Source organism: Papio anubis, chromosome 13 (genome assembly GCF_008728515.1).
Source record: "Papio anubis isolate 15944 chromosome 13, Panubis1.0, whole genome shotgun sequence".
NCBI lineage: Eukaryota > Metazoa > Chordata > Mammalia > Primates > Cercopithecidae > Papio > Papio anubis.
This window is the reverse complement of record NC_044988.1, coordinates 10,851,792-10,995,970: the sequence shown is the minus strand read 5'-3', so window position 1 is coordinate 10,995,970 and position 144,179 is coordinate 10,851,792. Positions and strand designations below refer to the sequence as shown.

Here is a 144,179-nt window from a genome sequence, read left to right as displayed (position 1 = left end):
ATAAAAACCTGCCCAGTTCTTCTAAGGTCAACTGCCTCTGACTCAAGCAGATGCTAAATTGTTTTGAGACTTGAGCTGTACTCCTCAGCCTTCCAAACACTGCAGAAAGAGGAAAAATGGAAAAACAAACGTAAGTCAGAAAAGATGGGAGAAGAGTAAATCAAATCTCATTTCCCTCTGCTCCAGTTTTGTTTAGAGGTGAAGAAGAGGGTTCTGATGTCAGAGAGATTTGACTTGAATCCTGGCATTGCCACACTTAGCCATGTGACCTTGAACATTTATTTATTTTGGCCTCTGAAACTTCTAGTTTTCTCATTGATAAGATGGGGATAAATAGCATTACTTTATTTTATAAGATTAGTGTGAGGATTAAACAAGATAACATGTACAGTACTTAGAACAAGGACTTTTAAAGACTAGGTGCTAAATACTAAGCAACTATAATTTTAATATTATTATTTTTAGGTCTTTCTTAATGTTGATGTTGTTAGGCTAGCCTTGACCTTGAAACTAAAGAACTGTAGAGGGAGCCACAAAATTCACTGTAAATTTCGTTCTCAAAACTATTTAAATGTTTTTCTTGCATCTTTAAAATGAATACTAACATGGATCATATCTCCGAGGGGCTGGTGGGAAGCAGTCAATTTCCTGCTCATAAAAGGAACCTAATACGGTTGAAAAAAAATGAAAACCCACTCAGACCTTCCTAGGATAACTATAGCATGCCACAATCCATAGTGCTATATTGTCTCTTGATTTCAGTACCCTATCCAGATTATAAGTTAAGGCCTCTGACCTCGGTTGGAGAATTACCGCATGCAGTTAATATTGCTTCTTGAGAGTGGCGGTAAATGAAAATCCAGTTCTGTTAAAGATTCAGTTGCAAAGAAGAATGTCAAAGCCGATGAGGTATGATGCTGTCATGGGATTGGGGTTTAGCACCATGAAACTGATCATCCATGAGTCATTTTTTGGCTCCAATATGGGGGCACCTCCAAGGAACAATAATGGGATTTGCAAGTATCCTGGCAGCCATCTGATTGCTGTGTGTTCTGCCCAAACTGTGAGATGAGGACGAATGAACCCAAGAGGGAATTGCATTTCATGGATTAATTCTTTCTGGCATTTTCAAGGTATCAGGGCTTGAGAGAACATTGTGTTGATCAGCATTTGGTGTTAAACAGGGTGGGGACGAGAAGACAGGAAGACGTATGATATTTCCCTTCCAGCTGGCCCAGAGGGCTCACCAGCAGTTGGTGAGAGAGGCTGGGGAACAAGAGTAGTGGGGAAAAAGAGAAATCTCTGAAGAGTTGACAGGGATATGAAACAGACAGTAGAGCCAACAACGAAAGAGACTGAGGTCAGCACCCTGAGCATGTCCATTGCCAGGGCTCCTGTGAAATGTGGTCTGCAGCATCTCACTAAGCCATCGGCAGCAAATGAGGCTCCAGTTTCCCTGTGGACTGCATTGAATCTGAACTGAATGTGGCAGTACATTCTCTTTGCTCAGTTGTCCTCCTTCTTGTATGTGTACACTGTCCCATTGGTCATCTTGGTCTTCTGTCTTCAGCCTTGGTCACAGAGGCTCCAATGTACTTTTGTCAGTGTGACTCTTCCCACAGTGGGCACAACAAAGTCCCCTGGGTTCTGTCCTTTCCTAACACTGTCATAGGTATTATGAATGGGATGAGTTCATTGCTTGAATAGGAGAGCTGTTTCTTCACGGGCATACATGTATCTATTAGCACTCTAGTGGCATGTTCATTGACAGGAAATGACATATGCATTGAAGAAGGATGGCCGATCAGTCAGATAGACATCCTCTAAGTCTGGTGTGAGAGCCCCTGATTTCTACCAGGGCTTTCCATCTCTGGATCTGTTTCTGGAGGCAGTTGGTTAAGCTTTTTCTCAATTGTACCTTTAAGCTCAAATTTTCATTGCTGGTTGTTTGGTATTGTTTGTGCTTGTTTTTGTATATGTGAATGGAAAGATAGATAAATATAAATATAAACATAAATATATGTACTAGTGAGGGCTCTCCAGAAGGATAGACCAAATAGGATATAATTATATATAAAAGGGAGTTTATTAGGGAGAATTGGCTCACATAATTACAAATTGAAGCCCCATAATAGGCTGCCTGCAAGCTGGGGAAAGAGAAAAGCCAGTAGTGGCTCAGTCCAAGCCTGAAAGCCTCAAAACTAGGGAAGCCGACAGTGCAGCCTTCAGTCTGTGGCTGAAGGCCCAAAGGTCCCTGGGCAGCTGTCAATACAAGTTCCAGAGTCCTAAGGCCAAATAACCTGGAGTCTGATGTCCAACAGAAGGAGGAGTGGAAGCAAGCGTCTGGCATGGGAAGAAGAAAGAGAACCAGAAGACTCAGCAGGCACACTTATCCATCTTCTTCCACCCGCCCTGTTCTAGCTGCACTGGCAGCTGACTGGATGGTGCCCATCCACATTACGCACCCTCTCCCTCTCCCAGTCCACTGACTCGAATGTCAATCTCCTTTGGCAACACCCTCACAAACACCCAGAAACAATACTTCACCAGCCCTCTAGGTGTCCCTCAACCCAGTCAAGTTGACACCTCAAATTAACCATCCCAAAGTATATGTAGTTTCTTTAGCTGTAAACAAAATTTCTACTTCTTGGTTGTTTTGAGGCTTAAAGAGATACGGATGTAAAATCTTCCAAGCACAATGTTTGGTGCATAAGAGTCACTCAGTAAATACATGATGACTGAGTTAATATTTCTATGCACAAAGGGACATGTGCTCAAGCCACCCGTGACTTACAAACCCTCAGCTGAGCTCAGTCCTTGCACATGAATATGATGACTGTAGAGGTCCAGCCTCTTCCTTTGGCCTTACCTGTTGCTGCTGCCTACAGTCCTGGCCACCTGGTTTCATGGAACTACTGGAATGTCAAGAACTACTGGAGGGTGGGGCGGCTCACTCCCTTTTACTCAACATGGGAGGGTGAGATCCCCTCTTCCTGCTGGGGCAACATTGGGAATGGATAATTTCCTGGCAATCTGACTTGCTCCTTGAAGTAAATTTTCCCAGGGAACAATGTTTTACACGGTAGTTGATATCTTAGAGCAGCCTGCAAAAGAATCTTGTATGAGTCAGGGAGGAAACACGTGACACACTCAAATTGGGTAATTTAAGAGAGTTTAATAAAGGGATTGTTTATAGAGATGTTGGCAGTATGTAGAGAAATCACAAGGGATGATGCAGTCACATGGAGAATGGCAATGGGAAACCTCAGGTGCCACGCTGGGCCTCAAGAGGCAATGAGAGGAGTAGTTATCAAAACTTGGAGCAGGGAGCTGTGTGGGTACGGCCACCAGCCAGACCATCTTCAGTGGAGAGACACAGCCAGCTTGTGCTAAGTGAGCAGGGAGCCAGGGAGTCAACATCCAAACCTCCATCTTCCCCGACCATTGGGTGAACCCAACCAGAAGCCAGAGAACAAAGTGGCCAGTGAGTGCAGACCATTCAGATCAGCCTTTTGGGTGGAGCAGGATGAAAGAGGGCAGACTGGGGATCTGCAATCATGAAATGGTTTTCTAAAAGGTCTTAGAACCTGTAAACCAAAAATAAAATTCTAAGCCCCTCAACTGACTTAATGGACCCTCCTCTCAGCCAAGGGGACCCATTGAAACCTGAAAAACCAGTTCAGACCCTGATGGGAAGGGGGTGTCAGACATATCTCATTATGGTCTCTTCCCTTTGGAGTTCAGGCATAACTGACCAGCATTAACATTAAAGCAAAGATCCTAAGACCGGCAGAACAGACTCTTTGGAGCAGCAAGGTACCAAATTCCAACCTGACTCTAGGATAGCGTCACATCTGTCGCTGCCTAGATGGCAGGGCCTTGAAATAAATCAAAGTGTTTTAGCTATATATTTCTTTGATGTGTTTTTGTCAAAGAAATATGCAAAGCTGTCTCTTGTGGGCGAAATTTACATTCTATAGAGGATCCCCTTTCCTTTCCAGGTCTTTTTCTGATCCTGAAGAGATTGGCTGAGAGCCCAACACCTTTTAAAGGTCTAAATAGGAAACATTTGCCATCTATTGCCTCTAAGGGCAGCCACCTATAAGACTTCATCTACAAAATAAGAACCTTGGTCTCCACAATCCCTTATCTTAACCCAGACACTCCTTTCTATTGATTCCAAGTCTTTAGATATAACTTAATTATTTCAACCAATTGCCAACCAGAAAAATATTTGAATCCACCTATAAAACCCCCTGTAAGCCCACCTCCACCGACAATTTAAATTATCCCACCTTTCCAGAGGGAACCAATGTATATCTCACATTTATTGACTGATGCCTTAGGTTTCACTAAAATGTATAAAACCAAGCTGTAGCCCCACCACCTTGGGCACATGTTCGTAGGCCCTCCGGAGGCTGTGCCATGGGTCATGATTCATAACCTTGGCAAAATAAACTTCTAAATTAATTGAGACATCCTTTGGTTTACAAACCCAACCACCCTGTGTGATATTGTTCCTGAAGGAAAATGCATTCCAAGTTCCACTGCCCATTTGTAATGCACGTAGTCTCTCTCCTGCTCATGTGCATATATGTTCTGTGTGCACACTTACACATATATTTGAGGATACTGATGCATATAGGTTAGTGTAATTAGAATAAGCATTTAATTTTGAGAGTGAAGGGGGTACTATTATTAATTATTCTGGTTAACAGGTAAACTGGCACTTTTCTGGGCAAACTGGGGCATACGACACCCTAACTGAAAAGCAACAAGATGGATTTCATAAGTGACAAATGAATCTTAATCTTGTTACTTTATAATCATCTGTATTTAAGATACATGTCATGTATGCATGACCAGCAGAGAATAGGTGTACCTGCAAGGTGCAATTGGAGAATATGCCAGTTAAAAGAAGAAAGGTCTCGTATGTCAAATAATCACCATGCTTGCCCTGCCCCACACCTCAAATGTCCCTGTTAGCACGTTTTTCCTTTGCATCGATGTATTTTCTCCCATATAAATATAGATCTCCCTAAGAAAGATTTTGTTTTAGGCTGCTTTTGCTATTGATACTGTACTGATCACAGATTTTTCAAGTTCTGACCATCCTGAAGATGGCTTCCTGTAGGAAGAGGACACATAGGAAGACCCTCTGATGAAGAGAAATGGCTGAAAGGCCTTGGTTCCTGGCTAGGAAACAGTCTTCAAGTCAGAGTGTCTAGACTCTAAGCTACCTCGTTTGCCATCTGGCCCCTGGTGCAGACCCAGCCCCACATCTATCTCTATCTGACTTACTGTCACAAACCTTCTTTTAGAGCCAAGCAAAGCTGCATTTATTGGTTGTCAGCCATACCCCATGGGTCATACTCAAGATGGTTTCAAACAGAATTCAGATATGAAATTAAAGTACATGGAATCCCACACTAAAAGAGCTATTCCTGTAACAGACTTTGCTAATTGCCTGGTGAGCCTCAACTTATTGAGGTAAATACCTCCTTATCAGAGGAAGTGACTCTATGCCCAGCTCAGGAGTAAATCTAGGTTGGTCTAAAGCATGATGATAATTTCATTCTCTTGTATTGGCTTACAAAAGGCTATGAGACAAGTTCTAGCCAATGACATATGAGAGTAAGTACCCTGTCTTCTGAAAGGGGTTTTTAATTTCATAAGCCTGCTTCTTCAGTCAAGTGGAGACGACGATTTTGCTCGACCAAAATTATCTCCTGCCTCAGCCTCTGGGAAAATTTTCATGACACAATTTTGTACTTTTTATAATGAGTGATGGTGTGCTGCTGGCCCCTCTTCCCAGACCTTTTAGTTTTCCTTTATCCCTCTTCAGCCATTAAACTTTTCCTCATCACAAGCCTCACAGATTTATGTTACAAACACAAGCAAGTCTTTGCTATCCTAAGACAAAACCTGTGACCCTGCTGCATCACCAAGCCGCTCTGCTTGATCCTTCCCGGTGCCACCCTCCTCCTTGCTGAAGCTGGCTGTGTTCTGCATGTTTTCTCGATTCCCACAGCTCCTTGGATGTGTACATCTGTGTTTATGCTCCACGGAAACTTCTCTCATAAAAATTGACTAACCACCTCTTACGGATGTCAATCACTTTTATTCAAGCCTATCATTACTATCCTCGAAGTTACTGCATTGTCCCTTCTGATTTCCCTCATCTTGCCTACATCTTTGTGAACAATCTCTTTGTTAAATTCTCCGAGGCTACCCAATTTTTTTTTTTTTTTTTGAGACGGAGTCTTGCTCTGCTGCCCAGGCTGGAGTGCAGTGGCATGATCTCGGCTCACTGCAACCTCCACCTCCTGGGTTCAAGCAAGTCTTCTACATTAGCCCCCCGAATAGCTGGGACTACAGGCGTGTGCCACCATGCCCGGATAATTTTTGTATTTTTAGTAGAGACGGGGTTTCACCATATTGGCCAGGTTGGTCTCAAACTCCTGACCTTGTGATCCGCCCACCTCGGCCTCCCAAAGTGCTGGGATTACAGGCGTGAGCCACCACGCCTGGCTTAGGCTGCCCAATTTGAGTGTGCTGTGCGTTTCCTCCCTGATTCATACAATAGGCTTTGGGTACTGGTCCAAAAAACTGACGCTGTCCCGTGGGAAAACTCACTCTTCTTACACTTTCTTTCCTCCCTTCACTTCCACATCATCATTCTCATTCAGGTGTTTTCCTCTGTCTCCTCCCTCCAGTCGCTCACTGGCTCAGGTTCTTCCACGTACACCTCAACCTTGGTATTTCCCAGGTCTCTGCCCTCTGCCGTTTCTCTCCAGCCTGTCTTTGGGGTTCTCATCTACCTGCGGTTTCCACCTTAGGCTCCATGGTCAGATCTGTCAGATGCTCTCTTCTTCACTTCTGCCGGGAGTGCAGAGAAACCTCAAACATAAGGGGTCTTCGGTTAGACATGATCTCTGTGTTCTGTCCTGTTCTCCATCTCAGACAGTGACCCTGCCATTCACCCAGTCACCCATGCTGAAGCCATTGGAGTCACCCAAGAGCCTCTTTCCACAGCTCCCCTGTGGGGTCCTCCCAGTTCCTGTCCCTTCTGCTCCTGGAGTCTCTGCTCCTATCCATCCCTCTCAGTGTCTCTCCTCTTACTCCCTCAGTGGGAGCCCTTCTCTTTCATACAGCCTGCTTTTCAGACTCCTAAGTGGCTCCCGCTCTTGTCCATTCTCCAAATGGCCACCACTGTAGCTTTCAAAAATAAATTGGATGGTGTCTCCTCCTTTAAAATGTCAGATGCCTTCTTATTGCTGATGGAAGTCTCACCACTCAGCATCGCACGCCAGGCTCTCCGCAGTTGACTTGGGCTACTTTTTCGGATTTGTTACCATTACCCTCTTTTATTCATCAAAAATGCTAGCCATAAAGAAGTCCTAGTTGTCCCTTGAGCATACGGTGCATTATTTCATGGGGGAATTTTTAAATGGGCAAATCATTTTGGGAATGTTCTTCCCAAGCGTCTCTTCCTGCTTAATTTTCAAGGGCAGATTTAAAGTGCTCTGGACTCCATAGGTGATGGGATAAAATATACATGTTAGGAACTAGGGATTATTAGTTAAAATTCTGCTGAACTTAATTCCCATTTGGGTAATGGCTTTGCTGCCATGTCCTTGATGGCTGGTCCAGTCCTGGTCCGGAGGAAGGACTCAGTAACTTCTAGCTGAATAAATGCAGTGTTATTTCCCTAGGCATCACTGATCTCCCTATCTGCCTGCATCTGAGCCTCCTGCACCATCATAGATCCCCTCAGTGGGCACTACTCTTATTTGTGATGTTTCCCTCACTGAGCTATGACCTCTGAAGATCAGGGACCCCAGTCATTCATCCTACAAACTGATATTAGCTCTACTCAGTGCTAGGCGTTGTCCTAGGGGATTAGGTTTTAGCAAGGCCCAAAACTGACCAAGGTCTCTGCCCTTAGAGAGCTTACATTTTTAGCACTGGCAGACTCAGGAGCAGATTCAGTGAATAAACTGTGTGACATTAGAAGCCAGTGCTAGTAAAAACAAAGTAGAGCAGAGTTAGGAGTCATGGCTCCTGCCTGTGATCCCAGCTACATGGGAGACAGAGGCAGGAGGATACCTTGGTCCCAGGAGTTGGAGGTTGCGGTAAGCTGTGATCACACCACTGCACTCTAACCTGGGGGACAGAATGAGACTCTGTCTTCTTAAAATAACAAAGTAGAGCAGCAGAGGAAACGGGGGCCGGTGCAAAGGTTGGACCGTCAGGATACGCTTCAGAGGGAAGACACAGAGTAAAATTTGAAGGCAGTTGGGGATCATTTATTAAAATTCTGCTGAAATGTAGTCTCTATTTGGATAATATCAACCAAGGATTTGCCAAGGAGCTCTCTGAGTGGAGAACATTCCAGATAGAGGGGGCAGTTGAAGAAAGACCCCAAGGCAGACCAGTGCCTGGAACTTCCGGGAACACAGAGGAAGCTGAGCCTCTGGTGTAGAACAAGTGAGTAAGGGACGGGAGCTGATGAGGGGAGTCAGAGAGGGGAAGAGCATGGGGCCTCAGGCAGGGTCCCATCTGTAAAATGCAGATGACCTCAGGGATGCTGTTTGAAGGTTAGATGAGATGATATACGAAAAGCACTTGGCACGGTCTGACACCACAGCCTGTCCAATGGAAACATCATGTGAGCCACACAAGCAATCTTAAATTCGTAATAGCCACAATTTAAAAATGCCAAGAAATGGTGAAATTAACTTAAATAATATTTCACTTAACTTTCTGTATATGTTTGCTATATATAAACACAACAGCATATATATATTTAAGAACAAAATATTATCATTCTAATGTGTAATCAATGTAAACAATTATTAATAAGATATTTTACATTCTTTTTAAAAACTAAAAACTTCAGAATCTGGTATGTGCTTTATTCTTACATCGCAATTCAACCAGTCACATTTTAAGCACTGCACAGCCAAGTGTGGCTAACAACTGCCCTACTGGACAGTGCAGGTGTGGGACATCAAAAATGCTTAAGAAACATTAAATATCATGAAAAACGACAGGAATTGGGAAATACGCTTGGTCCTGGTATTGAAGGAGGGAGAAATGGAGACTTCGGAGGCTTGTATCAAATAAAGGTCTGATGGCTTCGCCTGCTGGTTTTCCTCCTTGTCCCTTGGTATGGGATCCCAGAATTGCTCAACTTGAAGTGACCTGGAGATGCAGCCTAACAGGAAAGATCGGGTGCCAGCCTGTGGGTGACTTGGGGAGGCAAGAATGTGAGTCCTCTGTCTCCCAGGGTTCCTTTGCCACTTCTGTGAGTCCTCTGTCTCCCAGGGTTCCTCTGCCACCTCTGTTCCAGCTCCTATTGCAACTCATATCTCACTACACTGTGAATCACTTCATCCAAGTCTCTGCTTGGCCTAAGGTCACACCCAGAATTTCCACCCTGGGAGTTTCTCCACTGAAGGTGTCTGATTTCAAGATCTGGGTTGTGTTTTCAAACAACACTTCAGCACCTTTGAAAGTGAGGTCATGGCAAGAGTGATGGTATTAACTCCAGCACTGGTACCAGGGGATGGATGGCGAGAGCTCAGACTCCCCGCAGGCTGGCTGCTCAGAGAGGGACACCAGGGAAGGCTCCACCTATTAGCTGTGTTTTTCCAGCTAAAGATTTAATTAAGCCACTGCTGTGTCAATATTCTTAGCATGCCACCCACCTCTTCCCTTGGATGAAAACATTGTTGGGTTGCCAAGCACGGATTCAGAGGGGAATTGAATCTCGCTAGAGGGAAAACAGTATAGAGATGCAACCTATAGTCCCTCCATGGAAGGGCCATTTAGTGTGGGCTTCTGGTTGCTTTGTGGTTTCTGCAGGCTGTGCACACAGCTGCACTCCAGACCTGGAACAGGGCCTCAAACCTTTCAAAGGGCTCCCATGAAATTACTTGACTTCCTTTTTCTCTTCTGCCAGCTTCTGTCTTTCTCTCAGGAAAGAGTGTCCAGTGGACAAGCTGGGTTTCCCACCCTGGTTCCCTAAAACCGTAATTGTTAGTCTTTCTGTTCGAACGGCTCTTTATTATAACAGTGCTGCTTTTGCTGTTGTGTTTTGAGCACCTGTCTTATGACTTGAACCTTGTATCTGTCATTTCTTATCTTCTTCAAGCCTGCAAGGGAGGTGGCATTACTATCTTTATTTTAAATGGTTGAGCAAATAGAAGGATTGAGAGGTTAGGTAACTCGCTCAAGGTCACTAAGTCTCAGACTTGGGATTTGACGTGAGTATGCTACTTTCTAAAAAAAAAAATAGTAATAACAATAAAAAACAATAAGTGGCAATACACAATGAGCACCCAGTGAAACGAAGCATCATTATTACACAAATTGGATAAATGTATAATTTATGTTGGCACCTCACTCTTCCTGTTACTGGGCCAGAAGTGCTGTTATTGCACAGACTTGCTTTGCATTTTAATAGATAATAATAGATTCCCAAAGAAGCAGTGTCTTCTTCTGGTGCTACTGATTCTTAAGTGACGGACGGCCAAGTTTTGAGGGAATGAGGCAGGGTAGGAGCTTACATTTGCAAAGAAAGGGTGAAAAGAAAGAGTGGCATGGGATTCCAGATAGGAAGAGTTCAAAGATTGATTTCCTCCCTGTAATTTTGTGTGTGGCCCATTGTGGCAGAGATGATTCCTGCTTCCTGGATATTCCCTATGCCCCTCTCCATTTTCCAGCCTCCCTTGCAATTAGATGGGGTCATGTGACTTGTCCTAGTCAATTGAAGTGGGAGCACTGTGTATATCTTCCTGGCTAAGAGGGCATTCGTTTCCTCCCTCCCTTCCTTTTCCTACCTTAGCAATCTCAAAAAGCATGTGCTCCAAAAGCCTACAGGATGGAGGCAGCGGTCTGAATCCCTTTACACTTTGATGCAATCAATAAATAAGGCTTTATTGTATCATGCTTCTGAGATTCAAGGGCTCATCTGTTCCTGCAGCAGAGCCTGGCCCATTCTGAATGGTGCACCCATGACCCTTGATTGTCAAGCCCCTTCACCGTCAGCATTTTGTTCGTATGAGCCAGCTTCTATTTCTCAGAAGGCAGCAAAATGGTGCTTTGGCCAAGGTTTGCTACTCATAACCTATTCTTAACCCTGAAATGTGACCATCCTGAGATTCTTTTCCCAGAGGTAGTGAGGTGTTGGCACCATTTCCTCTGCCTCTTTTGGCACAAGGCAGAGACAACCATCCCTCTAGGAGGACACAGACACTTGCAGATGAAAACTTCTTAGTCAGTCTCCAAGTTCTCTTGGTTTCTATGTCTTTGTCCTCTCCTGGTTTCCTTTCTACTTCATGGGGGAATCCTCGAGTTTCTGCTGACTTCTCCCTCTCTTCTCCATATCTGAACTTTAGGGTACCCCCCAGAGTTATATCCTGGAACTCCTTCTCTTGGCACCCCAGGTGGTTCCCCCGGTCCACGGCTTTAAACACCATCCCTATGCAGACGATTCCCATCTTCGCATCTCTATTTCTGATCAGGAGCCCAGAGGACCCATGTATTCAGTTGCTTCCCTGATAGCTCTACTCCCATAGACATTAAAAGCTTAGCACGCCCATAAGGAGCCACTGATTTACCCACACCTCCTCCTTCTGTCTTTCTCAGAAGACTCCTATGCCATATCTCTGTTAATGACGCCACTCACAACTCAGTTGAGCAGATCTGAATCTAGGCCTCATCTGTGATTCCCCTCCTTACCTTACCTTCCATATCTAATCCATCACAAAGTCCTCTCAACTCTAGCTCCAAAACATATATCCTGAATTTTCCATGTCTTCCCACCTTTGCAGCTACCAACTCATCCAGACATTACGAAATCTCACAGGGACTAGGCCTCCCGTGTGGTGTGCCTGCTTTCAGCCACTATTTCCTTGCCTTGTTCTTTACATAGCAGCATGAGGTGTTATTCAATAACATAAATCAGGTTACTGGATATCTAGTGGCTTTTCATGACACTTTAAATAATAATCTGCCATAAAGTATAGTTATATACCTTGACCTAGTGTTGGTTGCCTCTCTTTCCTCATCTCTTGCCCGTTTCCCTTTGGTCGCTGGACTCAAGTCCACTGGCTTTCTTTTGGCTTCTCTAACACTATAAGCTTTCTCCTGCCTCAGGGCCTTTGCACTTGTTATTCCCTGTGCCCTCAGGACTTTACATGGCTGGATCCTTCTTGATGTTTAGGTCTTGAGTCAAATGTCACCTTCTCAAAGAGATCTCAAAGAGGCCACACTCAAAGTAAATCAGGCTGTGGATCCCCACTCTCTCTGATGGCCCTGCTTCCATGGCCATGGCCTCACCATGCTCATCATCTTCTGAAGTAGCAGTATTATTTATCTGTGCAATTATCATTATGTGGAGTAAGAATCTGTGTCATGAAAGCAAGAACTTTGTCTTTTCACTGTTGTATGTTGTATCCCTACCTAGCATGTAGTTGATCAAAACAATACTTGTTGGAAGATGAATGAATGAAAGGAAGTACCTACTTGAGGTCAATTCCCTATAGTAGTCTAGACGTTTAACAGCTAGAAGACAGGGCTTCACCTAAGAAGTTCTGCCTTTACTTAGACCTGAACAAAAACAACCTCTATCCTGGACCTGTTGCTTTATAGGGCCTTACTCTGACCTTTCTCTGGGCTTGCTGCTCCCCATAGGATCAAGGAGCAAAAGGGATGTGTCCTCCCAGAGTGCAGTCTAGAAGGTGATATGATCCTTCCAGAAATCCTTTCTAGAGTGCCTCCTTTCTAGACTCCAGAATTCCCTGTGCAAGGACCTCAAGCCCACTTCCACGGCCTACATAGGATCTTTCCCCACGTCTATCTTCTCAAGGGCAGTCCAATGTTCACAACCCTAGGTGCCAGTTTCAACATGGAACTCCAAGAAATCTGCAAATTCCATGTTGGAAGTTGGCCTTCTAGGTCATGATGAAGGCAGGAGGATAGAAGATTATGTATCAGGCAGTTTGTGAGTTTGGTTTCTACATTCTAAGTATTTATGTGTGACCTCCATTGGGACTGTTTTCTAAGCCTACAAATGCTGTGGGCAGGCCTGCTTCAGCGTGCGGGGTGTAGATTCCTCTTGCATTTATGTGAGATCAGGTGGAGGTTGGTGAACTCTCCTCAGTCATCAAAGCAGAGGGGCCTCCCTAAGAAAGAGCCCCCAACTTCATAGGATGCAATAAACCAGGTTCCTTTCCCACTTTTGTATTTGCAACATCCCCTGCTTCCTCTCCCTATGATAATTAAGAGAAGTTATGGTAAAGAATTTGTGAATGAGCTACATTTCCCATAACAGGGGATTAAATAAACAAATTAAGATAATCTGTCCAAGGCAATGCTCTGTATATATTAAAACATTTTAGAAAAATCATTGGCAGCACTGCAGCAATAACAATGATGACAGTGCCCACTTCTTGGGTGCTTGCCCCTGGCCAGGCAGTGTGCACAACCCTTCACATGCACAATCTTATTTAGGTTTCACAACCAAATGGTGCTTTATTAGTTTGAGTTGTCAGTGAGGGAACCAAGCTTTAGAGAATTTCATTATCCAAGGGTATGGGGACTAGAGAGTTATTCTCTGAGTGTTTGGAACTGGACCATAGCTCTTCCTTGGAAGTGGAGTCTTCTAGAATTGCTGGAGCCCTTCCCCTAGGAGAAGCAAATTCTGAACCCTTTGACTCTCATTTTGCTTTTCCCTTCCGTTGGCCTCTGAATATTCAACCTCTTTAAGCCTCAGTTTTTTCACCAGTGAAATGGGAATAGCAATTGTAGTGATGCCTATAATTATGAAGATTAGGTGGAATAAGCATGTGAGCTGGGAAGTGCTCATAAACCATACCCAGTAACGGTTGGTCCTGGCTCTTTCTGTAAGTCCCAATTTTTCTTCTTTGATGCTGGTTGTCAGCTATTGAGCTCCTCCCAGGCATGCAGGGACCAGGAGTTGGGAAAAGTGGTTGTCCTCATCATTCCATCCCTGGGGGTGGGGACATGGCTGAGACCATCTGGAGCTTCCATGCCACCTGAGTGACCTCTTCCTCCTTTCAGCTCTCTGGCTTGGTGAGCTAAATGATTTGATTTCCTTTCCTGTTTTGAGTTGCCCATGAAGGCCCCTTCAGTATGACCAGGCTCCAGGAACAGGGTGAGTGAGGGGAGAGAAGAGAATGAAAAGTGAAGAAAAATGAAACAAAACATATATAAATTAGTATTCATAGAGAAAGGTCTGGAAAAATCTTACCCAAGAGATTAATAGTAATAATATTGGGGTTCTGGAAATATGGCTACTTTTGTTTTTTTTTCTTTAAACTTATATGCATTTTCTACTTTATTTACAGTAGACACCAATTTTGGTCATTAAAAAAAGGTATGCTTTTTTTTTTTTTTTTAAGGTAAATAACCTGTGTGCTTGCTGTCACCAGAATGAGGGAAGGTAGAGACAGGGAGGTGGTCTCCTCTTGGGTAGTTTGTCTTGGGCACAAAAGACCCTACAGTGTAGAATGGAGAAGATGGAAGAGGAAATTGAGCATGAAGGCCGGGTGCGGTGGCTCACGCTTGTAATCCCAGCACTTTAGGGGGCCAAGGTGGGCAGATCATGAGGTCAGGAGGTCGAGACCATCCTGGCTAACACTGTGAAACCCCGTCTCTACTAAAAATACAAAAAGTTAGCTGGGCGTGGTGGCGGGCACCTGTAGTCCCAGCTACTTGTGAGACTGAGGCAGGAGAATGGCGTGAACCTCGGAGGCGGAGCTTGCAGTGAGCCAAGATGGCGCCACTGCACTCCAGCCTGGGTGACAGAGTGAGACTCCATCTCAAAAAAAAGAAAGAAAGAAAGAAAAAGAAAAAGAAAGAAAAGAAACTGAACATGAAGAGGTGCTTGTTGGGAAGTGGGAGAAGGAGTGGAAAGCAGCTGAGCCCTTATGGATCAGGTACCGTGGGTCTTCCAGCAGGTAGGCTGGTAGGGTCCCAACACATACCAATAAATACAGCAGAATATCAACTAAAGAACTGCCTTCAGTGAAAGAACCAAAGTAAATGTGTTTTCTCCTGTAAAACAGTTTTCCCTCATGGTAAGTGAATCACTGCCAGGGACAGCATGGCACAGCTCACTATTGATTTCCCAGTGTAACAATATTATGAAGTGGAGCCTTTAAGAAGTGATTGGGTCATGAGGGCCCTCATGGATGGATTAATCTAGTCACGGATTAATAAATTAGTGGGTTATGGAGGGAATTAGTTAGTTATCATGAGAGTGGATCTGTTACAAAAGCCAATTTGGCTGTCTCTTGTGAGCTCCCTCACCATGTGATGCCTTGCACCACCTCAGGACTCTGCAGGGAGTCCCCACCAGCAAGAAGGTCCTCTCCAGATGCAGCTACTAAGTCTTGGACTTCCCAGCTTCCACAACTGTAAGACATATTTTTTTTTCTTTATAAATGCCCAGTCTTAAGTATTGAGTTATAGTGACAGAAAATGAACAAAGACCCCTACCCTCCACCCATTCTCCACACAGCATTCAGCATAATCTAATGTTGTAAGCCAGGTCCTATCATGATTGCTAGTTACAACCCTTCTAATTGCACATGGAGTAAAATCCACAATCCACAGTGGTGTGGAAAACTCTGACAATCCAGGCCCTGCTCATCTCTAACTGCACTTTACCTCATTCTCACCTTTGATCACTCAAGTTCAGCCATGCTGGCCTTCTTTTAGTTTCTCAAATGTGCACAATGATTCCCTGCCTCTGAGTCTCTGACTGTGCTGCTCTTCTGCTTGGAAACGCTCTGCCCTCTTCCCCTCCTCATACTCCAGACCTCAGCTGAAGTATGACATCCTCAGAGGGGCCTTTTCTGATAACATGCCGGGCTCTAAGTCAGTCCTTTGTTAGTTTCCTTTGTAGTACTTATTGCAATTTGTAATTCTTTTATTAATACGTCCTTTTATTCAAATTCATTTATTGTGACTACTCCAAGAGCAAAGCCAAGTTTGCCTTGCTTACTGTAGTATCTATAGCACCTGTCACAGTGCCTGACATATAAGAAGTGCTCATAATATATTTGTTAAAGAAAAATATAAAATCATAGCGCCTAACATTGGTTTATTATTTTAGAATGAGTTTGCATGCCTTCGCAATGAGTAAGTTTTTCTTCTCTGATTAGATCTTTATAAACAATTTCTTCTTCTTTTTGCCTAGAATTTTGCTTCCTTTTAGTATAAATACAGGAATTTGAGAGCTTGTTTGGCAGTAACTATACTGTTGGCTTATGTACTTTACTTTAGAAAGCATGCAGATGCTAAGTAAACTGCACAGGCCCAGAGATGTATATCCATGTGTCTTTAAAAAATAGAAATATGTTCTTTCTGATCTTCTTCTATGTTCACTGCTACAGAGAATCCCAACTCAAGCAGATGAGTTAGCATCCTTATTCTGAGCCTCGTGGTTTTTAATGAATGGCTCCAACTCTTTGTTCTAATAGACATAATCTGTATAAATTCGTTGGAATGGAACAATGCTGCAAGAGAAAGAAGGTTTTGAAGAATCTACTGGCAAGAGTCCATTTGCTGGTCAGCGATAAGTAACAGGTCACATGGTTTGTCCATATCCTGGAGGATGATGTCACGGAAGCTGAGGGATTTGCAGAAGAGTCTGACCCTGTATTAACCTCATCATTTGCTTGGATAAACTTCAACCTGGCATTGCTTTCTTTACTTTGTATATGTCAAATTAGTTCTTCTAGGGGTGATGTAACCCAGAGAAACACAACTACAGGAGTTGTTCAGATGTACATTATTTCCCAAACACAAACAAATCCCCAAGTTTCCAAAAGTAGGGTTTTCCAGTGCTTCTAAATATAGAAGCACAGCCTCAACATTTCTTGGAGAATTTTCTGAAGTATAAGAAATTGTTAAGCTGTAAGAAAGGAAAGAATTAGAGAGTACAGTGCCTATAAAGGAGATGACTGAGTATATAACTATGAAAGAATTCTTCTAAGGCGAGAGACATCGTCTATCATAAATTTACCATCTAAGACTTTCTTGAACTTTTTCAGATTTGCAAAGCATACACCATATTGGCTTCATTGATGCCAGATAATAAACCTTCATAAATCTGTGCCTGTGAACCCCCTGTTACATAATGTATCTACAGCTATGTCCAATCAGGCACTTATTAAATGCTTTTAATTGACACACCTCTAAAAGTTGGGGTAAAAATACCTTTTAGAAAGCTCAAGTAAGTGTTTTCTTAGCTTAGAAAATAGCCTGAAACTGGCCCTGTCCGCTACCTTGTACAAGAAACTCAACCCATTTTCCATATGTTAATGCAAAATGCAGTCTAAAACACAAGTTGCCACTGGCAGAAGAAAGCAAAGCAATTGCCTGCACAACCCATTTTCACTTTAGCCTTTGCTGAAGTTGGCCCAGGTTCAGCATGTCTACACTTATGCCACACACCTGTGGCCTGGGCTCCCACACCTCCCTAAGTTCCCAGGCATCCCTGGGATGGAGGCACAGAGAACACCCAGTTTCCCATTAAGCCTCCCCGGCCCTACCCGAAGGCCAGGCAGAGTCTTCCCCTGCTTGTCACCTAGTTGGGAACCTTTGGAGACAGCTCATCTTTGCATCTCCCCATCAAGGGCAGCAGTGATTTCGGTACCCAGAGGACTTAGCCTTTGGTTTGCATCTATCTGTCCTTCAGAGGAGGAGGATGCAGAGGCTGGCTTTGAGATTATTTAGAGCTGGTGATCACTGAGGTCTCTTTAAGCTGACTGAGCCAACTGCTGACTTAGTCAGTTAACCTAAATACCACTCTGAGTTTTCCTTTTTCATTTAAGAAAAATAGTGTCAGAGTACAGAATGGACTCCTGCAGCGGGACAGCTGACACCATGTAAACGATTCATTAGCAGATGCTTTAGCTGAACCTCAGCTGTTTTCTCCAGTGACGTCGATGTGATGGAGATATTTGTTCAGGTGATGGGACTTGAGTGGGCCTTGGGCCAGACCTCCACCCCCAGGGGCCACCCTTCTAGCAATGAAAGGCAATAGAGTCTTCACACTGGCTGAATCCTGTGTTTTCTCAATCCCCCAAATCCGACAAACTTCTCTAAATTGTACTTCAAAGTTTTGGCAGCCAGAGCTCCCATTCGTCGCTGCCATCTCCCCACCACCCCTGCAGGTGCTGAAGGCTGAGTACAAGCCATCCGGGTGAAAACCTGTATTTGAAGGTCTGCACCGTGGTTAAATCTCCCTGCCTTTCTCTGTTGTGGTTGATCCCCCTGCTGAGGTGGGTTTGTTCATGAGTGTGCGGCGGTATTGAATGAGAGCAGCTCATCTCCAGGTGGCCAATGCCACATGTGTTTGCAATGGATTTTGCCAACTAACTCACTGATTATCTATCCCTAGTTAGGTATCGCAGAGGTCCAGAGATTTTTGAGGTTTCAAACTTCCCATTTTTAAAGGTTTCCAGTATTTGAAAAAATGAAGAAACGCCTACAAATGGGTCTTTAAAAACCCCTTATGATATGTTTTAAATGTTCAATCTACTTGGTCTATTTCTGGAATTGTATGCTATCCCTAGCTAGAAATGACAACACAGACAAAATCAGAGCTCTCCTGATGTGAAGATTGGACCAACAGCTTCTCTAGCCTCAGCAGCTCCCTGCCGGCTCCTGAGCCTGCCTGTCCTCTGTAGACTCTGGCCTGTGGTCAAACCTGTTAGGGAATGGCCAGGTGTGGTGGCTTATGCCTGTAATCCCAGCACTTTGGGAGGCCAAGGCAGGCAGATCACGAGGTCAGGAGATCAAGACCATCCTAGCTAACATGGAGAAACCCTGTCTCTACCAAAAATACAAAAAAATTAGCTGGGCATGGTGGCACGTGCCTGTAGTCCCAGCTACTCAGGAGGCTGAGGCAGGAGAATCGCTCAAATCCAGGAGGTGGAAGTTGCAGTGAGTCGAGATCATGCCACTGTGCTCCAGCCTGGGCAACACAGCAAGGTTCCGTCTCAAAAAAAGAACAGCAAAAAAGCCTCCCAAACCTGTATCACCCAACTGAGAGGTACATGGAGGCCTAGAAGATCAAAGAGGCCTCTTAGCCAGTAGTTGGGGTTTGACTGGTAGGGGTTGATGACTTTCCTGGTAAGTTTTAAACCCAGTGGTGACAGCATTTTCCTCTTTATTTTGTTTTTGGAATTCCTGTCTGCTAGGGTAGCAGGGATGCCAGTGGCAATTCCATACCAACTATTTGGTTTTTATTCCATAGCCTTTACCCACCACCCCATGCCTCTCAAGACTCCAGGGGAAGGGAAATATCTTTTCTTTGGGGATGACTCTTCATTAGAGCAAAGAATCCACCCCTTTGGTGGTTCTGAAATGTCACGATAGAGAGTGGTTCCAGGAGGGAATGGACAAATGTGCGTGGCAGAGGTGATGGAGCTCAACACACACTCCATCAACTGTCCCGCATGCCCAGCCCCCTGTGGTTAAGCAGATCATGTGACTAGCTCTGACCAATGGGCTGCAAGTGGAAATGGCATATGTCATTTCAGGGCTAAGGCATGGAAGAGTTGGTGTGTGACCCTTAATAGCTGTCTCTTCTCTTCCTGTGAGGTCTGGAGATGCTTGACATCATAGGGCCTGATTTCTATAAAGCAAAACTCCTCTCCCTGCCACACCTCTGAAGATACAGCAGAGTGAGAAACAAACTTGTGTATGTTAAGCCATCCAGATTTCAGAGACCATTTGTTACCACTGCATAGCCTAACCTATCCTGATTGATACAACATGTATTTTAACTATATCTTATTTAAACAATTACATTTGAAAGTATTTTAAACATTCTGATGTATGCATTATATTGCATATGTGTAAAATATAAGATTAGAAAGTTTTGATAGATAAAATTCTTTGGTGCAGCAAACAAAACACAGATTCGCATCTCTTTTTGTTTTTATGGTCTTTTAGGTTTTGCATGTATTAAACACAAGATGCTAAGATTGTTACCCAATGTGGGCAGCGGGTTTAGAAGTGTGTAAATCAAATTTTCTTGGCAGTGAGTGAATGAAGCCTGAGACCATCTATGGTCTCAGGAAGCTCAGAAGAGTTGGGGAAAGGTCTGGAATAGGAATCAGGGGATGTATGGGCCACGGGATATTCAGGATCACTCTCCCCCCTCTTTTTTTTTTTTTTTTTTTTTTTGAGATGCAGTCTCCTCTGCCACCAGGCTGGAGTGCAGTGGCTCAATCTCAGCTCACTGCAACCTCCGACTCCCAGGTTCAAGCAATTCTCCTGCCTCAGCTTCCCGAGTAGCTGTGATTACAGGTTCGTGCCACCATGCCCAGCTAATTTTTGTATTTTTAGTAGAGATGGGGTTTCACCATGTTGGCCAGGATGGTCTCGATCTCTTGACCTCATGAGAGGATCACTCTCTTAAATGAGGCTTCTTTCTCCAGGATCCTTCCTCATTCAGTCCCACACTAGCCTATCCCCTTCTTAACTGCTATAGCAGTGGTTGTCTTTGCTTTGCATTAATTACAGTCTGTCTGATATCTGTCCATTCATTCTAGAAATATTTTCTGAGCCCCTAGGATGGAATTCCATGCTGGATACTGGGAACACAAGAGACCAGAGGCAGCCCCGAGAGACCTCACAATCTAAGAAGAAGGTCACTTACAGTCTACTCAGAGTTTCCAAGTTCTTAGTTTTGCCCCTTATCACTCCCTCTTAGAGGGAAGGAATTTTGTCTTTGGGTTCCCATTTATCATCCTCACGCAAGGTTACTGCTGGCAATGTGGAGGCTGCTTCAGAGATGGCTGATACCGTGTCTGTTGGGCACATTGATCGGCCGGTGTGTCTGTCCTCATCTTTATTAAAATGTATTCCCAAAGTAAAACGGTTCTCCTGGTTTTAGATCCATTCTCCATTCTCAATCATGACAGCCTGCTTTGGGTTGCTTCAAGTTATACGCTTCTGGCAAAGTCATCATCATTTTCCATCCGTACCACTTGGAGACAGCCAGGTTTTGCATTGGAGAGTGAGCAGCTGTGGAAGCGTTGCTCATGGTGGTGAAAGTAAAGGCGATGAGATGGCAAAGCACCCAGCAGAAATCTGACTTGCTCATGAACATGCTCTCTTAAAGTGCTATTAACATGAAGCGGGCATTTTGTGGGAAAGCGACTGCAAGCATCTCCCTTTTGCCCATCACTGACACTTAACTTGAAGTGTGCTCCTTCCATATGCAAGTCAAAGCAAGACTTTTCCAAGTGTTAGCACCACAAGCTCAAGCTAGTTCTTGGCAGTGATCTGGGTTTCCTTTTGCCCCTGGCAGAGTATTAGCAACCAAAGCACAGCTAAGGAGCAGAGCTGCACCAATGGACTGGGAGTGAGAGATCACCTTGGTCCCAGCCTGCCCAACCCTCTGAAACACACCTGCCCCTGGTTTCCAGGGGCTCAGGGCGTGCAGTCAGGAATGACACAATTATAGACTCTTTTTTCTTTCTTTCTTTTTTCCTTCTTCTTCTTTTTTTTTTTTTTTTTGGTAGGGCAAAGGGCCAGCTTGTTCCCTCTACAGTTACATGAACTGAACTGGCGGCAGGCAGACAACCAGCGTTTCTCAGGAAGCTGTACCAACAAGATGCAAAAGGGAGAGGCGGAGCAGAGAAGGGCAGCTCATGAGCTGATTGTGCTAAGCCCTGTCAAATAATCCTTTAGAAACCCGATGGTAATCAATGCCACCCAAGGGCACCACATGTGCCAGTAAAAACCTCTTGCATTTTGGCTAAATGTGGCTTGAGATTAGCATTGGGTGAGAATATCTGTTGTTTGCAGGCACTCCAGACTGCTGAATTCCAAAGTGACTCTTTTGATATTGATAAATAATGTGGCACACGATTCCTCCCCCATCCCAATAGAAATTGTGCAAATCCTTAATTATGAGGGCACTTTCTCAAGGGCACATTAGAATATCATGCTAAATTGAGTTGTTATCTTCGCCTTTGCCAGGGCTTTCGTAAAACCCCACAGCAAGCTGCCCTTAGAAGTTTTCTCTTTTGTTTGCAAATCATCGGTTCAACTTGTCCAGGAATTAAAAAGAAAGAAAAAGTGCAGAAAAAATTACACAGAGTGAACCTTCTAAAGTAGGTTTTGTTTTTCTCTTTTTTTCTTTCGGTGAACGGGTCACAAGATTGCAATTCTAAACAATCTCACAATTAATTATTGAGCTATGCAGTCCAATTAGAACAAACGCTTCCTTTCTGATTTAATTAGAGATGAGGACACGCCTGTGAGCTTATTTGTATAAAATACGTGCTCATTAAACAAGGTTTGGATCGGGTTCAGCTTGTTAGAAATGCCATGAAAAGGGGGCTGTCTCTCACTGTCTCTGGCTTCTTTAACCCCTTTAATGCTGAGAATGAACTTCACAGGTGTGGCGAATATAAAGAGTCTCTTTGCTGAAACCTGGTGAACTTGAAAGAGATGGTGTGTGACCAGCCTGACCAACATGGTGAAACCTCATCTCTACTAAAAATACAAAATTAGCTGGGCGTGGTGATGGGTGCTTGTAATCCCAGCTACTTGGGAGGCTGAGGCAGGAGAATCACTGGAACCTGGGAGTCAGAGGTTGCAGTGAGCCGAGGTCGCGCCATTGCACTCCAGCCTGGGCGACAGGTGAGACATTGTCTCAGAAAAAAAAAAAAAAAGAGGTGGTGTGTTTGTTGATCAGCCCATCTACTCATCTTCTGACGTTTAGCATCTTCTTTTCCCTTCCCCAGGCCACTGTAGGCAGAAAATCAAGTTGGGAGTCTGAGGAAAGCTACTCCAATCATAGAAAAATTCTTGTACTATCTGTGTTTCTACTACTCAAATATCATTACTCAGAGTGGGAGCCGTGGACCGGAAGCAGTAGCAGCAGTGCCTGGGAGCTTGCTAGAAACACAGAATGTCACTCCCCACCCCAGAGTAATGAGAATCTGCATCTTGACAAGATCCCTGGCTGACACCTGTACAGATTTACAGTTTGAAGAGTACTGGTCTAAAGGCAACAGATCATGAAGATTTTATTTCAAAAATCCAAGGGCCCTTGGGACCCCAGAGAATGTCACTTCACTTGAATAAAACCAGACCTGGGTGCCCTCTCTACCATGGGGGAATTGCCACTTCAACCCTCCTGAACTCTCTGCTTAAGACTCAGGTATGTCCCTCTTGTCTCATCCTCCAGTGAGCCCTCAGGACTGGAAGGGCCCATGGTCAAGGACACAGGTCACAGGGCAACCTCTGCCCGCATCTGTGCCTCCCGCCTCTTGCCCATCCCTTCAGCACAAAACTGAGCATTTGCTGTGCATCAGACCCTGGGGTGGCTCTCTGGCTACAGAGGGAGAGGAGGATTCCTGCCCCAGAGGGGCTCCCACTCTATGGGCTGATGCTGAAGGGAGAGAGATGACAGGCAGCTGGTGAGTGGGAGAAGTCTTGAGACTCTCAGGCCCCCCAGATGCCATCACTGACAGACTGCTCATGACAGCCAACATCAGAAAGGCCAAACGTCCTGGGAGCAGGAATCCCTGTCTTCCTGGGGAAGGCTCCATCCATTCAGTATCTGTCACGTGCAAAGAGACAACTTCCAAGACACAGTGTGTGCATGTGGTATTGAACGTTAAAGAGAACGTAGGCTGCCGAGTGTGCTGTGTGCCATCTTGATGTATTATTCTCCTTCACAAGAGTTTGTCTCTTTTTTAAAATTTATTTATTTTTTCAGAAAGCAAAACTTGCATCCAGGAAAACGACAGCATCAGGAGAGTGACTCAGTGTTCTCTCATGTTGCTCAGTCTTCACACTTTCTTCAAGCAGCCGGGTGGGGAGAAAATATTGACAAGTTTCTGTCTCACTACTTGGTGCCTACAGTAGCACTGAGCAGGCCATAGCAGATTAAAAATTTCTGTCCTTCCATCCCAGGCTCAAACTAATGTCACTGCTAACTAGGGGACATTAAAAGAGCCCAGACCAGCAGGTAAATTGTCATCAGTGATCCTTGAGGCTGGCCCTGGTCTGACCTGGTGCCCTGCACACCATGATTGCCCTGGTGATGGGCTCAGCCCTGCCACCTTCACCACTCCATCTTAATGATGGACAGTACCGCAGGCAGCTCCAAACAGCCTCAGCTGCTGCATCCCCAACCCTCAGCTGCAGCCCGCATGTAGAACTGCCCTGGTTTCCCCATTCCTGCTCCCTTGGACCTTTCGCTGGTAAAACAGGAGACTGGAGGAAGACCTGGGGAGGGGAATGGGGAAAAAAGCCTCACTCCAAGTCAGTAAGTATGACTTCCTTAAGATGATGATGATCACATCATAAACCAGCTCATCAACATCTAACAGGCATGGGATGGTGGAAGGAGATTTAGGGGAGGAAGACTCAGCTGAGATAAGAATAAATCTGGGAAGTCAAGAATAGGAAGCTGGGATCAGGTAACTATGTGGTCTGCTAGGAACCTTAAACAAAATTTTGAAAAGTTCAGTTGGAGTTCTAGTCTGAGCCTTTTAAAGTAAGTTTACTATTTTTGAAAATCATTCAAGCAAAAAGTGTTCCTTGTTTTAAAATAAAATAAAAATTTAAACGATTAAACGTTACTCAAGTATCACTCTTAACACTTTTGCATATTATGTCCTATATTTTATGTATATAAAGACAAATAGAAATAGAAAATTATAGACCTGGATACAGCATAAGATGGAATATTGCACATACTAGCTTATATGTGCTATTTAGTTAATTCTATAATCATGAAAATCTTCTATAATATCATTGTTAATTACTGCATAGATTTACATTGATATATACACTATAGTTTTTGCAACTGACTTGCTGTTATTGGATATTTAGACTGTTTCTTTTTCTCTACCTACATCTTTCTATCTGTTTATCTCTCTATTATCTATCCATCCATCTATCTATCTATCTATCTATCTATCTATCTATCTATCTATGTTTTACTAGCCTAAAGATTATTAAATTATGTTCTTATAGTTAAATCTTTGTATACATCCTCAACTATTTCCTCAGAATAAACACATACATTCTCTACTAAAAAAAAAAAAATACAAAAAACCAGCTGGGCGAGGTGGCGGGCACCTGTAGTCCCAGCTACTCGGGAGGCTGAGGCAGGGAGAATGGCATAAAACGGAGGCAGAGCTTGCAGTGAGCTGAGATCGGCCACACTCCAGCCTGGGTGACAGAGCGAGACTCAGCTTCAAAAAAAAAGAATAAACACGTAAATATATAATGGCCTGGTTAGAAAGAACTTGCATTTTAGGAATTTTGAAGTATATTGCCAAGTCGCCTTCTAGAAAGCTTGGACCAATTTGTACTTTTGTGAGAAATACCTTTCTCACTCTAACCAGTGGTTTTTGGGAAAAATTCCCACTGTGTTTTAAGGCAAAAAATTGGATTTAACTTTTATCATAGTTCCGCCAAGAATCCTCGTTGGATTCTCTTTCAATCACGCATATGATAAAATCTGAGTCTCCAAGAGCCTGGGATCCAGAAGAAGGCATCTCAAAGACTGGCTGTCTTTGCCTCCTATGTGCTTGAGGGGGTGAATTAGAAAGTGAGAACCCTGGGACCGCAGCCAGAGAGGCCACTGCACTGGTGCCTGGGTGAGGGACACCGTGACAACCGATTGCTGCCACCATCTCATTGCAGAGCCTGTGTGTGCTGCCACAGAGAGCGTCACAGCTACTGGGAAGCGAGAAAAAGTCCGACATATGTAAAGGAATAAAATAAACAGGGAGAAGGATCCACCTGAGCAACCAGGGCTGTGGCTCCCCAGAGTGGAAGAGACAAAAAGGTACCTTAGTTCAAACAACAACAACAACAGCAGCAACAAACCTCTCAAAGAGATGCATTCACAGAACCCCTAAAAGGAATTTTAAACCTAAAATACATGTTTGCAAGTTAAAACATTTAAAAGGAGAATTGTAAAGACAATAATCATAGCCAATGGTTAAATATCTTGTAACAAAAAATGCAAACGAAGAAAAGGAAGAAAGGAAGGAAGGAAGCAAGGAAGGAAGGAAGGAAGGAAGGAAGCAAGGAAGGAAGGAAGGAAGGAAGGAAAAAAGAAAGCAACGAGGAAAATTATAAGAGAGTTGGAGACTCAAGAAAATCTTTTATGCAATAGTGAGGAATTTCAACAGAAAAAAGAATAAAGAAGTAATAAAAAATTCATAAAAGAAAACATGAACTAAAGAAAACTTCCATTTTAAAATTGAAAGATCTTGGCAAGTGCCATGCATGATTAATAATAACATTAATGATAATAATAATAATATAGGCCAGACCAGAGCTGGCCAGTAGAACTTCCTGCAGTGCTGAAAATGTTCTGTGCAGTTCAGTATGGTAGCCACCAGCCACACGGGCTATTGATCACTTGAAATGACTGGTATGAGGAAGAAACTGACTTTTACATTTTATTTAGTTTTAATTTATTAACATTTGCATTTAAATAGTCATATGTGGCTAGTCACTATCACATTAGACATCAGATCTAGACATTTCCGTGTGAAATTTCTTAAATATAAGCATTAAAGTAAAGGCTTATAAACTCGTGGACTTTCGTATTCAAGGGAGGATACATTCCAACACCCCCAGTGATGCCTGATACTGTGGATAGTATATTATGTTTTCTCTTATACATAAACATGATAAAGTTTATTTTATAAATTAGGCATAGTAAAGCATCAACAAAAATAACAGACAATAAAATAGAACAATTATAACAACATGCCAGCATCACTACTCTTGCGCTTTGAGGGCCTTATTTAGTTAAGATACGGGTTACTTGAGCACAAGCACTACGATACCACAGCAGTTGATCTGATAACTGAGAGGGCTACTAAGCCACTAAGGGGTAGGTAACTATCCAGCAAGGATATGACGAATAATTCACATCCTGGCGGGACGGAGGAGGACAGCGTGAGATTTCATCACCATACTCAGAACCGTGCACAAAACTTACACATTGTTAAGTATAACGGTGTAACAAAACTTACAAATTGTTAATTTCTGGAATTTCCTACTTAATATTTTTAGACCTTAGTTGACTGCAGTTAATGGCAGGTGACTGAAACCTCAGAAAGTGAAACCAAGGATAAAGGAGAACTACTATATAGAAAATCAGATTTGTATTGGACTTCTTACCTGAAACACTGAAGGTTAAAATAAATAGAAGAATTTACAAACTTTAATAGAAAACACTGATTGGAGGCGGGTCACGGTGGCTCACGCCTGTAATCCCAGCAGTTTGGGAGGCTGAGGTGGGCAGATCACTTGAGCCCAGGAGTTCCAGACCAGCCTGGGCAACATAGTGAAACCCCATCTCCACAAAAAATATAAACATTAGCTGTGCGTGGTGGCACTTGCCTGTGGTCCCGGCTACTCTGGAGGTTGAAGTGGAAGGATTGCTTGAGCCTGGAAAGTCGAGGCTGCAGTGAGCTGTGATCATGCCACTGCACTCCAACCTGGGCAAGAGAGTGACACCTTGTCTCAAAAAAAGAAAAGAAAAGAAAGAAAAATCTAGATAAAGAACAATACAGTAGAGCAAAAGGGGTTATAAGGAAAGGACTAATAAAAATAAAACTTGAAATTAATGTAATATAAAAGATAAAACAGAAAAATAAAATAAAAATTTAGTTTTTTAAAAGATAAAATAGGTAAAATACTAGAATGGTAGGTGAAACAGATAGAAAACAAAAAATACAACATTAAGAATGAAAAATGAGGCATAACAATGGATACTAAATAAGAAAAAACTGTGTTTATACTTTCTGCAACTCTACAATAATACTTTTGAAAAATATTAAAGTTGATGATTTTCTAACAAAAGATAAAGCAACAAAATTGGCTCAATGGTGTTAGAAAAAGAAACATAAAAATATTCTCAGTTCTGAGGATTTTCACAGCTAACATCCATCTTATATTCAAAGAATAGCTAATTATTAGGTTTTTAAAAATTTTATTGTCTATAGAAAGTTGTAAGTTCTTCAATTTATTTTGAATCTATTACAGTCTTAATATCAAAATTTGAGAAGGGTAGCACTGAAATAAAGACTATAGAACAATAAACATATGAATAAAGTGACAGATGTTAAATAAGAAATTGGCAAATGTAATCCAGCAAGAGAGTGGAAGAATGACAATTACAGCATGGCCCAGTAGGGTGTATTAGTCTGTTTTCATGCTGCTGATAAAGATATATTCAAGACTGGGTAACTTATAAAGGAAAAGAGGTTTAATGGACTCACAGTTCCACATGGCTGCGGAGGCCTCACAATCATGGTGGAAGGTGAAAGGCACGTCTTACATGGCAGCAGACAAAAGGAAAATGAGAGACAAAGAAAAGAGGTTTCCCCTTACATATAAAATATATATAGCTGTCAGATCTAGAGAGACTTATTCACTACCACGAGAACAGTATGGGGAAACCATACCCATGAATCAATGATCTGTCACTGGGCCCCTCCCACAACATGTGGGAATTATGGGAGCTACAATTCAAGATGAGATTTGAGTAGGGACACAGTCAAACCATATCATAGCATTTATAATTGAAAGAACAGTTCACCATTAGAAAATCCAGAAACATAATTCCTAATTTAACTAAAGAAGAAAAACAAAATAATTGTATCAGTAGATTCTAAAGAAGCACTTGATAGCATTTTGAAAACGTTCTTCATCAAAACTCTGCCTCAGTTCAGACAGAGGTAAACAGTAAAACGGAGACATCCTAAAGACTATGAGAAACACATTAAAATGCTTAAACTGTTTTTATTAAATCAAAGATAAGAGTGGGTGCCCTATTATTTCACATAGTTTGAAGATTCTAGCAAGATACATCATAATTAAAATTCCTCAAAATGATCTTCATTTTCAGATAATTAATGTATTCCTAGGAAATGTGAAAGATTATTTAACAACCATTTAGAAGTGAGATTATGATAAGGTATATGTAGTTGTGTTTGTATACATAAACTCAAGAGTGCTTTCCCCCGATATAGATATAACTGGTTAGAAAAAGGAATAGAAAAAATATCCCATGTATAATAGACACAAACACTATGAAATCATCAGGAATTAATTTAATAACAATGAAAACTGTAAAACTTTATTGAAAGACTTAAAACAAGGTAGAGACAAATGGAGAAATAGATCACGTTCCTGGAGGAGAGACTTAATATCTCAAGTCTCCTTTGTGTGTGGACACACGAAAGTCATTTCCCATCAGAATGCCTCCTCTTTTTCTGTGGGGCTTTAGGAATTGGATTTCTTGATTTGAAGTATTTATGAAAGTACAAATGTGTAAGAATTTCCAATAAAAACTTGAAAAGGAGGAATAAGAAGGGGTGGCAGGGAGGATTTTGCCCAGCCAGATGTGAAAACATACTATAAACTGCTGGATTCAACATAGTGAGGCAATGAAGTTAGGGCGGGTGAAAGCTAAACAAGCTCCCAGACTCAATGGAAGAGGTAGGTTGGAGGAAAGCGAACGACAGGAGGAAGACATGACAAACAGCTTTTCAAATTGGGGTGTATGAATATCTGTAGGGATCTGACAACTCCGTCTGCAAACTTAAAATTTGTTTTATTTTAAATTATAATGGCAAAAAAAAAAAAAAACATTTACTCTGCATCATCTGATCAATACTGATAGCTGAGGACTGCCACAAAATTTCTCTGCCATTTTTGCATTTACAATTAAGATTCATTTGCAAATTGCATTGGTGATAGGTAGCAGTGATTTAATAGCTCTGTGCTAGTAAGAACAGAGGTGGATTTAAGACATAGATGAAGTGTTTAACTTGAGTGCCAAATGCCAACACACACCAAACTGCTAACCCTGGCCACCTTGATGGAGCAGAGTGACAGTGCAGCTGGATTTGAATGGGCCAAAGGAGACATTAGTTTTATATTTATTACTGAGTCTACTGCAACAATCACATAATGAGGTTGTACTTTGAAAGGAGAAGTCAATCAAGTCTATGTAGCTCAAAGGCCTAACTATCAAAGTGGGAGGGCATTTTATGGCTCAGTGTGATAAGTACTATAACTTAGGGATGGATTGTTTTTGGTAGTGTGTGCATTATGGTATATGTGGGGGTGTGGAATGGTGGCCCCCAAAAAGATCGGTCTAGGTCCAAATCTCTGGAGCCTAAGGATACTACTTTATTTGGAAAAAGGGTCTTTGCAGATGTAATCAATTAAGGACGTTGAGATGAGAGCTTCCTGGATTTCCTGGGTAGGTCCTCAATCCCAAGACAAATGTCCTGATAAGAGGTAGGCAGAGAGAGATGTGAGACACGCAGAGGAGTAGGAGATGTGAAGACAGAGGCAGAGATTAGAGTGATACAGCCACAAGCCAAGGAATGCCTGGAGACAGAAGCTGGAGGATGCAAGTAGCAGACTTTCCATCCCTGCAGGGAACATGGCCCTGCCAATGCCTTGATTTCAGAATTCTGGCCTCCAGAACTGAGACAGAATACATTTCTGTTGTTTCAAGCCAGCCAGTTTGAGGAAACTTGTTACGGCAGTCACAGCAAACTAATATAGGAAGGTAGCTTATATTTTTCTGGAATGGTTCAGGCAGGCTTCACCAGAATTGTGGCTCTTTTGAGCTGCACCTAAAGGGGAAGTGGAAAAGGGAAGGAAGGCTACTCTGGGCAGGGAAGACAGCATGAGCAAAGGCACAGAAGCCTGAGGGGTTGGATTCGGTGTGGCTGGATGTATTTAACAGGTGAGGTTGGGGATAAGCCAGAGGGTGAAACATGTCTTCTACTTACTCTTTAGCTGAAGAAACTAATTCACAAACAACTGAAGGATATTTCTGAGAGGACTGAGAAAATTCATGTCAGAGACAGAAATCTGGTAAAATCTACCTTCACTGTCACATTCACAAGGCAAGAAATTGCATCCCTGTAAAGCCCCAAGAAAAAGAGAACTGAGAACGGACTCCTCATATTCAAAATGCAGCAGCTTGTTGGGTCTTGAGGGCTCCCTTCACAGCCAGTTTGCTCACATTCCTAGGCGGACGGCTTGCTCTGGTATCCACGTAATCCCTGCCGGAATGGGAAGCCCCCAAGCTAGGTAGAAAACAAAATATTTTCACCCTTTGACACGATAAAGCGATAAAGCGTGTGGCTCTTGAGTAGAACTGTCGCAACCATGAGAGTGTTCTGTCCCATCCACCCACTCCACGCCCAGTGGGAAACAAGTCTCTGCCAGCCAGCATGTCAGAAGGTGGCCTGGACAGTGACAGAAGCCACCCCCTTTGATTTCTCTACGTGGACATGACTTGCCACTAGCGTGGATTCTGCCTCCTGCTCAGCAGTGTTTGTGGCAGCTGAGAGCACCTTCTCCCTGATACCCTTAGGAATACCCAAGTGGGGTGTTGCACACTGAGGCCAAAAATGGATGTGCGCGCATGCCAGGATCACTTGCAGATGGATGGTTGAAAACATTTGCTTCACAGGACTGACGCTATAAATAGGGTGTGGATCAGCAGGAAGGCAGCAGTTTCCATGGGTGGCCTTGTCTCTATGGCAGAGATATTTCCCAGAAGCTCACACCAGTGGGGCTGGCTCTGGATCCAATGAAGCTGCCGCGTCATCACTGTGACACGGCTCACAACCGCTGGGGTGCCAAGCCCTTTCCCTCACTGCTCAAAGACACATCTGGAATCATCTCCAGAAACTTCCGTGACAGGCTGGGGGCCCTCATCCGCTGGCGGCACACCATGCGTGTGTGTGACTGTGCCAATGTGTATATAGTGTGTATGTGTGTGTATACGTGTGTGTGTGTATGTAGGTGTGTATATGTGTATGAGTGAGTGTGCATCTGTGTATATGCGTGTCTGTGTGAGAGTGTATGACTGTAAATGAGTGTGTTTGTGTTTTTGAGTGCCTGAGTGTGTGTGTGTGACTGTGCAGGTACATCTGTGTATGTGTGTGAGTGTGTGTATGTGTGTGAATGTGTCTGTGTGAGAGAATATGTGTTTATATGGGTGTCTGTGTGAGAGAGTGTGCGACTGTAAATGAGTGTGTTTGTGTGTGTGAGTGCCTGAGTGTATGTCTGCGTGTGTGTGACTGAGTGTGGAGGTACATCTGTGTGTGTGTGAGTGTGTGTCTGTGTGAGAGAGTGTGTGACTGTGCAGAATGCGTGTATATGAGTGTGTGTGTGGGGGGAGACTATGTGAGTGTGAATACCTGAGTGTGTGGATGTGTCTACGTCTGTGTGGGGAGAATATGGGTGTGAGAGTGTGTGTGACTGCATTACTGCATACATATGTGTGTGAGTGCATGTTGCCCAGGCTGGAGTGCAGTGGCACGATCTTGGCTCACTGCAACCTCCACCTCCCAGGATCAAGCGATCCTTGTGCCTCAGCCTCCAGAGTAGCTAGGACTACAGGGGCGCACCACCACGTCCAGCTAATTTTGTTGTATTTTTAGTAGAGACTTGGTTTCACCATGTTGGTTAGACTGGTCTCGAACTCCTGACCTCAAGTGATCTGCCCACCTCTGACTCCCCAGGTGCTTGAGTATGAGCCCCCAAGTGCTTGGCATGAGCCACCCCACCCGGCCCCAAGTGGGAGTTCTGTCCACCTCAGGGTGGGAGGCTGTGGCGCAGCTGCGTCTCGCTTTCCCCCAGACTGAGGAAGAGGCTTCCTGCCTGCTCTTGGGCAGAACTGAAAACCTGGGGCTAGGAGAGTAAGGACGTGAAGGAGATTGAAGAGTGGGGATTCACCTGATGGGTGACAAGGCACACAACGGAAGCCTGTGGTGGGAGGGGATAGCAGCAGCAGCTGCAGGAGGAGGAGGAGGACTCACCTGGCCCGTGCAGGCCTGCAGGAGGAAGCAGGGGAGTGGGAAGGAGAGGGTCAGAGCCGAAGTGACTCTTCAGCTCCAGCAGCCCATGAACTGGCAAGACGAAACAAAAGGAGAGCAACAACGCTTCTGTGGGACGAAAGGCTGGGGAAGCAGAGCGGTTGAAGGCTTAGTCTGGAAGTGGTTATGATAAAACTTTCACATGGTTGGGAAGAAACCCTGGGCCTCACTTGCTGTGTTCCCCAAACATTTGTTTCCCTTCCCAAGTTGGAAATAAATGAAGGCATTTTGTGGGGTTCTCTGACATCCATCATCTCATAGTCAAACCTCACAAATCTTAGGAATATTTTCCGAAAGGGGAGATTGAGGCTCACAGAGATGAAGTAACTTGCTGAGGGCATAGGGTAGGGTCATAAGCCCAGGTCTTGGGGATGTGCCAGGGCAATGGCAGAAAGTCCCTCCTGTGCTTTTCTTGGGTAGTAATACAGATATTCTCAATGGCAAAGGGTATCTCCCTCCTCTTGTGACACAGACACCAAGTGCTTAATTTGTCTGGAAACTGTCATAGACACTAAAATCCACTGTCTCATTTGCTCTTCATGATTTTGCAAGTTAGTTCTCATTACCCCATTATCTGGAGCACACAGAAGGGACTTCTCCAAGGACATACAGCTATGTCATGCTGAAGCCAGGATTCAAACCCAAACCCATTTGATGGCCATGCTCTGATCCACTGCGCTACCCTGCCTTCCTCATGGGAGAAAGGGCTCCTCCCACTGGCTCCCTGCCCCCCTTTTGGCTCTGCCCACGAGAGGAGGTGCATTGCACCCATGCAACAATGCTCATTGCTCATTACTCACGGCCTCCCAGGCCTCCCAGTGATTAAGCCCTTAGAACTTCCCTTTGGCCGCGGGTGACATCATTGCATAATTAAGGTGACTGTGATGCCCAACTGCGTGCACCAAACAAAGGTTCCTTGTTTTAATTTATCATCCCAGCTCTCCTTGTGCAAGACTGAGCTCCAACTGGTAATTAAGGGAGACGGTTTAACCTGGCTGAATGGGAGCAGGGCTTGGGGCAAAGTGGCAGAAGGGTGACCCAATGTCAACTCTTAATTTGATATGGTAATGAGGATACCAATAAAAGATAATAAGGAGTAGGCTTACCCCAGAAAGAGGAGAGCTCGACACTAATCTGAAGCTTTCTTTTTATGTAATTTTCTTGCCAAGTAGCTAAAAAGATTGTTTTGTCTCCTTTTATTTCTCAGCTGACCCTTTGATGGAGCTACTACTGAGCAGTCACATGCCCTGAAGTTGGTCACTTTCTACCCAGAGCATCGTGTTAATGCACATAGATTCTGCAACACAGGCTACAAAGATTCAAAGACAGCTTTGCCATTTGCTAGCTTTGTGACCTCAAGCAAGTTACTGAAATTCCTGTCCCTCAGTTACTGCATCCATAAACGAGCAGTTGCAATATTAGTACCTGCCTCATCAGAGTGTTGTGGGGATGAAAGTGAATTAATATATGTTCAGTCTCAAGGTCAGTGCTTGGTGCATAAGCACTTCGTGTCTGTTATTATCGCCTTCAAAACTCTCTTCACTATCTGTGTAAGATTTTCCAGTGTCTTGCATAGATTAAGTGTTTAATAAATATCTCTTCATGACCTTTTCTGTCTTCCCCTCTTTCCTCTCTTTGTCCTTCTCTCTCCACAAACAGGGACCTCGTTTCTACCTTCACACATAATGTGAAATATGGGACAGACCCATTAGTTTGCAAGTGCAATGAGTTAGGAAGGGACTCACCCCTTGTGGGGTGCGGAGGCCAGGTGAACAGCAACTTGGAGTGTGGGAGCCGGATAGAGAAGGTGGTTGGGGCATGGGCTTGTATTTAAAAAGCAACCCACAGATGAGGTTTTCACTGTCGCTAGGAGCTGACCAAGCCTGGAAGGGACAGTCCCTCCAGGGCCAGCAAGACCTCAGAGGTCAAAACATCAGAATCCAAAAAATGAAAGACATGGTTTATAAAGTCTCTTGCTTTCTCCCCTTCTGAGAATTGCCATTTGCCTTAATATAACTTACATTCAGGGGACTCTCATGGAAGGCTAAATTGTTTGTTTGTTTGTTTGTTTTAATTTAATTTAATTTTATTTTATTTTATTATTTTTTTTTTTTGAGACGGAGTCTTGCTTTGTCGCCCAGGCTGGAGTGCAGTGGCGCCATCGCTGCTCACTGCAAGCTCCGCCTCCCGGGTTCACGCCATTCTCCTGCCTCAGCCTCCGAGTAGCTGGGACTACAGGTGTGCACCACCACACCCGGCTAATTTTTTGCATTTTTAGTAGAGACGGGGTTTCACCGTGTTAGCCAGGATGGTCTCGATCTCCTGACCTCATGATCCGCCCGCCTCAGCCTCCCAAAGTGCTGGGATTACAGGCGTGAGCTACCGTGCCTGGCTGGAAGGCTAAATTGTACAGCAAAGTTTGTTTTCCTTATTGAGTTGAGCTCCCTTGATCCCCCTTAGCTACCTGGCCAGGATGCGGACTCAGACCTTACCAGGGTCTGCCAGCTGGGGCCAGAGCAGTGCCCTCAGATGTCTCCTCAGAGGGGCATTCATCACCTGCATCTACTTGTCTTAGTAACGCCTCTCCTTTGGGGTGAACTGTAACCTGCCTCATCGCGACCTTTCCCTGCTTTCCAACACTTTCCCAGTTACTTCCTTATTTCCTCTCCTGAATTTCCAGACTGTTTTTTTCTATTCTTCTTCTTCTTATTATTTTTATTCCAACAGTTTTTGGAGTGCAGGTGATTTTTGTTACATGGATGAGTTCTTTAGTGGTGAATTCTGATATTTTAGTGCAGCAGTCACCCGAGCAGTGTACATGGCAGGCATATGCCATCTTTTATCCTTCACCCCCCTTTCAACCTCCCACCTGTGAGTCCCCAAAGTCCATTATATTACTCTGTGTTTTTGCATCCCCATACGTTAGCTTCCACTTATATTTGAGAACATATAATTTTCTATTTCTGAGAGACTTCACTTATAACAATGGTCTCCAGCTCCATCCAAGTTTCACAAAAATACATTATTTGTTCCTTTTTTATGGCTGAGTAGTATTCCCTTATGACCACTCTGTCAATGGGCACTTAGGTTGGTTCCATATCCTTGCAATCACAAACTGTGCTTCTATAAACATACGTGCGCATGTCTTTTTCATATAATGACTTCTTTTCCTTTGGGTAGATACCTAGTAGTGAGATTTCTGGATCAAATGATAGTTCTACTTTTAGTTCTTTAAGGAATCTCCACACTGTTTTCCATAATGGTTATACTAGTTTACAGTCCCACCAGCAGTGTAGAAGTGTTGCCTGATCACTGCATCCATGCCAACATCTACTGTTTTTAGACTTTTTGATTATGGTCATTCTTGCGGGAGTAGGGTGGTATTACATTGTGGTTTTGATTTGCATTTCCCTGATGATTAGTGATATTGAGCACTATTTTCATGTTTGTTGGCTGTTTGTATATGTTCTTTTGAGAAATATCTATTCATGTCCTTTGCCTATTTTTGATGGGATTATTTCCTTTTTTCCTTGCAGATTTGTTGGAGTTCCTTGTAGATTCTGGATACCAGTCCTTTGTCAGATGCATAGTTTACAAATATTTTCTCCCACTCTGTGGATTTTCTGTTTACTTTGCTGATTATTTCTTTTGCTGTGCAGAAGCTTTTTAGTTTAATTAGATCCAATGTATTGTTATTATTATTATTTGAATTTGCTTTTGGGGTCTTATTCAGGAATTCTTTGCCTAAGCCAATGTGCAGAAGAGTTTTCCCAATGTTATCTTCTAGAATTTTTATGGTTTCAGGTCTTAGATTTAAATGTTTGAACCACCTTTTTGATTTTTGTACAGGATGAAGGCTGGGATTTAGTTCCAAAAGATAAAGGAAGAGGAATTCCTCCCTAAATCATTCTATGAAGCCAGTATCACCCTAACACAAAACCAGGAAAGGATATAACAACAACAAAAAACTGTAGACCGATATCCTTGATGAAAACAGGTTCAAAAATCCTCAACAAAATACTATCTAACTAGGTCGGGTGCGGTGGCTCACACCTGTAATCCCAGCACTTTGGGAGGCCAAGGCGGGTGGATCACGAGGTCAGGAGATCGAGACCATCCTAGCTAACACAGTGAAACTCCGTCTCTACTAAAAATACAAAAAAATTGACTGGGCGCTGTGGCGGGCGCCTGTAGTCCCAGCTACTCGGGAGGCAGAGGCAGGAGAATGGCGTGAGCCTGGAAAGCGGAGCTTGCAGTGAGCCGAGATTGAGCCACTGCAGTCCAGCCTGGAGGACAAAGCGAGACTCCATCTCAAAAAAAAAGAAAAAAAAGAAAAAAAAAATACTATCTAACTGAATCCAACAGGAAGATAATATATCATGATTAAGTAGGTTTCATCCCAGGGATGCAGGGATAGTTTGACATACAAAAGTTAATAATATGTCACATAAAGAAAATTAAAAACAAAAGCCATATAATCATCTCAATAGAAATGCAGAAAAAGCATTTGATGAAATCCAACATCCCTTTATGATAAAAACCCTCAACAAAATAGGCATAGAAGGGACTTACCTCAAAGTGATAAAAGCTATGTGTGACAAACTCACAGCCAACATCATACTGAATGGGAAAAAGTTGAAAGCATTCCCCCGAGAACTGGAACAAGACAAATATGCCCACTTTTACCACTCCTCTTCAACATAGTACTGAAAGGCCTAGCCAGGGCAATCAGGCAAGCAAAAGAGATACAGGGCATCCAGATTGGAAAAGAAGAAAACTGTTGCTATTCACTCATGATGTGATCGTATACCTAGAAAACCATAAACACTCATCCTAAAGGCTCCTAGATGTGATGAATGAATTCAGTAAAGTTTCAGGTTACAAAATCAATGTATACAAATCAGTAGCATTGCAATACCTCAACAACGAACAGTCTGAGAATCAAACCAAGAAGTGAATCCCTTTAACAACAGCTGCAAAAAAATAAAATACTTAGGAATATACTTACCCAAGGAGGTGAAAGATCTTTACAAGAAAAACTACAAAACACTGCTGAAAGAAACCACAGATAACACAAACAAATGTATACACATCCTATGCTCATGGATGGGAAGAATCAATAATATGAAAACGACCATACTGGCCAAAGTAATCTACAGATTCAAATGCAATTCCCATTAAAATTCCATCATGACTTTTCACAGAACTAGAAAAAACAATCCTAAAAATAATAGGGAACCAAAAAAGAGCCTGTCTAGCCAAAACAATACTAAGCACAAAGAACAAATCTGGAGACATCATATTACCTGACTTCAAATTACACCCACAAGACTACAGTTACCAAAACAATATGGTACTGCTGTAAAAACAGGCACTTAGACCAATGGAACAAGATAGAGAACCCAGAAATACAGTCAAATATTTACAGCCAACTGATCTTTGACAAAGCACACAAAAACAGAAATTGGGGAAAGGACACTCTATTCCATAAATGGTGCTGGGAAAACCGGTAAGCCACATGTACTAGAATGGATCTAGGTCCCCATCTATACTTTTATGGACATTTTCAGTTTCTGTCATTTGATATATGTTGTGTATCTGCCTTTATTGCCTTTTAAAAACATGCGAGTACCCTGAGGACAGGGACCGAGCAACGGCACCTTACTCATTGTAGTGTTACTCCTTCCTTCTCTATATTCCTAGCATTCAGCATGATGCTTGGTGCATGAGCATTTGATGAGCATTTATCAAATAACAGGAACTTAATATTTTATGTTAGGTCTCCCAGAAGCTGACACTCAAGCAAGGATTCAGAGCAAGTTGTTTGTTTAAACAGTGATCCTAGGAAGCACTGGTAGAAGGGTGGAGAAGGAGAAGTGGAAGTTGTGGGGGTACTCTTTAGTGCGTGCTAATGACCTGTTTACCACTGATGGCAACTCGGGCTCGATTTTGCAGGTACTCTGTAGAACACAGCTCAAGTTGTCCCATCTGGGTTATTTGTCCATATGCCACTGGAGGTGGGTTGCCCCTGGGCCAGTGAACTCCATGACACATGAGCAGAACAGTGGCCAGAGCAGACCCTCCACAGGGTCCCAGATGGCTACAGCAAGAAATTGAGCCATTGACCTTGAGTGCCAGTGTGTTATGGGTGGGTACCTAGCCATCTGCTATACCTTAGTTGTAAAATCAAGTTTAAATAGCCACAGGTTCTAAAATCGAGGTACCTGCAACTATCAGCCAAGACACAGAGAAAAAACAGAGAAAACAAGAACAGATTTAAAGTCATTTACCCATTTTACTGTTATTGTCTTGAGTTTCTCGTGACATCGAGAGTAGGTGGTTGACATCCTCATGGGCCCCTGCATTTTCCCACCCTATGCCTGGCTCCCACAGCTGGGAACATCTGGGCTGCATCCCAAGGTAAGCTGTCCAGAAAGCTGTGGGATGGCCAAGATGTGCCTTGGTTGAGGTGGGCTGGGGGGACGTTCCAGCTGCCGTGACTTCAATTCCCCCTGGATAGCCCTCCCCTTACTCCAAGCAGCAATATTTCTCCAGGGATGTTGCTTTCATCTTTTTCCCTTCACTCAAAGAAAGGGCACGTTTCCCCTTTGCGGAATATGTTGATGACCATTTCCTCTTGTAAACATCTGTGCCTCTAGGCTCCAGGCTAGGTCCGCCTTTCTTGTTTTGCCCCCAAGTTCTCCCACTGCACAGAGGTAGGGGCCTCTTGGAGCCTTGGACCACATCATCCTGGTGAAGTGCAAAATAGGACAACTTTGAGTAAACTTAAAGCCAAAGGTAATCAAGATAATCTGGGTCCTTGACCTAGTTCAGGAGACCTACATTAAGAAGGCAGAGCAGGATGCAGTGGGAATGGGGTGGAAAGTGGAAACTGTTGACGCCAAATGCTCCTGAGTCTGGCTTGAGTGCAGATGTTGTCACTTAGCTCAATGCACAAAAGCATCCCAGCAAAGTTCCATACTTTAGATATTCTTGAATTTGGCAATTTTTGTTTTATATTTTTGGACACTCTTCTGGAATAATCTGTCAATTAACATATACCAGATTCACTTTGTTTTTTTTTCCTTTAGCAAAACCCTACAAAAATGTTTCCCAAATCCATCAGTTCCCCAGGGTTTTCTAGTAATCACAAGCAGACCTCCCCATGTGTCGGCCGACTGCGGTGTTCCCTAACATTCCACCGGCACCGCAAGTTTGAGTACTCCTCTGGGACAAAGCCTTCCGTCATGCTCTGGCCAGGATCCTGCACTGACAGAGCTAGGTACATCTGTAGAGTTGACAAGGGTAGTTTTTAGAAACACAGCAAATTGATTCTGGATTATGTTTTAAGTACAGTAATGAGGTTAAAAGAAAGAGGAGCAGACAAAACAGGTACCACAGATTAGAAAAGAGAATGATGTCACAAGAATACAGGCTTACAAGCTCAGAAACCTAGATCTCATCCCAAAATGCTAATAAGTATCAATGCGACCTTCAAAAAATTCCTCAACATTGCTGGCTTCACTTTCCTTCTCATTTACCAAATGGGGCATTGACTATATTCCAACTCGAAAATTGTTAAGAATACATAGACTTTCAAAATACATAATACAGATGTCTTCATACACTTTGGAGAAAAAAACAGTGCCTTATGTGATAAGTAGATACTTAGAGTGGAAATCAAGTAGCACATGGGAAGAAACTGCACAGGGAAGCTATCTCACTGTTAGGTGATCCCATCTCTCAAACTGAATAATTGTATATTTTTATAAATGGTTTATATTAGTAATACCTTGAAATAGAAAACACTGTTTTTTTAAAAAATCATTTAAAGATTTTTCTTCTCATTCTTTCAGGTGTCAGAATAACAACTTCAATTTATTATAACTCTCTTGTTTGTCATGTGTCACGTTACAGTAATCACTAATTCACCCACCAATCCAATGGAGTAGTCTTTCTTATGCCCCTTCTTCTGATGAAGAAATTAAGCTTTGGAGAGGTTAAAGACCTTTCCCAAGTCACACAGCTGGTAAGTGTCAGGGCTGGGATCTGGAACCAGACATCTGACCATAGCGACGATTTCTGTCCATTCATCACCAGTGCCATCCTGGTGATACTGAGAGAAATGCTCTGAAATTCACTTGACTTCTCTCCAATGTACTTAATGCTGTGAAAAGGCCTTTCAGAAAAGGTAAAGACTGAGAAGCTGCCTTTGTCTTCAGAAGAATTCTAGGGGTCCAGGCTGTGTGAATTATGGGTAATCAGCGTAATATCCCCAACAAGAAGGGAGGCTCTAGCTTGTTGGAGTGCTTGTTCTCTCTCCTTATTATCTACTCCTGGTAGAGGTAACACAAATAGCTCCTCTGAACAACAAAAGGGTCATCTTCTCAAGGTCTTTTTCCTTAAGACTTAAGCTTGACCACATCGCATTGATTTAACTCCTCTCTTTTGCATTTGGCTTGCCAAGATTTCAAAAACAAGTATTACTGTGTCACCAGATTAGTACTTACGGAACTCAAGTTTCATGGTTTTGTCTGAAGCTAGAAACAGAATTAAGCAATTCCAAAATGACCATCGGACACCACATTCTATTCCCAGCCCCTCCTGGGGCAGGGAAGAATGATGTGATTTGCCAAGTGTCAAATCCATCCCACACGGCTAGCCTGAAAATGCATCCTGACTCAGGCTTTTTCTTGTTTTAATTTGTTTATTTGTGATGGGGACTTGCTGCTTCTAGGAGGGTCCCATTAAAAAAAAAAATCTCAGAAGACATCAAAAACTTCTGGCAAAACAACATCTTGATGATTTAAGTGTAAATATGTCAGAGACATATGGTTTCTATTATTCACGAAATAACACATGAGTTTAAAAATCAAGGGGAAAAGTGTTTGGTAAAACACATTGAGGACTTGGCTAAATGTTTTTTAAAGGTCAGTTCTGAAGCCTCAAGGGGGAAACCCACTGAGGGGAACAAATCCAGGCTCCCAGCCCCTCCCCCGTTTGTCTCTTTTCTTGATCAGAGATGGCACATGTGTTGTCACCAGAGCACTGATGCATCTGCCACCACAATGACATTTATCCAGCAAATTGTGTTTTGATGGACAAATCTAGGTCCTGATTTAATCCCTGTTGTTTGCTAGCAATGGCAGTTTGAGGCAAGTTAATGGATCTGAAAAATGGAAAAATATAGCTCACAGAATTATTGTGAGCATTTGTGTTAATACATGTCAGTTGCCTGGCACATAGTAGATGCTTAACAAGAGGCAACTTTTAACAATAATCATTGTTCACTTGAAAAGCAGTATTAGGAAAGGTGGGTAAGGGAACCTAGGACCAAAATTGTTTCTGGAGTATGAAGAATCCATAGGATCACATGAGATCCTCTAACCCCCTCTCTACCCAAAGATGCAACCAGTAGGGGAAGAGGGAAAGTGTACCAACAGTTGCTAAACACAAACAAAAAACAAGAAAGAGCACAAATCTGGGAGGTCATAATAAACTCAGTCTCCATTGACCAACTCACCAAGGTACTTGTTCAAGGCCCACTTTTAAACAGTTTTCCTAATTTCAGGATATTTATTCAAATCTGATAATATTTGGATTAAGTTTTTTAAGTCAATGAATTTTGACAGCTTTATTGAGTTATGACTGACTTACCAAAAAATGACACATCTTTGAAGTGTATAATTTGATAAGGTTTGACATACGTGTATACCTGTGAGACCATCACCACAGTTAACATACTAAACATATCCATCACTAAGAATGATGTTAGCTATATATTATTTTTGTCTTTTGTCAGGCTAAGGCTATTCTTTTATATTCCTAGTTTTTGTGAATTTTTATCAGAATTTGATGTTGAGTTTTGTCAAAACCATTGTGATTATTGTATGGTTTTCTTTTTTAGTCTGTTAGTAGAGTGTTTTATGTCGATTGACTTTCTAATGTTAAACTCTTTTAGCATTCTTGCCATGATACAATATCCCTGTTGGGTTCAATTTGCTGAAGTTTGCTAATAATATTTGCATCGGTATTTATGAGGGACATTAATCTATAGTTTTTTTCTTACAAGGTTTTTGTTTGGTTTTGGTGTTAGTGTACTGCTTTCCTCATAGACTGAGTTGTAAAGTATTCCCTCCTCTTCGATTTTCTAGAATAATTTGTGTAGAGTTCATATTATTTATTTCTTAAATGCTTGGTAGAATTTGCTAGTGATTTGGTAGAATTTGCTAGCCATCTGGGCCTGGGATTTTATTTGTTGTAAGGTTTTAAGCTATCAATTTAATTTCCTTAATACATATATTATAGGGCCTTCAGGTTATCTGTTTATCTTAAATGAACTTTGGTAATTTGTGAGATTCAAGAAATGTTCCCATTTTATGTAAGTTCTAGAATTTATCCTCCTAAAGTTATTGATAATATTTCATTACTATCATTTTAATATATGTGTCATTTGTAATGATGCTGCCGCCGTCATTCATAATATTCTTAATTTGTATCTTTTCTCATTTTTATCCTGATCAGGGTGGCTAGAGGTTTGTCAGTTTTAATAATCTTCTTAAAGAACCACAGAACCAACTCTCGATTTTATTTATTTTCTCAAGGTGAAAGGTCAGGTCATTGATTTGATACTTTCTTCTTTTCTAATAAAGGCATTTTGGTGCTATACATGTCGCTCTATGTACTGCTTTAGCTTCATTCTACAAATTTTTCTATATGTTATATTTTCATTTCATTTAGTTTAAAATATTTTCTAAATATTTTTATTTCCCTTTTAATGTTGATAGTGGGACTAAGGAAGAGAGATTGGAAGACAGCGTTTCTTTTAATTAAGCCTCTACAACTATAAACATCCTCTGATAGTTCTCTAATGTCTTTTACCAAAAAGTTGATTGAATCTTTTCAGTCCCTCTATTGTTTGGCATCACCGATCTTAATATTTCTGGTCAGATATAAATGTTATTTCAATATGAGGTACAGTTAATATGGTATATTCAATTAAATCAGATGGAATAAAGATGTGGAGAGGTTTATCAGGGAAAAATAACACTGACGCTCAGGAATCCTTCATGGGGAAACAAAACATAGCTGCAATCAAAAGAACAAAGGAAAGGAGACTATTATTTAATAACATATACCAAAGAGTCTGCCAATGAACCTCAAATTGCTAGGAACTTTCCACACATATTTTCTTTGCCCAACCTAAAGAATTTTTGATCTGATGACGTGTGAGTGCTCTTCATATAGGCATTCTGTGACCTGCTTCATTTGCTGTTTTCTTGTTGTGTTTGCCCTTGTACATTCAGTTTCAATTAAGAAAGGGAGAGAGGAGGCTGTATACTGCCAGCTTAGCCCTGTAAATATTTGCAGTGTTTATGACAGATGTTTTCCTGTTATGAAGGAATCTGACCTTCATTAAAAATCTGGAACTTTTAAAATGTAATGGCAAAACATCACAAACAACAGCAGGGTTTGCTGGAGATTTTCATATATTTCAAGATGCAGAGTCTAACTTGAAGAAACCAGTAATTATCATGACTATTAACTATTTGTTGGGAAAGTGGTCAGAGGGTAGAAAAGAACCACAGTTAACACTTTTGTGGCTCTAATCACCATCCTACTCCAGCATTCTGCAGGACGGGCCATTTAATACTATCATTTCATAAACCAACAACATGGCTTTCATTATATCTAGTGAAGTATTCTTCTTCCTGATGTTTGGAATACAAATTAAAGCACACACAAAATCCTAAGTATCAAGCTTACGTGTTTCTCATAATTTTTACCATTAAAGTGATATAAATGTGTGACATATGAAAAACTGCATAAAAATACCATGAAAAAAACATAATACAAGTTTTAGAGTTTTCCAACTGACCACATCTTTTCCCTCAATGGGTGAAGACAATCTGAGTTTCCCTAGGTCCACTAACTTCTTTTAGGTTGAGGCTTATGGGCTTGGATTTACCCACTTGGCTGACATGTTGCCTTCTTTAGGATTATTGGGATTTGGATTCACCATGACTTCTATTTGAAGGGGAAAAAAACAGTATATATGACATTGTTGTTCCTCAGGATTGCCAGAACTGGAATGTGCAAATTGTAGAAACCATATGCACATGGACACAATGTATGTTACTTGCGTGGTACACCCAAGAAAAGAAAACTAGAGTGCTGTGACCAAGCGCCATCTAGAAAATTAACTCTGAGCAAGAAAAGTAAGTCACAGAAAGGCATGTACCATATGAAACCATTTCCGTGTTTTTAAAATTCCCAGAACAATACTGTAATTAGTTTATGGAAACATACATATGTGATTAAAACAAAAACAGAGACAGAAAAAAGGACTCAACAGTTCTCAAGATTATGGCTTCTTCTGGGAAACTAGAGAAAGGAATAGAATTGGGTGGGCTAAAAAAGGTAATTCAACTTTATCTGAAGTTTCATTTCTTTAAAAAATTTGATGAAATATCAATATAAATTATTTATAGTTATTTATTTTATATATTATTTGTTTATACTTATATAAATCTAGGTTGTGGGAACATAGACTATTTTCCATTCTCTATTTTCTCTGTCTTTTAAATATTTTATAATTAAAAATTTAAAAAGAAATTTATATTCCCTGATGTGGAAAATTCTCCCTTGTTAAGGGAAAAAGTGATTATAGAAAAATATATGTTTTCTGTGACAATTTCTGAAAAAGATGAATACAGAAGTATATATTCATATATATTATAATTACATATATAATTAAATTATATATGTTTATAATTACATATAATATATACAGTTAATATTATTCATACAGTTATATATAATAGATAAGATATATTCAATTTATATATAAAATGTATATTCTAAATATATATAATTACATATATAAGTATATAATTATATATTTATATACTATATAATATGTAATATATTATACAATTAAACATATTATAAATACCTAAAATATGTAATTAAATATATAATGAATATATATAATTATAAATACATAGAAGATGTTGACTATACACAAAATTGTTTTTTGTAGTTACATGCTGGCAAGAAAGCGGAATTGTGTGAGGGGTATGGGTAAAGGGGTACCTTCACTTTTTTTACTTTGTATACTTACCTAATTTTATGAAATGCACATGATTCATCTATTGCTTTATAAGTAAATAAATGAAAAGACAAACCTGTGTTCTTTCTACGAAAACAAAGAATAACAACACTAGCAATGTCTACCTATTTCATAGTCTTCAGAGCTGTGTCTCTCTGCAGAACTGCAGGAATTTCACTCAAACTCAGTTTTCTCTAGATCACAAAGACCTGTATTTCTCACTCCAAGACCCCAAATAAAGGCCAAGGTAACCTTATCTCATTGGCTATTCCTTGGAGGAGGAGATAATTGATAATACTGAGAACCCAACCAGGATAAGCCAGCCAGAGCACGGGGGAAGAGTGGAAAAGACACTGGTTTAGGGTCAGTTAGTGTCCCCAAAGCCACCTGAAGGCACTGGGTCCCCACGACTGAACACGATGTTCTAACAGAATTTCAGAAGTTTGCAAAAGCCTAAGAGGTTGTAGGACTATATTCTTGCTACATGGGATGCCCTTTGACTTCACTTCCATCCCTAATTCCGAATCCTTTAGGTGGATTGTCTCAGCCACCTGCCTGCTAAGGCCCCAACCCTCTCTTTCCTGTGCTCCTGGCCACCAGGGCGGAGGCGGCCAGAGGATATCAGCTTCAAAGCTGTGGGCCAGGTGGTCTCCCTGCAGGTGGATGGGGCCTCAGCACTGCCCCGTCTGCCCCCGTGTGACTCCTGTCATGGTGCTCTCTCCTGTCCTGGATGATGATTTCAAACTTGCCCCTCAGCAGGTGCCCTCAACTACTTCACAGAGAAAAGACAAGACACTGGCCAATCACTCCTCTGTGTCCCAACAGCAAATTAAACACCCATCTGCATTTGGGCTCACAGTGTTCTCTGTCTCTCTTTCTGCTGTGGCCTAACCCTCCACTTGTGCCTCCCAACCCCATCCCCATCCACCAATCTAAGAACGTTTCTCTACCAGGTGTCTCTTCTCTTACCTGTATCTTCAATATCTTTCTCTCTACCCCCATCAGCATTTAAACACACTCGAATCTCTCACAAAAAGATCTACCTTCAGTCTCATTCACCTCCATCAGAACTTTCTCTGAATGTCTACATGCATGTTCCTCCATCTTGCTGCTTGCCCTACTCAGAAACCATGGGCTCTCTACCAAGCATCTCTTTTGCCCCCAGCTCTTCTCACCCCACCCTCTTCCATCCCCTTAGCCTCTTCCAAGGAAGACTATATCCTTGATCATTCTTTGTCATCTTTGCAGGGTGGGTCTCTGACTTTATTATTGTGGTTGATGGTGCCGCCTCGTTTCCATTCATTGGCCAACGTTGAGAGCTGCATGTGCTACTTCAGAAGCAAGCTCACCTGGAAACAAATGACTTAATTTTCTACTGGACACTAATAGTCTCATATCATAAAGGTAAAGACTGAATTCTGCCTTTGAACATGACTTTGACCATCCTCATTGTGAAATAATAATCCTGGCCTTATTCTAGGGCACATTGAGTTGCTCCTGAGCACATGCCAACTGATCCTCAAATATCAACCTTGACAGAAGGCTTCTCTGAGGTGACGGATAGCTCATCTAGCTCCCTGCATTATATCCCTTTTCTTAATCTGTACTGTAGTGTAATTAATTATTTGTGAGTCTAGCTCTTCCATCAGCTAGTGAATAGGACCATTTCTTCATGGCCATTGTCTAGACCTTCGGATGGTGGAGGACTTACTGAAAATTGTCCAGTAATTAGAGCTTGCCATTGGACAAATCTGAATTCAAATTCCACCTCCTTTACTGATTAGTTGTATAATTCTGGGTAAAGCACTAGCTTCCCTGAATCTCAGTTTTCTCATCTGTAAATTGAGAGAGGAATAATTCCCATTTTAGAGGCTGTCGTATGGGTGTTTAATCCATAGTAAATGTCTGAAAAATAATAGCTACTATTAATTATTGTGTCCGTTATGACCAGTAGGCACACAACAGGATTAGGGCTAATGTATAACCTTGTGATGCTGCCTTTAATTTCTCTGTGGCTGAAATAGGTGTTTCTTCAGAGGTTTCAGTTGAGGTACTGTATAATTGTCCCATAGTCTGAGATCCTGTCATACATCAACTTAATCTGTGTTATCTGATCATATATTGAATGAAACTTTAGCATAACCAACCTCTATGTCTTCCTCCTGCAAACCTCTCTTTGGAAGAATTTGTCATGCCCAGCAATTCCATGGCTATGTAACTGAAGACGTCAGTTCAGCTCCTGTGGGAGGCCAGGGGAGGGCTTTGGGGAAGTTGTGGGTTTAAAGCATCCTAGAATGAACAGAAATATCATCTGGAGAACAAATTTTCTCTCCTCCCACTGTTTTCTTGCCTGTCTTTTTCTTTTATTTGGTTTTTGATGTGTGTGAGAGAATAAAAAGAATAAAGGAGAAAGGCAGAAAAAGAAATGTAGAGTTTCTTTGAAGGTCCACAGAAGCAAATCCCCTAATTTCTGGGCTGGAGTGGGATCTCCTTACCCTCATCAGTGGGCAGGAACGTGGTGCTCTCTAGACAAGGATCTCCTCACACGGCCAGGGTGAGCATGCGGTCCAGGGTTAGGGGCTGTCAAAAGAAAATGACCCTGTGTCACAGTGGCCTGTGACCCTACAGGTGGGAGAAATTTGAGGACAGTGGCTCTCACACTGTTGAATTGTGCAGATTAAGATGATTTTTTTTAATGAAAAAAATAATCCTAGCACAATAGATGTCTAGAAAATTTGAGGGTTTTATAAAAGTTTAAAGCAATTACTATCTACTCTTGCTACTATTTTACAAAAGAAAAAACATTTTAACATCAAATATGAACTAAGGATTCATATTGGAATATAGGATTTATAGGAAATACAGGAAAGTCCTTTCCAGAAAACAAAAACTTTAATTTCAAACTTACAGATCTTTCTTCACCTATCTTTCATCTAGCTATCTAGTTATTGTCTATCTATCTAAATGCTTATCTGTATAATTCTATAGCATGTTTTTTCCTCTTTTCTTTGTGGACTTTTCATGATGAATTAGCACCAGTCCTCAGAGCAGGATCCTAGAACCATACTTTGAAGGTTACCTATTATAACAGCTTTAATTTACAGATGATTATTCTGTAACACAGAGATTAAGTGACAAGTCTCTTATAGTTTTACAGCTAATAGCAGCTCAGATCTGCAGCCCATTCTTAAATTCCTATTCTTACAACCAAATGTTACTTCCTTCCTATGTCATTACAATCACCTCAAAAGACACAATCAGCATTCTAGTATCTGTTGCAATAGGGCATGAGGAGTCCACAACCTCCCACTGAGAAATTCAGGATAGCTGTTTTGTAACTCTCTTCTGTTACAGCTTTGATATAGTTTGGCTTTGTGTCTCTCCACCCAAATTTCATCTTGAATTGTAATCCCTGGGTGTTGAGGGAGGAACCTGGTGGGAGGTGATTGGATCGTGGGTGTGGTTTCCCCCATACTGTTCTCATGAGTTCTCATGAGATCTGATGGTTTTATAAGGGGCTCTTTCCCCTTCACTTCTTTCCCATGATATCTTGCCTGCTGCCATGTAAGATGTGCCTGCTTTCCCTTCCACCATGACTGTAAGTTTCCTGAGGCCTCCCTAGCCATGCGGAACTGTGAATCAATTAAACCTCTTTTCTTTATAAATTATCCAGTCTTGGGCAGTTCTTTACAGCAATGTGAGAATGGACTAATACAAGCTTCAATCCTGTCTTGATTAATTTCATTGGTCTTCCTACCCAGAAGTCCCCTCTCAATGCTCTGTTGGTTAATGTTGCCACCACACTGCCAGTGCCCAGTCCTGGGACATGGGAATCCTGGGTTGCTTACTGCTCCTGTTTTCTCATCCTTCTGAGACACCGAGTCTTTTCAGTCCTGTCTCTGAAAGGTCTCTTACATCTTGTGACTCCTCGCTGGCCACACAGGTCTCATGGCATCCTTGATCATTTTCTTTTCAGGATTGTTTTGGCAGTTTACTGATGGGTTCCTAGCCCCAGATGCTTTCTATCTACTTACCCTTTAAAAGAAAACAAAAACAATGATATGAACAAAAAAGTAATAACACCAGCAGCACACTTTAATGGTTTCTTCTTCCAATAGCAAAATCTCTCCCTGCTGTCCTTCTTGAGTGCCACATCTGAGTGTCACCCAAATGTGTCACCAATTACTGGCCATTCCAGGTGATGTGCTTCTAGAAGCGCCTTTGATCATGCCACTCCCTTTGTCTGAAATGCCTTTCTACTCCTTCCCTGCTTTAAAAGCTACCACTACCCCTGAAGGTTCACCTCAAATACCACTTCCAATGCCACTTTATTTCCTTCTTCTCCAGCTGAGTTAGTTTCCCCTACATGTCTGTAACACTTAAATCTACCGCCCCTGTATCTCTATAACTCTTAATTTTTAGCATACCTTGAGTGGATATAATGGGATATCAGGGTGGGTCGTGTATTCCACCCCCTACAATAAATTGGGAGCTTCTTAACAGTGATTTCTGAGGCCTTCTCCGCCGCTGCACCCTTTCCAACATCTAGTTCTGTGCCCAGATCCAAGTGAGACTTCGCTAAAATGTGCTGAATGAGTGGAAGGTCTAACAGCAAAGCCTCGCATTTTATCTCTTCCATCTACCCCTTCCACCCTTTTTAAGAAAGTGCAAAAACAGACTTGGGGTGATCTATAAGTTGGATTCAGTGCCTGGAAATGTAAGAACTGAGTAGGAACAGATTTGCAATAAGAAATTTGGTAGAGCATGTGAGGAATTATTCCCAGGCTAGAGCTTTTCTTCTGGTAGACAGAATAAAAAACCCTCCATTTTACTTGAAATACAAATGAAGAAACTTTTTGTCCAATGAGGCCAAAATACCCAGATTTATTAGAGTTTGAAACACTCTGAGAGAATCCACCTTAATCCTACAGCAGTCTGTGTTTGATAAAATGAAAATTAATAGCAACTGACCAACAAGATCTTGACATCAAAAGACATTTGTTTTTGTTTTTGTTTTCTTCCAACAAATGTGAAAGAATACCAAAGAGTAAGACATTCTGATGCCGTATAACAGAGGTGACCACGTACACTGGTAGAGTGATTCTTCACGGTTTCAGGAGGCAAGACAAAAGAGTGTACCATAATATATGTAACCTACCCAGCTCGTGCCTGCAACATAGTCGGTCTTCAATAAATGTTATACTGATTTCTCTATAGAATTTAAGTTTAATTAAACAGCAACATGAGGCTTTCTATGGGAGAAGTATAGCTTGATATTAGAAGGATTAAAAGGCCCTTGTGGCATAGACTGCTATACACACACCAAAACCCATTTTATATTTCTTGTGGGCACACAACAAGACTGTATTTCTTGACCTCCCTTGCAGTTAGGTGTAGTCAACTTCTGGACCAAATTCTGGCCAAATGCTATGGAGGCAGAGAGGATGTGCTACTCTCTAGGACTAGTCCTAAAATCCTTTCTCGTGAGGTGGGATTCTCTGTTGTACCTCTCTTTCCCATTTGTCAGCCAGGTATTAATGATCCAGCAGAGGAATCTGAGCTATAGAGGATAGCAAACCACAGGATATGAAAAGCCTGGGTCCCTGAGTCTCTCCATAGAAGGCTGCCTGCTGAGCTATTGAGAGAGTGAGAAACAAACTTCTATTTTGTTCAGCCAGAGTCTGGGGGTTATTGGTTACAGCAGTCAGCTTACCTTGACTAATGCAGTCCTGCTTAGTAGCTTTTAAATCACTGCTCTGACACTCTGCATTTATCAGGCCCTTACACAGTATTTCTAATTTTGGTATTTGTTTTCCAAAAAGGCAAGAAGAAGCTGGAGAGGGATGACAGAAAATGTGAACATGTTGGAAAAAAAGGTAAAAATCTTGCAACTACAAAGATTTAAGTTGGGGGGAAAAAAAGGGGGGGATTGAGGGCAACTTTGTTATAGGAATCCCTTCCCATAAGAGAAACTCTGGCATATATGGATTCGCATGTGGGTATATTTTCTGCGTCTATGCCAGTGGTTTTCAATGCCAGACACACATTAGAATCACTTGGAAGCTTAAAACTATGGGATGCCCAGATCCTACCCCCAGACCAATTACATTGCAATCACAGATAGTTCTAAAAGTGCATGTACATTTGAGAATCATTGATTTATGTGGGTCATGAACCATGTCTTTTTGTGACTTGAGTGTTCAGGGTTATAATATCCAATAGACATTTGCTTGGAGAATCAGACACACTAGCAAACTTCTGGGTAGAAGTAGATAGTTGAAAGGGGATGCGTTTGGGAGTCAGATGAACCTGGTTTGAAACATTGCGCTGTTGCTAACTAGCTGACAGCCTTGAGGAAGTTCCTTTATTGCTTTTGACTCTCTGTTTCCTCACCTATAAAATGGGGATTGTATAACCTGCACAGTGTACAGCTGGAAACAGAATAGATACTCAGTGTTTATAAACAAAGAATGCCAAATTTACAAGGTTCGCATTAAAACTGCTAAAGGAATATATCCTGAAGAAATTCTGGACCCTAAGCAGTAGTAAATTGTAATAAACTGAACGGTGTTCATTATTATTATTAGGTTGATGCAAAAGTAATTACAGTTTCTGCCACTAAAAGTAATATAATTTTAGGACATATAAATTATGATTGACATTATCTTTATTGAGTATGCTATCTTTATTGCTTTAGTTTAATAGATATAAAAATATTTATAAGAGTTACTGGTGACATTGGCCTGCAAACTGTGTTTTCCCAAAAGCTCCTGACTTCTTCAACTCTGAATTCTCCCCTCACGTACATTACCTTCTGGGTAAGAAGCAAATACTGCGCTTTCTTTTCATACAGGAGTGGTTTTAAAAATGAGGACTGAGTCAGCTCTTTTTAATAGGTCTTTGAAAAATATGATAGTAGATGCTGCTGAGGATCCCAAACAGGGACGAGATGCTGACCCTGTGCTCAGGCAGCTGACCAGCCAACAGGGACTGGCCTCATTGGCGATGCTGTGTTTGTTCTGTGCTTTGTTTTATGTCTTTACACAATGGCAGCCACTGTTGTAAGTCAGTCTGTGATCTGTGCCAAAGGAGAGGTGCAGAATATAAGGGCGATGGGATGTCAGAGAAAGAAGTGATCATTTTGGTTTTGATGATCAGGGGGAGGTTTCCCATAGAAAGGTTCCCAAAGAAGCTAACCTAAGGTTCAGATAGTTGCAGGTGGGTTCAACTATCTGGAGTCTGAGGGAATGGCTCACACATGTCTGGAGGAGAGCGATTGGATGGATGTATCAGCAGTGGCGGGAGGATTGACATGGGGGCACAGTAGGAGAGAGGGTGGGTAAGGCAGCCGGCACCAGCTGGGAGAGGTCCTGACTTCCAGACTTCTTCCTTGCTACATGCCATACTGTCACAGCCCATGCTAGGCATTTTCCTGCTTTATTTCTTCCCGGGTATCCTCATTTAACACTCCCATTCTGCCATCTCGCTTTCACCATCATAGTCAGTCTAAAGTGTTTAAGATGTATTTTTTTATTTGCATGTGGTTTTTAAAAATACTTTCTTTAAAAATAATTTTTACATTTTCTAGAGACGGAGTCTTGCTATGTTGCCCAGGCTTATCTCAAACTCCTGGGCCGAAGGGATACGCCCAGCTCAGCCTCCCAAATTGCTAGGATGACAGGCGTGAGTCACTGCGCTCAGCCTGTATGTGTTTTGACAAAATATGACTTCTTATTTTGTGGCAGGCATTTTAGTTTGTAAACATGGCATTGGGTTATATATCTTCTGCAGATTCATAGTTTTTTGCTCAGTGCTATCACCTCTGAGATTCATGCATGTCACTATAGGCACGTCAAACACATTGCTTCCCAGTGCTGACTCATACTCTGTGCTGTGCATCCACCATGTTTCACCCACCCACTGTCCAGTGATGGATGCATGGCTCGGCTCTGCTTCCCCATCACAGCCTTCTTATACCAGCCCTTACAGACCTGTGTGACAACAGGTTTGGGATATATATCCAGGAAATTGATGGCTGCTTCATGGCTATGCAGCTACTGCCCCTGTCCAAAAGCTTTTTATATAGTCTAGGATAGACCCTTGCTACTCAGCGTGTGGTCTCTGGTCCAGTAGCGGCAGCGGCACCCAGGAGCATGTCAGAAATGCGGAATCTCAGGCCCTTCCCCACACCTGCTAAAACAGAACCCGCACTTAGATAGGATCCTTAAGTTGAGGTACAGGTTTATTAAAAGTCTCTGTCTGTGCTTTTCAATATGGTAGCCACTAAGCTATTAAATTTATTAATTAAATTAATTAAAGATGCATTTTTCAGTCTTCCTAGCACACACAGCTAGTGGCTACTGTCCTGGATGATGCAGATAGAAAATACTTTCAGCACCGTAGAAAGTTCTATTGGATGGTACTTGTTGTTATGAGTCTCTTGTGAGTTTTTTACATTGCAAACATTTTCTCCAGCTTTTTTCCCCTCTAAGCTGTGTCAAGATGCCTGAGAAATGGGATGTTAGGGGAGAAATTAACGACAGTGAGGTTTGGTCTTGATGTGGTGGGCACATGGAGTGGGACGGAAACACCACTAGGTGTGAGAGGCCCAATGAGTACTGGTTTCCGTATATGGTTAAAAGACAACAAATAATTGAACGAAGGCAGCGATGCTGAGAAATTGTATGTTGGCCTAGACAATACCTAAACAATACCTACATATGTTGACCTAATCCATACCAAAGCGTTTTTATGTACTTTATATAAATTTAATATCACTACGAAAGTACAGGCAGGGTAGACATTGTTTTCCTTATTTTTCACAGACCAACCAAAGAGGCTAAGATGTCAAACAATTTTTTTAGGAATAGAGAAGAAGAGAAAAGTGAGCTGTTCTGCTTGCCTACTCAAACTTAAAGCAGGAAAATTTGAGGGGAACTAGAGGAAAAGCACTCCAGTGAAATCCTGGATGGATGCTTGAATGAAGCTGCAGCATCTCTACTTACAGATATGGCCGACGAGAAGAGAAACAGTAGGGCGAACGGGGAACAACAGACTTTGAACACTTGCTGTGAGCTTGGCCCTGTGCTAGGTACTTTCTTTCCACACATGGCTGTTGTTAGCACAGCTCATAGGGTCATGATCTGTCCCCATCCTACGTATGAGACCTCTGAGGTTGTGACTGGTTCTAAATGCTCTGCCTTTTTCACTGAACAATTAATTCTAGATGTTTTGAAGATCATCTGATGGTCCCATGTCATCACGATAATTTGTTTCTGTGTCTATATCTACGTCTGAACATGCCCCACTCAGAAAAGAGTTTACTTAGAATGAGATAAAATACAGGAATTTAAGCCTTTGAAAGGGTCATCATCTGGCAAGGCCGTTTCTTAGCACTCCTCTCAAAGCTGCCTGGGTGGAAGGCAGAATCCCCTCTCGGGTGGAAAGCAGAATCCCCTCTCGGTTGCAGAAACCAGTGGCTTTGAAGGCAGCTGCGTGTGAATTATACAACTGGATAATTAGAACCATAGGGGAAACTTTGATTCTTTTATTTGTGAAGTTCCTATAGGGCATGATATTATGCAAAACTTGTCCTAAAGATTGAATGCAAATCCACAGGGAGGATCCCTTTCTTTCTGAAAAAAAAAAAAAAATGTGCAGAAATCAAGAACCATGTGAGGGTGAAATGGAAAGCTTTTCAATGAAGAAGGAATCATTGCTGAGTGAGAGCCCTTTGGGTAAGAATTTGCCAGACAGAAGAATGATTCGGGGGGCTAATGAGGTACACTAAAATGTAATTCCTGAAAAGCAATCATTACTTATGCAAACCTTTAGTTTTGAACCCACTTCAGTCACTAGTTCACAGGCAGCAGAGTGAGCCACATGCCTCAACAGAGTTCATGTTTTCTGAGAGTGGAGGGGATCAATAGAGCCTGTTGTTATTGCAATTCCTGCTTCCCATCCCTGTCACCATACACTTGAGCTGTGTAATTTTTATAACACAGTCTCATGAAAGGGATGAAAACACATTCATACTAAAGTATAAATGACTAATAAAATGTCTATCCCTTGGCATAGCTCATATTAGGAACAGAGATCAAAGCCTGAGCTGAATCCAATTCAGTACTGGACTAGAGCATGTACTATGCACAAGATTTGAGCTAGGGTTGATGGGGGAATGCTAAGGTGTACAAACCGAGGTTCCCATTTCCTAGGATTCCACGGGGTGGTAATGGGTGACGGTGGTAGTAATTATAAATTACTGCATCCAGATAGAATATGTAAAGTTGGAACGAAGTGCTGTGAGCGATCTCTGAGGGGCAAATGAGTTCTAACTGGGAGGATGGCTACTGTGCAAGTTTAGACAGGAGAAAGTGCCCAGCTAGTTAGGTGAGGGATTGAACCAACCCGTAGGGGGATCCTGTTCCTGACTGTAGGGTCTCGGGTGAAACAGATAAACAGGTAAACAAGTCTGTCTTACTTTCTGGATCCCTTCTCATTGCCCACAGAGTGTGAATACATTTTCTTAGATATTTCTTTGCCTTCTCTTAAGAGAATGGTTGAAGGACAGGGTTGCAGTGAGTCAGGGGGTATGGGATGGGAAGAAGCTGAACCGTGGTGGCAAGCATGCCCTGGTTATTCTCAGATAGTAACAATTCTCTTGCTTCTTCCCAAGTGGAACTGGGGGTAGATGTACACCAGAGTCCAACTAACAGGTGGCTGAGGAGCGAAGGACAGCCTCCAGCTCAGGCTGCACATCAGAATCACCAGGTGATCTTCTGGATCTGCCAGTGGCCAAATCCTATCCCAGGTCAATGAAATCGAAAAGCTCTCCAGGTGACCCTAATATTCACCAGTGCACAGTGGTCCTCAAAGTGTGGCCCTCCATCGGCAGCATTGGCATCACCTGAAACTTGTTAGCAGTGGCAATGATCAGCCCCCCTCTAGACCTACTGACTCAGAAGACCCAGGCATGGGGGCCATGCACATGGGGACCACTCTTACACAGGGGCTTTCATCAAGATATGGAGACCATCGATCCGTGTTTTAACAAGCCCTCCCACCCTCCAGAGGTTTCCTACTTGCCAAAGTTGGTGAACCTCTGGTATGATGTAAAGACTTCACAGTGGGGATGCAGAAGACCTGAGTTCAAATCCCTGTCTCTGACTCCTTGGCAAGTCAGTTAATATCTGTAAGCTCCCAGTAAAAAGGGCCTTTACTTATTAATCAAGCTTTCCTTGAGTGCCTGTCAGGTCATTGGTCTATGAGGATGAGTTTAACATAATTCCTGCCTTCGAGGATCACATACCTGCTTCTTGGAACCCATCTATATGGTTTTCAACTGTGGTGTTTAAAAAGTACACTTTTTCACTTATGCCGTGATGCAGAATTTTAGCTCTGATTGCTAATCAAAACAAGATTAGGCTGAAATGATCCAAGATACAATCGAGGGTCCCAGGGTCATCTTCTCTAGCCCTGCCTCAGGGTGACCCAGAGGTGAATCATAATTTGTGGTGACTCACATTTACATGGCTCTGCAGAGAAAAGCAGAGCAGGTGAGGTTCATAGTTCCTGATTTACAGTCATTCCATGACTAAGGCAGACATCGAATGACCTGTCTTTTCACTACTCTAGAGCCATCTAGAGTCTCTAGAGTTGTCTAGAATTATTTGTCCTTGGCTTTTCAAGGTTGAATTACATCTTTCTATCAAGGAGGAGCTAAGGGCTGCCCTGTAGGATATGATTGTGGTCTTCATTCTTCTTCAGTTGTTCCTGTCTAGGAGTATGCCATGGGTTGAGTTGGGTCTACTCCAGAAATATATGGTGCAGTCCTAACCCCTAGTTCCAGTGAGTGTGACGTCGTTTAAAAATAGGGTCTTGGCAGATACCGTTGGGTTCAGATGAGGTCATTGGGATGGGTCTTAACCTACAGTGACTGATGTCCTTAGAAGAAGAGAAAACTTGGACACAGAGACACGCAGAGAGGGAAGGCCATATAGAGACACATGGGGTGAAGGTGGCCATGTGACAACAGAGGCAGAGATTGATGCTGCCAGGAGCCAAAGAAAGTCCAGGGCTGGAAGAGGCAAGGAAGGATCCTCTCCTAGAGGCTTTGGAAGGAACATGGTTTTGCTGACACCTTGGTTTCAGACTTCTGGCCTCTAGAACTGTTATATGACAAATTTTCTTGTTTTAAGCCACAGAGTTTGTGCTATCTTGTTATGAGAGCCCTGGGAAACCACCACAAGGTGCCTGTTAGCTATTGTTCAAAAGTCTTACGTTGGAACTGGTTGGGAATATAACACATGGTTGGACAACATATTGAGGCCTTCCATAAACATCATTGACCTCTAGCAACTACTCTAGCTAATACTATTCTTTGAGTATTGGAAAACATTCTCATGATATAATTGTCAGAAGCCCTTGTGCCCCACAAAATTTTCTTTTTCCATAGCCTACATGAGAGATTCATCCCTTTGACTTAAACAAAGTTTATGCCTTAATTCCCTTTTAAAAGATGCCTGAAGGGGAAAGCTCATTTAAGAGTGAACATCTCATTCTTTGATTACTATGGGAAGAAAGTAGAGAAAGTGCCTCTGAAAAAAAAAGGGGGGGTTCCCAGGAGCTTGAGGGGGACCTGGAAGTCAAACTCTACCAGTTCAGGATTTGCTCCTCTTGTCCTGGGCTAGTTTTGAAAATTTTAGTAGGAACTTCAGCAATGTTTTGATAATCTAATTACTATAGAAATCCAAGAAATTGATAATGGATACTTGGCAAAATACAGAAGGAAAGCAGCAGCTGTAGGTTATCATAATACTCTTAACTTTACCTTATTAGTATATTTCTTTTCTTTATGTATGTGTGAAAAACAATTCTGTTCTTCCCCATTCAAAAAGAGATCCAGAAGAAATGCTTCTATATTGCTGATGAGATTGTGTTTAGAGTTTGGAAATAGAACCCCAAAGTTCTTGAAGGTGCGGGAGCACAGACATTTGCTATGGAGTTGGCTTAGAATTGTATTTGTTAAGGTTCTTTCAAGGATCAAGAAAAATTTGTATGAAGATAAAAGCAACCAAGTTGGCAGAGATGAGAAGAAGCTTGCCTCTCAAAGGAATTCTGAGGCGGTTGAACCTAAAGAATTGCTCTTTCATCCCTTCCTGAAGGGAGTTCCTGACAGCAGACACTTGACTCACATCAAGTGTTTCCAAATATTTCATGAGTCCCACTTTTATTTATATGTTTAATCAGGAACTATAACTAGATATCACCCAAATTCAACTTTAGAAATAAATTCCGTGCAGTTGAGTCCAGATCTATTGACTTGCTCCATCAGAGAGAAAGTCAAGAGTCTCATATATATATATTTGGAATTGAGATCCTTTATGCAAAATATCTCATGATTAGGCCATTATTCTCTACAGAGTTACTTTATTCATGTGCTTCAGTCAGTTTTCAGGAAGGTACGTTTCAGTTCAAAAGAAAAATTAAGAAATAGTGCAGTATTAAGGTGGAGAAAAACAAAATCTAAGAAAAAAATTCAGCATGAAATTAAAGGAGAACCTGACTATGATCCCATTTCCCCATCTGAGCCCAGAAGATAAAAACTGTAATAAATTCATTCATCTACACCCACTTTAAATATTGGAGCAGATCAGCAGTTTCACTGATGTACAGCCAGACTTTGAAGTCTATCTGAGCTCTCTGGAATTCGACCAGCCACTTTCCAGACCATGTAATGTATTGCAGATCTTTCCACATTATGCATTCCAGATGGCCACAGTAATTCTTTGTGCATTTTCTCCTTTCTTATTTGGGTTACTGGGGTAATTTGGGAATAAAGAGTGTATGCTACAAAGTGAAAATTGACATACAGTTACTGTGTTGTGCTGCTCAGATGACAATGATGGATATTAAAGAAACTGAAAGAGTTAAATATATATATATAGAGAGAGAGAGAGTGCAAGGGGGTGGGGAGAAAGAATGAGGAGGGAGATTTACCCAGGAGTTCTTTTTGCTTCTTGCTGAAGGAGGCAGCCGTGGCTGTGCTGGAAGCACTACGACTGCCTCATAACTGTTTTGCGGGAGTGCACAGGAATTATCAGCTCTCCTCCCCCACCTCAGCTCCCTAAGCCAACAGGCCATCACCTTGACCTTGAAGCCAGGTGATCATACAATTAATCCACAAAACCAGGGTACTTCTGAGTGTGAACGGGGTGCTATTAAGAATTACACCTGGGCAATGGGCCTAAACCTCATTCACAAACCAGGGCACGTGTTTACCCCACCTCGCAGAGTGGCTCTCCAGGAGGATACTGAGCTGTTTAAATTCTAGTTGTATTGAATTCAGCACTTGCTCAGGGTGAAGAGGCTGCCAAGTGGCTGTTGACCCCCGTGTTTGTGGCGACTGGACTCTCCAGGTCCCCACACAAAGTCAACACGTGCAGTTAATAGGCAAAAAGCGTTTGGTCACCAGACGGGCCATTTCACCTCCGCGGCACTCACCCTCACTTGGGCCAACTTGCCCTGAGCTGATTTATGTGGTATCCTAGGGCCTTGACTGAGTGTGCCTTTGGGCTGCTTCATTGTTTCTATTCAGACTGTGAGAGGGATCTGTGAATGAAGTGAAATAATGGCATGTAACCCTTTCTAGCCGAGGACACAGTCTTCTTAAAAAATCATTTTTAAGGTTGCTTTAAATATCTCCACTGCAAATGCAATGTGTGGTTTCATTGCCATTGTTTCTCTATGCAAAGCCCCCCTTTGTCGTCCTGCTGTAGCAGGCATTCTCAAACTTTGCTATGCATCAGAATCACCTGTAAACCTTGCGAAAGTGGATGCCAGAGCCCCATCCCTGGAGAATCTGATTAAATAGGTCTCACAAACATCTGGAAGAAGGGTCCAGCTGGAAGAATTTGCAGGAGGTAAAAATCCTATGGAAATCAAACTCCCTGCAATTGTATTTCTCATAAAATTCTTCACGTCCGTGAAAACACAATCCCGGAAACCTAGCCAGCCTTCCAGATTCAAGGCAGGGAAGGGCTCCTCTTCCAAAATCATCTGAAGCGATGACTGTCATCTGGTGAAGAAAGATGGATTTTATTTTCTGAGACACCAAACAAACTATTGCAAGCATCTCGCTGTTTTTCCAAGCTGTCCTCATTTGCTGGCCCTGGTGGTGAGGGCTGTGCACACAAGGGCAGTTTTCTTTGCGATGAGGCAGGAAGCTGAGGAGCGTGTTCTCCCAGGGGAGCTGCAGCTTGTGTTTCACGGACGTAAAGGGCTCCCAGATTTGGAGGCAACAACTGGAATTTCAGACTTGGAGCCAAACGCCCAAATATTCTAGGGCTGCACAACAGGAAAGAAAAAAAAAAAAAAAAAACATGTGTATTTGTGTCTGTGTTTTCGTGCTCAAAGACATGGACAGATAAATCTCACAGAAAAATTTTATTTTTCTCGAACACTCAGGAAAATTGACGCTTCGTTTATTTGCACAAAGACTGCTGTGTGATTCAGATACACACCCAGTTCAGGAATACTCATTGCCATGTAAAATGTAGGCTGTTATGAATATTCTTTCTTTTTTTCCCTGACTGTAACAATATTACGGGTTTATTTTTAAACACTTGAAAAAAAAAAAACAGAAAAGGGTAACAAGAAAAGCAAACCACCTAAAACCATGCCTGTCAGAGATAACAAATGGGAATATTTTAGAGTATTACCTGCTGTTTTATATTTTCATGGTACGTGTGTCATTGTATGGAAATTGTAATTAGTATGCTGTTCGATCAAGTTTTCGCTTGGTGTATTTTGAGACTTGTTCCATATTGTTAAATGTTATTGGAGGACAAGATTTTAGCTTTTTATTTTCTGGCTGCATTAGAAAGATAGACTAAAAGAAAACTCTGTCTACTATCTAACCTCTAGTTTGTTTCCTTTTAAAAATATTTATATGTTGGGCCGGGCGCGGTGGCTCAAGCCTGTAATCCCAGCACTTTGGGAGGCCGAGACGGGTGGATCACGAGGTCAGGAGATCGAGACCATCCTGGCCGACATGGTGAAACCCCGTCTCTACTAAAAAAAATACAGAAAACTAGCCGGGCGAGGTGGCGGGCGCCTGTAGTCCCAGCTACTCGGGAGGCTGAGGCAGGAGAATGGCGTGAACCCGGGAGGCGGAGCTTGCAGTGAGCTGAGATCCGGCCACTGCACTCCAGCCTGGGCGGCAGAGCGAGACTCCGTCTCAAAAAAAAAAAAAAAATTTATATGTTGTGGCTGCAATGAATTACCTTTAAATGAAAACTTCTATTTAACATAACTGATGTATCGAAGGTCTCGTTGCATATTGCTGACTTGAAACCTGGGCATTTTAACTCCATCCATGGCCATTGTTGAGGTCGGCCTCTTTGAGGTCAAGCACTTAGAGTAGAAAGTTTGTGTTCTGTACACGGACTCCACAAAACCCCACGAAATTCCCCTGCAAGAGTTGAGAGCTCATTAAATTCTGCCAGCTTCTCTGACCATGGTTACCTTTAGAGATTTGCTGTAATGGCAGGAGTTGTGAATTCCAGCATTCGAAGAATGGGGCTGGGATATTTCTTGGTCTCTTCATAGCTGTTACCATCACTACCCGTGTTCCTTTTGGGGAGCAGCAGAGACTGCAGGAGCCTCATGGGAATCAGAACCTGGATAGAAAAACTTTTTTCCCACTGGTTACACTCTCCTGGCTCTCACTGCAGCGACATGAGCTGCTCCTTCAGCACACTCACCTGCTATTCAGCCCTTCGTACCTCCTGTTTCCCCACCAGACTCTTTTCTCTGCCCTGACCACTGTCTTCTATTAGCTCCATCCCCTCCTATCCTCTGAACTTCTACTTGCTCTTCAGGTCGCAGCTTAAGCAAGGTCAAAGTCAACTAAATGCAGGCAACTCCGGCCTTGATCTGCGAAGACCTCCCGATCCCCAGCAATACTATGGATATCCAGATACTTCAAGATTTTTCAAACTTGATGGTTACAGTTGAAAGCAATATTTCATTAAAAGTTGCAAACACTGTTATTTGGCAGGAGGTGGAGACTTAAATACTTCTTCTTCTTCTTTTTTTTTTTTCTTTTTGAGACGGAGTCTTGCTCTGTCACCCAAGCTGTAGTTCAGTGGTGTGATCTCCGCTCACTGCAACCTCCGCCTCCTGGGTTCAAGTAATTCTCCTCCTTCAGCCTCTCGAGTAGCTGGAACTACAGGCGTGTATCACTATGCCTGGCTAATTTTTGTAATTTTAGCAGAGACAGGGTTTCACCATGTTGGTCAAGCTGTTCTTGAACTCCTGACTTCAGATGATCAGGAGTTCGGCCTCCCAAAGTGCTGGCATTATAGGCGTGAGCCACTGCGCCCAGCCAACTTAAATACTTCTTAACAGCAGACTGTCCTTGTGTCCAGGGGAAACCATCCCCAGGGGACACTTGGTAGATGTGTGTAGAATTGGGTCTTCATAGTCTATGAAAATGGAGTTCTCGGGTGCTAAAATTGCTTTGCAAGTGAGGAGAAAGGTATTCCTATGAAGGAGGCAGGGAAGCATTTCTGTCCACTTTTTTATTTTAGGCTCTTTTGGAAAGGTAACAGGATTGCCAAGATGTCTATGTCCCACCTTGACCTTGGAGCTGGGTCAGGCCTCCATCTTAGTGGAGAGAGACCAGAAACTGAAGAGCTGCTTTCATGGGAGATTTTGTGGGGCTCTGGGCACAATCAGAATTACTTGGAGCCCAAAGGGACAATGCTCAGCATCCCTATGATACCCCAAAGATCGGCAGCATTTAGTTCCATGCTGTATTCTGGCTGGCTGTTTTTTGCAGGTAAATAGGGAAATAATTGACCTTTTGACATTTATTGATATCAAGCAACATTATCAAATTTTCCCATTAGTTCCAGTGATGTTTTAGCTAATTCTCTTGGATATCTAGGTAAATAATCAAAGCACGTGGAATAAATAATTTTCCTTCGTCTTTCTTGTGGTTGTGCTTTTTACTCTTATTTTATGCCTTTTCACAATGAGAGAATCCACATTACTGCCAAACTGGGTGGAGTAATTAAAATGCTGTTGAGCTTCTGAGCAGCTGCGGAAATGATGGATTTGAGAGCAGAGAGGGAGGAGGCTGGAGACAGAGCAAGCAGCTAAGAAACCATTGTAGCATTTCAGGAGAAAAGTAATGATGTCCTAAAGATAATAGATACAGATTTGAAAACAAAAAAATTATTTATAGACACATCCATCCAACCATCCATCCAGCCATCTATTCATGCATACATATATCTATATTTTAGAGGCCATATTGAGTGTTTTTGGTGATGTGTAAGTCAACAAAAGTTACTCTCAGGTCCCCAGCCTGAAGCTTGGTGGCCTAATTAATTACTAGCAAAGAAACATTTTAATAGACAATGAAATCATTCATTTATCTGTAAAGGGGTGATGGGAAGTATTTTAATTAAAATGCCCAATATGCAAACACATTTAATACTGTGGATTTGAGAGAAATTCACTGTTATTCTGATTTTTAGTATTCCTTTGTGGTCTGAAATGTACCCTAGCCATACCCCACACTCTGTTACTTAGCATGTGTACAATGCTCTTCCAGACTCCATAGCCACTTTATAGGGGTATGATCTCATTTGGGTCCCACCACAACCCTGCGATACGTGTAATGATAGGAAATAGCATCAGTAGACACCTTCCAACTGCAAAACACCTTCCCTCGATGGGACCTTTGAAGCTCACATATGCATACGTTGCTGGTTGCTGGTGATTTATGATTCAGCACCAATGCACCACTTGAAGTTCTCTGCACATAACACACATGATGCTCCATGCTCCTATGATTTTGCACCTCCAGTTCCCTGCATTGAAAATGCTTTTCCCTGCCCTGTCCAGTTGCTGGGTCCTTGTGCCATTCAGGAAGGACCTTGACCCTTTTCCCCAGTGGACTGATGGTGGGGAGTGATTGGGGAAGGCAAGCGCAGGCAGCAATAAGCCTTGGGAGGGAAGGGCCACGCTGGTGACCACTGCAGGGCAAGTGTGGTCGGGACACAGTCTGCTGAAGGTGGCACAAGCTTGGTCCTGCTACTGCCTCTGCTGTCCATGGGGAGACCAATGGCACCCCGACAATGCCAGCCCTACATCTGAACTCCGAGACATCCTCCTTCCACAGCTCTGCTCATTGGTTAGCTCACTCCCATCACCAAGGAGAACAATACTGGACACTGATCTCTTGTCCCTGCCCCACTAGAGTGCCATCAATGGGTGTGTGTGTGTGTGTGTGTGTGTGTGTGTATGCATGTGTGAAACCCACTTCTCAAAGGAGAAAGGAAGACAAAGGAAGTTGGTTTGTTTTATAAAGGAAAATAAAGCAATGGAACAGAATTGTTCAGCGGTCCAGTTGTAATTACTTACAACTCTGGTTCCTATGCCATTTCCACCAGGAAGCCTCGCTCTGGCCCCTAGCCTGGGCTCGGTGCACCCACCCACCTGAACGCTTATGCTGCCCCTGCACATACTCATATTTTGGTACAGTAGTAAACAGCACTCTCTTGGTGACAAATGACAGAATACCAATTCAAATTAGTTTAAGGAGAAATAAAAGGAGATGGGCCATTTATGGAATGAAATACTCAAATGCAGAAAGGGTTGGGGTGGAGCTGGCCCTGGGGTGGCCTTGTCCTGGGACTCGGTGCTGTCGGGAGTCATTGTCTCTGCCTCATCGTTATGTGCGGTTGGCCTCACTCTTTCCCACCATAGCTGGCCTCCATGGCCCAGATGTTGAGCTGAGAGGGGAGTTCGCCCCGCCAGCTTCAGTTTGCACAATCCTGAAGAAGGCTGTGGTTTTTCCAGGTGGGATAGTAGGTTTATTCTCACACAGATTGTTGGGGTTAGAGGGATGACGCAGATTGATCCCTAAGGCCAAGGACTTGATCTGTCTTTAGAAGTGTCGTGGGAGGCACAGACATGGTGAATGGAGAAGTCTCATGACCTGGGAAAGTCTTCCCATCCATGCCTTTTGGGAGTTAACGATCCCTCTGTGCTGTCACTATTCTGACTTCTCTGTCCCCTCACTCATCCACAGCCCCTCAAGGATAAGGATGTGTCTGTTTTCCTTGTGTGCCTTTGCTTTAGCACAGCTCATGGAATTCAGTAGGTGTCCACTGAGTATTTGATAAGTGACTATGAATGAATGGATGAGCCCATGTGTAACAGTAGGATCTGAATTAAATCAGGTGCCCGCACAGGCAAGCCTCACCCAGGCATGGCTGCAGCACACGTGTTCTCAGACATGTTTTTACATGAAGTGGAATTTAGACCCCAAGAGCTTTGCCCCTCTAGGTGATTTGTTTTCACTCTTTAGACTTGGGCCACATGGCAGTGGGCCTGGAACTCCTGTCACAGATGTGAGTTGTATAGTAAGTTACCTTCAAAATACTTGTGGACTCTGAAGATTCCAACCCATTCTACTGTTGGATCTTCAAAGTCTCTTCCATGGATCTTGCCTCTCCTCACACTGACTCCACCGACTTCAGGACAGAGGCACTGAGTTTGTCCAGAAATGTCCACCTCTCCTGGCTAATGTCAAAGATCTCCCATTATGGTTGGTTTAACTGAGAGAATTATTTTCCTTTAGAGCCTTCCTAAATTCTTCACGGCAACATCACAGTCAGAAAATGCTTCAACACTTTGTTTTCTAACCACCCTGTTTGCAAATAAAAAATTAGGCCGACATGACTTTCTCCTGGAACGTTGTTTACATTGCACTTTGCCCATGAGGAATGTTTTGAATCCCAGCAAATTAAGCACTTTGCAAACGTGGTGTTTAAAATAATAAAGAGCTCTCCCCGGAACATTTAAGCGGGACTGGAGGCTTTCCTGGCCAACACCTGTGATTTGCCAGCTGTTGCCATGGAATTTGGCCACGGAGCTCAGTGTACTTTTCCTAACATTCGCTTGGCAGATGTCATTACATTAAGTAATACGTTTAAAGTCCTAAAGAGAACCATTTCTTTCCTTTACGACTTGCTGGACAGGGAATGAAGTCATTTTTGCATCCAGCAGAAAGAGGCTTTCGCATTCATCAAAACTGTAACCAGACTCCTTAAAATATGAGGCTGACTCTGTCCTCAGGCTGCTAAGGCTCCCCAGTTCATAGCGGACACTATTTTGGAGTTCTGTGGAGGAGATGCCCTTAAAAAAAGAAAAAAGAACCCTCACCTGAAAGTTTAGTAGGGTGGTGTGACTTTGCTGGGGAGCTGTTGCTCTCAAAAGTAAATGAGACTGTTTCAGATGTTTTGCTGAGGCTTGGAAGGCTGTGAGGAAATGTGTCATGGTGGTAATGGAATTATCACTGGCCTGTGCTTGTTATTTCACAAAGTCCTGGGATATTTTACACTGGGTCTCCATGATAAAGGATCGTTTTAAACATTGGTTGGGGGGAAACCCACATACTAAAATTGCTTCTGTGCTCTTTTCTAAACATACTTTTTTTACCTCTTTTGAGAAGGAGTGTCACTCTGTCTCCCAGACTGGAGTGCAGCTGCATGATCTTGGCTCACTGCAACCTCCGTCTCCCGGGTTCAAGCAATTCTTCTGCCTCAGCCTCTGAGTAGCTGGGATTACAGGCGTGCGCCACTGCGCCCAGCTAATTTTTGTATTTTTAGTAGAAACGGGGTTTCACCATGTTGGTCAGGATGGTCTCGATCTGTTGACCTCATGATCCACCCGCCTCGGTCTCCCAAAGTGCTGGGATTACAGGTGTGAGCCATCGCACCCAGCCAAATGTACTTTTAAAAACAATTACTGTCTTCTAAAAGTGACACATTGATTCATTTACAATTTTAGATTTAATGAACTTAGGAATTTATAATGGTAAATTCTACTAACTGATAAATTCTGCCCAATTTACTTTCTATATTAAATGCATTTTCAAGGAAAATTACATATATTTCTTCCTTTTTAACTTAGCAGATTGATTGTAAAGTTAATCTGGGAGAATATTTACTAAACCAGTTAAGATTTTGGAAAAGAAAATAATAAGGAAGCACTGGAGTTATCAGATGTCAGAAAATAGTGTGAAACTATAGTATTTCGAAAAGCTTGGTACAAAATAGATGACTTACTTGAAGTGTTCAGAAGCCGTCTCTGAAAGCTATAGGCATTTAATATATAACGAGTATGACATTTCAGGTTATTTATAAAAAGGATAGTTTATTAACTTCGTGGTATTGGGACAATTGGTTAAACATTTGAAAGAAAAGCAAAGCTACTTAACATCATAAACAAACATAAATTCTAGGTAGATCAAAGATCTGACTGTGAAAAAGAAAGTGGAAAAAATAAGGAAAGATAGACAAAAGTTTCCATAACATTTGGATGTGGGTTTTATATGTGTGCACAGGCATGCATACGCATGTGTGTATATGTATGTGTGGGTGCATGTGTGCATATGCATGTGTGGGTATGTATCTGTAGGTGTATGTGTACACATGCATGAGTGTGTGGGTGCATGTATGTGTGTGGGTGCATGTGTGGATATGCATGTGTGTGGATGTGTGCACATGTGTGTATGTGTGTGGGTGCATGCGTGCACATATATGCATATGTATTTTGTGGGGGGGTGGGTGCAGGTGTGCCACATGTGTGTATATGCATATGTGCATGTGTGTGTGGGTGTGGGTGTCCATATGCATGTGTATATATGTGTATGGGTGCATGCATACATATTCATGTGTGTGTATGTGTGGTGCATGTGTACATATGCTTGTGGGTGGGTGGGTGCATGTGTGCACATGTGTGCATATGTATTTGTGTAGGGGTGAGTGCATGTGTGCACATATGTACATATGCATATGTGTGTGTGGGTACGTGTGTTCATGCATGTGTGTATGTATATGTGAGTGCATGTGCTCATATGCATACATGTGTGGGTGTGTGTGCACATATGCATGTGTGTATATGTGTGGGTGCATGTGTGCATATGCCTGTGTGTGTATGTGTGGGTGCATGTGCACATATGCATGTGTGTGTGTATGTATGTGTGGGTGCATATGTGCATATACATGTCTGTGGGGGTGCATGCATGCATATGCATGTGTGTGTGGGTGCATGTGCCCATATGCATGTGTGTGTGCATTTATGTGTGGGTGCATATGTGCATATGCATGTGGGGGAGTGCATGTGTGCATATACATGTGGGTGGGAGTGCATGTGTGCATATGTGTGTATGGATGTGTGGGTGCATGTATGTGTGGGTGCATATGTGCATATGCATGTGTGGGGTGCATGTGTGCATATGCATGTGTGTGGGTGCATGTGTGCATATGCACGTGTGTGTGTATGTGAGGGTGCTGTGTGCAAATGCATGTGTGTGTATGTGTGGGTGCATGTGTGCATATGCATGTGTGTGTATGTAGGTGTGGGTATATGAGTGCGTATGTATGTGAGTGTAAGTGTGGGTGCATGTGTGCACATATGTCTTACCCATCTTAGCCTCCATACTACTCTGAGAATGATCTAAGAACCAAGCAGAAGCTTGTCTCTCCCTACTTGAAACCCTACAGTGCACTCACACCAATGGCCTTAATATAACCGCACGTTGAGCACTGCACCATCTCTGCAGCCCCAACTCTTGTCAGTTTCCCACACATCCTCTATGCTTCAGTCATACCTAAATCTCGGTTTTTGAACAAGCAACCAGCTCCTTTGCCTCTGTGCTTTGTACGTGCAATTCCCTTTGTCTGAAATGCTCTTCTCTTCCTCCTTCTATTGAATACTTTCTATTCATCTTTTTAGCCTCAATCAAAACATCCTCTCCCCTGGGAATCCTCTGGTTATCCCAGGCAAGACTGGATTCACCTCCATGATGTTACAGCATCAGGGGTATCTCGGCGGTGCAATTATTCAACCAGATTAGACTTGCTGGCTTTTGAAAGTTTTATTTTGACATATGGTAAAATTTTCTCATAGGAAACAAATTTTCTCATAGGATAGAAGGGTATAAAGTGCTCAATAGAAGTTTCCCTCTTCCCCATCCCAACTTCCCTTCAGTCCCGTTTCCCAGAGTTAACCTCTATGAAGGTTTCTTACATCTCTTTACAGAGATTGTCTGTAGGTATAGAATGAGATCTACCTTATCTCACCATCCTTTCCTCACACAGACAGAATCGGAGGGTATTTACTGTCCACATTTTGCTCTTTTTATAATTATTATTTTTTACTTGTTTGTCTTTCTGAGCTGTCACAGGAATATTGGCATGAAAGGCAACCCTGTCAGAGTTGACCAGTGCACATCCTACATCACTGTACAGTGCAGTCCTGCTGTCTCCCTCACTAAACTGGAAGTTCTCTAAAGACAAAGACTATATCATTCTGTTGTTTCTATATACTTGCTGCTACTATAATTCTTGGTATGTAGAACTTCCTGAATGACTTGTAAATGACAGAAAAATCTATAAATATGACACTTTATAGTCCCTTGGCTACTAACATTCATGGTCATATAAAATCCTCAGTTCTCTAATATTAACACAGCTCTGAATATATGCTAGAAGGGTAAACACTTTTCTGAGCCATAAGTGAAACAGGGGTGAATATTATATTAAACCTAGTCCCCCTCTTAGTGATGTACTTGGATCTCTATTAGGTGGAAAAGGCTTTGGGATCAGTTACTCTAATCATTTACATCTGTGGCTTGATTTTACAGATAAGAACATTAAAGCTCAGAGTGGCAAACTGTCCTGTCTAGGTCATATTAGTGACGGAGCTGAGAATTCATTCTGGGAGTTTGGACCCTGAGACACACATCCTGTCTCAGCCCCATGAAGATGTCACATGGAAGGGCAGACAGAGCAGTAGACTTGTGAACAAAACTTTGGGAAATGCTGGAAACTCCTTCGAGAACATAATGCTCATGACTGCATATTTAGGCTAGGCCAGGAATCCTGCTTTCTCACTTAGGATACTTTGAGCTGCAGTAGAAGAAAGCCTTATTTAAACTGGTTTAACCAAGAGGGGAGTCCACTGACTCTTTTCCCTGGAAATCCAACTGTGGGCTGCACTTTGGGGTTTGTTTCATTAAGAGATCTTGGCTCATTTCTCTGAGATCCCCTTGGCTACATCCTGGTCGGCACATTAGCATCATCCCTGGGCTGGCCTCCTTTTCAATAGCAGAATGGCCACGGTTGGTTCAGGGTTCACATCTACACCCTGCTAATTCAGGGACGAAGAGAATGCTTCTGCCCAGCCTTCCCAGTGAGAGTCTGAAAGTCACCTTAATTGTATCAGCGTAGGTGACATGTCCACCCCTCAACCAATAATTGTGTCCAGGAGACTAGAGCACCACTTCAGTCAATCATGCCCTTCTCCTGAAGCTTCCACCAAAACAGAGATGACATGGGCTGGGTAGAGGAGGGGCAGATGCAGGATGAGACCCTGGTACTGTTAGAAAGGGGAGGGGAGGGTGAAAGTGAAATGAATGCAGGTAGGCAACCAACAAAGCCCATACCCAAGCCTCCCCTGTTATCGTTTCCTGCAAATGCAGGACCCGAGCTAGAGGTCGTCTTCACTCTATGAATTTCCAAGACTCTCCAAAAGAACACTCACATGTGGTCACAAACGTCTAATTGGCCCAACTGAGACACCTTGGGTTTTTTTCCATTTCCTTTTGTTTCTTCCCCCTATTCCATTTCCACTGGATACTGACGTTTTGGCCACACACTGCTAAAATTTTGATGAGGGGTGGCCGGGCCGTGGTCCTCCCCTGGCACCACAGCCTTCTCTCATCAGAGCTCCCTGTGGATGCTCTACCCCAAAGAGAAGGAGAACATGCATTTGTTTTACAATTTGTCAGAGAGTCCTCAGAGAATAGTTTCTTGTGCCCCAGTATCTCAAGGAGTTTTGGGGGAAACAATTCTTTCAAATTTTTTATTTAGAAAAAGCTTTAAGAGACAAATAGGAGATCAGACACTTCGCTAGACTGAACTGACCCTCCTCTCCTCTCCTCTCCAGTGCTCCAATCTTCATCACCAAGCCTGACTGGACTGCCTGGATCCATCTGTCTTAGGATAGGAGCTCATAACAGGGGCATCCATGAACTTGACTTACAAAAAATGTATATATCTCTGCTTTTGACTTCTAGCTGAAATTCAGCATTTCCTTCAATTATATGTGACCAGCCACAGTTGTAAGAGCACTACCTGTGACTTTGTCACCAATAGAAATCTCAGATCTTTTCATATCCTATACAATTGCTATAACAATCTGAAAACATTGGTTTTTGCTCTTCATTACTTTGAAATTATAGTAGAAACTAAACTCAGCACCAGATCTTGTTATTTAAAGAGTCGATGAAGAAGCACACATACTAAAATACATATTGAGTGTTTTAATAATATTTTGATAGAAGCATTTTGATATAATTGATTGCCTAGATTATCCTATGTATTTTGCTAAATTCATATAAAAACACTCTTTTGAGAAGTTACCCATAAGCTTCTAAAGTTACCCATAAGACTGCTAAAGGCATGCGTGGGTTAGAGAGGGTATGTCCCCAACCTTGGCATGACTTACTCCCTTAGTAGAGACATCACAGAACTGGCTTTTTACTTTCCGTGTTAATTTATTTCCATCAAGCATGTCTTCAGTGTGATAAATTTAGAACCTGATTACACTCCCTCCCTGCCCCTATATTTCACATGTCTGCTCCCCCATGGGAAAAGAGCAGACAAGCCCCCTCGCTGTGCAAGGCTTACACTGTCCAGGGTCTCAGTTGCATCGCAGGGCAGATGGGAGCATGGACACCTCGGACATGGGCCTTCGTGGTGCTCTTCACACTTTGTGGTCCCAAATGAGCTTCTTTCTCCTTTTCAACTGAAGATTAGGCAAAAATATTCAGAAGCCCCAAATGCCCTAGTTTCCATATAGCTGCAAATTGTTTTGAAAAATGCAATATAGACACCGCCCTCCCCCACTACAATTTTCTTCTTTAAACCAAGAGTAGGGGGAAAAATGTCATCTAAATGTGAATCTAAAATGTTGATGATCTAATTACTGAAACCCCCAATATTTCCAAGGCTCCAAACATTTTACTTCTTTTTCCCTCTTGCTTGCTGTCTGTTACAGATTCTCAGGCCTGTTTCTGAAACCTCCCTGGCCTCACTCTGTCTCTCAGCCTTTCCACCGTCTGTTAGAGAGAATTTCAGAATTCAAATGAGAAAAAAATCACCACATCGACACGTCCGAATGCTTATCGCTGTCGTTGGCAGCATTTTTGTATAACAATTCAAGCTACGTCCTCCGTTTCGACCTCGAATCATTTATAAAGGCAGGTCTCTCCCTGACGACGCGGGGAGAGAATAGGCTGCCAGCGTGGGTGGTCTGGGGCTCAGGAGCCCAAACTCGGAGGGAACAGATGACATCATGGATTCACATGGCAGGTTTATGAAGCTGCAGTTCAGCTTTCCGGAGCAGTAGGCCCAAGTTGCTGCATTATCTCTGCTAGAGGATTCAACGCTGGACAGACACAGGACAGGGAGACTAGAAAATGATATTTTTTAACTTGACATGCAGGAATATTTGAAGATTTACAAGCATTAGCAGAATACTTCTGAAGCTCTATACACTGGGGGAAGGGAGGCTGGGCTCCTTGCACCCGAATGATTTTGCAAACCGGCACACCCACCCGTCCCTTTGCCTGCCTGAATTGCTAATTCTGTTTTTTTTTTCTTCCCCCTCCCAAAAAGACTGTTATTGGTCTTTTCTCAGACTTCTGTTAGGCTTTCTGGGCTGGCACAGAGGATCACTGAACACCACTTTCTTCATGGGCCTGCAGGAATTTCAATCTGGGGTGAGGTTTATGCAAACACAAACTAAATCAGACATCCATAGAGTTTTCACCAGATTTCAAGGTTATCGGAAAACACCTGCCCCTCATAAGAGAATGTTCCTGAATCCTAGCCCAGGGACCCACTGAGCTTTCTGCTCATGGTAAGGAATCCGAGGTTACAGGCACGAGACAGCACTGCATGGGTCTTCACGATGCATGTCGGCTGTGAAATGTAGGCATCAGTTCTGTGTATCTGATCTATTAAAGCAGTTACTCTCCCCTTCCTAGTTATGTGGTACTATTGCAATAACTAATATGTTAGATATGTTCTTCAGTAATAACTATGGCTCTCCCCAGTAACTAAGTAATTATAGTTTTTTAGCTATAATCTTCTCAGAATATCCTAGCTTTTTTTTTTATTTTTTATTTAGTCTAGCTTTGTCGCCCCAGCTGGAGTGCAGTGGTGTGATCTTGGCTCACCGCAACCTCCGCTTCCCAGGTTCATGCAACTCTCCTGCCTCAGCCTCCCGAGTAGCTGGGATTACAGGCACCTGCCACCACACCCAGCTAATTTTTGCATTTTTAGTAGAGATGGGGTTTCACCATGTTGGTCAGGCTGATCTCAAACTCCCGACCTCAAGTGATCTGCCTGCCTCGGCCTCCCAAAGTGATTACAGGCACGAATCACTGCACCCGGCCTATCCTAGCATTTAAATGTTTAATGGATCCAGCCTACAAGAGCTGAATCTTAGATTTGTCTCTTAGCAGTTTTGTGACCCTTGGACGGGTTCTCTTCACCTTTTGTTGTCTCAGTTTCTTTGTCTGAAAAGCGGAACCGTAAGAATTAGTATCTGATTCATAGTATTGTTTGGAGAACAGATAAGTTAATACATATAAAATGTTTAGAATAGTGGTTAGCACATAGTAAGTGCTGAATGAACGTTGGTTATTTTTTATGACTTTTATTATTATCTTTATCATTTTCCTTTTTTTTTTTTCTTTTGAGACAGAATCTCACTGTCTTTCCCAGGCTAGAGTGCAGTGGTATGATGATAGCTCACTGCAGCCTCAAACTCCTGGCCTCAAGCAATCCTCCTACCTCTGCCTTCCATATTGCTGGCATCACAGGCATGAGCCACCAAACATGGCCATCACTTACCTTTTTGATTGATGTTTTCTGACATCTTGCCCAAGGCACTTTTGTAGACATCACCTTTCCTTCCATCAGTGCACCCTGTCTTGTTAAAGAACACAAGATATCTCAGTGCAAATGTCTGAAACTCACATGGCTTTCATCCACAACTGCCCCAAAATTCAAAATAGGAGAGAGCCTTAGGAATGTCTGAAGATTTATGACAGTTTTTTAAAAGAGTGGCAAATTTGTCACCAGCAAAGGGTAGCCTTGCGTGTCTTTTTCTGACCCTGCCATAACCTTGGGGGCAGCTGCACGGGGACTTGGTTGTCATAAAGAGCCAGTGCAAGGATGCTACAGACAGCTGAGCCACAGATGCACCCGAGCCGCTGGCCTTCACGGGGTCCTGTGATAGACACTCCGTTGTCCAATGAAAGGAGTCTGACTCCCACAGGGAAGTTGCCGAGAAAAACTGATCAACCGATGGATTGTGCTTTTTCTAAATTCTGGCACTTAGACATTTCCCTTTAACAGTGTTTGAGATGCCTTTGCTAGGGCGGCGGCTGGAATGGGAATCAGATGGTGGCAGGATGGAGCAGGGTCAAGAGCCTGCAGAGCCCGTGGAGACAATAGACTTAGCTTCCAGTTCCAGCCACCCGCAGGCTGTCGCCGGCACCTTCTCTCAGTCTCAGTTTCCTCACCTGGAAACGAACAGAGAAGAATGGTATCTGCCTCCTGAGTTGATTTGAAAGGTTAGATGAGGTAATGTACATGTAGAAGGATGTCAGTGTTTAACCGGGGTTACCATGGAAACAACAATGTCCCCATGGTGGGGAGCTGCTTCTTTCCTTTCTCTGCTGTTTTGGAATGAGTGGGTCACTGCCTCTCTCCTTTCTTTTTTTGGTGGCTAATGACTTGGGATTTGGTGTTAACAGATTATAAGACCTAGTGACAATAGGGAATACAGCCTTCGGATTGAGGGTGAAGACAGTGTGTAAGGGGATCTCTGGGGATGGAGGGTGGGGTGAAATAGTGTGGAGAAGAACAATTCTGGGGTCAGGATGCCCAGGGTGGAATTCTGGGGGCCAGCCCATGGCAGTGGGGCAGTGCCAGCTGAAGTCATGGAGAGGAGGATCAGAGGGAGGGCTGTGATTTCATCTTACACTGTTACCTACTCTACACCATCAGAATAAACTGACTTTCCAAAGGGCAGAGATGCCCAGCAGGCCTGCAGAACTGGTTCTGTTCCATCCTTGGGTGCCTGGTCCATGGTTAGCTTGAAGGGACCCATGGATGCTAAATGAAGTGGTAGGATGAGCTTCCACCCTGGGCAAGGCCAAGGCTGGGCTGAGCCAAGGAAGGAGTGAACGTGACAGCTGAGTGGGGACAGTGGTCTGTGAGCACCACTGCTATAGGCTGAATGTTTTTCTTCCCCCAAAATTCATATGTTGAACTCCTAACCCCCAAGTGATGGCATTAGAAGGTGGAGCCTTTGAGACATGATCAGTCATGAGGATGCAGCTCTCATGAATGGGATTAGTGCCCTTATAAAAGAGGCCCAGAGAGCTGCCTTCCTCCTTTTCCACGTGAGGATACAGTAAGAAGGCTCCATTTGTGAACTGGGAAGTGAGCCCTCACCTGACATTGAATTTGATGGCACCTTGATCTAGGACTTCTCAGCCTCCAGAACTGTAAGGAATAAAAGACTGTTGTTTATAAGCCACCCAGTCTATGGCAATTTGTTATAGCAACCCGTATGGACTGAGGCAGCCACCTCACACATGGATGCCCTTCACATGTGCGGGACACTGAAGGGGGTTCCTACTACCATTTTCCCTGGTTGTTGAGAAAAACTTTTGATACAGCAGTTACAAACATGGCTTGGTGTTTTCGTTTTTGTTTTTATTTAAATATTTTTCAACTGGCTACTAGAAAGTAGCTGTTTGAAGTAAAGCATCACCTAGATTCTCATAGAAATTTCTTCACAACGCCATCATGCTCAAGAGTTTTCATCTTGAATATAGGAATATGTTTGTTATTGCTTGCTTGAATATCTATAGATGCCACTCAGATTTAACATTTCATTACTTTGTCCTTTTCTAAAATTCTAGATGAAAGACCCAGTATCTTTATTTTTCCCCAGACAGATTCCCTCTGGGAACAGGAGCCATTTGTAAACTTCCTCTGAAAGGTAGTCCTCCTGCGTCACCTCCTTCAGGACTCACAGGGAATGTCCCGAGAGGACGGCAAGATGTGACGGCCAGATCACACGCCTTCCGTCTTGTCTTTCCAATCACTTTTCTCGGCATTCTATAAATCTTCCCTCCTGCAAAGCCAACACCCTAGTTTCTAGATTAGATGAGAAAATGATTATGCAAAGTAGTGTCTTATTTTTCTACGGCTGCATAAAAAATTACCCCAAACTTAGCAGCTCAAGACAACAAACATGTGTTATGTTGCAGTTTTGTTTTGTTTTGAGATGGAGTCTTGCTCTGTCCCCCAGGCTGGAGTGCAGTGCACTTTAAACTCACGTTCTCGGCTCACTGCAACCTCCGCCTCCCGGGTTTAAGCAATTCTCAGCCTCCTGAGTAGCTGGGATTATAGGCGCATGCCACCATGCCCGGCTAACTTTTGTATTTTTAGTAGAGACAGGCTTTCACCATCTTGGCCAGGCTGGTCTTGAACTTCTGACCTTGTGATCCACCCACTTCGGCCTCCCAAAGTGCTGGGATTACAGGTGTGAGGCACTGCGCCCAGCCTAAGTTGCAGTTTCTAAGGGTCAGGAATCTGGAGGCAGCTGAGCTCGATGATTCTGGTTCAGGTGTCTCCTGAGGGTGGAGATTGCTTAGCAAGGAGTCCCACTGCTTTGAAGACTCATGATGGGATGTTGGCAGGTCTCAGCTCCTCACTGACTGCTGACATCAGCTCCTCACCACATGGGCCTTTCCATAGGCTGCCCAAATGTCCTCAGATGTGGCATCTTCCTCCACAGAGAGTGGTCCCAGAGAGAGCCCAACGTGGAAACCACAGACTGTTAGAACCAAATCTCTGAAGGTAACATGCCGTCACTTTTCTGCATTCTATTAATCATGATCATGCAGACCAACCCTATGTGCTGTGGAAGGGGCTGCCCAGGACATGAATACCAGGAGGTCACTGGAGGCCAGGGACCACTGGTATAAAGTCTTTCACATTTTTAATATTGGTTCTCCTCAACACACACACACCCCCTTCTTTCTTGCTTGCCACTAAAACTTAATTTCTCAGGCTTTAAAAGGGTCATGATATTCAGATATATTGGCCACTTTTTTTTTCCCTACTGGAAACTTTAAACTCATGCTCTGTAATTATATATTTATTTAGCAAACAATGGTGATGTGGTGGACACAAAATTACAAACCAGGGTAGCAACCAAGGCCCAAGCAGGACAGCCTATTTGGGTGTTGACAGGCATGTGTTTCCCATTCCATGAGCATATGATTTTCCATAGCTTCCGTGGGAAATTGCACAATGGCCATTGCTCCTAACACCCTCTCCCTTCCCTGGAGCCCCTTGTCTGGTGGAGGACACTTGCTGAGGGCTATGGTAAAGGGAGCCAGGGAGGAATGCAAGGGGGCAACACTGTCAACCGGGTAAACCAGGGACTTCCAACAGTGGGGAACAGCTTGAGCAGTTCCCTCGTATGTCTCCCCACAGAACAATGCCTGAAAAGTGTGATGATTTTTCTCAAAGTGCCTCTTCATTTCAGAGAGACTTTTAGACTAAATAATCTTTCTTATGGTTTAGGGTCAAATTCACTTTGCAACTCTCTTTCCACTTATGGTCCCCCTCACCCATGTCTCATAAAAGCAGGCTCGGCCGGGTGCAGTGGCTCACACCTGTAATTCCAGCACTTTGGGAGGCCGAGGCAGGCGGATCACAAGGTCAGGAGTTCGAGACCAGCCTGGCCAACATGGTGAAACCTCGTCTCTACTAAAAATACAAAAAAATTAGCCAGCCGTGGTAGCGCATACTTGTAATCCCAGCTACTCAGGAGGCTGAAGCAGGAGAATCACTTGAACCCAGGAGGCAGAGGTTGCCATGAGCCGAGATCATGCCACTGCATTCCACCCTGGGCAATAAGAGCGAAACTCCATCTCAGAAAAAAAAAAAAGCATACTCAACGCTATACCCCAGGAAATGATTTAGTCCCACATACTTGCTTTACTTCACTCTCAACATCCTGAACTCGTTTTCTTTAAAACTTTCCTTCCCGCCACTTATCCCCATGCTCATGCCCTGGTATGGTGACAGATCCTCCAAGTCAATCTGGGTTTGCATCTGGCAAAGAAAGCATAGCGAGGATACCCATCACTCCAGAGCGAGTTTTAACCCGTAACAAAGGAAATTCAGCTAAGTTACCTATATTGTCTTTTTCACTCATCTTTTTCTTGATATTTCTCTCCCGTCTCCTTCTTCTGCTCTTGTAGCAGAATCATAGAGACAGAAAGTGGGATGAAGGTTGCCACAGGCTGGGGGAGAGAGGGAAATGGGGAGTTACTGCTTAAATAGTGCGCTAGTCCATTAGCGCTGCTCTAACAGAATACTACACACTGGGTTGTTTAAAAACAGCAGACATCTATTTCTCGCAATTCTGGAATCTTGGAAGTTCAGATCAAAGTGCCAGCAGGTTTGATGTTGGATGAGGGCCCGATTTCTGGTCCTTCCTTCTCGTTGTGTCCCCACAAAGTGGAAGGAATAAGGCAGCTCTCCTCTTTTATGAAGGCACTGATCCCATTCACGAGGGCTCAGCCCCTACGACCCAATCCCTTCCCAAAGGTTTCACTGCCTAACACCATCACACTGGTGATTAGGTTTCAACAGAGGAAGTTTTGTGGGACACAAACGTTCAGATCATAGCAAATAAGTATGAAGTTTCCACTTGAGGAGATGAAAATATTTGGGAGATGGATGGTGGTGATGGTTACACAACAGCGTGAATGTATTTAATGTCACCTAAAAATGGTGAAAATGGTAAGTTTTATAAACATGTATATTTTACTACAAAAAGCAAAAACCCAAACCAGAAAACTCACTTATTTCCATTGTAAAAGGAGGCGTCAGAGCTCAACAATGGGATTTGAAGTCACTGGTCACTGTTCAAGTTCTGTAGCATTAGCCCGATAGCTGTTTCCGCGCTCTTCTGGTAACTCCATTAAACAATTAAACAGGAATGGAAATAATTAAAATGCCAAATTCCCCAGCCTACCTCTTAAGCCATCCAGAAATTAGGCCTTAGTGTAGGAGACAGGAGGAGGGCCCAGCTCTATTCCAACGTAAGTCAGCATGGCCCAAAGTCTAAATCGGGGTTTTTATGTAACTCCCATTGCAACCAGAAGTAGCCGGGAGTTTGTAGAACCCTCCAATGCCTGAAGCCTTCATCCCTCAGGAGTCTTATTTAATTGGTCGGGGTGAGGGGAGCGGGCTGGGAGTGGGTGGCAGGGAGAGCCCAAACATCAGTGTTTTCAAAGACTCTCTTGGGGGTTCTAACTCACCATCAGAGTTGAGAACTTCAGTTTAGAGAGGACACATCCTAAAGTGTAACACCACTGATCAACGCTTCTTCTGGATTTCAGGAAAAGGTAAGTTCTGTCTTCCGTAGCAGATAAAGCAAATGACTAGTCCAAGCTTTTATACTGTAGATGTCATAACTGGGACAGGCTAGATCTGAAATATGAGACAAATACACAGTACACATTTTGCCTATGTTGGGAGCTCAAGGGGATGCTTAGAAGAAATGGAAACAGCCAAGAGGGCGCCACGCTGGGGCTGGGGAAGTACCTTCGCTCCGGTACAAGGCCCAAGGGCAGCCGGCCCACCAAAGCAAGTGAGGACAGCTTGCTGCCATCCCACGAGGGCTTAATCACAAAAGAATTCCAGGACAAGTCATTTCCCAAGTCAGCAGGGAGAAAATAATCATGTTCTAGGCAGTCCTATTTGTGTTCATTTCCTCTCATCAATAGAAAGGTGCCCTGTATTTTTTATTTTTTATTTTTATTTTTATTTTTTTGAGACAAGGTCTTACTCTGTCACCCAGGCTGGAGTGAAGTGGAGAAATCATGGTTCACTGCAGCTTTCACCTCCCAGGTTCAAGTGATCCTCCTGACTCAGCTTCCCAAAGTGTTGGTATTACAGATGTGAGTCACTGTGCCCGGACCTCCCTATTTTATATACCACTAAGGAAGAAAAAACATAGGCTCCGTACTCAAATATAACACAGCATTTCAAACCACTTACGTTGATTTACTACTTATTGAAAGGGCTCTTTTAGGCTTATTTAAATAGAGATTATCATCTTTATATCATTTTTGTGCTTATACAAGAAAGAAAATAGAAACATTAGTTATGGACTTTCTTAAACCTTCTTTATATACAGAGCGTGATCAGCTGAATAATTTTCTTGACGTGAAGCTGTCGATGTCCAGGATCATCTTCTATGCTGCCAGGAGGAGAGGGCTGGGGCTGCAGCACTTCAGAAAGACAGCTGCACTGTGGTCGCTGGGGCTTCCTTTGAAGTCTGAAATCTACTCAGCAAGATCGGAGCTGACGCTTCCCTCACCTCCCGTGCAGGTGACAATGGAAGGCGTATGGACTACAACTGGGACTCTCTTCCTTGCTGAAACAGTCCTCAAATGTCTGGTTGACTAAAACATCAAGCTCATGGTCTTGACTCTAGACATACCATCAAGCTTTCAGGAACAACAGGCATGACAGGAGATGACAGCCACATCACACCTGTCTCTGGCCTGTGGTGACTGCGAGAGTCACTGGCTGCAGCATGCCTCCTGATTTCAGAGATGTGAAATTATGAAAGGATGTGCACATTTTAAATGGATGAAATAGAGTGTTTATATCCATCATGAATTGAATGCCCGCCATGGGTCAGGCATTGTGTTAAAATGGCAGGGGTGGTGTAATTCACACTCTCTAATAATCTCCAAGGTGCATATTATCTTACCATTTTATAGAAGGGCAAACCGAAGCTCAGAGAGGCTAAGATATCATCCAAACCACACTGCTTAAAAGAGGCCGATCAGAATTTGCACTGAGGGCTGTGTTTCTTGAAAGCCTATGTCTATGCAGCTGACCAGGATGCCTAATGCTTGTCAGTGGAAGGGGATATGGGAAGCAGAGCCCAACCTTCAGGAAGTGGGAACTGACAAGGAGCCAGGTCCATGCCTAAGCAAGGGGGGTGTTCAGGACAGGACTTTGGCCCCAGTAGGGTACTGGTAGGGAGTAGGGGGCAAGTGAAATGATTTGAAGAAAGCAGGGGCCAGGAAAGAGGGTACAGTCCAGCCTCATAACATCCAACCCCAGCTCAACTCTCTGTCCCATCAAGCCCTGGCCAGGAGACATTCAAGGGCTGAGCGTGGCTGGAGGGTCCTTCGGGGAGGTAAGGGCTGGCTCAGAAGGACAGAGAAGATAAGTATGTATCTCTATAAAAACTAATCAAACTTAGAATAAATAAAATTGATTTTGAAGATAGCTGAAAAGGCTATAGATTGCCAGGGAAGAAGCTGGAATATAAGTAACTGCAGATGTATAATACTTACTTTCCTAAAGCCCATAAAATCCCCAACTCAGCCAGACTCTGACAGACTACAGGATGACCTGCCTGTGGAAAGGAGCTACAAAACTTGGGTCCTGCTGAATGGCAGGATTGAAAGAGCTGTAACACAAACAGGGCTGAAACACACCTCCCCACTCACCATGTTGTGGACAAGAAGGAGAGAAGAGCTGCACAGCCCCTTGGGGAGCCCAGACCTAGGGGCTCCCTGAGCCAGGGCTGTGACACCCTCTTTGGGGCTTTGTGGTTTCTGGTATCTCCAAGCTTCCAGGCACCACCTGCGGTCCCCTCATCCACAAGTGGATGCCTACAGCAGAAGTCTCTCACGGTACATCTGATCCACCCGCAGGTTTGCACAGAGCCGGTGACTGTGCCGGCACCTGAAGCTGTCCACCTCACTGCAGCAGCCAGTGTGCCTGTCAGCGTGCATGGCTGTGCACAGTGGCTGAACCCCATGCTCACTCACACATGCACCCCTCACCCCTCCGTGCCTGGCTCACCCTTGGCAGGTGTAGGATCCAGGCCAGTAGCACAAGCCATGTGCAACCTACCAGACCGAGTGGGCAGAATGAGCCCAGCAGGCCTGAGCAAAACTCGGGCAGAGGCACCACTGGTCACAGAGGTTTCCAGCTGGAAAAGTGACACTCCAAGGACCTGTGACAATATTATACATATGCAGTTACTTACATTCCAGCTTCTCCCTTTTCTGGAAACTTACATGTGTATAGCATTTTCAGCTCTCTTTAAAATTAATTTTTTAAAATTTTTAGTTTGATGAGTTTTTAGAGAGATACATACCCGTGTAACCACCACCATTACCAAGATATACACCAGTTTCATCACTCCAGAAAGTTCCCTTATACTACTTTACAGTCAGTACTAAGTCCACTCTGACCCCAGGCAACCACTGGTCTGCTTTCTGTCACTATCGATGAGTTTAGTAGTTTCCAGAATCTACATACATATAATCATACTGAATATATTCATTTGTATCTGGTTTCTTTTGCTCAGCATTATGTTTATGAGGCTTATCCTTGTTGTTGTGTGTAAGTGGTTGGTGCCTTTTTATTGCTGAGTAGTATTCCAGTGTGTGGGTATAGCATTGTTTGTTTACACTATCAGCTGTTGATAAATATTTAGGATATTTTCAGTTTCTGGTTATTCTGAATAAAGCTGCGGTAAACTTTTGGTACAAGTTTTTTGTGGGAACATATGTCCTTATTTTTCTAGAGTAGATACACAGAAGTAGAATTGCTGGATCATTTGGCAATGACACACATCTTATACATATAAGAAACTGCCAGACTTTTTTTCCAAAGTGGTTGTTCACCTTAGGGCCCCACCAGCAGTGCATGAAAGTGTCCGTATCCTTGCCAACACTTGGTAAATTGTAGCCATTCTTACTGGTATGTAGTGATAACTCCGTGGTTTTAATTTGCTTTTTCCTAGTAACTAAGGATGCTGAGCACATTTTCATGTATTTATTGACCATTTGTACATTTCCTTTTGTGGCATATCTGTTCTTTTGTGACACATTCATTTGAACCCTCCCCTCTTTTAACAAAAATGGGCAGTAGTCCTATTTTCGAGTGATAGGAGATGTTTATGTATTCTAGACTCAAGTTCTTTCTCAGATATATGCATTATGAATATTTTTCTCCCTCCCACATTGTGTGTGTCCTTTTTATCCTTTAATGGTGACTTTTAAGCAGAGATTTCAAATTTTGATGAAGTTTAACTTATCATATTTCTTCATTTATGTCTGTATGTTCCTTCCTTACTCCAAGGTTGCAAAGATATTTCCCCATGTTTATCTCTGGAAACTTTATAGTGGTAGGTTTGACACTTAGGTCCATATCCATTGTGAGTTAATTTTAATTTGATGGAAGGTACGGTGGAAGTTCATTATTTTGCACATGGGGGTCCAATTGTCCCATGGCTATTTGTTAAAAACACAAAACAGAATCTTCTCAGCACCAAATGACCTGGCACTTTGTGTGGGCCTGTCTTTGAGCCCTCTTGTTGGTTCCATTGATCTATTTGTCTGTCTGGATGACTATAGTGCTATCATAAATCACAACATTTTATTCTTTACAAATGCCTTTTTCAGGTAACAGTGGCATCCCAGTCCTTCCGTTTTCTCATAAAATCGTGATGACAAATGATTCATCCCAGGCCACACAACTGAAAAAATGGCATAGTCAGAAACTGATACTGAGGGCTCTCACCCCCAGCAGATTTGTCTCTCGGGGCCCGAGGGGAATTGTACAGCAAAACCCCCAGCTCTCAACTGCTGCAGTTGAAAGCCTGGGATTCTGTTGAACAATACTGAACATCTTCAATCAGCACCAAAGTGGAAATCACGCACTAACTGGAGTTCAATGATGCAGATGATATGGATTGGAGGACGCTGGTTGACAGAAAACTCCCCAGCAGCTGAGGCGCTTTCTCTGCATTTCAGCATTAGCAGCAGAACCCCGAACAAAAAGGTAAGAGACGGACGCTGTTGGGAAAATGGTGTTCCCCGTATCTGTGCATTTCATGTCTACCTGCAATCCAGACCCCTGAAGAACAAACTGTGGGCAGACTTCAGCATCACTAACACTCAGAATCCTCTGTGAGTGAGAGGGGCTGTGGACCAGCAGCCACTACTGAGCAGTGTCAAGGGTGTATCCTTAGCTTTGGAGAGAAAGTCATCACATTCCTCGCCATTGCTCTAAAAGTTAAATTTGGCTAAATGCTTTAAAATGTTCATGTTACTTAATAAGTAACCAGACAAACGAGGCAAACCTGATTTTGTCCTTCAATGTTCAGTCATTCCTTTAAAAGGAATGACTAAAACATAAAGATACTCTTAAGGTGATCTCATTCTCTAAAAACATTCCTTTATATCATGTTTCTACATAAGCATCTCAACCATGTAGTTGTTAACTTCAAAATTAACTCAGTCATGCAATTTAATTCTATTTTCAAGTAACTAAGTCCTTTGTAACTCCATGGAAGGAAAATAAATACGAATCAACTTCGTTATTTTTTTTCAGGAGAATTTGATATTTTCACTGTTTATGATTCACAGCAGTACTGAAATCCAAGAGTAAACTGTATAACTAATTATGTCATTTAAATAATGATTCCAAATGATTCAATTCATGGAAAGTTGTTATGAGAAAATGAAAGAAAAGCAAAACAGGAGAAATTTCAAATTCAAAGTAAAATGTACAGGGTTCTTATTTTCAGTTTTAAAACATGCCGGGTTTTCACTGCCTCATTGGCCATACCATGAGTTTAAGGGAGTAACATCTCGATGATGAGGATGCCCCAGGGGACACCAATGAAGAAGGTTTGTGCAAACACTGTGAGACCAGCAGACCTGGAAGGAAATAAATAGCTCACCCTAACCTCCCACTTTACAGATGATGAAACTGAGGTCCAGACTCGGAAAGTGAGGACAACGTGGGTGGTCCAGTATTGAATAGGCAGAGGGAAAAGTTGGGTCAGGAGGGTGAGACATTCAGTAAGGAGAAGGAGGAAAAGCTCTCAGATTTGGTGAATAGAAAAAAAGGAGTTAAGTTAGCAAATTTAGAAACGAGAGTACCTCCATGTATCCTTGTGGAGAGACGGAAAATAAATAAGTAAATAAATAAATAAACTGTAGAAAGTTTTTTATTTTTGCATTAAGAAAGTGAGGTGAACCAAGAACACAGTGGGCTTTTAGCCAAGCAGGGTTAAGTTTCCAGCATACTAGGCATGCTGCACTTATCATCGTGTCCTGTAACAATGAGTTACATTATAATGAGGGAGAAAAAGCACATTAAAGCAAAGGTCACTGGAATGGAGCAACATTTGGCTTACTGAGCTCGCTGCACCTTGGGAGATAATCTGGGAAGGAGTTTGGGAGAGCTTTGTGCCAGGCACAGAATGAGATCACAAAAAGAAAAATATGATTTATGTATGAAAGGGTGGACTTAAGACTACGATACAAGAATGCTGTGGGTATCGTGGGTCCATAAGGACCTCCTTGTTCTGACTTAGTCATGGTAGTAGGCATTACTAGTGCTCAGCAATGTCCAGTTCTCTGGCCTTTGCTGGGCACCCACAACCCCTGTCCACTTGCAGATAGCTGGGGCCATGTGATCTGTTCTGGCCTATGGATTGTGAATGCAAGAGTCTGTGCATGGGGAGGCTATGAACAGTGCATGCAACTCCTGAGCTATCTCTTCCCCTTCTGAGGAGATCACAGCGCCAGGACACATGGAATTAAAGAAGCATGGATTGCTGTGTCTCCACATCAAGGTAAGCTATCCTTGAGAATCACCACACCTACAGTGGACATTGAAAGAGTGAAGACTAAACAAACAGTATATATTTAGTCACTGAGATTTGGGGTTTGTTTCTTACTGCAGCAAGCATGTACCCTAGGTTGACTAATACAATCATCTCCTATGGTGGCATAGCCTGTACACTGTCTTGCTCATTCTATGTGGTGGTATCATTGCCTGAAAGAAACCTTGGTCTGGGAAATTGCAGTTCATTCTCCTGCTGATCCATGCGAGGTGACTTGGGATTGTAGGAGGAAGGCTTGGACGCAGCAAGAGTGTGGTTGTGAGTGTACAGTCATCCTACGTTTTCTTTGTGAGGTCAGAGGAAAAGGTCATGATTTGCTGAAAACTGGAAAGCTCACGATGACTTGGGTGAAAGAAAAGACGTTTCGAGAACATTTAGAAACCTTTGAAATTTGCCACAATGGCAAGGGAAAGAGCAGGAGTCCAATGTTTATGCCGTATATGCACTGAAGGGAAGCCGACCTGGAAGACTGGGGGAGGAGAAACCAGGAGGACCCACATGAAAGCAAGAGTGATGGGTTCCTCAGACCTCCTTCCAACATGTCCAGTAGAGGGCGGGAGGAGAAACTTTGCAGTGAAAAAGCCTGATGAACATTACCTCAGTGGGGGGACCAAGGCCAACAACAAGGCTGAAAAGTCATGTTTATCGAGACTATGAGAATGAGGTCTTCCTCCCAATAACTCATAATCCCAGTGTTATCATGTGAAAATCCCTCAGACAAATTCAAGTAATAGGGCATGCTACAAAATACCTGGCCAGTATTCCTCTAAGCAGTCAAGGTCATTAAAGCAAGGAAAGCCTCAGAGACTGTCAAAGCCAAGAGATACCTAAGGAGACACAGCAACAGAAGGTAATGAGGCTTCCTGAATGGAGTCCTGGAACAGAATAGAAACATTAGGGAAAAACTGGGGAAATCAGAAGAAATTCTGGCTTTTACTTAATAGTGTATTGATATCAGCTCAGTAATTGTAACGAGGTAATCATACTAATGAAAAATGTTAATCGGAGGGGAAACTGGCTGTGGGGAGGCTGAGAACTCCCCATACTGTCTTCTCAGTTTTTCTGTAAATCTAAAACTGTTCTCAAAACAAGGAAGTCTGTTAAAAATGAACAAATCAATAAAGGGCAAAAAATGAAAAGGCAATTTTACCTGAGATGGTATCTGATGAGTATGCCCCAATAATGACCCATCCTCAGCTTCTTTACCCTAGGCCCATTTTTCCTTTATGAAACCGATGCCGGAACTAAAGACATTTTGTGCTATGTTGTACGCTTAGATGATTTCACTTAAAAAAATGGGTTTATCTTTTCTGAAAAAGGTAACAAACTCATGTTACTTAATGAAAGTCAAGTGGATATTTTTCTAAAAAGAGAAGGGGAAGGGAAAACAATTTTTGACTTAAAGAGGTAGATATTTGCATCTTCATTTTTTTTCACAAAGGAAACTGAGGCTTATAGAAGTTGAATAAAGCATCTGAAAGTTCTAGGTGTTGTAAACGGCAGAGCCAGGGGTCTTAGCCTAGGTCTTAGCCAGGGGTCTTGAAGCTCCTCCCTTTTCCATTCTCTGTGCTGCACACTAAATGCCCTCACACAGACAACAGGTGGTTACATGTCATGTTTCCAGGCAAGGAGGGTGGTGGGTCTGGCCTGGGAAGTAACTGTGGGAGAGCCTGCTGTCCATGAGGAAGTGGGGTAGGCAACGAATAAATACATGACTTTCAGGGCTCAAAAGACAGAGCCATTCTCTCCATCCTTCAGCTGCCTGAGTAACCTGTGACCTGCCTTCACTCTTCTTGGTGTACTTTTCAGTCTCTAGGGTGGTTTTCCAAGTTTTATTTGTTAAAATGTGTTCAAGTGAACTCACATGTCCAACAAGCAAAACTAGAGGATCCCTAGTTGAAACGAGGCTGGGTATAGAACCTTATATCAGTCAGGGTCCTCCAGAGAAGCAGAGCCAGTAGGATATAGACAGATATATAGAAGAGGAGATTTGTGATGAGAATTAGATCATGTGATTGTGGAGGTTACGAAGTCCCATGACGTGCCATCTGCAAGCGGGAGAACCAGGAAAGTTGGTGGTGTGATTCAGCTCAGTTCAAAGGCCTGAGAACTGGCAGGGGAGGGCCCTCGTGTAAGTCCAGAGTCTGAAGGCCTGAGAACCAGGAACATCAATGTCCACGGATGGGAGAGGATGGATGTCCCAGACCAAGAAGAGAGAGAGTGAGAGTTCACTCTTCCTCTGCCTTTTGGTTCTATCTGAGTCCTCAATAGATTGGATGGTGCCTTCCCACACTGGTGAGGGCAGAGCTTCCTTACTCAGTACATTTATTTAAATTTTAATTTCATCTAAAAACATCCTCAATGACACACCCAAAGTAATGATTTCCAGCTATCTGGGCATCCTTCAGTACAGTCAGATTGACACATAAAATTAACTATCACAACCCCAAACCCTTAACTCATCCTCTAGCCCTAACCCCACCATCCCTAGGTCTCCTAATACAATATTCTGTTAAGAACTACTGGTCTGTTACATTCCTGAAAATGTGGGAGCCATGTGGGGCTGCTAAAAAGAAGGGTGTGGAAGCTCACACTGAAATCCTTCAAGGTCCTGTACAAGGGGTCACCCTCATGACAGCCACAGGTGCAAAGGGTTTCATAAATCTTTCAGGAAGGCAACATGTGGGTGACCAACAACCCAGGCTTTTTCCAGGATTCGAGTAGACTGAGTCTTTTATTGAGTACTGTCGAAAGAAAATGATTTAAGTGACTCAAGCAGAGGTTGGGTCTAAATAGAGTCTCTATTTAGAGACTAAATAAGTTCTAAAGACTCTATTCCACAGGGGCATATCAGGGAGAACCTGAAACTTCTCTGTTTAAGCAGAATCAAGGTTTTCAAAGGGTGGGGGTGGATTGAGTACATGTCCTTGCAGCTTTTGAATCAGGTGGCAATTGTCATCTTTAAGAAAACTTATGGTTGGTGATAGTTTGTTCCTGTTTTTGTGTCTCTTGTTTGGGGTGTTTGGTGCAATCCCCATAACCTGTGAGAACTGTTTTGGCAAACGTTGAGGTTTATTGGTTAGTCAAAGTTTATGGTGAAAAGGAGGTAGAAAAAAAAACAGAAAAGAAGAGAAAGAGGGCAAGGGTAGAAGGCAAGGGGAAAACAGGAATGCCATATCTGTTTGAGCGCTTTTATAGCACTAAGTAGTTGACTTGCATTGGTGGAATGGAAAATGTGCATCTGTAAACACCAGATGGAAGATGCCCACAGTTTGCAAAGAAGTAAATCTACCTGGGGTGCAGAAGACACACCTCCCACTCCTGTCTCACCCCAGAGCTGTCTCAATGAGTGAAATCATGGGGTGCAAGGTGATTCTGCTCTCTTCATGTTATTTTCTGGTTTTCCTCCTTCATCCTGTCCTTTTCCTCTCCTTTTCTCCTCCCTATACCTTTTCTTTCCTCCTTCTCCTTCTCCACTCCCTCTCCTGTTCTCCCTTCCTCTCTCTTCTTCTGCCCTTCCTTCCCTAACCCCTCCACCCTTTCTCTTGGACCTATTGTTAAATATGGGTTGTTAAATGAGCAATACAACTGCAGGTAATTCCTTTAGATCAGATCTCCCTAGCCATCTTGATATCAACTTCTGCATTTTTCATGTATATAGAAAAATAAAATGAAGTGTACTCACATCTCTTTGGCCTTCCCTTCCTTCCTCTGGCTGCCTCATTCCTCTCTTCCTTGCAGTACCTGTTGCCTGTTCCTTTTCTCAATCTGTCCGAGTTGTAACTGTCATCCTGCTGGGAACATGCCTTTGGAAATGAGAATCCTATGCTTGATCCAGTGGCCTCTCCTCATGTAACACTTGTAAAGCCTCCCCTCTTTGGAGCAGGCCACAGCAGCCCTGTATGAGTGCTACTCTCTACACCCCCCGGAAGAAAGCTTAAGGGAATGTAAGACTTAGAGGGTTCAGCGCGAGACCTCATCTTCTTATTTCATCCTACTCCAGACTCCAAAATACCTGTCAAACTGAGACTTGGAGATTATTCGTATCTGGAAAGTGCTGCATTTGCTTCTGTTTTAATTGTTGGGATACCTGTCTTGCATGTTGTACAGAAAAGGGGGATAACTGCAAAAGAGAAGCTTCCACTACTGGTGCAATTAATTAAACGGTAGTAAATAATAATATGAGAAGTTGAATATGTGGCTGATTTTACAACTTTTAAAATAATGTGAGTGGTGGCAAAAAAGAAAAACAAAAATCTTCAACATCCCAAACCACAAATCACATTTTAGTTGAGGTTATTTTTCCCTACAAAATAAAAAAGATTTGGAAAAGAGTATTTAAACTACTTTCTTCCCCACAAAGGTTGAAATTCTCCCTCTTTAAATGATCCCTGGACAATTCACATGCCTAAGTTGGAGTTAACATTTCTACATGAAGACTTGCTTTAATAATATAAATATTAATTTATATTTAAAAAAACACTATAGTTATCAGAGCAATTTCATAGACATGATCTCATTCTATCCCATTGCTGGCTGATATTCCCTTTAATGTACATTTCCAGAAGGTAAAAGGCTTGTCCAAAGTACCTCATCCAGAACGTTCCGGGCTATACCTTGATGTCCTAGCTCAGGGCTCAGCAAATGGCAGCCATGGATTGAATCCAACCCACCATATACTTTTTGTCTGGAACAACATGTAAGAATGGGTTTTACTTTTTTGAATGATTGGAGAAAGAAACTTTACAATACAGGAAAAATATTTACAATCCAAATTTCTGTGTCTGTAAGTGAAGTTTCCTTGGACAACCACGTTTGCATATCATCCATGGCTGCTTTGTTGCTACTAGGCAGTGTTGAGTAGTTGCGATGAGATGATATGGCCTGAAAAGCCCGAAATGTTTACTCCATGGTCCTTGAGAGTTTGCTAACCCCTGTCCCAGATCAAGGGCTTATTCCATTGCTCAGGAGCTGCCTTACTAGAGGCCTAGCAGACCCATGGACAAAGGCAAAGCCCACAAGAGTCTTGTTTGTGAACCACGTAGAGGAGGCTTTGAAATTGGCCTGCAATAAAAGGTTAGTACTTTCTTGCTCAAGAGCACCCCTGTCCTTCTGAGTGGTAAACTGCAGAGTGGGATTGAGTATCCAGACTGGCAGGCAGCTCCCTTCTCCAGAGGGGCATGTGACAGTCCTAACAAGACCTTCACTAAATGAAAGGACAGAAGGGCAGTATTCTGTCTCCCCTCCTCCCTTTCTCCTTACCAGGAAAAAGGAGTTCATTAGCTAATGAGCCATCCTTAGACACAAGAAGGGCAAAATGCCCCAACTTAGAGGGCAAGGAGACAAACGTGGAAGGAAGCAAGCAAGCACTCTGCTCTGTGTTTGTTTTTAATGCAGGTTATTTGATATACTATTCTGCTATCCCTGTACCCCTTTCGACCTGTGGAAGGTCTTGTCTGCTGTGGTTGAGCATACAAGGGTCAATTGGATGAAGAAATCAAACATACAGAAGCCTTACTCTTCTCTCAGCAGACCATCTGATTCATTTTGACTCCCTATTTTTTTACTGCCACCCACAAAACATATGATCTTCCCTTTTCTGAGTGCCTATTATATTTCACTCTATTTAGATTTAAACAGATGATCTTATGTAACTGTCTCCACGATCCCATGGGGTTTACTCAGAAAGGAACTAAAACCTGGATTGTCTAACAATTTTTCCCAGGCACCAAGCTGGTACCTGATCTCTATGATGCCAATATCTGGGCTTTTCCCGCCAAATCTCAAGAGCTCTACAAAGTCAAGTGCATCTCCAATGAAGGGCGTGTTTGCTCCATGACCCAATGGGGTTTACTCAGAAGGGAGCTGGGTCCTCATGACATCTTCACTGTGGAGAAGCATTCTCTCAGTTGTATTTCTTCAGAGCATCAACTCCTGGGACCTTACGAGAAATTCTTTAAAAAGCAAAAAATTTGAAAACTCTGTTTGGGGAAAAATAACGTAAAAAAGGGTAATCAAGTTTGTTCGGCCAAGGACTTTTCAGAGCCTTTTACAGGCAGCATTTGCAGCCATCTTCCAAGTGAATTCTAGCAACCAGGAGGGAATCCGAATAACTGAAACACAAAGCTCTTCCCAAACTTGTGTTCTTAAGAATACTGGTTCTGAAACATGTGAAGTGTTCTGCAAAACAAACAAATGAATAAATAAAAAACTGAGCAAGATGGCATGCTGAGAGGCTCATTTACCTTGTCCAACATCTAGACCAGGGCAAACAGAACTAGAAAAATGAAATCTTTCCAAGGATTAAATAAGGAAATAATGCATGTCTCCTAAAATATAGCACAGCACAGAACACATTTTTCATTTACTTTGTTTTCATGAAAAAATGATGCTTCCAAATATGTAAAATTGCATATTAACAGGCTATCTCTAGGAGAGGAAGCCACACATTAAGCAGTATCTAACGGTAAAAATGCAGTCAATGTATGAGCAGGGTGGAAGGGTCCCAGGCAGAGGGCCTCTCCAACCATTTACAATGCTTGGGGCTTACCGAGTGGGCCAAAAGTACAGCTTTCTCAAAAGGCTGACTTTTATTCAGTTAGGGAATGTCTACAAGTAGTCATACCCACCTGAAGACTCTTCGAGAGGCAGGAGAATATCAGGGTCAAGAGCATGACCCCTGGGGTCGTACTACCTGGATTCCAGTCATTGCTCCACACTTAGCTTGAGCAAGTTAGCCAAAATACCTATGACTCAGTTTTCTCAGCTGTAAAATGCTAACCTCTAACCCACAGCCAAGGATTCAATGAATTATATGTTTAGTGTGCTTAGAACAGTGCTTGATATGCAGAAAATGCTATGTAAGTGTTACTGTTAGCATTCATTTTCTATTGTTTTTATTTGTTGATGTTATTGTCATTTAGGGGCTTATTGAATCTCCTACCCTCACAAGAACCAAGAGGTCATTATGCAACTTCTCTCTCCGTATTTTTTTGTCTTTTTTTCTTTCTGCTCATTTGCTCTTTTCTCCCTGTGGGCCTGTTTCATTTTATCGTGTATATGACTCATCACGGTTGTCTTAAAATGGAAGCCCAGGCCCTAGCACACATCCTCTGCTAGGTCAACACCCCTCAGACAGCAAATCAGAGGCCTACCACCCTGCACCCTCAGGATCCTTGTAACAGATGGCATCTTCTGGTCCATAAAGTGACCCTTTCCACATCCCCAGGCAGCCCCAGGTCTCCAAAAAGAAACATACTTAGTGGGGTGAAAATAACAGCTATGTCTGCTGCCGTGTCCCCAGTCTAAGTTCACCCTGGACACCAGGTTGAGACAGCAGACATTAGCTAGACCCTGAGTCAACAATGGAGAGGAAATTCCCATTCCATCCAACTGTCTGGGCTTCCATTGACTCAGGACCTGGGGAAGACTCAGCACACGTAGCAGAATTTTACAGCAGACCGATGGGTATGCCTGGGGTGGTTGCAATGGGCAATATGTACAAAAATAACTAGCACACGGAAAAATTTGCTTATTTCCATCCGTTTGCTCACTTGTTGAACAAATGTTTATTGAGTGACTTCTCAGTGTCATGCTAGGGAATATGCATTCTAAACATTTCATAAGTGGAACAAATGAACATTTTTAAAGAGATAAAAGATATTTTTATAATCTCATTAGTGATACTCTCAACCTAATCCTTTATGTGAGTAGTTCACTCATTTTGGAGATTCCTGAGTATAACAACAATACATGTTGTTTATCTTATTCATATACTTTAAAATTATTATTATTTAATCAGTATGCTACAATCCTCATACAAACCAATCACTAGAAATTGTCAATGACATTTACTATAGAATATTTAATTCATGTAGTAATAAAATAATATATAAAACATATTGATATGTATTTAATAATAATATTGAATACGCAATACATATGAAAACCCACACATTCCCTATTAAGCCTAAGAAACTGAATAATACCAATTCCTCTGAAGCTCCCTGTATGTCCTCCCAGGTTGGATCGCCATCACTCTCCCAAGAGTAGACCATTCTCCTGAACTGGTGCGGGTCATCCTCTTGTGTTTATTCACAGGTTTTATTTTATGTGACTATATCTCTAAACAAGATATCATTTAGTTTTGTCTGTTCTGGAATTTCACATCAATGGAATCATATTGTATGTGTTTTTCCTAAATGGATGGATATTTTATATCTATAGATTTTTATAGATATATACAGATCTAATGCACATACCTGCATACATTATATATAATATATACATATGTATATACATATACATATATGTATAACAGATGTATATATACAGACAAATCTATATTGTATATATTATTCGGATATATATTTATCTGAACAGATATATATGTGAATATTGTCAACATTATATTTCTTTGTTTTGAGACAGAGTCTCGCTCTGTCCCAGGCTGGAGTGCAGTGGCATAGTCTCGGCTCACTGCAACCTCTGCCTCCCGGGTTCAAGCAATTCTCCTCCCTCGTCCTCCCAAGTAGCTGGGACTACAGGCATGTGCCACCATGCCCGGCTAATTGTTTGTATTTTTAGTACAGACGGGGTTTCACCATCTTGGCCAGGCAGGTCTTGAACTCCTGACCTTGTGATCTGCCCGCCTCAGCCTCCTAAAGTCCTAGGATTACAGGCATGAGCCACCACACCCAGCCAACATTATACTTTTAAAATTTATTCAGATAAATACATATAGCAGGAATTCAGTTATTTTACTGCATAATATTCCATGTATGACTACACCATGATTGATGGATTCATTTATTTCCCTAAGACTCTTTTTAGAATTTTGCTATTAAAAATAATAAATCTACGAGAATCTTAGCCATGTCTCCTGGGCAGGTATGTGGATGGTTCTCCTGCACCTGGAAATGGAGTTCTGAGTCATGAGGAAGATGCATCTTTATATTGACCAGACAACCTGTGATTTTTTCTTTTCTTTTTTTTTTTTTTTTTGGAGACAGTCTCACTCAGGCTGTAGAGCAATGGCACAATCTTGGCTCACTGCAACCTCTGCCTCTTGGGTTCAAGCGATTCTCCTGTCTTAGTCTCCCCAGTAGCTGGGATTACAGGCATGCACCACCATGCCTGGCTAATTTTGTGTATTTAATAGAGATGGGGATTTCATCATGTTGGCCAGGCTGGTCTCAAACTCCTGACCTCAAGTGATCTGCCCGCCTTGGCCTCCCAAAGTGCTGGGATTACAGGTGTGAGTCACCATGCCCGGCCAACATGTGATTTTCTATAGTGATTGTACCACCCTACTCTGTCACCACCTCATGGTGATGTCCTTTTCCATTTTGGTGAGTAAAAAATGGTATAGCGTGATCTCATTTGGCATTTCCCTGATTGAATATCCTTTCATATGTTTATTGATCATTTGGATTTACTCTTTTGTGAATTGCCTATCCCTGTCTTTTGCTTATTTTTCTATATTGTTTTCTATTTTCTGTGTTTGTTTTGTATATATACATATATATAGTTTTGTTTGTTTTGTGTATGTACATAGTGACACATGCACACATACATATATGTATTAATATGTCACATATATAATACAATTATCTCTCAGTTTATGGGTTTTCATGTTTTTATTTTTTATTGTGTTCTTTGATAAATTTATATTTTAATGCAATCTAGTTTTTCTACTTTTTCCTTTATGGCTTGACCTCATTTGTCCTAAGAAAGCCTTTACCACAGTGAAATTAAAACAACCACCACCACAAACACAGAAGTTATCCTATATTGTCTTCTAAAAGTTTTAAATTTCTTCTTTTCACATTTAATCCTTAAATCCATCTGACACTGGTTTTATGCATTGTGTGTGGGAGGGATCTGATTTCATTTTATTTCTCACAAGGATAACCAGTTAATTCTGCACCATGTGGTCCTTCGTTCATCCTTTCTTCCTAGATGTTCAATGCTACCAGCCACATACAAAATTTCCATTTATGCATGGGTCTATTTCCAGGCTCTCTCTTCTTATTTCTTTGGCATATTAGCCTCTATTTGCACCGGTGCCATATTGATTTATTTATTATACCTTTTCACGAAGCCTGGACACTGGTGGGGCAATCTCTTCCTCACCCTTTATTCTCTTCTGAGTGTCTTGGAAATTCTTGCCTTTTGCTTTCCTATGTACATATTAGAATTAACTTGTTAAGTCCCTAGAAGAATTTGTTCTGAATTGATAGATTAATTTGAGAAGTGGTGTATTTATGAAATTGAGTCTTCTCATCCAGGTATATGGTATATCTTATTTATTTATTTTCAGTGGGTATTTGGGTTTTTTTGCTGCTAAAATATATTGAATTTATTTAGGCTTCCTTAGATGTCTTTCAGCATAGTTTTACAACTTATACTTTTCTGCTGCTGTTATATGTGGTAACTTTTTTAAAAAGTATGAAACATAGCTATTGTTTGAGATCTTCATTGTAAACTATATTCTCACTGTGTTTTGTTGACCTTCAGAGACAGTGAGATGGATGGGATAATTTTTCCCTTACCAAATAACTCCAGACTTCCAGACTGCTCTACTCTTCAAATCCTTGGATTTGCTTTTTATACTTTCTTGTCCTTTTCATTGCTGTTATGGTGTGAGGGAAGGACTCCTTTCCAATCCTGAGCTTAATGTGCTCCTGACTAACCATATGAAGCTTATTAAAATCATAGGAAAATCACCATAAATACATTCTGTGACATTTATTTAAACTGCCCACAACCCTATTATTTAAGTTCCTTCAAGATTCTCAAATAGTGGAGCTTGCAAAGAAAATCATGTCTGCACAAGTAAGCTATTATTTCGCTACTTAATAGGTATTTGTATCTAGTTTAAATAATTATATTACTATAGAAAAAAGAATGACAGGTAGAAAGAAGAGGTATGTTCTTAGAAGTGATAACTCAGGACGCACTGTCCCATGGTTGTATCTCAATAAAGTTTTAGGTAAAATCCTTACAAGAAAATGAATAATCTCACAAGCATTGCCTCAGAAACCTAAGTCAACAGAATTATAGCCACTGTCATGTGTGTAATGGCAGTAAGGTTGCATAAGTGGACATGGCAACAGAAATTTGGGGCCATTTGGCTAATTTCTTTCTTTTTATTATTATTATTATTTTTGAGATGGAGTTTCACTCTTGTCACCCAGGCTGGAGAGCAGTGGCACAATCTCGGCTCACTGCAACCTCCTCCTCCCAGGTTCAAGTGATTCTCCTGCCTCAGCCTCCCAAATGGCTGGGACTACAGGCGCCTGCCACCACGCCTGGCTACTTTTTATATTTTTAGTAGAGATGGAGTTTCACCATGTTGACCAGGCTGGTTTTGAACTCCTAACCTCAGGCAATCTGCCCTCCTTGGCCACCCAAAGTGCTGGGATTACAGGCGTGAGCCTGGTGCCTGGCCACCATTTGACTGATTTCTATAGGTATGTAAAATTCTAAGTTTCTAACTAAGCTATGCCAAAAATCCAGCATAAATGAGCAAAATTTGAGTTTACTTGAGATGTATTACTGACTATCGGTTGCCACCTAAGGAAAGAGCCATCCATTGTCAGGATAATGAACATATGATGTCTAATAGGGTGTGAGGGGTGGTTGCAGAGGCTGAGGAGTTGGGTGCATTAGCCAATGTCTGAATGAAGAACGGCCAATGTCTCTGAATTATGAGACTGTTTAGGTAGGACAGTGCATTTGTGTGCTTTTTCACTTTCACAATGACTCAGTGGCATTGTGGTAGGATTACCATAATTCTTCTCTCCTTTTGGAACTTTAAGTTTTTTACTCCATTGAAGTTAGTCATGACCATGTGATTTGCTCCAGCCAATAAAATGTGAGCAGAAGTGGCATTATCACCTCCAGGGGAAAACACGTAACGCCTTGCCTCTGTTTAGCTGCCTTTGAGGGCATGAAGAAACAACACTAGCCAGTTGCACAGAAAACTAAACAGTTGCTAGGACTGTCAACGAGACCAGACCTGCAGAGGACCTGGTGAGCCAGAAGCAGACTTGTGTTGCTAAAGGTTTGAAGTTTGCTTGTCCTGCAGCAAAGCCTGAGATCCCCTGCCTGACACAGATACCAACCATCACGGTACATTTTGTGTGGATTATGAATTTAAGAACTAGCAGCAAGGACTGTGGATTTCAGTTTCAGAGATCCAGAACCTCACTTTCCTCATGTGAACCCTGCCAAAGTTGAGGAATGTGGAACTTGCTATCCATGGGGTGGGGGAAAAAAAGAAAGAAAGAAAATTAAAAAACTGATTCTCTCAGTTTTGAGATAAGAATGAGAGAGTAAAGTTATGTCACCAAAAGGACTCCATTCCCCACAAACCATAATTTGATTATCTTTCAAGGATTAAGAAAAAAGTACATGTATGCACCTGTGTAATACATTTAACTACGTGTGATGTAAGCAGAGGGGCAAGCTTGCTGTCTTCTACCCTAACTGCTCTAATATCCTTAGGTCTAGAAAACAGTTGCTTCTTGAAACTGGGCTCTGTTCTTAGCCCACCCTTGTATCTGATAGGCATCAGTGGCACAGAATTTATCAACAAATATGCAAAATGTGATATTAATTTGGTGTCTTTCCTTTGAAGCCAGGAAGTCCTTTTCCTCCTTTTCATGTTTCTAGCCTTGTGAGAGCTGCCACTTCATTTGGGGTCATTAAAGATAAAGGAGATTTGTACTCTTGGCATTTCTCACCCCTGATACTACCCACTTCAAAGGCCCTGTCCTTGTCTCTCTAGAATCCATAGTCCATACACTCATAACTGCCTTCTCCCAGCTCTCATTCAGCTGGCCTTCTCTGCTCCCCTAATGCTCCCCCCACCAGCACCAAAATGAACAAACAAAACCTTCCGAGCTCATAAGATCACAAGTCAATCTCTCTGGCAAGGAGGGGGAATTCTATTTTCTATTCGTGCTCACCCAATCTTTTTTCTTCATCCATACCCCTTCCCATTCCATTCCTTCACCTCCTGTTCCTGCAGAGAAATCTCTATCCTCTCTCTATGGCACATTCCTGCTGTCTAGATATATTACGCGCGCTCACAGACATGCCGACTGTAAGAGCTGACATTCAAGTCGTCCTGCTCTACAGGATGACAAGAAGGCGCAGGGCTCATTCATGAGATCCCTACTGCCCTACTCACAGTGCAGGGGAGTCCCCTTGGTCCCCAGAGGCCACTTCAGGACTCTGAGACCACAAGGAAGCAAGGCAACAGGGGGCAAGGAGGATTTGCTGTGTATTTTTCCCTCAAAGAGCTTTTATGAGTAATAGAAGCGAGAAAGTCACTTGTACTCATATACAGTTTTGACGTTTCCTTTAGAGGAGATGAGTCTCAAAAGGTAGGGTCCCATGATAATATAAATTTATTATTTAAATTTCTATGAAATATAAATTATTTATTACTTACTTTCATGTCTTTAAGTGCCTAATAGTTTTCTAGAAATTTTCATTGGATACTCAATACACCTTGAATATTTTCTCCCAATGCCACATCTAGTAACTGTAATGAAATAATAACAACATTATCTAAGATTTATGTACTAAGAACTATATTAAGCCCTTTAAATTTTCATAGCAATCCCACAAGCGAGGTGCTATTCTTACCCCTTTACCAACCAGGACTCAGCCTTTGGAGAGACTGCGGTTGCCCAAGGTTAACATTTGTGAAAGGCCAAGTGGGGACTGAGTCCTAGGCCCGTCCCATCTCAGACCCCAGACTGTTTATCCCCATGCTCAACAGCCTTTGATGTGATGGCCCAGTCTGACTCAGGGCTCCACAGTGGACTGAGTGTGTTAGCATCTGTTCTGATTCTCCGACTTTCCATGCTTTTTGGAAGAACTTAATATAAATAAGATTTCAGTTAGCTTAAATTTTTTTCTAGGTGCCAAACCGTAAGAGTAGAATTTAAGACCTCCGGATTTACTCTTGCACTTCCCATTGATCCATGACCCTTTCCTCTGCTCTGTGATGGCCAAAAGGTGGACATGGTCCAAATCACCAAGGAAAGAGGAAGCCTGAAACAGGGAGGTTTGTGGCTGTGACCATAGCCGGCCTCTCTGCAAACCTTGGTTTGCTCTCTGGTAATTGGAGGAGTCTGTGGTGCCCACAGGCTATCTGAGGGGTCTCTTGCAGCTGTGACATCTGGTGGCCCTAAACTCTCAGTGCCTGCCTGGCTTTTATGCGATCTCATATCTGAGCACCAAGCAACTCCTACTTTCTGCAGGCACCTTTCCTCCGTTCAGAGAACGTGAGCAACATTGAGAGCGTTTAAGGGGCTATCGGGTGAACAGACCGGAGTCCATGCCTTCGAGTGGCCGAAAGCTGTTTTACTTGCCAGAGCTTTTGAGCCCATTGCAGTCAGCCTGGAATCTCCAGTCCTCCTTTTCACCCTAGCTTGCAGCCCACCGGAGCTAGTAAATTAAGACCTTTGCCTTTGACATTTGGGTTGGGAAAAAAGTGAAAACCGATCTAATAATAATTAGTTATGGTTTAATATGCGAGATTGAAGCGTTCTCATTTTTCATTCTGGAGCCTGGTGAGAAGGAGCCAAGAGCAGAGATTGATGGGGCAGCATAAAGCCCCTCAACGTTCCCATGCCAAGAGAAGTAAATGACCCTCAGGCGCCTTCTTATATCATGTGAAGAACCCATGACAACCCCAAAAGAAACGGAGAAACCCAGCGAAGGTGGGGGACAAAAGAGGGGTTTTTTTTCGTTGTTCTCTTAGGCCAGGCACCTTGGCACGCACATCCCTGCCTATTGATTGTGTAAAGACTGTGGTCTTCAGGCTCCAAGAAGAGGACCTGGATTCAGATAACTGGCTCTGGGGAAAACGCAGCTTGTTTTTGTAACACTGGAGATGTATTTACTTTTCACTTAATGAAGGGGAGTGATGCCTTGGATAAGACATGACCCGACACAAACTACAAACATTAAGCCCAAACATTACAGGGGAAGCCCTTCCCAGAAATGTCCAATGTGTTACTATGTAGAATCAGTATTGGTGATTTTAGTGCCGTGGAGGGATTTCATTAACTTTCTGCAGGGAAAACGCTGTGGAATGGTGAGGTAAATCTAAAGACATTCTGTGTGCGAGTGTGCGCACGCATGCCCGTGCCTACGTGTGCACGCGGCATAGCTGTAATTTGACATCATGTGGTGAGATTAGCCTGTTTCTCGCTGGTAGGAAATTCAGTGTGGCCCAGAAAGTTACCAGAGGGAGGAAACTGTGAATCAGTTGAGAAGGAAAGTATTAAATAATTCTTGATGTATCACTGTGTCCTGGAAAAGAATGAAGATGAGGAGAGAAAAGGCTGGAACAGGAGAGGAAAAACAGATGGTGCCTTGCAAAGAACGCTCCTGCAGTTTTTCACATCTCCCAGTGGGACCTGAAATGTGAACACAGAGTTGAGGCTGAGCAGGGAGCCAAATACACTGCTGCGGACAGGCCAGTGTGGCCCCATGACCTGGGCGTGTTGTCCCAAGGCCTGGAGACTGATGCCCAGGGGGGCCCTGGGGAGGGCCGGCAGATGCTGCCCTGTGGGGAGCGGGCAGCTGAGGTCAGCAGGACCATCAGTCGAGTGCCTGGTTTTATCCGTCGTGAATGAGATGGCAAGGATCCAGCCATGGGAATTTTAGCAGAATGGTTATGTGTAAGGAAATTGGCATAAAATAAGAGAGGGCAAATGGGGCTTGCCACAGAATACCACAACCAGAACACAAACATCTTAATGACTTTTAAAGATTTTTGCAAAGTTTCAGGCCTGCCTTCTACTCAGCAAACATACCCCTACCTACCCTTATTTGCCTCTTCAGGCTTTCTAGATCCTTCCCTATCTCCCATTTGCCCATAGAGCTGAATGAAACCGGAGACCAAGCCAAGGGTGGGGAGCCCACTGGCCCAAACAGGCTCTTTAGCAAACCCCACGCTCTCTGTGACCTTCTGTAGATTTGAAGGTTGTCTTGAGCCGTTTGCCTGAAAGCCAGAGTTTCTAGCTCCAACAAATACGAGTCTCACAAAGTAAGAACAAGGCCTTAGTGTCTGAGATGTGGGACTTCATTCAATGCTGTGATTTTAATATAAGAAATGAGAGACTAAATTATAATGACACTTCAAAAAAGAATAACATTTTTATAAATACCAAAGTCTACCAGCAAACTCAGTGGTAGATAAAAGATTTCTAGCTACTGTAGAAAGAGCATTCAACGTGCAATGCTGGCAGTTCTATGTGAGCAGGTAGAGAAAAGAACAGCAATTTTAGATTTTTGAGGAATGTGGTGTTATGGGAAGGCACAAGTGGTAAGGCCTCCTGCAGTGGTCCTCAAGCTTGAACAGAATCATGAAGAAGGTTTGTTAAAACATAGATGGTTGGGCCATACCCCCACAGTTTCTGACTCAGTGGGTCCAGGGTGGGACTTCTAACAAATTCCCAGGTGACGCTGATGCTGCTGTTCTGGGGCCTGTACTTTGAGAACCAGTGGCTTAGTTAGGATAAAGATACATGCATAGATTACATTTCTATTTACCCACATCTGCAACTGTATTCTGGCAGGAAGCGTAATGGACTGTAACAAAGCCAACACCTATTGGACCCCTTTCCTGTCCCCGGTCAGTGGTTTCAGGGAGCAGCTGAGCTGAGCAGAGATCATCCTTGCTGGTAGTGGGAACCGAGGTGTTCTGGATCCCTGAGGTGTGCTGCTGGCTGAAATGAATTTAGGATTGAGGAAAGGGGCATGAAATATTAGAATGTTAGCATTGGAAGGGAGCTAGGAGAAAGTCTGATGATTATGGAATAGCCATTGAGTGAGAGAGCCTTGAATTTCAATTCCAGCTGTGACACTTACTAGCTTTGAAAACTTAGCAAGTTACTTAACCCCCATGAACCTCAATTTCCTCCTCTGTAAAACTGGGAACCCTAAAAGGCTTGTGTTTCAGTCACAATTCTTAGTTGCAATCAACTGAAGTCCAGTCTGGCTGGTTTAAGCAGAAAGGAAATTTATTACAAGGATATTGAGTTCTACAGGGAAAACAAACTGTTTCACCAACAAATCAATGGTATGTAAAAAAAAGAGAGAGAGAGGAGCTGTTGTTGAATAAAAGAGACATCTGAGACATAACAACCAAAGGTAATTGGTGGACTTCACTTGAATTGTGATTCGAGCAACCACCATGAAAAGACAATTGGAAGAAGTGGAATAAGGCTGGGTATGAGACGACGTTAAGGAATTACTGTGAATTTTTTTAGGTGTAAAATTGTCATGAGGGTTACTGTTCTTGTAGAGGCTCTAACAGAGACTCACACACTAAGGTATTTACTGGTAAAATAACACAACGTCTGAGATTCACATCAAAAAACTCTAGGGAAAGAAGTCATAGGAGGAGGGGAGTGGAGGAGTGTAGAAAAAACAGGATTGGCAAAATGTTGATTATTGCTGCACCTCAGTTATGAATACATGGTGATTTATTTTGCTGTTCTGTGTGGGTGCATGTGCCTGTGTGCTTTTGAAATTCTTCATAATAAAATACTCACACAAAACAGGAAACAGCCTGTCTATGAGGGCTGGTGAATAAGGCTCAGATATCTCTTGGGAAAAGACTGAGACGCTGTTACCATTGTCACCAATCCCCAGACATTGGAGCTTGCACTGTTGGCAAGGGAGGTTGTGAGAGTGCTTAACTAGCATTCTCAAATTCTCTACCAGAGTGTCTCTAGCAGCAAGACTCACAAGGTAGGAAAATTTCCAAGCTCAGAAGAGGGATTCAGGAGATGGGTGGCCAAACAAAAACAACACTAATGTCCACTAGAGGACATACTAGGTACTCAACTCGTGTTGGTACCCTCTCCCCTTCTTGTCCCTGAGATGCGTGTAGCCCAAATCTCCATCTTATGCTAGACTTTCTTTTTTTGGCATCTTAGATAGCTAGGTCTCTCATCCCAATAATTTTCTAATCTCCTTTTAAAGGATCAAATTCTTCCAAAAGCCAGGAATTTTCTCTCACTGCTTCCCAGTGAGAATCATTCCATTTTTGGCATTCCCAGCAACTGGAACAACTTTATTCTGAGTGTATAAGCTGTCGTGTCCAGCCATTGTTCTAAATGCAGCACCCGTAGAATGTGTCAAATCCATCTTCCACAAGGGGATTCTACAGATACTTTAAGATTTTCATAATCTTGTGTTTTCCAACTCTCAATCCAGGCCCCAGCACCTCATCGATGCCTCCTTTTCATCAGATTAAATATATGTGAAACAGGTAAAAATCTTAGTTTATAACTTTAGGTATAGGAGAAGTATGCCTTCTTTCTCTAAAATTCAAATTCCAGTGGACCTTTGAACAACACAGTTTTGAACTGTGCAGGTCCACTTATCCACAGATTTTCTCCCACCTCTGCCACCCTTATGACAGCAAGACCAACCCCTCCTCTTCCTCCTCTGCCTCCTTAATGTGAAGATGATGAGGATGAAGAACTTTATGATGTTCTACTTCCGCTTAATGAATAGTAAGTATATTTTCTCTTCCTTATGATTTCCTCAATAACATTTTCTTTTCTCAAGCTTACTTTATTGTTGGAACACCATATATATTACATATAATGTATCAAATACGTGTTAACTGACCATTTATGTTGCTGGTGAGGCTTCTGATTAACAGTAGGCTATTAGTAGTTAAGTTTTTTCAGAGTCAAAAGTTATACTTGGACTTTTGACTATGAAGGGGTTGGTACCCTTAAGCTCTTTATTGTTCAAGGGTCAACTAATCCCTATTTGAGCCCTCTTTCCACCAGCATTGCAGAAACCTGACTATAATCAAGCTATGGTTCCCCTATAAATTCCTCTGAGGTTGCGCTAAGTCCCAGTGCCCACAGAATGTTGAGGTATTTAGGAGCATGTGGCCTCTGCTCCTTCCAGTCATCTGTCTTGGCAGATGCCCACTAGATGTTCCTGCCTTCACTCATCTGCCCCGTGGCCACTTTTCGATGGCCTGCCCAGTCAACAAATGCTTTAAACCCTGTCTGAGCTCTTTGTCTCTGCTTTAAAAGACACGCTCCCCCTGGAGAATGAGCTCTACTAAGTAGCAAGTAGGATCCCCTTACCCATATTGGTGGCCAAGTCATGTATATGTGAAAAGTTGCTTAAGCCTCTAGCTCCTAGAGGCAGTCTCAAAATAACACAGAGGATTCCAAAGAAACGCTTGAGGTTTGCTAGTTTCCTACTTGATCCACTCTCCCCGTCCCTTCCCCACTGTGTTGCCTGGCTTGTATACCAGCTGGCCCTGTCCAGGGGCATAGAAAGCCCCCGTGAGCTGGGTCATCCAGTCTCACCATCAACCCATCAACAGCTCCCGTTAGGAGACCAGCTCATCTTGGCAGGAGCTGTATTACAGCAAGATTAGAGCAACATCTGAATATGTTATTTTGTATTCCTCCATATTCCCACCTCCATTCCCACAGGATTCCTCTCCTATCCCCGACCAATGTCCTATCTGTGATATTCTGTGCTGCACTTGGCTCTGTTCCAGACTCTTCTGTCCTTTGACTGTGCAGGCTGAAGCTTGCTTACTGGTAGCTGGGAACTCTGTGCCCACTGGCTCCTTCTCTACGGCCTCAGCTGCTGTTGCATCAGAGTTGTATGTTCTCATGCCCCTGTGATCCAGGTAGCTAGGGGAAAGTAAGCAGTCCCCTAAGTATCGGGATGGGGTCCAAGTTCCCTGAAATAGGGGTGAAATGTATATCAGACCCTTGCTTCTACTATAGCAAAGTGTGGGTCTTGGTATGTTCCCTAGCACCTAGTGAAAAATGTGTCCTTGAAAAATAAATAATAGTAATGAAAATTTTCATCCAAAAGAAAATCTAGACATGAAAGCTGAAGGCTCCTTTATAGTTTTGCATGTGCTTTTATTTTATTTTTATTTCTTATTTTTTTTTTTAAATGAGCAGGTCTTAAATGGAGCTCGTAAGTAACAGGCTTCTAATAGCTTTGACAATCAGTCTGGGCTGAAATCAGGGTAATTTAATGAGAATTATAAATCAGCTCTAAAAGAAATGTGACATGTCCAGCTTTTTCCATCCATGTTAAATTTCAGTGTATCTACAATAACTACAGATTCTGCCAGGCTTATCTGCATGGGGACAGGAGCCGTGTCTGTCCATCGATCTCCCCCAGTGCCTAGCACAGGCCTCGGCACAGCCAAGGAATGCAATAAATCATTGTTAAATAAATGGAAGCTTTTTTCTACATAGTGGAGGTTGAACATTTAAACTTATTTTGAAAATGAAATGTTTCCTAGGAATCTCATTTACCTCCTTAACGCGGTATGGATATTGCAAACTAATGTTATCTGTATAAATCCACATTCCCTTCCTCACAACTCCAACATCCAAAAAGCTTTGGGACCCTAAAGATTCCTTCTCACTTGTTTCAAAGCAAAACCTGACGTGACCCGAAGGCTATGCATAATCTTACTTATTCTGCTTGGTTTGAGTATTCAGTATTTTGCATTCCAAATAATGGGTTTGATTATGGGGTAGACCCAGCCCCTGCTGAGGGCCCCAGGCAATTTTATCCCACCTACCTGGTTACTAACTTTCTAAAAACTAAAACAATTATACATTGCCAAAGACACTCAGCCCCAGGATTTTAAATCAGGGCACATAGACCTGGAGTCATAGAAGCAACGGCCCCAAACATGGAGGAACTCACTCAGAAAAAGAAAGTACCTCTTCAGAGATATTTCATCTGCAGTTTTAAACATAAAATGTGTACTCAAAACTGTTGGGGATTGAGATCCTGAAGCTATTATGTCTTCATTGCTTTATCTTAGTGAATATATTTATAAAAGCTTGCGTATGTTTATTCCTAACTTTAGTACCTATAACCCTATTCTTCAGAGCTTGTCTGATTTGAGACTCGGAAGAGACGAAGATGCTCACCTTTTGGATCACTGTATGTGTCTAGATATGCAGAATAACTTCGAAATATAAGATTTAAAAATATATGTATTAACCGAAATTTAATCTATCCAGGTTATCATAAAAGCAGTTGATGTTTCTCAACCATCCCAATCTAAAAAACGTGATTACAGGCCCAGTGTGGTGGCTAATGCCTATAATCCCAGCATTTTGGGAGGCCAAGGTGGGAGGATCACCTGTGGTCAGGAGTTCGAGACCAGCCTGGCCAGCATGGCGAAACCCTGTCTCTACTAAAAATACAAAAATTAGCCAGGTGTGATGGTGGGCGCCTGCTATCCCAGCTACTTGGGAGGCTAAGGCAGGAGAATCATTTGAACTCAGGAGGCGGAGGTTGCAGTAAGCCAATGTTGTCCCACTGCACTCAGGCCTGGGTGACAAGAGCAAAATTCTGTCTGAAAAAAATTAATCAATTAAAAATGTGATTCCAAAACTTTAGATCAATTCTGCTTTCATAATTTTCTCTTCCTCTATGAAAATTCTGTTTTGGTAGCTCTTTTTAAGTCTTGTAATGTTTTGCAGTGCGTTTTAACAAAGGATGGTATTCTTAATTATTTCCAACATTAGAATTTTAAATTCCATGGCATTTTAGCAGGAGAGATTTTTGGACAGTTGTTCTGGAAATGCTCTCAAATAACACTATGCAAGTAGCTGTTGGATGCAGAAAGGACCAAACGCAAAAGGCATACAAGCCACATTATTTTGGCTGAGTAGGAGAGTAGGTAGGTTATGAAAAGTACCCGAAGGCTGAATTGCACAGCAAAGAGGAGACTGCACAACTATCGTGGCAAGAGAACCTCATCCCCACTTCACAGATGAGGGAACTAGAACGAGGGCCAGCGAGGTGAAGTCATGTGCCTCAGGTTGCATGGCTGGATCACATCCTTGGCCAGTGGAGGACCTAGGCCCTGTAGGGAAGAATGAACAATTTGCAAAACTCCTGTAGCCCTGAAGTCTAGCTCCAGAGACACTGATAAGAAGGTAGTGCTGATTAAGGTATGGAAAAGTGAGCCCCAAGCAGTACAAAGTGGTGGGAAGGAACTGTAAATTGATACAGCACAATGGAAGACAATTGATCACTATGTGACGATGAGGATGCTCTCTGATCCCCAAACTTTTGAGAATTTATACTTATCAAATAACCGGGAATGTTGCTCCAAGGTACACAAGTAAGATTGTTTATCACAGGATTGTTTAAAATATTGAAAATTTTAGAGCAACTAAAATGTTCGATAATCATAATACAGTTAATTAACAAATTAAAATCACATAGAAAAATGTGTAATGGCATGAGAATCTTTTTACTGTATGTTATTAAATGAGGATAAAAAGTTAAGAGAATATTAGGGACAGCATGATCAGTCCTAATTTTTTAAATTATATGGCACCTGTACTTTTCCCTTCCTACCAAAAAGTCATCACAGGATTATTCAAAACTCATGGTTGTAGGTAACAGAAACCCACTAAAGATGGCTCTATCTCTCTGCTATTGTCATTGTTATATTTAACAATTCCAAAGAGATCCTAAGGGCTCTTGATGCTAGTCTACCATGTAGAACATGAGCAGGAGGTAGAATGTTCCCATTCCATTCTATCAGTGACAAATTGAAGACATTTTGTCCTGGCAGGGGGTCCCTTCCATTTCTCATAACCTTCACCCAATCCATTGACAATTACTGAGCACTTGCTCTGGGCTTACCACCATGTGCAACAACAGTGGAGGAAATAAACCAAACCTGGAGGTTACCATCTCATTGGAAACACCTGATCTGAAGCCGCATGAGTGTGGTGGGGTTTGTGGAAGATGTGGAGGAAGCATGAGACCTGGTTCCTGGCGTGGAGACATAAATGCCTAAAATGTTTGAATAACCATGTGAGGGGGTCTGTGACCAAACACCGCGATTGTGGGCTATGGGCTGCGGTGCTACAGACACAGAGGGCAGGGCTGTCAGTGCAGAGAGAGTGATGGGGAGAGGCTTCCTAGAGGAAGAGAGAGAGCTAGGCTGCGAAGGGTGAGTGATTTGTAGAACGAGACTTCAGGGGAGAATAGAACGCATTTCAAGCAGATGAACAAGGATGATTCAGTGCAGAACATTCTGACACAGCTGTTGATCTCAGCTCTCCCAGAACAACCATTTTTAAAATTGAAGCGTAATATTTTACTTCATTTGCAACAGGAATCCATAATACTTACCCAACTCCTGACTCTTGTGACTTGCATCAAGAATAATGAGATCGCCGGGCGCGGCGGCTCGAGCCTGTAATCCCAGCACTTTGGGAGGCCGAGATGGGCGGATCACGAGGTCAGGAGATTGAGACCATCCTGGCTAACACAGTGAAACCCCGTCTCTACTAAAAAATACAAAAAACTAGCCGGGCGAGGTGGCGGGCGCCTGTAGTCCCAGCTACTCGGGAGGCTGAGGCAGGAGAATGGCGTAAATCCGGGAGGCGGAGCTTGCAGTGAGCTGAGATCCAGCCACTGCACTCCAGCCTGGGTGACACAGCGAGACTCCGCCTCAAAAGAAAAAAATAATAATAATAATAATAATGAGATCAATATCTTTAACATAACAGAAGCTTCCACAGATAAGTAAGAAAAACAAAAAATGATTGACAGAATGAATGATTCACAAAAATAATCAACAGGACTGGGTAACAGAAATAAGCAAGGCTGGGTGAGCCACTGAAGGTGATGTTCTGTGTTCTATACTCAACTGGTAAATCCCAAAATTTAACCAAGTGGGGGAGCATGACCTTCTGCCTTTTATTATTATCTCCTAAGAATACAAATGCTAAAAGCAACATAGTGAGTGGCCAAAAAAATAGAGTTGAGAGTTTGCAACAAACTCATAACTGTATTTGCGAAACCTAAAAATCACACTAATAAAGTTTGTATTTTCTCAATCTCTGAAAAACAAACATAAAACACTGGTGTAAGGAGAAAATTCTTTATGACTGAATATAATAAGCTTGTTTCGATGTTTCCCAAACTTCTTTTCCTACTGAATGCAGTCATATAAAGAATCAGGCATTGTGAACATTTGGAATTACTTCCAGGCAATTTTTCAACTCATCATCGCAGACAATTTTGACTTTTGTCACTTTTCAGATAACACATTAATTATCCATTTCTGGTTTATTATAAGCAATTCAACTGAGTGGATGGTCAAACAAAAACAAAAGCAAACAAAATGATTTCACTCTAGGAAGCATATCTGCTTGTTCCTGGCAAGGCTGCCATTGCATGTTGGTACCAGGAGCAGAGTAAAGCTCTGATCTGGCCCCAGGTGGATCTCAGGCTAGTTCTGTAGACCTCCAGACAGGTGCAACACCAGCATCCCATTCCCCTTCTGCCAGCTCACCCAGGCGGGGCCCCCACAGAGACTGGAATATCACCATGGGCTCTCATGAACGGGGACAATGATGACAGTGGAGGAGAGTGTCCGGCCAATGCCCAATAGGTAAGTATTGTGAGTAAGACATCAACCTCCAGTGAAAATTTGGGCTGCCGGTTATGGCAGCGTAACTAAGCCCATTCCCAAGTATGTGAGACAGGGAAAAAGAAAACTGGAAAATTCATAGAGCATAGAACCCAATAGGTGGTCTATAATCCTTGCCTCCTTCCCTTATAATCCCTAGTGTCTATTGTTGCCATTTTTGTGTCCATAAGCACCCAGTGTTTAGCTCCCACTTATAAGTGAGAACATGCGGTGTTTGTTTTTCTGTTTCTGCATTAATTTGCCGAAGATAATGACCTCCAGCTGCGTCCATGTTGCTGTAAAGGACATGATTTCGTTCTTTTTATGGCTGTGTAGTATTCCACGGTATACATCTACCATGTCATCTAATTTTTATATGCATTAGCTCTGTCACATGTCTCCCCAAAAGTGACCACAGAGCCACAAGTGAGGTATTCAAAGAGGACAAGACACACATTGCTTAATATTTCAAAATTATTACACTGCCATTGATTTTTTAAATGTCTTATTTGGAATAGCACCTACATCACATTATTTAAAACGACCTTAGTTGTGGCATCCCTTTGTTCTTTGACATTGACTTTTGTTAATAAGTCTGTCTAATGCTGACCTTCTGGGCCAAATCTGATGGAAAAAGGGAGTGATCATGATGCAACATAAATCTACTGGTCAGAAAATGGACTAAAGATGGGAAAAGTTATATTTCTAGAATGCCCTGTAAAATTCTTTCCGGTGGCAATTTCATTTAAAAGAGAACATTTATTTAAAACACAACTTATTTTAGTTGCAAACCTCTGCTGTCAAGGAATTGGTAAATATGGAAATACAGAGGTGAAAATATCACAATATGAGAAAAAATATACATGCCAAGTGAACAACAGCTCAGAAAAACCTGTTTCATGTGAGCAATATCATACTTATTAATAGATGTATCATTATACATCAAGTACAGGCAATGGCACAAAATATGTGCTAAGTAAATCATTGTTGAATGAATGAGTAATAGGAAGTGAACAGTAAGAGAGCAAATTACAATAAATTTTATCTTTTCCTTCCCTTTTAATCAGTTTATTAAACATGACAATTGTCATACATTTCAGGTTTATTTATGCACAAGTCTTTGGTCTAAATACAAACCTGATTTGTTCAGATGTCTAAGGTCAATTCAACATAAACTTAGCTTTGCAAATGCCTACTCTCTGTCCTTTTACTGTTAGCCTTGCCACCACATAAGGCCATTGGATGATTAGAGGACTGAGTTCATTTTGTGTCTTTGATTTCTTGTTAGTTCACTGATAACAATTCTGGTAAGTTCCCTTTATGACCAAGGAAGTGCTTTGTTTGGATAAATCATATATATTTAAAGGTCTTATGAAATAAATCAATTTTTGAATCTTCCTGTCACCAAATTTAAGAACTTTTCAGGGATAAAAGAAACAACTCAGCCAGGCGCAGTGGCTCACGCCTGTAATCCCAGCACTTTGGGAGGCCAAGGTGGGAGATCACAAGGTCAGGAGATAGAGACCATCCTGGCTAACATGGTGAAACCCTGTCTCTAATAAAAATACAAAAAATTAGCCGGGCGTGGTGGTGGCGCCTGTAGTCCCAGCTACTCAGGAAGCTGAGGCAGGAGAATGGCGTGAACCTGGGAGGTGGAGCTTGCAGTGAGCTGAGATCGCACCACTGCACTCCAGCCTGGGGGACAGAGCGAGACTCCTTCTAAAAAAAAAAAAAAAAAAAAGCCAGAAACATAACTCACTTGTACTTATGAGACCATAAAACCAAGTTGCTTTAGAAAACTTTGTTTTAATTTGCTTTCTAAAGCAGTCCCCCAAGGATAGAAAATTCATTTTGTCTTTTCTGCAATACTTTACAAGAACTGTGTGATCATCATTTCACTTTATCCATCATTTTTTGTGCCACCCCTTTAAACTCAGTTTTGTTTAAAGTCAAATATTCAATGTTTTTTATAAAATGTTATCATGAATCACCAGCGGGAAGGATTCAATATAACTACCGTTCTTTTCTTCAAGTAGTGATAGAAATTTCACTAACTTAGCAACATTGAAAATTTGGCCGTACACTTGTAACATTTGCCACGTGATACTTTAAATAATCTTCCAAATGTCAGCTGTAATATTATCTCTCCCTGCTAAGACAATGGATGGGCCTAAAATTGGCTGGAAAAGACAGCTGGGTCTATCTAGGGTTCTTGAAGGAAGATGCCAGAAAATCTTGATTAATACCATCACTCCCTCTGGAATTAATTTTTAGTTCTCCCATCAGGTGTGTTGATGGAAAGAGGTCTTACAGTTCTAGTAATTGCCTCGGATTCCTTCGCTGTCCTTCATCAGGACCTCTAATGAAGTCTGAGCTGTAGCCTGGGGTTGATGCCAGACTGGAATGCAGGGAGGCTGAAAGCTGACACCAGTTCAACGGAGCAAAGGGCTCTGTGCTGAGGTTGTCTCCATGACAACCAGGGTATTTTCCTGGTGATGCATTTACACAGCAGGGTTAAAGTTCTGTGAAAGCAACAGCTGTTGTAAAAACAGTATATTAAATATGTTTAGGACTGTAAAATGTGCATTCTTCTCTGTGGCATTTTATTGGAGGAAATTCTAAACATGCAAAATGTCTTTAAAACAATGATGGGATATTTCTTTTGACAAATTTCTTTTATTTTTGTTTTTGAAAGGAAGAGTAAGGAAATACTTAATGTTCCTTGTTTCCTAGCATTTTTTAAAAATTATCTTTTCATATCAAAATATCCAGCCTACAGCCCTGACCCTATTGTGTCTGCAATAAGTTACTTGACAGGTAACAGTTTGGGGAAATGAAAGCAATAAGTTTGCTTCTGTAACCAAAATCATTTGTCATGCTTCTTATTTGATGTTGTTCTTTTCTGTTCACCATCTTTTAGTCTTTTGTGCTAACTGACTATTCTGACAGGTATTTGAAAAAAGAAACAAAGTATTTTTCACATAGTTCAAAAATATGTTGATGTTTTCATAGAACAATTTTTGCTTGTTTGCTTTTTACAAACAAACTTATGACAGGCATTTTGGTACACTGCACTGATTTGCAAGAGGTCACCTGACCTTAACTCAGAGTTCTGTAAATCCATGCATCACCATGGCATTCTGAATAGAGTGACCAACTATCCCAGTTTGACCTGGACAGAAGATTTTCCTGAGACATAAAAATTTTGCTACTAAAATTGAGAAAGTTCCAGGAAAACCAGGACTTCTTGGTCACTCTAGCATTCAACAAACATTGGCCAGCGTCTGTTAATATGCCAGGCTCTATACTGAGGCAGTGAGATCTAAAGTCAACTGGTCGTTGCTCTGTTCCCATCTCTTTTGGTAATTTTATAGAAAAACTGCAGCAAATCGATTCTGGCTCTCTACCTGAATATGCTCATATCTCTAACAGGAGATAATAGAAGGTGGATGTTAGTTGATGTTAGTTCCTGAAATGTTGAGAAACCAAAGCACTCTCAGGTATGTTCCTGACCCAGGCTGCCATCTTGGTTGGAATAAAGGGCCATTTTCCAGTGGCCTTCTGATTTTCTCTGCCTCCACACCAGTAGAGGCCAGCATTGGCCTGGGAAGTCCATTCATGTAGTACCTTTCCTTGTAGTGGTAGGTGGAGAGTGCAAGATTTCATCTGTCCTGGTCAAATCAAGACAGACCCAGTAAAATGAATCGTGTGGCATTTTACCCTTGCTTTCTTCTATCCTGGGTATTGAGCAGAGGAAACTACAAAAAAAAAAAAAAAATTCTATGAACTCTCCAGTCACAGAGAATATTTGCTGGGAATATTTTTCTAAATAATATGAAGCAAGAGGTATTGGCTGCCTGGCTATACTATCTAATGTAAGTATCCCTGGGAAGTTCAAGAGCAGCAGATACGTTTTCTCTTTCCTTGAAAGCGAGGTTCATAACACTGGTCTACTTCTATTGTTTATGACTAGAGGAAAGGAAGCACCCATGCCTGCCTTTTAGAAACAAATCTCCAAAGTAAAAAATAAGGTAGCCAAAGAGATGCACACCTTGCATTGTAACCAAGCGGGGTGTCCCAATAGTGGGAGTGGAATCCCCCAGCCAACCACACAGAGCAGAAACCCTACACTTGAGTATTCATTCATTCATTCACCAGATATTTATTGAGTGCTTACTGCATATCAGGCTCTGATCTAGTGTCTGAGAAAAGAACAGTGGGGAAAACAAACAAACAAACAAGCAAACAAGGCAGAGATTCTTGCCCTCAGTGAAGCTTACATTCTACTGAAGGAAAGCAAATTAAAACTCTAGAGCTCACATGTATGTGAACACACCACGGAGCTTACTATTGTCATGGCCCTTACAGAAGAGATTAAAACTCACCTGTTTTCTTAGCTAAATGAACTTATGTTGACAAGTTGACAGACAGACTGAGCAACTATAGTACATTGTTAAATGCTAGAATGGAGACTTTGCAGGTAAATTGGATCTGATCTTATCTTCTGATTTCATCTTGAAACTGATTGAGATGAACCGCTTTTTGAAAGCTAGTTCTGTAGCTAGTCTTTGGCCAGAATGACCAGATACCACCTGAGGGCCACAGAGAGCTAGATGATTTTGATGAACTGTAGTTCTTATGGACATATAGTCCCAATGGAGAGCATTCTTCAAACTTGATCCTCCTGGTTGTGCTAAGAACAAACTTCTCATGGTAGATATGTTTTTCCTTATTTTAAGGCTTCTGTATCTTTCACTTGGATATCAGAAGTTGACCTATAATATTCAGTTTACCACTCAAATAAGTTTTTCAAATATTTTGATAGATTTCCAAAAGATTGATCAGAAACTGGAGCACATGAACAGTGTTAATTTACATGAATGAACTCATGATCTTGAGGATAAATGACAATATTTAATACCAGATCTTTCAAATAGAAGCTACTATAATGCTTTGTTTATAACATTTGTGTCTCTTGGGCTATGCATCTGAACAAACATAAGGTATAATTTCAATGAGCACTACATCCCACATTTAATATTGTCAAGGATTTTTAAACAATCTCTTCTGCCCATAGCATGGATAGAGGGGGTAAGATCTTTCTTACTTTAAAACAAAGCTCCACTGTAAAGAGAATTCCATTTTGAATTATTTCATAGACAAGAAAGAAAGTTTAAATATGTTAAAAGAAAGCTGTTTTGAGAAAAGAACAGTTTTATCTACTATATTCCTAGCAAGGCTACAGCATAAAATTTGATTCTGTTTAAAAATAAAATCATCTTGGAGGAAAGCCATGGAATTGAGCCTAATAGGCACCTGCCAAAAGATCTTATCTGGAGCCATCTCCTCCTGAGTGGGACATGTTTTTAAGCATCTGAAAAGCCTACATTATTTCTACCTACAGCTAAGAGGTCTAGGGTAAGTAGAGAAGGCCTTAGTCTGTGGATCCTTTTAGAGGTTTGGTTTGGGTTTACAATCTACTTTTAGAAGATAGAAATAAGTATTTTAAAAACTGGTTTCTGGATTTTGGAGGGCAAGGATGGAATATGAAGTCCTGGGTTGGAAAACCTATGTCCTAAAACTAGTTGATTGGACCAGTTTCAATCTGGTGGCTTCTAGAATTGAACCCATTGGGACTACCCTATCAGACTGCCTACACTACAGAATTGAGATGGCTGTGGACCACAAATCAGAAGATGGAGCTTTTCTAACCGGCTTTCTCATCAGATTTTGGGCCATGTTTCTCTAGGGGAATGATTTAATGCATCTAGGAAACTATTTTCTATGCTGTGAGCTCTGTTCCCTTTCTGCCCTTTGCTTCTGCAGGACTGGACGCTTCCACTCCAGAGCCATGCCCCACCTCTGGGACTCTCCCACTGCCTGCACTCCCAGCACAGAAAGCAGTCTAAGAGAGAGGCTTCTTTAAGATTAGCGAATCCTTCAAAATCCTTACACATCAGCAGATGGGGGTGCCATCTGATACCACCATTCTGATGATAGATACAGTGACTTTCTTAGTGGGGAATTACGATGATCTCTTAAAAGTGAGCCTGGGAAAGAAAGGTTTAAAAGAAGGTATACTATTTTCCTGAAACCTAATTTTTTCTAAATTCTAAACCTTTTCTAAATAGATCAATTTCATCTATGGAGCAGCTTGCTGATTTGAAACATGTACAATTGGCCCATTAATGTCTAATTTGCACAAGGATTTTTGGACGTAAGTTTTCATAAGTTTCCAGAAAGCTACCTTGTAGTATAGCCAGTTTCCCAGAACCTAAAACAAATTAGATTAATCATGCTAGAAACTAAATAAAAGTGCCTTGTTGGGGCCTGTTTGGGCAAGCCCTAATATTCTCTCCTGTTGGCCAAGAGGAACAGAGCATCTTGGAGGGCTTAGCTACCACCCACTCTGCACGAGAACAGCGATCGGACTCTGAGCTTCAGGGCATATTACTCTTCCTGGGTTCAGACAGATGCCAGAATCTGGTTCTGTTGCAGGAGTAAATAGTCACAACTTTCGGTAATTTTTATAGGTAGTGTTTAATCTATGGAGAAGTGTGATTTTCACACACTTGAGCTCAGGGCAACGAACATTTTCTTTTTCCGTTATGGTCATCCGGCAGAACTGTTTTAGCTCCTCTTCCTGACTTGCTGTGTGTCTTTCCCCACCACCCTTCTGTTCTCATGCTGTGTGATTCACCAGCATCTCTATATGGTTAAGGGTATTTATAAGTCATGGAGCATGCACTGACACTTGATTTGTTACTGGTGTTGATTTCTTTCATAGAGCTGCATAAACTTCTTCCTGCGTGTCACAGGGCTGCTGGAGGAACTTAGCCCTAGCCATGTGCCACTAATCGGCCTGGCTCTGTAGAGAGCATGGAACTGAGCCTGCTGTTGCACGGAGATCGAGTGTACTCCCAGGCACTGTCACTTGATCCCTCCCATGCTCTCACCAGCATTCAGGAACTGAAAATATTTACTTTGTGTTGATCTGACAAAACCCAGTAAATGGCAACCTTTACAGGGCCCAGAACGCATGCCAAAGGAGCAGAGAGAGGGGGGTCCGAATAACTCCTGTTCTGCTTGCATGTGGGGGTTTTCTGAGCTGCAGTGCAAGCCTAGAGCCAGTCAAGTCTCAGGTTTCTTTGGCCTCTGAAACCAGTATTTACTGACCAGGGCTTTGGAACTGAATAAAAGTATGTCAGACCACCCATTTTCATTGCTAAATCTCTTTCTTGGAAATGTAGCCAGAAAAGGTTTTCTGATCATTTCTCTATCTCTAGTAAAGATTGCTCACTCCCTCGATGACTTATTTAACACATTTTTACTGAGCTACCATCATTTTCTAGGCTCTAGTCTAGGTGCCGGGTATTTAACAGAGAGCCAGAAGTATTAGCTTCAAGACAATGAATCAATAAGATGATTTCAGATTGAGATAACTGGTTGAAAAGAAACAACCAGGGGATATGATAGAGAGTAACTAGAGCCTTGTGACCAAGGGTGATTATAGCAGGCTTTTCAGAGATGCTGCTATTTGACTCAAGACCTAAAGAACAATAGGCAGCCATCCACAAATTAGTAGGTCAGTTTTAAGGCAGAAGGAACAGTAAATATAAAGACCTTATTAAGTGGGGAAAAAAAAAGAGCTTCCCATGATCAAGGAGTGGAAAAGAAACTAGAGTTACAGAGACCAAGTGAATGAAAACAATAGGGTAGAAGATACCTTGATCACTACTTCCCTACTCTTTTTTCAGGCTACTGATTCCTACTGCCATTGCATTAATAGTTTACTCTTGTTATGACACTACACTTGTTTAAACTGCAGGAACATGCAACTAATACTTGACATAAGCACATGAAATCCTTGAAGTTAAGCAGAAGCAAAATGAAGTGTCACTAACGTGCTCCAAGGACGTGTTGAAATGGTGCAGCCCAGGAGGCTTGAGCACCCCAAGTCACAGGGGCACAGGCAAACCACTCTGAGTTCTAGGGAATTGTGTTCTATAGTTCTTGAATCCCAGTCTTATGGAGCTCCAAGTCATCAATGGCTGCAACTCTCTGAGTGAGACCAGGGTTAGTGTAAGTGGAGTTGACAGTGGGCATCAAGCAAGATGGCAGGTGTAGGATTGGAGTTTTCTAGAGCTAACTGGGAGTTCTGATTCTGCCCTTTCTCCTTGCGTTCTGGGAAAAGTATCTTACCTTGTTGAGCTTCTGTTTACTTATCTGTTCAATGGAGATGGTAACACCTAGTTTGTAGTATAGATACTATGGGGATAGTATTTGAAAAAAATCCCGTTATGTTTTTATATGATTCTTTGAGTGTAATATCTTCATGTAAAACCAGCTGTTTTACAAGGAAATAGTCCTAGAGAAGCTAGTTAATTCCTCCTGTATTTCTTTAGTCAGCCGGTAGACGATGGTGTTTTTCTTGGTTCAAGAGAGCAATGGCTCTTCCTGTGTCTTAGAAACTTTAAGATATCAGCCAGACTATGATGCTTCTTTCTCTCTTTAAAGTAGAATTATTTATTAAAAATTAAAGAATGATAATGATGTGTCAACGTAGGCTCATGAATTGTATCAAATGCAGTACTCTGGTGGCGAATGTGGATAATGGGGGAGGCTGAGCATTTGTAGGGGTCAGGGGATATGGAAATTCTCTGTACTTTTCACTCAATGTTGCTCTGAACCTAAAATTGCTCTTTAAAATTTTATTTTAAAATTATAGAATGAATTATTTAGTGGCTAAATAAGTAGTAGTATAGAATAACAAAAGTTTGTGGAGATACACTGAGGACCAATGTCTCCTTGTGTATCTTTTTACCAGTGCACATAGATATCATTACTCTACAATAATTCTTGTCTCCTTATAGGACATGCTTCCTCTCCTTTCTTAGTTTTGTTTTTTTTCTCTTTTTTTTTTTTGAGACAGAGTCTTGCTCTGTCACCCAGGCTGGAGTGCAGTGGCACGATTAGGCTCACTGCAACCTCCACCTACTGGGTTGAAGCGAGTCTCCTGCCTCAGCCTCTCGCATAGCTGAGATTACAGGCGTGCGCCACCACACCTGGCTAAATTTTGCATTTTTAGTAGAGATGGGGTTTTGCCATGTTGGCCAGGCTTGTCTCGACTCCTGATCTCACGTGATCCACCCACCTTGGCCTCCCAAAGTGCTGGGATTACAGGCATGAGCCACGGTGCCCTGCCTCCTTTCTCAGTTTTTGAAGGTTGTCTTAGTTGTTCTTGATTTTATTTTTACTCTAATATGTGAATTCTGTGTCCCATGCTACAAAATAAATATTGCTTGAATTTTTATTAGAATTTTATTAAATTAATAGATTAATTTGAGGATAATTTGCATCTTTAGAATATTATTTGTTTTTCCAAGAACTTGATATTTTTCCCCATTAATCTAGGTCTTCTTTTATGTCCTTAGTAGAATTTTTAAGTTTATCAGTATTTCTCAATAAACTTATTTGAGTATTTATTATATGTTTATGTTACCTAGCAAATGAGGCCTCAATTATATCTGCTAGCTCATTGATTACTATGTATGTAAATTAATGCTATTAACTTTTTCTGTATGTTAAGTTTGTGGTTGCTCACCTTACTGAATACATATATATTAGGACAGCCAGCCCTTCATATCCATGGGCTCTGCATCCATGGATTCAGTCAAGGATAAATTTAAAATATTTGAAAAAAGAATTGTGTCTGTACTGAACTTGTACATCCTTTATTCTTGTCATTATTCCCTAAACAATACAGTATAACAAGTATTTACATAGCATTTACATTGAATTAGGTATTATAAGTAATATAGAGATAATTTAAAATATATTGGAGCATGTGCATAAATTATATGCAAATACTACATACACCATTTTATATCAGAGACTTGAGCATCCTCAGATTTTGGTAGCAATGAAGAGTCCTAGAACAAATTTCCCACAGTATCGAGGGATGACTTTTTATAGATCAGATATAAACTGATATATACACACATATATATCGTGTGTATATTGTATATCTGTATATATAATCTATTAATATATGTGCATATGTTGCACATATGATTACAGTTATATGTAACTATAATTTACAATAATTCTTGTCTCCTTATAGAACACGCTTCCTGCCTTTTCTCAGTTTTTAAAGGTTGTCTCAGTTGTTCTTGACTTTCTTTTTACTCTAATATGTGAATTCTGTGTTCCACGCTACCAAAAAATGTTGTTTGAATTTTTATGAGAATTTTCTTAAATTAATAGATTAATTTGAGAATGATTTACACCTTTAGAATGTTATTTGCTTCTCCAAGGACTTGATTTTTTTTTTCCATTGATCTAGGTCTTCTTTTATATGCTTAGTAGAATTTTAAATATGCATCTGTGCATATATGTGTCTTTGTGCATATGTTGTGTGTGTATGTGTATATATAATCTCAGAATCCAGAATGTGTAAATAGCTGATACAAATTAATAAGGAGAAATGTGAAAAATCTCATGGGGTGGGGGGAGGGGAGAGGGATAGCATGAGGAGATATACCTCATGTAAAGGACGAGTTAACGGGTGCAGCACACCAACATGGCACATGTGTACATATGTAAAAAACCTGTACATTGTGCACATGTACCCTAGAACTTAAAGTATAAAAAAAAAAAGAAATGTGAAACATCTGATAGACAATTCAGCAAAGGATAGAAACAGGGAATTCACAAAACGGAAGAACTAAATGACCAATAAATGTATGAAAAATAATTTTACCTCACTGGTAATCAGAGAAATAATATAGTTTTCGTATGACAATGTGAAAAAAGAATATCATTTCGTAACAATAAGACTGATGTACGGTATCAGACGTTGGCAAGCATCAGGTAAAGGAGAAGCCTCACACTCCTAAAGTGACTATAAACGTGTTCAATCACCTTGGAACACAGTTCCTCAGTATCTGGAATATCTGGTGTCTACCCAATATCCTACATCCATCTAGCAATTCTACTCCTAGGTATAATTCTTAAGGAAACCCTTGCATCTGTGCACAAGGAGACATATACATAAACGTTGAGTGAGGCATGCTGTGTGACAGTAAAATTTGTTAAAAATTCAAATTCTCATTAATCAGAATGACTTACGATATATGATGGAATACTGCACGGCCAACAAAATGAATGAACTGGATCCCTAAAAATTAACATAGATAACTCTCAAAACATACTGCTAAATAAAAAAGCAAATAACAGAATTTTACATACAGAATGATGCAATTTATATACATTTTAAGAACACAAAGTAATGCTGCTGTCAGGCAGCACATATATGTGTAGCAACAAGGACTGAAAGAGTAACCCCAAAGTCACTACAGTGATTGTCTCCATCAGGGAGGGAGGAAAGAAGGGAGGGGTATTAGAACATAAAGCCAAAAGAATAAAAAAGGACTTAAGTTCTAATACATTATCCTTATTTCTTTCATTGAAATTAACCAGAAGCCCAAATGACAGTATGTTAGCACTTATCATTGCTTACAAATTGTAGTCATCCATTTGATTGTTCATTGTATGCTAAACCTCTCTGATTTTTTTTAACTTCTTCTTTTTTAGATAGAGTCTCACTCTGTCTCCCAGGCTGGAGTGCAGTGCTGCAATCATGGCTCACTACAACCTCTGCCTCCTGGGCTCAAGTGATCCTCCCACCACAGCCTCCTGAGTAGCTGCGACTACAGGTATGTGCCACCACAACGGGCTAATTTTTGTATTTTTTGTAGAGCCATGGTGTTACCATGTTGCCCAAGCTAAAACTTTTTCTTTTAAAATGTTTTCTTTGCTTGAGCTAAACAGCAGGCTTCCTTCTATGAGGCCTCCCTGGCACCTTTTCACATAGGTCACCTATCTGACTGTAGACCTCTGAGTTTCACTGTTCCTGCTCTGTGGCATTGCTCTATGTATCTCCTCCTCAGCTCCCATCACTGTCACAAGTGTGCTTTCGCTTTCTCTTTAGTCACCTGTGCTTTAGTCACCTGTCCCACCACCGTTGGCACATAGTAGGGATTTGTCTGTTGAATGAACGAATGTTGCATTGGAAAGCAAGGAGCAATTTGCCGGCTTGGTTCTTCTCTCAGCTCTTCTAACAGCTACCTGTATTGGTTCCCAGCAACCTTTCAGTGTCAAAATGGAAAGGTTTCTCTGTTTTCAGAGAGGAATAAAGATAAGGTTATACACTCCCCTTTACATTTCACATGACTGCACTTTTCTTGCTCAGGAAAAAGATCTTCTGCAAACCACACTAGGACACCACTCAAACTCACTTGCTTTCCTTGGCCTCTTTTCCCCTGGCCAGGGTCTCCCTCACACTAGAAAAGCCTGCTCTGTCTAGTTGGCCCCAGGAAATTCCCTAGGTCACTCAAGGACTTTGTTTCTTAAAGGCCCCATAACCACCCTGCTTTCTCCAAACATTTAAAAATACATTTAAATAAAATAGAAAACTTGTTTTAAATAAGCTTAGTACTGTGATTCTGTCACATAAAAATAAGAACCACATATTTACTTAAAACGGATTTATTTTATCTGTTTGTCTTCATATTATTATTTTTTAATTATTTTTTATCATTACTTATTAAGCTGAAATAGACACTTCCCAGTTGTTCCACTTGTAGTTGCATTTAAAACTTCTATTTAAAGTGAAACACTTGCATTAAACATTGGACCATTTTTAAAGAATAATTTTTTAAAATACAAGCATTATCATTATAATAATGATGTCATCATTATATTCACCCCTATTGATCTGAGTCTTCTAAGATTAGTCTCAAAAACATATGTTAACCAGAGCTGTATCTTTGCAAATGACAACATCAAGGTGCTTTGCTTAAGGTGTGTAATTTTTCTAGCATAACCCTTTGTTTTCGACACCAAGTTGTGCAATTGCAAGCACATGGCTCTTTAAAACTTGCAGGTATGTGTGCAACTGTCCAGTTTCCATTATTGGGACTTTTCTGGGCATGTTTCTAAAAGATTTTGTCTAGAATCCTTCTCGAGCAAGATAGAGAACAGAGCAGAGTCCACTGACAACCTGCCCCTAAACCACTGAGAATAAAGAAGAGGTTGGAGCAGAAGGGCCATTTGTCTTTGTTATTAGGAAATAAATCAACCATTGTTTTCTGGGCCAAACGCAAGGAATGTCATTATTACCAAATAAATTGTGTCGTTACAAATCAATCGAGCCACCTTTCATTTAAATGTGAATCGGTTTAATTGTCTGGGCTCCAAACTTGATTCCACCCTAAGGAAACAAATGACTAGATATGTAGATCATTCAAACTCTACATTTGATACAAAATTTTCTACAAAAGCAGAAGTTTTTATTTTTTAGATTAGTCAACACACTAACTTGTCATCTTATATTCTTTTCTCCTAACGAAGGGGTTATCACGAAGCTTTTCCTTGCGAATGTAAGATCAATTTGGCAAACAGTTAAAGCCTGCCTTTCTCAGACTATGGCAAAACTGACATGCTTTGAGATACTATGAGTGAGGTATTTATGTCTGAATACCACCCACTCATCTTAAGGTGTATCCTTTAATGACACACAGGAAATAGTGGCATAAACTTTCCTGTATATTTGGAGTAATTTTCCCAAGGACTTAGGGTAGATTGATGCTTACTTTTAACCAAGTTTCAATCTACCTGTTGCTGAACAGGAGCCTTAGAGTTAAAACCACCCTAGGTTTTAGGTTCTGCTGCAGGAATTTTGCATATGGCTCTAATTTCATTGGTGTACAGTTCTAAGCAGCACAAACACAATTTCTGAACTAATGATGCTGCTCAACCAAAAGATTACCCTATTCTCTTCTCTGGTTTCACTCTAGTTTCTCACACTGTCCTTTCGCTGTGGCCTCTCTCCCACCTCTGACCTCCTCCCCAGTTTTCACCCTTGCTTTAACAATTGATTTATGATGGGCCCATGGAAGGGTCAAGCCCACTTTTATGGTTTGCTTAAAATATTTCTTTTAGAGTGAGCATCAGAAGTGGTCTTCAATCCCTGCTAAACAGTCTCACCAAGACCTCAAAAGACCTTCCTTTACTGCCCATCACTGTGTCTTATTTATATCTTTTGTACTGGTGAAGAGAAACTCATTAAAAAAGGCAATTTTGAAACTTTTGCTAAAATGAATAACTTATAAAAGATGCCAAATTTAGCTTTTTTTCCCCTCCAGTGAGAATGTCTGTGAATGATTATATAATTCAGGAGTAGGGAGGTATGAGGAAGAGAGAAGAAAAAGCCCCTAAAAATAAAGATGAGCCTTGGATTATTTCTTTTAAGGGATCTATTTTTCTTTGAGTCTGACAGTTTGATCTTTGCTAACACTGAAGCCTGCAGGTCTATTGGGTATACTCTTCCATTCATTGCCTCAACAGTAAATTTCACCCTTTTGTTTAATTGACTTCCTGTTGTTGTTTCAATATGCTAAATAATTGCCATATTTAGAAATGTTTTTAAAAGCTCTGGTTAATAGAACCGATAAAAAACATTATTTTCTACATTTTAAAGATTCGGAAGACAGAAAACAACTTGAAAATATAGGGCTATTTATAAACACATACACAATCTGAAAGACTAAATAGTGCCTAAAAATAGGAGAGTTTCCTCCAAGATTCCTGGCCTAAAAGTTAATATAACTTTCATGTTCTAATGTGGATCTTAACATTGAACTGTAGATGGTTGTGAAATCTTTGCCACCTTTAGTGAGCCTACATTAAATAGCACCAGATGACACTTCTGTAGATGGCTTCCTAGAGCTTATTGATCTCCTCCCTCCTTGGTCATTAAAAAATGTGATTTATTAGTCTGACATTTTTAATAGGGCAAAGCTCAGAGGTTTATTGCAATGACTTTCTAGAGTCCATGTTGGCCTAGGCTGCTACCAAAGTGCAAAAGCTGTCAAGATATCTATCTACACCGCTGTCTAATAAGAAGCTGACTTTTTTTTTTTTAGCTAAATGGCAACCTCTACATATTTAAAGTGTTTTACACCTATTACATAGCAATGAATTAATTTTTCCCATTTCTCCCTTCTCTTTCATGTAGCACGAGGTGTTTCCCTCTAATTAAATGCCGTCGTTTTCTTAGTGTGAGGCTTGGCAGGACTCCAGAGGCAAGCAAGCCTGAACTGAAGAGGTCTGCCGCCAAGAGTCTGTGTGACCTCAGACAAAGAGCGGGTCTCTGAGCCACTGCCTTCCTCAGCCAAGAAGGAGACCCCCGCTGACAACCAGCAGGCTCTCAGGCGTGACATCGCAAATCCAGCCCTCTAAGTATCCCTGAGCCGATATATGGAAATACTGCAGTCCAAAGCAAGGTCTGGGGCCTAGATTCTCATTTCCTAGTCTTTGTAGTCATGGATCTTCATGAATGGGAAGAAATATGTGTGCTGAACATCAAATTTAGATTCATACATCAGAGTTTTGGCAGATGCCCAGCAGAAATTTGGGGGACAGGAGGTGAGTAGAATATGAATAGCAGGGGATATTCAAATAAGCGAGTCGTGTGGGGCTGGATTCCTGCCCTATATTTGGACCTTCTGCCCCACTAAAGTCATCAGCTCCTTTTCCTCCAGTTTTTTCCAGTAATGCATGTCTAATTTGCATGTACTTTGGTAGTAAGAGCTCTATAAGAGAAGAAGGAGGAGCAGAAAGAGGAAGAGAAATACCGTGTTTTGAAAGAAGGAGCTGTGGTTCTTTTGATTTTAGACTCTTTAATTAGCCACATCATGTTTGTGGCATGAACCCAGAATAGGAGTTTCACAACTTCCAGGGGATGTTTAAATAGGCGTGAGGAATCAGAATTCTTCTTGTCCCATTTGCATGCCCATGTACGCTGCCCCAAAGACATCACAGAATACGGAGAATCTGGCACAGGCCTATAATTAGAAGCTCTTCTGTGGACAATAAACTGATAAACTATTGCATTTGAGATTTGCTAGGATATGTGTGTTCTACGATACCAGGACTACAGCTGAATTGTTTTGACTAATGTTTTTGAAGCAAAAAATATGGTCCCAGCACTCATTTTATGACGAATTGTAAAACGCCTTGCGTGTTTCTTTCCCTTGTTACTTCTTTCTATCAAGTAAACATGGTAGACATGTCAGTGGTTGCTCTGGGGAAGCAGATGCCCTGACCAGGACGCTTCCCTTGTGTTGCTAAGCGACCCGCTTCCAAGAAATTCCTGGGGGTTAGGGATGATCATAGTAGGTCCCCATGTCACTGGAGCAGTCCTAGTTAATAATATGCTATTGTCCCAGCATACAGATTAATAACTCCTTTCACTCTCACAGGTGCCTTGGTTTGGACAGGGTATGTGGTACCCCCATCAGTGGCGGCACTGCATAAATGTGGAATAGGACTGGCATTTCAACCTCAGGGTTCATATTGTAGTCCTCAGTGGTGAAGTGTACCTGCAGGGGGGCCGGATCCTGCGTCACATGTTTCAGAATCACGTAGACCTGAGTCTACATTGTTTAGACATATGAACTTGGATGAGTTACTGAATCTCTCTGAGCCTCAAGTTTCTCACCTATAAAACAGAATAACCATTTATTAAAAATTATAAAAAAGAATAAGCATTGTAAAAAAGAATAACCATTTATAACAAAGGATTAAATATGAAGCACCCAATATCAGTGCCCATAAGTCAGGAACTAAATTAATATTTCCTTTCACTGACGCCTGCCTCCTAACTTCAGTAGTAAAATCTTTTCAATTCTCAATTATGCCTTTTCAGCTACATATTAATTCTGATGGAAATAATAAATCTAAGTCTATCTCTGAAGATCTGAGGTAGGGCTTCTGTTTCTGGCTTCACCACTGACTTGAAGCACACAAGTCATCAGCAAGCTGTGCAAATGGTTTACCAAGCCTGTATGACAAGGAGGATGATATAACAAGCAAAGAACATTGAAAGACTATTCCTTTTTTTCTTTTTAACAGAACAAGCATTGATTCTTTTTTTCTGTTTTGAGACGGAGTCTTGCTCTGTTGCCCAGGCTGGAGTGCAGTCATTCTCCTGCCTCAGCCTCCCAGGTGACTGGGACTACAGGCGCCCGCCACCAAGCCCGGCTAATTTTTTTTTTTTTTTTGTATTTTTAGTAGAGACGGGGTTTCACCATGTTAGCCAGGATGGTCTCGATCTCCTGACCTTGTGATCCACCCGCCTCGGCCTCCCAAAGTGCTGGGATTACAGGTGTGAGCCACTGGTCCCGGCTGATCACTTTTTTAAACATTCCACCAGTGGTGCCAGAAAGTGTACTGGATGCTACACGAGTTAGAAAAAGCAGCAATGGCCCATGACCTAAGGGACTGGACATTTAGTTGGAAAAGTTATAAATGGACCTAAATGCCACAGGGTTTTTCAACCTTTGCACCATGGACATTTTTTGGCTCTGTGGTAAAGATTGTCCTGTGCACTGCAGGACGTTTAGCAGCATCTTTGGCCTTTTCCTGCTAGATGCCAGTAGCATCCCCCATCCCAGTTGTGACAATCAAAACTGTCTCCATTAGTGCGACTGCATAATTTTCAGGGTGCAGCGCAAAATGAAAATGTAGACTCCTTGTTGAAAAAGCAGGGGAAAAGTAACATTAAAGGTACTGAAACGTGCAGCTTTTCCTTTCTTCCACCGTCTCTCTCTCGACTTGCCTTGGTATTAATATTTTTTATTTGCTATTTAACGTCAGTCCAATAACGAAAAATTAAAACTGTAACTTATTAGCATGAATTTTACTGTTTATCTTTATGTTGCAGAATGCCAGTTTTAATTGCAAATATAACAGCATTTAGCTCGTATAAAGAAATGATATAGCTGAGTGCAGTGGCTCACGCCTGTAATCCCAGCACTTTGGGAGGCCAAGGCGGGTGGATGATCTGAGGTCACGAGTTCAAGGCCAGCCTGGTCTACATGGGAAAACCCCATCTCCAGTAAAAATACAAAAAATTAGCCAGGCGGGTGGCGTGTGCCTGTAATCCCAGCTACTTGGGAGGCTGAGGCAGGAGAATCGCTTGAACCTGGGACGCAGAGGCTGCAGTGAGCCGAGAATGCACCACTGCACTCCAGCCTGGGTGACAGAGTGACACTCCATCTCAAACAAAGACACAACCCCTATGTCATAGTTCACGCATGCACATGCATGTCACTCTTACTAGAATAGTGAAAATGTTGCACAAAATATGCACACATTGAGCTGGGCATGGTGGCTCATGCCTGTAATCCCAGCACTTTGGGAGGCCAAGGTGAGCAGATCACCTGAGGTCAGGAGTTCAAGACCAGCCTGGCCAACATGGTGAAACCCCATCTCCACTAAGAATACAAAAAATTACCCAGGATTGGTGGTTGCGTGTGCCTATAATCCCAGCTACTCGGAAGACTGAGGCAGGAGAATTGCTCGAGCCTTGGAGGCGGAGGTTGCAGTGAGCTGAGATTGTGCCATTGCACTCCAGCCTGGGCAACAAGAATGAAACTCCGTCTCAAAAAAGAAAATAAAAACATGCACACATTCTACAAACTCTCTCTACCTTCAGCTTACTGCTGAATAGGGGAACTCTGGAAGGAAAAGGAACTATGCATTGCCCTATCTTTCCTTTTCTCTCTGTGTCATCATTTTCGGGACAAGTGCTTGGCTAATACAGGAAAATGGCCTGAATAAGAAAGAATATGACAGGATTCCTTCGTTGCTTGTGTTTTTCTGCACTCAAAGAAAGCTCTGGTTCAAGCAGAAAGTACAGCCTAGTGGAGCTACATTGGTATAGATGAAACTCTCTTAATTTGTACTACTACTGAGTCTTACTGAACTCCCACTCACGGTAGACCACCAGCATTCTGTGCTCATGGGGCACCATGGATGCTACTAAAGCGTGAATGGGGTGGCAAGAAAAGGCATCCCCACATATTCTACATCTTTTTTATGCACATTCTCCACTGTCCCATCAGACTTTACTCACAAAATCCAAGTTCAAAGATAAAATTATTAAGAATGATAAGGGGCAGCCACAGAGCATTAAACGAAATGTGGGGCCCTTCAGAATATGCAGGCCTGTGACAATGCATCAGTTGCCAAACATTGCCAAACATTTTCTGGGGGTTGAGAACCACCTAGGTGTGGTACACAGTAGGCTGCACTCTGTGCAATCCTGAAAAAATTGACAGAATCATAATGGATTTAAAATGTGCTATTTCAGACAGGGGAACAAGGAAAGTAAAGAGATAGAATGTGAGTGGGACCGTAGAATATAAAAGTTTGGAAATTCCTTGAGCTTATTCGTTGTTAGTATTTTATTTCTTCTCTTTGGTGAAAAACAGTTTTGAAAGTGTTTAATTTCTTGGTGCATCATATTTATAAAATATTATTAATTTTTGTCCCCGCAAAGGGAAATTTTTGTCAGTGTGTACACCACTAATTGAGAAAGAAGTTATTCAAAAATGAGGCAAATTGTACTTATAATTATACACCATGTATTTTACCTTATGGATGAAAAATTCTGAATTTTATACTTTTCCAGGAGATACACTGCACTATAAAAATCCAAGTTTTTATATGTCATCATCAAGTTTTTATATGAATAAAATGCAGTAGATGAAGTTGCACAACCCCTTCTCTTTTTACAGAAACCTAATTGAAGCAATAATAATTAACATTAGTGTAAGAACCCAGGCCATGTTGAAGACTTGGCATCAATATTGCATGCAATTTTGCAATTAAAATATGAATATGAAAAGATAATTAGATAACAAGTTTAAGGATTCTTTCCACCTCTTTGGGGATTCGCTGCTAAACATAAACAGTGGTAGATGAACAGGAAGCTAAATACGGACTCAAAATACTCAGGTTTAAATCCCAGCTGCTTCCCTTTACCTTTCTGCACCCCAGTTTCCTATCTGTCCCAATGGTGATAAGCCTCATCTTGTTCCCTCACAGGGTTGTGTTGTGAGCATTAAATAAAATAGTGTGCAAAGGAGTTCTGTTAACTATGAAAAGTGTATGATTATTCAGCAATCTGTCATTATTAATTACATCGGAAGGGTCTGAACCACCTACATGTGTAATCAATTTTTTTCAGACTATCCCTAAAAAAGCACAGGATAAATAATGCTAGTTGCTATATAACAAACAATCCTCAAATATCAGTGGCTTAACATAAATATATTTATTTATTACCTGTCTTAGTCTGATGTAGGCCAGATGACTCTCCTTTGTGACTCTCCTCCACCCTGTGACTCAGGAACCCAGGTTCCTTCCATCATGTGATGACTCTATTCTAACACATATCCTCCACAAATGCTACAGCATGGGAAGAGAAGAGGTATGGAGATTCATGCAGGAGACTTCTAAAGCCAGTCCTGGAATATGTCTGCTCAAATTGCATGCCTAAAATATAGTCAAGTGACTTCAAACTAACTGCAAGGGAGAATGGGAAATGTAGTCTTTATGTATACCCAGAAAGAAGAAACAACATTTAGTAAGAATCTATCTAGTCTCAGCCACATTTCAGAAATCATATGATGGCCCAATACAGAAAAAAGTTATTTTATTTTCTTGTATGCTAGATCTGGCCAGGGAAAACCTGACAGGTCATTGTCATTTTAAGTGACGTCTACTTAGACTTGAGTTTGAGTCCAGACTGTATCTTACTAGATGGGTGAAGTAGCATGCATATTTGAGCTAGCCTTCAAGAAAACATTTATTTGCATGATATTTTGTTTATAGTAATGAAATCAACAGTACTGACTGTGCATTTGTCATATATATTTGGCACAAAGCTAGGCACGGGGTTGAGACCAGTACACACACACGTACATGCACACACATGTATTTATCAGACCCAAAACCCTTACCCCAACCTCCAGCTCCAGGAACTATAAAAAGCTGAAGAGTCACAATTAGCCCACAGAGAACAACAGTGAGCAAAACTAGGAAATCCACAATTAAGCACTACACTGTGAGCTTCTGACTATAAAGCAGAGGCTGTGGATTTTCATCTTATCGACTGAATTGGTCCCATTTTGTTTGGACCACATTGTGTTTTGTTTTAAAAGTCTGAACCAACATCTTAAAATCAGATTTCATTATAACATTCTCTTGGAGATGTAGAAAATCCAGCAACTTCCCCTCCCTACCCTGTAACAACCAACGGAGCTGAGTAGTGGTCGTCCCCTTGACACGGGACACACCCCTCCAGGTATTATGGCCCCACCACTCTCTACTGAGGCTCCACAGTGAGAAATTTTGGATTGTCATTTGTCATGTCATTTTCCTCTAATTTAAACAATGTTTTTCTATACTCACATCTCTATAAAAATTAGAAAATGAAAAATAGGACAAGAAAATCCTGGGTTTCATGAAATATGGGAGATTGCAAAATCTGAGTGAGGTTGAGGGACACTCTTAAACGTTTACCATGCAAAAACACTGCATCTTCATCCACAACATAGAACCTGGGATTGCATTAGATTACCACCCTGGCCTGGTAGACACTTAAAACAAGGTAGCTTTCTTGAATTATAATTTACAAATCATTAAATTTTCTTGTAATCAATGTAAAGTTCAGTGATTTTAGTTAATGTATTCAATTGTACAATCATTACCACAATGTATTTTTTTAGAACATTTCCATCACTGCCCAAATTCCTTTGTGCCCAGGTGACAGTTATTCCCTGCTCCCATCCTCAACTCTGGGCAAATACGGATCTGTTTTTCTTCTCTGATAGACATTTGAGTGTTTAAATCATGCTCTGAGAGCTATAAGGTATTCAGGGGAGAAGGACATTATTCCATTCTGACACAGCAAAGACCATATATAAAATAGTCTTTTGATAGTTTGTATATACAGATGCTGACAAAAGAGATAGGTATTTGAGAGTTACTACCATTTTTTTGCTTAATAACTATTTGCAGAATCACTCTCTTCCATAGAATAGTTTCACTGCAGCCCGAAGATTGCCTAGATAACTTTCTCTTTGTATTTGTGCATAAGTTGAAAATTTTAGACAAAATACAATTCACATCATACTACTATTAATATGCTTATGATTTCATTGTTCCTTATAAATCAAACAATAGCAATAAATAATATGTAAATAAATGTCTCCAAATCCTTTTCTTCTTTTTACCTGTAAGGGAATCAGAGGTCCCTGAAGGCCCAAAGCGGGTCATGATCTCCATGGAACAATCAATGATTACTGTAACGCCCAAGTCTTCTCCTTTCAGACCTCAAAACATTTATAATCTGTATCCCTCATTAAGCAATTTATCAAGAGTTTTTTCTTGTGACAGTTCTTCTGTTGTTTCTTGTACTATTCAGGACTTATCTTGATATCATTTAGTTTATATTTATCATGTAACCTTGACCATCTATTTCCTTAATAATTTAAGATCGATTAGAGTTCTTACACATCTTTGTATTCTTTGTGCAAAGCCTTGATCCCCTACCTGTAGTAGGTGTTCAATAAAACATGTACTATTTCTTTTTGAAGAATAGATGTCATTTATGAATTACATTTAAGAATTATAAAAGTAATTCTTCAGCTTTAAATGCAATAAAAATAAAATGAGTTGGTTGAATCAATATAGACAAGATTTAGCAATGTTTTATTTGTTTATCATTGCAACTAAGATGCTAAAACAGCTTAAGGTGAGGTTGTTCTGCTTATTTTTGTATCTTAACAATCAAATTAGATCAACTATTTAATCTTTTGCTCACAGCTCTGCCATTTGGTCAATTAAACAAGGAAGTCTGGGCACATCCTAGAAGCAGTATTACTGTTTGCCACTTTTCTGTTGCTTTTGGGTTTTTTTGTTTTTGTTTTTGTTTTTCTCTGTGTCTTTCTTTGTGCCTGTCTACTTTTCCCATCATTGTTCGAGTCTCTCTCCTCCCTGACTCCTTCGTCCATCCGCATCTCTGCTGTGGCCTATGTTTGGTGGTTGTTCTCTGACTGGCTCCTACAGTGTCAGCATCCCCCAAGTTCAAGGACATTTCAGAGTACCAGCACTGGCTTGTCTCACATAGAAGATCTGGAAGTCATTTGTAGGTAAACACGGGTCATAGGAGGCACGCAGGGAACCTTTAACGTCCCCTGCAGATAAGATATTTGTGCTAATAATTTTTTCAACAAAAAGTGAGGAAGGAACAAAAGGAAAGATAGTAAATTCTCCAAACAGAGAAACTGAAATATTTTAGAACATTACAGAAATGCCATATCATAAAATCTTAATCCTTGATTTGATCCAAATGGAATTTAATATTCAACAAATGCCACTTATTAGGAGAGAGTCTGTACATTGGAATGCGCTGTGAATCTGTATTAAAAATATGCAATTCATCTTCTTTTCAAGATTAGCATGATGTCTCTCTCTCAGAATACAAGGATAACACTTTTTAAAAATCTGCAAGATCATTCTTTCGGGCTGAGGTTATAACTTGATCAGAGAAATTGCCACTTAAGAGAATTTCACTTTTAAATGCTTTTTGCGTGTTTTCACCCACATCTGATATTCTCCACAAAGCCACTTTGAGATCTTGAAAAAAAGTTTTTGAAATAAGCAAGTGTCCCTTCCTGGAGGAAAATAATTCTACAGATGTCACATCCTCACCCCACAACAAGACTGTCCCCCAGAAACCTCCAGCCTTCCCGCTGCTTCATATTCATTAATTAGTCTGAGTTTTCCTCCGTGTTTCGTTTACAAAGCCACTTAAACCCACGCACCCATTTAACATATTTATGACCCCAGCTTTCTCTCTGTTCTCTGAGACTGTACCGTAATTGTTCTCTGGAACCAGGGACTGCAGAGAGCCTTCCCTGCTGAAAAGAGACAACATAAAGAAGGAAATGAATGTGTGCGGGTTGAATACCTTCAACAAAACGACTGGGTGCAGTTTGGCCCCTGTGCCCCCCCCTTCCCGGGGTCACTTTAATTGAGTGGAGCCTCAACCTCTATTGAGTGTATGGGAGACTATTAACTCTTAACAACGCTCCGTCTCAGGTTATTTATTTATTGCTTAAATGATTTGTTATTGCTACTTGAATTTAATACACCCTCTGGGAACCAAGATGGCAGCATCATGTTACAGAAAAACTACAAGTTATTTTAAAACTGTAATTGACGTTTTATGAGAGCCATAAAATCTTTCTGAACAAATAACTTACCATTAGTCAGAACCTTCAGCGGGAGATCTGTAAAATTAAGGATATGGTAGAACAGTACTGTACTTGTGTGTGTCTGTCTGCATGTGTGCAGGAGAGGGTGGGACGTAGGCAAGCAGGGAAGCAGCAGAAACATTCTAGTGGGTTATTTCTCATTGCTTCCAAGCATCTTGATTTAAGCCATCACACGTTTGAGCCAGAGGGATGTGGGAAATGAGGCCAAAGGTTCCCAGAAATGATGACCTGCATCTGACAAACACATTTCAGGTGACCACCCTGGGTCCGTCACCTTTGGCTAGGCATGGAAACAACTTCCTAGCCAGACACGTGGTGTACTGCAGCCGAGCTCCCCAGCTTACCGGGGTCAGCAGAGACATCAGTTAGAATAGCACCTCCTTGGGCTCTCAGGTCCAATCACATGTGGGTTCTTGAGATGTTTATAGCAGCTATGAGAACGTATCATGGACAGGTTTGGAGCATCCGAGTTCCTGGTCCAGCACAGTGTAACATTTTGACATTGATTTGAGATAATGAGATAGACTTGAGTTGTAAAATCCACAATTCCAAAAATAGTACTGCCAGTTTTCCATTTAATGGGATGCTGTCGTGGATGCCACCCAGATCCCTCACCAGGACTGAGGTTCTCATTCCTCCAGTTGTCTTGACTGTTGGCCGCTGAGCTCACAGTTGCATCCCCAGGAATTGCCGTTGGTGGAAGTGAGCTTGCCTCACCCAAGCTTTGTCCCCTGCTCCAGAGTAGCCCAGATCCGTAGAGGAGGTAAAAAAGCCCAGCTTTCTCCCCTCAATTCTGGACAACTCTAAACTGCCACCCCAGTTACAGAGCGACATATAGATTACCCAAGGCCTTGGCTGCAACTGCATTGCAGTTCGACTCCTCCCTCTGCCGCATTTGGCTTTCCTCGCTCCCTTCCAGATGTTGTTCCCGAGAGCACCCCCACCTCTGCACACTCTCAGAATACATTTCCAGGGGAACCCAACCTAAGACACATACATGTTCACTTTACCTTCACTGACCCTTCCAGCCAACTTGGCCCCCTAAGGATCACGCTCTTACCCACCAGCCAAGGGAGCCCCAGGCTGCTTCATAAATCACACAAGAATTTACTTAGCTGGCTTCTAATCTTTTTTGCTCTGCTCTTCTTCCTTGTAGTTTCCAAATGCTCAGCTCCGAAGTCCCCACCAAATTCCACTTATGGATCCTGAATTCTGGTCACATTTTTATTGTCTTTGTACCTTACCTTTTCCCAATTGGCTTTGACTCTGAGTTCTCGTTCCATATCTTGGAGGTAATTTTTGTAGCCAGTGGTAAGAAGCTCCTCACAATAGGTCCCAGGTGAAAGAGGAACCCTACCTGTCTAGTTAGTGCTGCCCTCTCCCCGACCGAGCCCTCCACCCCATCCACCTGCCAATATTTTGAGGTAAGCACATCAGACAAAGGGAGATTAGGAGCATTCAGAAAATTAGACACTAGATGCAATTCATGACGGGAGAACATGATATTCAGATTTTGTTGGGCCTTAATCTTCTAAAAATATTAGCAATGTGCTAGGTACTACACAGAACACAGCATACACATTATGTATACGAAACTAAATGAAAGTGCATAGGCAGAGAAATAAATAGCACAACATAGGGCATCTACTGATTATATACAATATGCCTGATTATGTAGAATAATACATACAAGAGGAAACTTAAAGATCATCAAAGACACTAACTTCTTCCCCTTCCCCATCATGCGCGCATATAACATGCCAAACTTCGTTTTCTAGACTATGGGCTTCTGATTACTTGTCTTTAGGACAGGGAAATTGTCACGTCTCTGGATGTCCTTTTTATTTCCAAAGAGCTCAAATTATTTGAAAGTTATTTTCAAGGAAGTTAAAACTATGTCTGGGATTTTTTTAATCAGGCATGAAAGACATGCAGACACAGAAATGACTACTATGAAGTCAATACTCACAAACTGCTAGGAACAGGAGGTATGACACGCCACACAGGCCATGTGGGGAAGCACGAGGGTCGTCAGAAGGCAGAGGGAGCCAGGGGAAAACATGGGCAAAATTCTTTACTGTAGTTTCCATGAGGAGGAACCCATGAGGTAGAACAAGCAGGTTTAGGATTGGCTAGTTTGAGTAATTTCATGGGCTCTGGGACTTAACCACTATTTCTAACTGTCTGACACCTGGCCCTGGGGTGATTGAGACAGGTGGATAATGGCCATGAGTGGGAAAGTCAAATAAAGAAGGTGATTGGTGGCTATCCACAGGATGAGTCTATGCATAGGAAAAATCCCTACAGGGGAATTGTTGGCTGTAGATGTATTCGTCCATTCTCATCCTGCTGTAAAGAAATACCTGAGACTGGGTAAATTATAAGAAAAGAGAAGTAATAGGCTCACAGTTCCGCAGGCTATACAGGAAGCATTGCAGCATCTGCTTCCGGGGAGGCCTCAGGGAGCTTTTCCTCATGGCAGAAGGTAAAGCCAGAGCAGGCATCTTCATATGGATGGCGCAGGAGGAAGGGGAGGTGGAGGTGCCACACAGTTTTATACAATCAGATCTTGTGAGGAGGCTATCATAAGAACAGCACCAAAGGGATGGTGCTAACCCGTTCATGAGAACTTCACCCCTGTGATCCAATCACCTTCCACCAGGCCCCACCTTCAACAATGGGATTACAACTGAACATGAGATTTGGGTGGAGACACAGATCCAAACCATATCACCAGGGAAATACGCATTTGTCATGCGGCAGATACTGAGAAATTTCCCTCCATTGAGGCTACTCATTGCTTTGTTCTTAATTATAAAAATTATTAAAACTTGTAGTATTCTTTACTTAGAAAGTTAATGTTGTTAACTGATCATTCTCTTATCTGTATGTCTATAACTTACTAAAATAGGATGCAATGAAAGTCAATTTTCCTTCCATTGTCCTATTCCTTTTTAACCTGTACCCAGAGTGATTGGGGAGTGTGGGCTCTGGATTGGTTGGTGTGCAGATGAAAGGGGCACTCCCAGGCAAGTTGTTTGGTATCTCTAGGAATTAGCTGCCCTGGGAGCAGTAGTTTCTCTTGAGTTAGCAAGCCTCAGATGTCAAAACATCAAACACAGAAACTAGAAAACGTGGTTATTACAAGGGATGAGCTGCAGCTGCCTCTCTGCGTTTTCTACCCAAAGTCCTACCTCCGCGCTATGGAGTTTTAACCTGGGATTTCCTGCAGAAGGCTCTCAGTTCCTTGCAGTCGACTGGTCATTCTCCTCTGACTCTGCTTCCCCGCCTGAGTCAGGACAGAACCTCCTCTCTCACTTGTCTCACTTGAGAGACACCAATTTATCTTTTTCTTCTCCCATGTCCTGTACATTACCCAGCACGTGGTTGGGAACATTCTAGTTATCTGCAAGTGCCTTTTGAGCACTTACAAGTCTATCCACAGGATATGTTCCTACAGGACAATTGTTGGCTCCAGGGAAATATACCTTTGTCATGCTGCAGATACTGAGAAATTTCCCTCCATTCAGGCTCCTCATTGCTTTGCTCTTATTTATTATAATTTTTTAGTATTCTGTACCTAGTCAGTTAATGTTGATAACCAATCATTCTTCTATAAAGTATTAAAGTATAAAGTACTTCTGGAAAGTATTAACATAAGAAGTAATTAAAGTCAATTTTCCTTCCACTGTCCTCATTCCTTTTTTACGTATACCAAGAGGGAGTCATAATAATGTTCAGTTGATTACACTCTTATAAAATAATTTTCACCTCTTTATCATCTGGAAAAGCAACCCTAAGCCATTAAAATAATACATGAATTAATCTGGGTAGCATGCACTGGTAGTCCCAGCTATTTGGGAAGCTGAGGCAAGAGGATCACTTCAGCCCAGGAATTTGAGACTTGCCTGGGCATAAGACCGTATTAAAAAAAAAAAAAAAGATGAATTAATGAAAAACATAAGAATGTTGTAAGTGTTTTGATTAAATAAAAAATGATAGGATAACTACAGGCAAAAAATTCTTATAGAAAAGTTGATAGATTGTTTTTAGTAACAGAAGGAAAAGTGGAAAAGTCCAATTGGAGTATTTCCAAATAAAGTTTATGAACAATAGCAAGCATTCACAGTGCTCATATTTTATACTTTGTTTTAGAAATCTCAAAGCACTTCTGGAAAAACAAATAGAGGGAGAAACTGGTGATAATAGCACAGATTTTCCTTGAGGCAGAACTATTTAATTTTTGGGAAGAAATTTGCTGTGCAAGAATAGAAAAAACGTAAGTGCTTAATCATCTGGACTACCCATTTGTCCAACCAGCCTCAAAGACAGTCCATCTCTGACCTTTCATAGTCTCAGGGAATTTCCAGCAAGAAGAAAGTTCAGAACCTATATTTGATGGCTACTCTGCAGGAGGACTGATAAATGGGTGAAAATTTTTATTTTCTGAAGTTCAGCATCCCAATGCTTATGTGGACTGTTCTTTACTTTCTCATTTTCATCGTATATCTAAAAATTCCTGGCCAGGCGTGGTGGCTCACGCCTGTAATCTCAACACTTTGGGAGGCCGAGGTGGGCAGATCACGTGAGGCTGAGGTCAACCAACATGATGAAACGCTGTCTCTACTAAAAATACAAAAATTAACTGGACGTGGTGGCACACACCTGTAGCCCCAGCCACTTGGAAGGCTGAGGCAGGAGAATCACTTAAAACTGGGAGGTGGAGATTGCCATAAGCCAAGGTCGTGCCACTGTACTCCAGACTGGGCAATAGAGCAAGACACCATCTCAAAAAAAAAAAAAAATTCATCTTTCTACCGCAGAGGAACAAGAGAAAACCTCAGCTTACTTTTCACGTTTTACTTAGCACTTGGGTGTGTGTGACCTAAAGGCTCAAACATCTTTTGGTAGCCAGTGTTTTATGATTAAACAATGCAGTGTGTATATAACATCTGTACCCCAAGGAACCACCTGAATATAGAAACTTCTCCAGTATCTTCTAGTCTGTGTATCTCATAGGAAGAGGGCACTGAGGAGGCAAGTGGAGTGTGTTTCTCCTCCCTAATACCTGTAAAGTCTATTCTCATGGCCACCCAAAACTCACAGCTCAACATCATCTTTGACTTCTCCTTGTCTTTGAGATGATTTATTAACCCATTTGTCTCAAATTTCCACATACTCCCCAGGTCTTATCAACCTTATCTTCTTACCATTGCAACAAATGCAGTCCCGCCTTCAAAGCATCCCTCCTTGACTCTCTGAGTCGCTTCTGCATTTACCAGCTTCTCCCCAGCACAGATGCCTCCAAAGGCTGATATTCCTGCTACGTTCATCTTTCAAACTCATTCTCTTTGTGTTGTTCACATCCTTCTTCCCCACACTGTTTTAAGGCTTTCAAAAATTTTTCACTACCTAACAATGGACTCCTGTGGCTACACTGCCTGGCTACTTTCTCAGTGCCAGGCCTGCCTTAGTTCACCCTTGCAATGACTCCCCTTGACAGAAGTGAAAAATAAAGTGCTTCAACTTCACAGAGGTAGTAAGTGGAAGTCCCAGCCTTTGGTCTCTCATCTATCTGGTGTTAGAGACCATGTTCTTAATGAGTATACTCTGCCTCCTTTAGAGGCATTCTAATACTCAGAATTCCTCATTCTGAGATTTAAGGAGCTGAAAAATCAAGGCTCATATTTTGTCTCACCACTTGAGCTCTCTGCTTCATCCCAGAGTAAATGATTTGTCTGTCTAGTGAGCCACTTACATGCCTTTGTTTCTATCTGGTCAGAATATTTGCTCCTTAAAGGCAAGCGACTATGTTATACTTCCTTCTATCTCCCACAACGTAATTACTCCCAGCTCAAAAAATACTTGGTTGTTTTGGAGAAACTTCTTCCATCTTCAAGGGATTCAGCATATTTGGTCTCGGGTTGTCCAACTGCTTTCTCAGCTGCATCTCTGGGCTCTTCCCCTTTTGGAATGTTAGAGATGGTTTCTTCTGCTGAGAAGTGTCAGAAAACAGACATGATGAAGCTGCACACTAGGCAGGATCCTAAAAGTATGTAGATTTATGCCATGGCTTGAAACATTTATTCACTTGCCTTAAAAGAAGATGAAAGATGTTTCTATAAAAAAAATCAGTGCATAGAATGTCAGTATGAATGCAGAATTGTGGACAAATAACACAACTCCCCATGAGACTTTGAATTCTTCAGGTAGACACCCTCTGGTCTTGGTTGTATATTTTGTAGATGAAGTAAAATAAACTTTACTATTGTCATCCTCGCTGAATTCTTCCACACTGTAACCCAAACAGTGGTATGTTTGGGTTAACTGGGTTGATGATGGCGATGAAAACAGACGCATGGGTGATAGGTGCACTAAAATCTCAGAAATCACCACTAAAGAATTTATCCATAAAACCAAAACCACCTGTATGCTAAAACTATTGAAACTAAAAAAAAAATAAACAGAAGCAGATGCCTCACGGGAGCCAGAGCATATTTTCAAGACATATAGCAAGTGCAGTAGGAATGTCCTTGGAAAGACACCTGCTGCTCCTCTCTGGACACTCAATGATGGGGCCGATTCAGTATCTGCAGCTTCTCAACCAGCAACTAACTTCACTCCCAGGCAGTGATTTCAACCTTGGCTGTGCTGTGGAATTGCCTGGCGATGTCAAGAGACAGATGCCCAGATCCCACTCCTGGAAACTGGATTTTTACGAACTTCTCGGACAATTCTAATGCTCAGCCACAGGCTGAGAACGGTTGGTTTTCTGAACCCTTGCAGTAAGATATGGCCTGTGAAGCAGCATCTGGAGGCACCTGAAGTTCATTAGAAATGCAGAGTCTCAGGTCCCACCCCGGAGCTGTCAGATCAAAATCAACATTTCAACAAGACTCCCACAGGACATGTATGCACATTAAAGTTTGAAGAAGCATAAATCTAGGCTCTTCTCTTCCTATGTAGCTTCTGACCTCCTGAATCTTTGGCTTCTAGTAACTCAATGGCTTTTCATCTGTCTGTATGATACTCTGCTTCTTTTCCTGCTCTAAGTTGTTGACTTTGTCAGCAAGTTTTGGAGGCATGCTGACGTCTCACCCCTGTTCCTAGCAAACTCCAGTTCCTAACTGATCCAGTTAAACAGAAACACCTATCCCAGTTAGGTAGAGGTGCCCCAGGCCTGCTGGCCAGCCTGAAGACCAGCTACATGGGAGGAGTCCTTACATGTCTGATCCACTGTGGCCAGATCTGGAGACACCCCATCCCAGAGGCCAGCTTTCCTTAGGTGAGGCCATGGGCCCAGCAGACATCCAACGAGGCCTCTCCTCTCTGATTCCTTTCCTTCCAGAGCTATCATTCTTGGAGATTACTATCATGTCTCACTCTGGAATAGTTAAACCTTGCAATGTGTTATCCACAGCTAAGAGATGCTTATGCAGGCGTAAGAGAATTCTGGTGTTGATGAATCGGGCCTCTGAGGATAAAAGGCCACTGGAAATGATTCATTATTTAACTTCCCCCCAGGCCTAAGGGTGAAGTTAAAGCAGCCTGACAAATTCCATTCTGATGAAGAAAATGAAGTGTGGATAGAAGCTGCTGGTTAGCTATAAAAAGAGACTTTTTTCCAAAGTGTACCAAAGTCTCTTTTGTTTTCTTTTCTTTTTGTTTTCTTTCTCTTTCTTTTCTTTCTTTCTTTCTTTCTTTCTTTCTTTCTTTCTTTCTTTCTTTCTTTCTTTCTTTCTTTCTTTCTCTTTCTTCCTTCCTTCCTTCCTTCCTTCCTTCCTTCCTTCCTTCCTTCCTTCCTTCCTCTCTTTCCTCTCTTTCTTCTCTCTCTCTTTCTCTCTTTCTTTCTGTCTTTCCTTTCATTCTTTCTTTCCTAATAGAGTTTCACTCTGTAGCCCAGGCTGGAGTGCAATGGTGCAGTCTTGGCTCACTGCAACCTCCGCCTCCTGGGTTCAAGCGATTCTCCTGCCTCAGCCCGTCGAGTAGCTGGGTTTACAGGTGCCCACCACCATGCTCGGCTAATTTTTGTATTTTTAGTAGACGGGATTTCGCCGTGTTGGCCAGGCTGGTCTTGAACTCCCAAAATCTTTTTTTATTTAAATCCAAGATATATGAATGGTATTGACTAACCACGGTTTCATCTTTAGAAACAAATGCCACCTGGAGAAAGCAGGGAGACATTAAGAGTCTGCAAAGACAGCCATGAGAGGGCTTCCTGCACCCTCCCCTCCCATTCCCCACATCTCCAGTCCCGGATAATCGGTCTGCTTCCAACAGTTGCCGCCTCCTCAGCAAGGTGTTGGAGACTTCCTGAAGAGATTCCGACTTTTCCCCTGAGTTTGCATTTAATCAATGACTCTAAGGAAAGCTGTGATCTAAGAAAAATAGGGAAAGACTGCAAAAGGCGTTTCAGGGAGGGCTGTACCTTGTTTTGCTTTTTTGTGGGTGAAGGAAAGAATAGCTTTCCCTTAATCACCTTAAGG

The 144,179-nt window shown here is 42.0% G+C and overlaps 1 long non-coding RNA gene across 1 annotated transcript; it reads right to left on the bottom strand.

Moving 5' to 3' along the window:
• Positions 1-79,170: 79,170 nt before the first annotated feature.
• On the bottom strand, positions 79,171-131,899 carry LOC103878476. The gene is made up of 4 exons (XR_002517682.2): positions 131,696-131,899; positions 80,585-80,756; positions 80,126-80,239; positions 79,171-79,561 (listed from the first exon to the last, which is right to left on the bottom strand). It is a non-coding gene; the product is annotated as an uncharacterized LOC103878476 (long non-coding RNA).
• Positions 131,900-144,179: the final 12,280 nt, after the last annotated feature.